This window comes from Taudactylus pleione, unplaced genomic scaffold (assembly GCF_031769625.1).
Source record: "Taudactylus pleione unplaced genomic scaffold, aTauple2 ptg000609l, whole genome shotgun sequence".
Lineage (NCBI taxonomy): Eukaryota > Metazoa > Chordata > Amphibia > Anura > Myobatrachidae > Taudactylus > Taudactylus pleione.
Window position 1 is genome coordinate 12,010,916 of NW_028285011.1, and position 129,752 is coordinate 12,140,667.

At 42.9% G+C, this 129,752-nt stretch overlaps 1 protein-coding gene and 1 pseudogene across 1 annotated transcript; one reads left to right on the forward strand and one right to left on the reverse strand.

Annotated features, from left to right (window-relative positions):
• Positions 1-843: 843 nt before the first annotated feature.
• SLC9A4 (solute carrier family 9 member A4) lies at positions 844-111,318 on the reverse strand. The gene is made up of 12 exons (XM_088454066.1): positions 111,120-111,318; positions 96,528-96,991; positions 52,345-52,604; positions 46,485-46,702; positions 38,027-38,229; positions 36,641-36,727; positions 27,775-27,845; positions 16,843-17,001; positions 12,890-12,989; positions 11,836-11,955; positions 10,566-10,650; positions 844-1,523 (listed from the first exon to the last, which is right to left on the reverse strand). Exons 1-12 carry the CDS (start codon positions 111,316-111,318, stop codon positions 1,234-1,236), a joined length of 2,256 nt encoding a protein of 751 aa, XP_088310192.1. The 3' UTR covers positions 844-1,233.
• LOC148480639 (zinc finger protein 862-like) lies at positions 105,507-108,098 on the forward strand (annotated as a pseudogene).
• Positions 111,319-129,752: the final 18,434 nt, after the last annotated feature.

Here is a 129,752-nt window from a genome sequence, read left to right on the forward strand (position 1 = left end):
TGAAAATAAAAGGTCAGTTGAAAAAAGTTATTTCCCACATGACTGTATGCTTGTAGCCTTAAATAATTAAATGTGTCTCTGCTTGTTTCAAAACAGTAGTATTCTATTAACATTTACACATTGTGTTGTTTAATAAATAATAACTGAGTGACTTAGAGGGTTCAGTAAGGCGTTTCTACACACACATACTGTTCTCTATAATTATTTGTGTACTGGGAAGTGACTCTCACAATCTCTTAGGAGTGACAACTGACAGTTACCAAAGGAAACAAATCTTTTTTTTCTGTTATAAAGTTTAATGAACACAAAATAGAGTGTAAAAGTATAATGCTGTACTTTACTAATTTTTATCTATGACTACAGTACATAGAGTACAGGTGGAGATACTGTACCATGAAGTAATTGAATAGGCGAAAGGATGAAGACGTTATGTTTAGAAGAAACTGAGATATTTAAAGTTGAAGATAACTTTGACATTTGACATAAAGTGGACATAGCACTTTTATCCACAAAATATATCAGTAAATAGACTACCAACATTTCATATAACATTGTTATTATGATCCCTTAGTCATAACACCTTCATCTAGTCCTTATTCAGAACATTGTTGCATAACACCTTCAACCACTCACCTCTTCAATTTTAGGATTTATATCTCATGCCTGTTACTCATGGTCTCTATTACAATGGTGTTTGGCCATATTATTATCTGCTAACACAGTACACACACACAAACACACTAAAAGTTAGAATAAAAAGTAGCTAAATTTGCTATTTATTTCAAAATAGGGCTCGACATATTAAAATTAGCCATTGGCAGTTTATTTTATATGGTTTCTCCTTATTTTTTTTATTTCAGATTGGTTTGAATTGGCCAAAAATTGCATCATAAATATTTTAAAGCTATTTTTTACAGTAGAAGGATTTCATAATGTTGTTACTTCTTCATATGAAGACTGGCTGAGTAGACACAGTGCCTTGTGATCTTGGGCAAGTCGCAGTTAAGTCCATTTCTGGCCAAGATCAGATGACTTGCTTAATACAGGATACCTTCTGTCCCTCTTACCCTGCTCACTATAACGTGACTGTGCTCCATTCACCTCACAGCAGAAATGCACCTGGTCACATTGTCTTGTGGTGTTGCAGGTAACAAGAGTAGTTTCTACCATTTCCTGCAATGACTAGATGAGAAGTTTCCTGTTTTAACACCTCATTTTTAGAAAGTGCTTTTGCTACAATACTTCATTGTTGCTATCCACATGTGAATCATCATCGTCTTCCTCAAGCACTATGTCAAAGTAAGGTCTTGACTTTGCAGGTTGATACATTGACCTTGCGATCAGCTGTTTCTGGGACTGATTCTCTTTTGCTGGCCAAGTTCCTGTTCTGGTTTTGTTTCTTATTTCAATGTTTCTTTCCTTTCTTTTAATTTTTTTGGATCGAGATTTTGGAAAACTGGTCCCAGGTCCAGCTAGGATCCCCAGTGGTTCTGAGAATATGGAGTCCTCATCATCATTCTGTGCTGAATAAAAACATATAGACATACAAAATAAAAAAATAATATACCACCCAAATAACAATATACCAATTAAAAGAATAAATAGAAAGAAGCCTGAACGTAATTGATTTGATGAGAAGAATACACTTACACTCGTACACTGGTCATTTCTAAGAGACAGATACACTGAACTATTTGGCTTATTTGCTGTACAGTATATGTAATAGCATTTTTGCACTATCTGACAGTTTCTAGTAGGTTTGCATTATATTGTTTTTTCTCAGTCTCATGTTTAAAATATATCACTTTTGAGGTAAGTTTAACATGACTGTCTGCAGCATTTAAGGCCAGCTTTGTGGTAGTTGGCCATCAATGACAACACCTAGAAATTGTCAGCTACTGTTCTAGTACAGTCTCTGACTTACCCTGCTGATTGGTTCTTATATGCCATGAAAGCCACACTGTTACCATGCAGAGGTCACAGTTTAAGAACATGGTGTAAATTTACTAGTTTTTAGAAGTGGAGATGTTGCCCATAGCAACCAATCAGATTCTAGCTATTATCTTCTAGAAGGTGCTAGTCAAATGTTAAGTAGAATCTGATTGGTTGCTATGGGCAACATCTCCACTTCTAAAAACTTTCACTTAAGTAAATTTACCCCCATGCCTCTTTATGCCTCAATATATCAACCTGAACAGTGAGCCACAGACTGAGTTAAGAACCTACAGCATCCATATCACTTTATCTGTGCAGACCTGCATGAAGAAATTACATAATGACAGTCTGCCAGTAATGAGTTGTCAGCCCCTGAGGCTTGTTACCACAGTTTCAGGCCTATATGAGCAGCTTCTTGTGAACAGCACATTTTCAGTTTGTTGATGTACACTCTGTGAACCAGAACTCTGTAACCTATACTGCTTGGACACCATCCTATGTTTGAATCCTGGCTTTGAGAGTACTGTCATTATGACCCCTGGACCTCAGGAGACTAAGTGGTCTATTTACTAAGCAGCTTTAGGAGACAGAGTGAAAAGTAATAAGAAAGTGATAAGGTGCCAGCCAATCAGCTCCCAACTATCATCTCACAGGCTGTGTTTGAAAAATGACAGTTGGGAGCTGATTGGCTGGCACCTTATCTCCTAACTAGTGATGAGCGGTTCGGATTCTGAGGAATCCGAACCGCTCCGAACAGGTGGAATCCGTGTCCACCCAAACGCAAGTTCGGGTGTTCCCGCTTGACTCGGATTCCACTTCGAGGCCGAACGTCACCCGTCTGGCATCGGATTCTCGCGAGAGCCAGGTGACGTTCAGCCTCTATAAAAGGCGCAGCGCCCGGCAGTCAGCGCCATTTCGCGTGTCACGCGTAGTAGTTAGTGGTAGTGCACTGTGCTAGTGTTAGATTAGTTAGAGAATAGAGGAGACTGGAGAGTGGACTCGAGTGAGACTAGAGTTAGACAGAGTAGGCAGTGTTCTTGCCGCTGGCATTAATTAATATGTAATTATATATATTATTATCAAAAAAATAACCTTTGTGACTTTACTAGGCATAAGCCCATTGTGTGTGCTCCGTGACTGGGCATAAGCCCACTGTGTGTACTGTATTATACAAGCTCCGTGACAGGGTATAAGCCCACTGAGTGTATTATACAAACTCCGTGACAGGGGATAAGCACACTGAGTGTATACAAGCTCCGTGACAGGGCATAGCCCACTGAGTGTATTATACAAGGTCCGTGACAGGGCATAAGCCCACTGAGTGTATTATACAAGCTCCGTGAAAGGGCATAAGCCCACTGTGTGTATTATACAAGCTCTGTGACAGGGCATAAGCCCACTGAGTGTATACAAGCTCCATGAAAGGGCATAAGCCCACTGTGTCTATTATACAAGCTCCGTGAAAGGGTATAAGCCCACTGAGTGTATTATACAAGCTCCGTGACAGGGCATAAACCCAGTGAGTGCATACAAGCTCCGTGACAGGGCGTAAGCCCACTGAGCGTATTATACAAGCTCCGTGAAAGGGCATAAGCCCACTGAGTGTATTATACAAGCTCCGTGACAGGGCATAAACCCAGTGAGTGCATACAAGCTCCGTGAAAGGGCATAAGCCCACTGAGTGTATTATACAAGCTCCGTGACAGGGCATAAGCCCACTGAGTATTGTACAAGCTCCGTGACAGGGCATAAGCCCACTGTGTGTATACAAGCTCTGTGACAGGGCATAAGCCCACTGTGTGTATACAAGCTCCGTGGCAGGGCATAGCCCACTGAGTGTATTATACAAGCTCCGTGAAAGGGCATAAGCCCACTGAGTGTATTATGCAAGCTCCATGACAGGGCATAAGCCCACTGAGTGTATACAAGCTCCATGACAGGGCATAAGCCCACTGAGTGTATACAAGCTCCGTGACAGGGCATAGCCCACTGAGTGTATTATACAAGCTCCATGAAAGGGCATAAGCCCACTGAGTGTATTATACAAGCTCCGTGACAAGGCATAAACCCAGTGAGTGCATACAAGCTTCGTGAAAGGGCATAAGCCCACTGAGTGTATACAAGCTCCGTGACAGGGCATAGCCCACTGAGTGTATTATACAAGCTCCATGAAAGGGCATAAGCCCACTGAGTGTATTATACAAGCTCCGTGACAAGGCATAAACCCACTGAGTGTATTATACAAGCTCCGTGAAAGGGCATAAGCCCACTTTGTGTATTATACAAGCTCCATGACAGGGCATACGCCCACTGAATGTATACAAGCTCCGTGACAGGGCATAGCCCACTGAGTGTATTATACAAGCTCCGTGACAGGGCATAAGCCCACTGAGTATTATCCAAGCTCCGTGAAAGGGCATAAGCCCACTGTGTGTATTATACAAGCTCTGTGACAGGGCATAAGCCCACTGAGTGTATACAAGCTCCATGAAAGGGCATAAGCCCACTGTGTCTATTATACAAGCTCCGTGAAAGGGTATAAGCTCACTGAGTGTATTATACAAGCTCCGTGACAGGGCATAAACCCAGTGAGTGCATACAAGCTCCGTGAAAGGGCATAAGCCCACTGAGTGTATACAAGCTCCGTGAAAGGGCATAAGCCCACTGAGTGTATTATACAAGCTCCGTGACAGGGCATAAACCCAGTGAGTGCATACAAGCTCCGTGAAAGGGCATAAGCCCACTGAGTGTATACAAGCTCCGTGACAGGGCATAGCCCACTGAGTGTATTATACAAGCTCCGTGACAGGGCATAAGCCCACTGAGTATTGTACAAGCTCTGTGACAGGGCATAAGCCCACTGTGTGTATACAAGCTCCGTGACAGGGCATAAGCCCACTGTGTGTATACAAGCTCCGTGGCAGGGCATAACCCACTGAGTGTATTATACAAGCTCCGTGAAAGGGCATAAGCCCACTGAGTGTATTATACAAGCTCCATGACAGGGCATAAGCCCACTGAGTATATACAAGCTCCATGACAGGGCATAAGCCCACTGAGTGTATACAAGCTCCGTGACAGGGCATAGCCCACTGAGTGTATTATACAAGCTCCATGAAAGGGCATAAGCCCACTGAGTGTATTATACAAGCTCCGTGACAAGGCATAAACCCAGTGAGTGCATACAAGCTTCGTGAAAGGGCATAAGCCCACTGAGTGTATACAAGCTCTGTGACAGGGCATAGCCCACTGATTGTATTATACAAGCTCCATGAAAGGGCATAAGCCCACTGAGTGTATTATACAAGCTCCGTGACAAGGCATAAACCCACTGAGTGTATTATACAAGCTCCGTGAAAGGGCATAAGCCCACTTTGTGTATTATACAAGCTCCATGACAGGGCATAAGCCCACTGAATGTATACAAGCTCCGTGACAGGGCATAGCCCACTGAGTGTATTATACAAGCTCCGTGACAGGGCATAAGCCCACTGAGTATTATACAAGCTCCGTGACAGGGCATAAGCCCACTGTGTCTATTATACAAGCTCCGTGACAGGGCATAGCCCACTGAGTGTATTATACAAGCTCCGTGACAGGGCGTAAGCCCACTGAGCGTATTATACAAGCTCCGTGAAAGGGCATAAGCCCACTGAGTATTATACAAGCTCCGTGAAAGGGCATAGCCCACTGAGTGTATTATACAAACTCCGTGACTGGGCATAGCCCACTGAGTGTATTATACAAGCTCTGTGACAGGGCGTAAGCCCACTGAGTGTATTATACAAGCTCCGTGACAGGGCGTAAGCCCACTGAGCGTATTATACAAGCTCCGTGAAAGGGCATAAGCCCACTGAGTGTATTATACAAGCTCCGTGAAAGGGCATAGCCCACTGAGTGTATTATACAAACTCCGTGACTGGGCTTAGCCCACTGAGTGTATACAAGCTCCATGACAGGGCATAGCCCACTAAGTGTATTATACAAGCTCTGTGACAGGGCATAAGCCCACTGAGTATTATACAAGCTCCGTGACAGGGCATAAGCCCAGTGAGTGCATATAAGCTCCGTGACAGGGCATAGCCCACTGTGTCTATTATACAAGCTCCGTGACAGGGCATAGCCCACTGTGTCTATTAAACAAGCTCCGTGAAAGGGCATAACCCAATGTGTGTATACATGCTCCGTGACTCGAGTTCATAGTGATAAAGTAATATGGATCACGAGAATGAACTGAGAGGAGAGCAGAAACAACATGTAAATGCTAGCACTGTAGCGGCTGGAAGTCAATCACTTTCATCTAAAGCTGATGCTCAAGGGCGTAGAGGCTTTAAAAACTTAGGGAACCTGAAATCAAAAAATTTAGATTTCACAGGGGTAAAGACAAAAAAAAAACCTCTAAAGACTACTACAATTGCAGAGAAACAGAAAATTGGCAACATACCATTCACCACACGTAGCGGCAAGGAAAGACTCAGGCTTTGCCCTTTATTTCTGAGTGGTGGTTCTGCAACTGTCAGTGAGGCATCTTGTGCCTCTCATGATGATAAAAGACCTTTTCAATCAGACTATAGAAGTGTGAAAAAATTTAAAACCAATAAGGCAGTAGAACACACTGTTTTTTGAAATACAAATGTCAGAAATCCCTGAGGAGAGTCTAAGTGGGCCCACGAGTGGCATTGCTATGTGTAAGCCTGACCTTTCAGAGAAGCCGCCCTCCACAGTTTCTTTTCCATCTGTAGTTGTGGGGATGAGCAGTATTGCCGAGGACATAGAAATTGAGGATGCCACCGTGGAATTGCAAGAGGATGAGAGGAATATATGTGCAGCTGACGCTGGCACTAATAAGGATGTTGAGGATGAGGATATTATTTGTATAAGTCAGGCACCAGTGGAAGCAGCTCTTGGCCAAGATAAAAGGCCATTGCCATGCCTGGGCATAGAACCAACAAATCCACATCATTTGTGTGAAATTACTTTTACCCAAACCCTGACAACGTTTGTCAAGCCATTTGTAGCCTCTGTGAGACCACAGTTAGTAGAGGTAGGGACGTTAAGCATCTAGGAACCTCTACGCTATTACATCATCTGCAGCGAGCTCATGACAGGTGTTTGATAACAGAAACTACTGCAAAAAAAACAACAACAAGCAGTCCAGCATTAGCTAGATGCCTTCTCTCTACTAAATCCCAGCACCTGCAATCTCCGCCGACAACACCTTCCTCCTCAATATCCTCAGGAATGATCAGTGGTAGTACAACATCCAATTTGTTAATGCTAAGTCACAGTGACTCCTCCAATTTCCAGGACACCTCAGAAGAAACTGAATCTTTGAGCGCTAGGCCTGCTGCTGCTGGTGGATCTTCATCCCAGAAGTGGACCAAGAAGACTACTAGTAGTATACCAAAAAAACAATTGACTGTTAAAGAATCTCTTGCAAGGGGAAGCAAGTATGACAGCTCTCACCCTGTCGCACAGCGGATCACTGATGCCATGACAGCTATGCTAATATTAGATCTGCATCTAATATCCACAATTAATGCAGTGGGATTTACAGCTAATTGAGGTCATGTGTCCCCGGTACCAAATTCCATCTCTGTTTCATTTTACCCGAAAAGCCATTCCTCGGCTGTTAAACAGAACCTATTGGCCTGCAAAATGCTATTGTACCCACTGTCCACTTAACCACAGATATGTGGACAAGCGGTAGTGGACAAACTAAAGATTACATGACTGTGACGGCCCACTGGGTGGGTGAATCGCCTTCAGCAGCAGCAGTATCTAACAAACAACACCAGCTCATTCAGAGGCAGGCAACTCTGTGCATCACCAGATTCAATAAGAGGCATACCGCTGACAACCTCTTAGAAAAACTAAGAGATGTCATAGAAACATGGCTTACCCCACTTGGACTCTCCTCAGGATTTGTGATTTCTGACAATACTACAAATATAGTGAAAGCATTACAGCTGGGTGAATTCCAACACATCCCCTGTTTTGCTCACACAATAAACTTAGTGGTGCAGGGTTTTTTAAAAAACGACAGGGGCGTGCAGGAGATGCTGTCTGTGGCCGAAAAATGTAGGGACATTTTCGGTATTCAGCAACAGCGTGCAGGAGATTGCAGCACCTGCAAGAGCAGTTTAATTTGCCCTGCCATCAACTGAAGCAAGAAGTGGTAACAAGGTGGAACTCAACCCTGAATATGCTTCAGCGGATGGAGGAGCAGCAAAAAGCCATCCATAGCTATACGACAAGCCATGACATTGGGAGAGGAGGGGGAATGTACCTTACCCCAGCACAGTGGAGAGTACTTTCTGTCTTGTGCAAGGTGCTCAAACCATTTGAAGTTGCCACTTGTGAAGTGAGTGCTGACACTGCTAGCTGGAGTAAGGTGATTCCCCTGATTTCGCTTTTGGAAAAGCAGCTGGAGAAATTGAAGGATAGGATTAAACAAAGTGATTCCGCAAAGTATGCTGGACTGATAGATCAAGTCCTTTGTTCGCTTCGCCAGGATCCACGGGTGGCCAAGATCTTGAAATCTGATCATTATATTTTAGCAACCATTCTTGATCCTAGGTTCAAGTCATATGCTGTGTCTTTCTTTACAACTGACCCAGATCTTAAAAGAACCAAAGCGCTCCTGGTGAGCAAGTTGGCAGCTGAAGTGACACATGGCACTACGATGACGTCTCCTCCTTTGGTTTCTCCAGCAACAGCCAGAAAAAAATGCACCTTTTCCAAAAGACCCAGTGGTGATGCAGATAAGTCAAGTCAACATTTTGACATCTGGTTGGGTCTAGAAGATTTGCCCAACACCAGTGACACCTCTACCGTAACTCCCTCTAATACGATTACCATCCAAAGAATGGTGGAGGATTATTTTCAGGACACCGTACACGTAGACATGTCAGTCCCTTCGAATATTGGAAGAAAAAAAAAGCAATTTGGAGACCCTTGTATAAACTGGCTTTGCATTACTTAAGCTGCCCACCCTCCAGTGTGTACTTGGAGAGAGTTTTCAGTACAGCCGGGAACCTTGTGAGCTAACGACGAAGGAGGCTACTTCCACAAAATGTAGAAAAAATGATGTTCATGAAAATTAACTGGAAATTTCACGAGGAAAACCTTTCCCGCCAATCACGTCACAGTACAGATACTTCTGTAATGGTGGATTCCAGCGGGGATGAACTGATATTGTGTGAGGAATCGGATGATTTCCACACTGATGAGGATGAGGATGGCAATGATGGTGACATCATTCCACTGTAGACCTGTTGCCTTTAGTAGATTGGAAGATTTTTTTGTGGGGGCCCAAACAAACCAAGCACTTCAGCCACAAAGTGGCAGTACCTGTCGCTGAAATGCTTCGTTTGTTAAAGTGTGCATGTCCTTTTTAAGATCCAACATAAAGGGTGGGTGGGAGGGCCAAAGGACAATACCATCTAGTACTACCTTTCATTTCTGCCACTGCTGTGTGGCATAGTTTCATAGATGTGCTTTAAACTGTGGTGTCTGTGTAACTGCGCCGCTGCTCTGACGCTTGGTAACCAGTCAGCTCACTGCAACCCTTAGCCAATAATGGTGAAAGCAATAATTTAAGCTGTGAGGTGGTCTAAATTGACTATAAATGACTGGAAATTAATGTTATAAAGGTAAATAACCTTCTAGAAAGAAAAAAAAAAACAATTTATGTCATTTTAGATTTTTTTGCTAATTTTGGCAAAAAATCCAAAGCCAGTCACCGCAGTTTGGCAAATCCAAATCCAAAAGGCGGATGACGAATTAGAACCAAATCCGCCAAAAATGGTCCGGCGCACATCCCTACTCCTAACACTGCTTAGTAAATAGACCCCTAATTCTTTGGCTCTTATTCCCTAGTTCTGGGATGACTACCTCTCTGGCTGTGGACCCTTGGATATTATCTGGACTTGTTATAACCCAATACCTCAGACTCACCCCCTGCATTTATAGGTACATTATACCCCCATTCACTAAGATTACTCATGCTATTGGAATCCATCAATCAGTATTTGTCATGTGAAGACTGTAATTCCTGACACCAGCCTTACGGGTTCAGAGCTGAGTAGGTGGAATGATGGCTATAAATATAGATTCACTTTATTCATTTTGTTAGGGAAATAGCATGAAAAAAATCTTAAAAGGTATTTCTAAATGCTGTTTTCCACCAGGATATATGATATTAAATAGCACTGATTTGCAAATCTTCCTATTATTAATTTAATATATTGCATATGGTTCCCCTTTATTGCTTTAATCCACTAAAACCAGCTGAAAAAATCACCGTACATATAATAATACTGAATACATTTATTTGTTCATCAATTCCCAAATATTTTCCCCTACTTTTCTGCTACTTTAGTGTTCCTATGAAAATGTGTTCATAGCTATGTTATTTGCTCATCATTATCATTCAAAAATAAATTCAGTTGCTTATTGGGCCAATTTGAATTTTATTGCTTGACACAGATTTTCTTTTTGCTACAAATCATTTACCTTAGTGCAATGTAACTCTGTGATCTTTATATATGTGTACACTTTATGCAGTCATTCACATATACATTTTCATTTGAACATGATTTTTTTTTTTTTTTTATTAAAGAAATTACCTTGAAATGATTCCTGTTCGTTATATTGTCCCGCATTATAACAGTCATGGGGAAGTGATAGATAGCGAACATTTCTGGCATCCGTCTGTTAATAAAGAGACACACATGGTAAATTACTTATAAAACATCTTATTATACAATGGTGATTTATCCAAACTGTGCAACTATCTTTCAAATAACTTTCAAAATCGAGTCTTACTAAAGTCATTTTAATTTTCATGTTTTAGTCTATGTTCTAAAAAGATTATCCTACTAAATAAATAAATAATGATTTTGTGCCAGCTGCACCCTATCACATCATTTGTTTAAATAAACCATATATAAACCATGTCTATTACTCTGTGCAGAAAAACTATGTCCCCCAAACACTTGTATAGCACATATATATGTTACTCAATCCATCTTATATTGTTTTTTTCACCATTTACAACATTAGACATATCAGTGAACAGAAAGCCTGAATAATGCGAGACAACAACTCTGCCAGGAAACTGTGCAGCTATAGCCATTAGATGTTTTTAAAAAAAACCTTAGACATAGTCTATTAAAGAACATATTGAAATAACGCTCCTTCAGTTTTTAGACTCATTGCCTAAGCATACAGTCACGGTTGGACTGGCCCATAGAGGTACAGGAGAAATTCCTGGTGGACCCCAAATTATTTTCTAATGTCAGGTTTCAGATAGTGCACTTGAATTATACATTGTTACTATATTACAGAGTCGGTTACCTGGTAGAACAGAAATATGGATGAACAGACTATGCACTGTAGTATCCATGTTGTCTGCAGGCTATGTCCTCTATAATGGTTAGCCAAGCCTTTGTGGTAACTGGCCACACCCCCTCTGGAGGCAGGCCACACCTTTTAAGCATGGGCCCCTACCAATACCTTACCCTGGTGGGACCTTCATTCCCCAGTCTGACACTGCATACAGTAATAGCCTACTTGCCCGGACTGTCCTAGAGACGACCAAATTTTGGGGATTTCTTCCTGACCCCCGTAAGAGCAGGCAACCCATTCAGACGTGTGTTTGCATGTCCCCTTAGGTGATCACACTCTGGAACGCCCTTACTGATATTATGCATTAAGTTTCAGTGTTTCATTAGTACTTTGTTTTGGGATGAATCCGTACATTCTGTTTTCTTGACTACAACTGAAGTTCACTTGTAACCATGATCACCTACTGTATATGATTTGTGTGTGAGGGAGAGACACCTGCACGGACCCAATAAACTGCAAACCATGTGATAAGAATTGTGTATTCCATACCTGTCTTCCCCATGGGAGACTGCTTCCTTTCCTGATGGTTGAAATACGACGAATGAGTATTTCTCTGTTTTGCCTCTCACTATCCTCTTTTGGTAGATTATACTTGACATATGAAGATGTCTGGACAAAAAAATTACAGGGCATAAAATAATTTTATATACAGTACAATAAGAGCATGTCCACTATAATGTTTTGGTTTTTTAAAGAAAAAAACAAAACAGAACCTCTCTTGCCTTGTTTAGCCTATGGGCACCTGTAATAATGTAGGTTGCATTGATAAATTTTAAAGGAAAGTTGTAAATTACCATATTGTAGCCCACTTATAGCTAACCAGCAGGAAGGAAAAAAGGTATTTCTAAAATGGGCACACAAAAACATAAAATATGCATGAACAGTGAAGGGAGCACCTATCCACTTCAGAGATGAATTCACAATCAACCAATAAGAAGCTCTTAGATAGGACTGTCAATCATCAGCATGTTTTGTACACCAGCACTAAGTTACAAAACTGTGTGCAAAGTGCTAGGTGTCTGCAGGGATTAATGTGTGGTTTCAATTTCAATATGAGTTTACTAAATATGACATCACAAGTGATGATTTAAAAAAAAGAAAACATGGTACAGTAACTGTAAAACACATGCTCCTACATGTGGAATTATAGTGGTTGCAGCCTGTGCTATATGGAATGACAAAAAGGGTTTTAAAAATAATGCCAACTTTCCTTTATTAATATGTGATTTTAAGATATATTGCATGCAGAGCCATGGAGACTTTTAGTGGCATAGTTTCTGTGGAACATAGCCGCTGGGGGCGGTGCAACTACAGGGGTCTTGATTGTGGCATCACAGGGGATACTGGGATGTGTAACTGCTTTCTCTCCGTCTCGTTGTCCCTGACTTTATGCAAAGTGTTATATACTGTAGAGCACAATAAATGGCACCATGAGCAAAGTGTAGAAAAACTTCCTACATTATAAATAAACAAAACAAATACTAATGACTATGATTTCTCTCTATTTCTGCCATAATATTTCAATAAAATAAACACATTTTACCCTTTGACGGACGCGATAGAGACTGTTCGTTAAAATGTCTTTCATCTGTACAACATCTTCTGGGGAAATTGTGTTGGCAGGGTTTCCTCTTCTATAAATTCTACAAATTATTAACAGGAGATACATTTTTACTAATGCAAAAAACAATTGTTGACTGGGCTTGGAGAGCACAGATACTTCACCAATACCAGCCAGTATAAGGATGCAGAGTTTGGGCATCCAAACATGGGCCTAACTATAATTTGTGCATATTCTCTTCCCTCCACCGACACCACTGTAATCATCGGGAAACTATGTGTGCGCCATTATCCTGAGTTCTGCGCATGCGCAGTAGACTCTGACATGGTGTCTTGCACCGCTGAAAGAGGAGGGGTACCACATGGTGACTGCACCCTCTTGTAAACTGCCCCTGTATCCAATGCAAATATGCTGAAATGCTCCCCAATACTATGTAATTAAAATTAGAGATGTGCGGTTCGTTTTTCCTGAAATACAGATACACACAAACTTAGTTCAGAATCACTTTGGGGTTCTAAGTCATATTCGGTTCTGCAGTCAGTTCGGAACTCGGATTTAAAACCGAACTCTGGCTGTGGATTACATGTAAACAGGTCCAAAATAGCTGTTTTATTGATTTTTTTTTTTTTAATCGATTTTCTTCGATTTTATAAGGAATCCAAAACCAAATCCGAACCAAAACACTTGAGGGTGATTTTACCAAAACCAAAACACGATGATGAATTAGAACCAAAACCAAAACACAGGGGTCTGCGCACATCTCTAATTAAAATATTAATCTGTTAATATTAATGTTATGACATTCTGGAATTCAAAAAGGATGTGAATAAAAACGAAAAGCAGACATTCTTGCCATTATGCAAGAGCTACAGCATGCTCACTAATGCACCTTTATCCTGTTTGTAGAAGTTTAGCTAAATAAATATGCCAAATATAGATGTGTCCTCATACACTGTGGCAGGTGCCGGGAAACTCGGCCATGGCAAGTGTCTTTTTTGCTCAAAATGTGCTTCATATTGGAACAAATAACAACAAACAAACAACTGGAAGTGACAAAATTACTGCTAGATTGCACTGATAAATTTAATGTGCAACATTTATTACCAGTTATTTATATAGCGCACATAGGACCTTATTCAGAGACGGACGTTAATGCAATTTCACACGAAATGCAGCTGCAAAAATATGCTAATAGTTCCAGAGCTTACCTGGTCATAAGGATGCCCACAGTTGCCTTCTCACATGCGTGCGACATCACTTACCTGCGTAAATATCCATAACATTGACACACATGGAGAAGCTGTGCCCTTGCGGCAGGTCTGACTAGCTGCAGACTTGGCAGCTCTCCTGGCATGCAGAGGGCTTTCATGCTGCGTAGGAGCTCGCAAAGGGCCAATTTATGCATACCCATGTAACAGCTTATAAATGGTCAGACATGTCTGCATCACTTTGCAATGGATTCCTCTGTGCATTCATAATTGCAGTGCGATTGCTGCGCATGCACAGGTTGGCTTATACACATGAGCGATGACAAACAATTGCTCGATTTGCGTTCAGATCCGTCATGTGTCCATCTCTGAATCAGACCCATATTCTGCAGCGCCTTACAGAGAATATTTGCCCATTCACATCAGTCCCTGACCCAGTGGAGCTTAAAACCTATATTCCCTACATGTACACACTCATACAATAGGGTTAATATTTTGTTGGCGCAAATTAACCTACCATTATATTTTTGGAGTATGTGCTTCATCTGCAACTTTGTACATGTTTAAAACTAATTTCTGTGAGGTTATAGTCACAGCCCAGCATCTCTCGTACACATTGAGTGGTGTTTAGCTCTCTCATTTGAGTGCACAACTGCTCGGAGTTCTGCAGAATTAGGATTCAGAGTACTTCTCATTTACCGCCGCCCAGGAGATGGCAAAATATTTCTACAGGAATTTACAGATATTGTTGCTGGACTAGTTCTGGAACATAAAAGATCCTTGGAGATTTCAATGCATGGGTTGATGATGAGCTCTCTCACCTTGACCAAGACCTCCTGTGCACAATTAATTATCTGGGCCTCACACAAGTCATTCCTTCTGTTACACATAAAAGTGGTCACACTCTTGATCTGGTCTTCCAGATTGGATTGACCTAAACATAAACCCAGTCACGTGGTCAGACCACCACTTAATTCGCTTCTCAGTCGCAAGCCCTTCAAATAGAACTTTACACCTATAGTTGACAAGGTATCATCCAAGGAAGGGTATGACTCCCCATGCTCTTGCAGCAAACAGGGCCGTCCTTCCTAATTTTGAGAGTGGCCTCCTGGCCGCTCGTATAGCTGTGGGTGACCACCCACAGCTATAGTGAGTGGCCAGGAAGATTGTCGCGATGGTCAAGACCATCGCGACCATCGGGCTTGCGACGAGACCCTTGTGGTAGGGTCTCATTGCCGCAAGCCCTGGAGTGCTTTTGGCTCTATCAGAGCCGAAGGCACTCCCAATGACATCACTTGTGATGTCAGTGGGGCCAGCCCCAGACGGTAGGCATTCCCATGGGAACGCCTCCGTCTGGTCAGCCACGCCCCGGCACGCCCACCAAAGGGGGCGTGCTGTCACTCACCATCGACAGCACGCCCCCTTTGGTACGAGACCCGGAGCGACGGCTTACCTGTCGCTATCCGGGTCTCACGCATGCGCACGATGGAACCCGCTCCGACGTGCACATGTGCCCTGGGCCAACATCGACCCGCTTGCGAGCTCTCAGCGCTCGCGAGCGGGTCTGAATCAGGCCCAGAGTTCCTTTCAAATGAGATCAAGACAGCAAAAAATAGGCCAATTCAGTTTTTCTGTACAATGGAGATGCTTTGCAAACCAGCATGCCTGCAGCTTAATGAAAACCTCCATCTCAAAAAATGACAACCTCTGCGTGTGCCTGATTTACTACCAATTACCAGCATACAGTACAGTTGCACCTGCCCTATACTATGTGCAAAATATATTCTTTCAAACAGCCATGCTTTTGCTTACTCCCAGGTCTGCGGAGCCCACATTTGCATGTATACCTTCACTGAGCTTTGACTATGTTACAACCAAGTTAAACTCCTTCAGTCATAATCAAAATACAAATGTCCGAGTATACTGCACTTGTGTGTGCCAATTTTTGGAGCATGTTCATGGAAAATTCACCAAAATACAGTTAACTAAATGGAATAAATGCAACTTTACATCAGCCCCCCTACGAGCAATTCATCTTTGTGCATATATCAGGGATCAATGTGCTCTTGATGATTTGCACCTTATTTCTGCTTGCCCAGCATATAAATAAAAAGTGCATTTTTCTATTTATGCGTTTCTCCTTTGAGTATTATATAATATTAAACATCAATTAATAAGGTTCTGTCTTTGTGTTCTTAATGTATTCATAGGCCAGATAGCTCGACTTATACAAGCAATACTTAACTCTAATACAGGTTATTATTTTGCTAATGATAATGCCGGTTAATTGCAGTTTTAGTGGGATATAAATTGTGATGGTATTTTGAGTAAGGGGAGAAACGTAAGACTTCCCGTTAGTGTGCGAGCTATTGAAACTAACCTTTTTGGTGGCAGAATTTGTGAATTAATAGTGAGCATCTGATCTTAAAATGCATGCTAAAATGGTATTTACTTAGCAAACATTAATTTTAATTTATATTTACTATATATGTGTTTTACAACAATGATCTGGTTTATAAATATAGTTAATGTATTTACTATGATTTATCATGTATTATACAATGACTTTTATGTACATTGTAAAAGTATAACTACCCCCATGTACTCTATTCCATATACATTAAACTTAGTGATGCAAAACTGGAACTTAATATTTCACTCACTATAAATATACACCAATATTATACTACACATGATAACAGGAATTAAATATAAAACCTCACTTACTGTAATGAGGTCTGCGAAGTATCTCTGCTCATGCCAATTTTTGTCATCTCAATGGCTTGTTTAATCTCAAGCTTTTTGTGAAGAGAAACGATACTTGATTTAGGCTGATTTTTACGGATAAGAGCTTTTCGGAGAAATTTGTTGTTCACTATTTTAAATCTAAAATAAAAGCAGTTTATAAAAGTTATTATTGGTTGATATAAAACTACAAATTAAAATGAGCATTCAATATCTTTAATGGCTATTTATTGATCACAAATAGCCTAGCTCACTTGTTCCTATAGGTAAAACATAAGTTACTTGAGTTGAACAAAAAAAAAGGTAATAAGGAACATTGGCCCTCATTCAGAGCCGTTCGCTATTTGCGGTCGTTCGTTCAAAAACAAGGGGTGGCTATTCAAATGATCCGTTCGCAAATTGCAGTCTGTTCACACCTCTAAGTCTGAACGAGCGAGCAAAACATACGCTCGTTTATTTGATAAAAACGCCCCCTGGCCGCTCGCACCATACGTCATGTCCGCTATTTATTTGATTAATCGAGTACATCGTACAGCGTATGAACTGCTCGCTATTCTTGTGGTTGGTTTTTTCAACCACTATTTTGCGAGCAGTTCTGAGTTTAAAAAAAACAAGTGACGTGGTCAATGACGCTGCTGGATTAATTATGCACACCCTTAAAACGCCCGTTTTGACCTTTAAGCACGCCTGCGTTCGAATTCCACTCCCCCGTTTTCAAGCACCTTCCCCTGTTACCACCCACATACGCCTCATTCTGTCACTCAAAATGGCAGGCACTCGCTATATAGCGTACAAACGATTTTCGGCCGCACTGACTGGTTCGGCATGCGTACTAAAAACCGTACGCATGCGCAGATGTGCGAACATCGCTCGGAACGAGCGTACTGCCACTAACGAGCGGCTCTGAATGAGGGCCATTGTTTTTTAAAGGCAGAATGTCTCGATGGGCAGATAACAGCGGTGGCAATTGGGACACAGTGATAGTCCGTAAAATAGCAGCAATGTCTGGAAGCTGTCCCTATGGACGCGTTTTGCTCCTGGACAGGGCTATCACTGTGTCGCAATTGCCGTCGCTGTTATCTGCCCATCGAGACATTCTGCTATCTGACATCTGTACTGGATCAGCACAACACAGCGGGAGGAAGCATATTGGAGGGAGCACAATCGTGCAAGCGACGGCCACGCCAAGGGATTGAGTGCCGCCATCTCCGCATACACAGAGAAACCAGCAGCCATGAGTGCAAGCGACCAATATACGGGAACCCTGTATCGCGATCCCCGCTTATGCGGCTACACCAAGGAATTGTGTGCCAGGACTTTAACATATACAGGGCTACTGGCAACCACAAGTACATGGTACTGTTACAAACAGCTGCAAGTTTGTTTTCACACCATTTGTTTGTCTGTATCAACCTCCTAGCACGCTGTAAGCATCAGTGGGTGATCTATTACGGAGCTGGCCAGTGAGCATAAGTTATCAGTTTCCCATTGATTGACTGGGGATGTAGTCAGCATCCCGGCGTGCGGGTTGCCGACGGTCTAAATACCGGCGCTGGAATCCCGTTATCCCGGCTCCAGTATCCTGACCGCCGGCGGGGGTGGGGGGTTAGGTTTAGGGTTAGGCACTAGGGGGGAGGTTAGGTTTAGGCACCAGGGATAGAGGGTTAGAGTAGGGGTTAGGGTTGGTGGTAGTATACTTAGCTACAGTTGTCGAGATTCTGACTGTAGGGATGGCGCTGTTATTATTCTACCTGGTGGCATCCTGACCGCCGGGTACCCATACCCAACAGCGATTGACTAAACTAAGCAATGGCAATTATAAGAGAAACTTGGGACAGTGTTTTGTTTTTTTTTTATTATTATTAGTGCTACATGCACCAACATTAATTAGAGTTGCTATATATACTGGATGCCTTTTTACTGAGTGGAATAACCACGATTCTTTCATTACTTATATGTGATATATATATGTAATATGTTTGTTTTTTTAAATATTTTTATGGTTAAGAGGTGACCAGGTGATGGTCGCGATGGTCGAGACCATCAGGCTTGCGACGAGACCCTTGTGGTAGGGTCTCGTCCACCGCAAGCCCCAGTGAACTTCCTGCTCTAATAGAACAGGAATCTCACTACTGACATCATGGGTGATGTCAGTAGGGCCGCCCCCAAACGGCAGTCGTTCCTTCGGTAACGCCTCCGTTTGGCCAGCCACCCCCCCTGACCCGCCTACAAAACGGGGCGAGCTGTCGATCAACATCGACAGCCATCCCGTTTTGCTGCGAGCCTCGAGCGAGTGAAGTTCTCACTCGCTCCGGGGCTCGCGTGCGCACTGCCCGGCCATCGACCCTGAATCAGGCCCACAGATCCATCTCAGAGTGATTGACAGGAAGTGCCGTTTGTGGGTGGTGATGGGGGGTGGTCGGGCGAATGCAGGCGTGCCAGTGCGTTGGGACAGCGTTGCAGGGGCGTGCATAAATTATCCACTGCAATACCATATGCAGCCTGGGGCCTCATAGCGTGCGCTGAAGTTAGCAGTTCCTGAGTGAGGTCTGACCTGCCTTTGTACGGGTCCGATGTTACCGATTGTTTTGCTATGTTCCCCAAGTATACGGATGTAAGGGGAAGTGGGCGTCCTCATGTTCGGCTGAGATCGCAATGTGAATGCAAACATTTACATATCGCCACTGATATTAGCAACTGCATTGTGTGCGTGAGCAGAATAGCGATACTTGCTGAATCAGGCCCTCAGTCGGAGAATCTGCAGCTGCCATAGGGTTGGTGCAAGTTTCAATGGTGCAGTATGTCAGAGAACACATTAGAAAGCACGGCTGTACATCAGGGAAGGACTTTGTAGCACTAATTTCATAAAGTAACAGATGCGCGACCGGCAAAAGGCGCAAACATGGATGCAGCTGCCTCCGATTAAGAATCAGCCTCTACATGTTACACATTATGGCTAGAAAGGAAGAACGCTTTACAAGTTTTACATTACAGAGAGTTACATATTCAATTTCTGATATACTTGTTGTTCTGCTTGTAGCTCATTTTTGTTATTTGTCTATGAATGGTGAAAGCGCCATTACTCACATCATGTTATCTATTGTATTACATAACTCAGGTGTGGCAGCTCTCAATAGTGCACATAGGGCTTAGTCACAAGAGAACTTTTGAAGTATTTAACCACTTAACTAACAACCTTTCTCCCAACAAAGGCAAAAATTGTCAATTTTAATTAAGTTTAGAATATATTGTTTAAATATAGATTTAAATATTTTATTTAAAAAAGATACCTAGGAGGTGTTTTGCTCCCCCTGTGTCCACAGGCCCCCATTGTAAAATCCTCCCATCCCCCAGTGAAAATAGTCCTGTTTCCCAGTGGCAAAAGATCCCCAGCAGTATCAGCCCCCACCCCCTGGTGGTATTATATTCCATTGGCAGAGCTCCCACCCCAGTGACAATGGACTCCCCTTCCCCAAGTGTCACTTTATATGCGTTTTTTTTTTTTTTTTTTTTAAACTATCCTTTTTTGTAGTGCATAACCTACCCCTATCCCCCCAGTGCCAAAAGATTTCCCCCCCTATTACCTCCCTCCACCTGTGGCATAGCAGGGTAGGGGGCAATGATCATCAGTTCCCTTTGCTGCAGCTGATCTCTGCACACACATCATTTCTCCCTCGCACTTTTGATTTCAACGCATGCGTGCTGACCACCAGGTATTCTGGGGCACAATTCTGGCAATGATGTTGGTAGTCACAGCCTACATCACTGCCGGGGACCGGAACAGGAGGAGGAAAGCTGTTCTGCACATGTACAAAACGGATTTCCTTATTACCAGTTCCGGGGACACAGAGGACGGCATGGTCAAATGGGATTGACAGTGTCAGGTAAAGCCCATCTGGCTGCGGTCATATCCCTTACAACCATACCAGGTAAGTGGTTAATTCAGATTTTCAAATGTTAATAATAGTTTGTACAATGGGCAGTTCTGCGTTGTCAGTAATAGGGAGGTTTGTGCTTACACTGTTACTGGCTAGATGAATTTGCCTGACTCATTATAATCAATTGAAACAGTAATGATTGGGCATATCCAGGGATGTAACTAAAACCAGGGGCAACGAGGGGCATGAGGCGGGTACTAATTACCGGGGCATGAGCTTGTTGGGAGGGGCCACTCACCCATTCTTCCGAGTATACTTACCTTGCGCCAGGAAATGGATCCCTCCTTCCATCTACCCAGTGACATATTTGGGAAGATGGCACCACACAGTGAAAGCAAGGACTCTGGCACTGTGCCAGAGTCTTTGCTCTTAAGTGCATATTCGCTATCTTTCCGAATATCATTGGGAAGATGGTACCACCAAGGAAGATTTACCAGCTTGCCCATGCAAGGTAAGATGCTTGATCAACTTCATTGATCCCCTCCTGGATCTACCCCTGACTGAGGGGCAAGTGGCGCCACTCTGTGCAGCGCGGTGCCACACATACTATTTTATTCAAATTTCTTTTTAGGGGGAGTGGCCACACCCCCTACAGTGACCGGGCCAGTCACTGTCAAAAACTGTATGGGCCCCATAGCAATCTTATGAAAGCCCAACCCATATAGCTCCTAAAAAGACACCTTTTCCACAGCACTCCCCAGAGTGGTCATAAACCCAGCAAGGCATACCTATCAATGTGAGCTTCTCTGCAGTTTGCACTGTTGCAGACTGTCACAGCTCAGGGCGGGCGCTGAGCGCTCACCTCTTTCTAGGGTCAGTGGGCAGCTTCTTCTCAAGGTACTGTGCGCTCCTCTCCTCTCAATCCAGTGTGGGCTGTCTCTGATGCTAAGGAGGGGGTGAACCTGTCATGGTCCATTCTCTGACACTGAGAGGAGGAGGTGTGCCTTACCAATGCTAAAATGAGGGGCGTGCCAGAAGCAGCCCATAGTTGTCCCTCACTCCCAGCAGGCCAGTCAAGGTGCAGCGTGATTGGGTGCAGAGGGAGATGCGGTCCCTGGGAGGATGTCTTGGACTCAGTAGCAGCCGCACCCACTATAGCTACACCTTTGAGTATATCCTTTTCCTGTGTGCATAGTTACAGAGATTTTTTAGGCCAGAAACTGGTTGACTATCAAAGGCTTGTGTCACCCAGGCTGCAACAGGGAGGGCATAGCATATCACCACGTTTCACAAAGCATTATGAAGTTTTGCTGCTTGTTCCTACTAGTGCAATTTGGCCAAGCCAGCCACTCATTAACTGGGAGGGTAAACTGTGTAACAACATTGTGTCCCAGTTGCTGCCAGCACCAGGCTCTGTCTTGGGTAGTGTGAAACTGCTGCCACACTTATTTGCTGGTCGCTCTGCCAGATTCCATCTTCATCATTTACTTGGATAAGCACTGATTAGTAACTGGAAGAGTATAAACAAAGGATGCTGGGATCAACACAAGACAGCCAGTGCTTTAGTATCTTAGTATATTATTTATCTATTTACTAAGCCTTGATTGGGGATAAAGTGAATGGAGCTAAAGTCCCAGCCAATCAGCTCCCAACTGTCATTTTTCAAACACAGCCTGTGACATGGCAGTTAGCAGCTGATTGGCTGGGTCTTTATCTCCATCCATATCTCTTAACAAACTGGCACACAGGAACAAGCAGAATCTTAGCAGTAATGAGGATTATTGATGCACATAGCTCTTATAAGAGATTCTATTTTAAGTGTATACACACCCCACAAAGTAATTTTAGACATTCTAAATTGGTGACTAACACGTCTTTTATATTGTTTATACACAATGCTCTCTGGGTGGGGAAAGGGGAGGGGCAGCATACATCAGACCCCAGCTGCATTAACCAGCCCAGACTGACTGTGCACAATAGTCAATCTGGACAGGACTGAAAAGTGGATGTTTAGTAAAATGTATTGATATTAGGGGTGTGCACCGGCCACTTTTCGTGTTTTGGTTTTGGATCTGGATTGGTTTTGCCAAAACCACCCTTCCGTGTTTTGGGTTCTGGGTTTTGTGTTTTGGATCTGTATTTTTTTAAAAAGCATAAAAACAGCTAAAATCACAGAATGTGTTGGTTTTTCTGCTCCTATGCTATTATTAACCTCAATAACCTTAATTTCCACTACTTTCCAGTCTATTCTGAACACCTCACACCTCACAATAGTGTTTTTATGTCCAAAAGGCTGCACCGAGGTAGCTGGATGACTATGCTAAGCGACACGAGTGGGCAGCACAAACACGTGACCCATCTAGGAGTAACACTGCAGTGGCAGACAGGATGGCAGTTTGAAAAACTAGGCCCCAAACTGTACATAATGCAAAGAAAAAAAAGAGGTGCAAGATGGAATTGTCCTTGGGCCCTCCCACCCACCCTTATGTTGTATAAACAGGACATGCACACTTTAACAAAGCAATCATTTCACCGCCAGGGTCTGCCACACGACTGAGGCTGAAATGATTGGTTCGTTTGGGCCCCCACAAAACAAGCTGGCAATTAATCTGTCCCTGCACACACTGGCTCTACGGAGGCAAGATGTCGTCCTCATTCTCCTCATCCACCGATTCCTCACCCTCTTCAGTGTTGTGTACATCCTCATCCTCACAGAGTATTAACTCGTCCCCACTGGAATCCACCACCACAGGTCCCTCTGTACGTTCTGGAGGCTGGTCTCCCTGGAAGAGTTGATCATTCATTTTGATGAACATCATCTCCACATTTTGTGGAAAAAACCTCCTACGCCTTTCGCTGACAAGGTTCCCGGCTGCACTAAACACTCTTTCGTACACACTGGAGGGGGGGCAACTCAGGTAAAATAGAGCCAGTTTGTACAGGGACCTCCAAATTTCCTCTTTTTCCTGCCAGTACAGGTATGGACTGTCTGACATGCCTACTTGGATGCTGTCACTGATGTAATCCTCCACCATTCTGTCAATGGTGACAGTATCATATGCAGTGACAGTAGACATGTCAGAAATTGTTGCCAGGTCCTTCAGTCCGGACCAGATGTCCAAACTTGGTCCTGCCTGAACTGCATCACCGCCAGCGGGTTGCTTAGGATACCTAAGTTTTTTCCTGGCAGCCCCAGTTGCGGGAGAAAATGAAGAAGGAGCTGTTGACGTGTCACGTTCCGCTTCAGCTGACAGTGTGTTCACCAGCAGGTCTTTGCACCTCTGCAGGCTTGTGTCGGCCGGAAAGAGAGACACCACATAGGCTTTAAACCTAGGATCGAGCACGGTGGCCAAAATGTAGTGGTCTGATTTCAACAGATTGACCACCCTGGAATCCTGGCAAAGCGAATGAAGGGCTTCATCCACAAGTCCCACATGCCGAGCGGAATCGCTCCGTCTTAGCTCCTCCTTCACTTTCTCCAGCTGCTTCTGCAAAAGCCTGATGAGGGGAATGACCTGACTCAAGCTGGCAGTGTCTGAACTGACTTCACGTGTGGCAAGTTCGAAGGGCTGGAGAACCTTGCACAACACGGAAATCATTCTCCACTGCGCTTGAGTCAGGTGCATATCCCCTCCTTTGCCTATGTCATAGGTGGATGTATAGGCTTGTATGGCCTTTTGCTGCTCCTCCATCCTCTGAAGCATATAGAGGGTTGAGTTCCACCGCGTCACAACCTCTTGCTTCAGGTGATGGTGGGGCAGGTTCAAGAGTGTTTGCTGGCGCTCCAGTCTTCGGCACGCAGTCGCTGAATGGCGAAAGTGGCCAGAAATTTTTCGGGCCACCCAAAGCGTCTCCTGCACGCCCCTGTCGCTTTTCAGAAAATTCTGCACCACCAAGTTTATTGTGTGAGCAAAACATGGGACGTGCTGGAATTTGCCCAGATGTAATGCCCGCACAATATTGGTGGCATTGTCAGATATCACAAATCCCCAGGAGAGTCTAAGTGGGGTAAGCCACTGGGCGATGATTTCCCTCAGTTTCTCTAAGAGGTTGTCGGCGGTGTGCCTCTTACTGAAACCGGTGATACACAGCGTAGCCTGCCTTGGAACGAGCTGGCGTTTCTGAGATGCTGCTACTGGTGACGCTGCTGCTGTTGCTGCGTAAGGTGATACATCTACCCAGTGGGCTGTCACAGTCATATAGTCCTTAGTCTGCCCTGTTCCACTTGTCCACATGTCCGTGGTTAAGTGGACATTGGGTACAACGGCATTTTTCAGGACACTGAGGACACTTTTTCTGACGTTTCTGTACAGTATCGGTATCGGCTGCCTAGTGAAGTGGAATCTAGACGGGATTTGGAACCGGGGACACACTACCTCCATCAATTGTCTAAATCCCACTGCACTAATGGCGGATACCGGACGCACGTCTAACACCAACATAGCAGTCAAGGCCTCAGTTATACGTTTTGCTTCAGGATGACTGCTGTCGTACTTCATCCTCCTCACTAAGGACTGTTGGAGGGTCAATTGTTTAGTAAAAGTAGTGGTGTTCCTACTTCCTCTCTGGGATGATGAACGACTCCCAGCAGCAGCAACAGCAGCAGCGGCAGCAGTAGGTGTAGCAATGCAGGATCCTCCGGAGGAATCCCGGATAGGAGAGTCAGTCATGCCAGTGACATGGCCTGCAGGACTACTTCCGATCCTGACTAAGGAGGAAATTGACAAGGAGGGAGTTGACGGTGTGGTTTGCAGGCGCTTGGATACAACAGGACAACGGGATTTAGGTGTCCCTGGACTGCTTACGGTCTTAGCCAAAGTTTCTGAACTTGACAGTAACTTTTTATGAACGCGCTGCAGGTGCCATATAAGGGAGGATGTTCCTAGGTGGTTGACGTCCCTACCCCTACTTATTTCACCTTTACATATGGTACATATGGCAAGACAGTTGTTGTCCGGATTTGGATAGAAATATTGCCAGACCAAAGAGGTGGAATGTTTGGTCTTCTGCCCAGGCATGACCGTGATGGGCTTTTTCATCCCACGGACAACAACTGTCTCCCCCGGAGCCTGATTTAAACAAACCACATCACCATCAGAATCCTCCTCGCCAACTTCCTCCTCAGCGCCAGCTACACCAGTATCCTCATCCTGTTGTACTTCAACAGTGACATCTTCAATTTGCATATCAGCAAGTGGACTGTGGGTGCTCCTTTCAGCACTTGCAGGGGGCGTGCAAATGGTGGAAAGAGCCACCTCTTCCCGTCCAGTGCTGGGAAGGTCAGGCATCGCAACCACCACCACACTTGAACTCTCCTTGGGGATTTGTGATATCTTCTTAGAAAGCACAGTTCTTCGCTGTGCTTTTGCCAGCTTAACTCTTTTGATTTTTTAGTGGGAGGAGGGCTTCCATCGTCATGTGAAGCTGAACCACTAGTCATGAACATACTAGGGATCGACCTTAGCCATTCCTTGCCACTCCGTGTCGTAAATGGCATATTGGCAAGTTTACGTTTCTCTTCAGCTGATTTAAATGTTTTTTCAAGGTCATTTTCCTGAACTTTGTCATTTGGGATTGTATGTGCCCTCTACTATGACATTGGGCATCGGCCTTGGCAGACAACGTTGATGGCATGTTATCGTCTATGTCATGACTAGTGGCAGCAGCTTAAGCACTAGCAGGAAGTGGTTCTTGATCTTTCCCTATTTTATTTTTATCGGAGAAAGTTTGGTCCTCCATTTATGTTATATCGATTTGATATATACGTGCGGCTAAACACAGAAAATATTTTTTTATTTTTACTGGAGAGTAGTGCACTTTGTGGGTTACACCACCCTTTAAGAAATGAGCCAGCAGGCTCTTTACTTATGTGACACAGGCGCACGTTTGGCGCTGCTCCTTTGTTGATGCACGTGCGGCTACTGCGCACACAATTCACAAACACAGAAAATATATTTTTTTTGGTTTGGACTGGAGTGTACTTTGGGGGTTACAGCACCCTTTAATGGTCAAGCCAGCCGGCCCTTTACTTATGACACAGGCGCACGCTTGGCACTACTTTGTTGATGCACGTGCGGCTACTGCGCACACAATTCACAAACACAGAAAAAATATTTTTTTTTAGCACTTGGGGGGAGCACTCCTGATGGACAGAGCACCCCCTGGACAACACTACAGCACCCCTTTAGGACTGGGACACTGCACAGGACTTTGGAGTGGACACAGCCCCTATGGAGAACTGACTGCACAACACAGTCCTGCCAGCCCCTATGGACTTTGAAGTAGTGGACACAGCCCCTATTAACAACAGCAGCACAGCACAACACAGCCAGCCCCTATGGACTTTGAAGTAGTGGACACAGCCCCTATGGACAACAGCAGCACAGCACAGCACAGCACAACACAGCACAACACTACTCTGCACTACACTACACTACACAGCCCAGCCAGCCCTAACTTCCACCCTCCCTCTTCACTGTCCACAGCCGAGTGAGAAAATGGCGCCGACGCGGGTACCTTATATAGGATCCAAACCCCGCGAGACCCGGAAGGCGGGATGATGATGTTTTGCCTCGACTTCAGATCCGAGTCAGGCGGGAAAAGTCGAGCCTGACTCGGATCTGCCTCGGATCGTGGGGGCTCGGGGGGGTTCGGATTTCAGAAATCCGAACCCGCTCACCCCTAATTGATATAATATTATATGTACAATGCATGTATAATGTTGTTGGCGCTCTTCTATCTCAAAAGTCCATTTTTGTATTTCTCTAATTCTGTCTTTTTATATGCATTGCTACAGATGTGTCCTCATGCATCTTTGCCGATCGCTCTACAAATACGCGCATGCATCACGCCATGTGATTGTCAGCATGCGCTAGGCTACGCCATGCAATCCTATGTAGTCGTGGGTGTGAACGAAGCATGCATACCCGCTCGTGGGTATGCGACACGTGACAAAGATGCAAGAGGACTCTTCTGTAGTTCCATAAATCAAAAATGTATTCTTGGGAAAAAAACTGTATACAGTATAATCACTTACTTCTCCCTCATTTGGTAGTGTCCCCAGTGGCCACATATATCTGCAATTCCTGTCTTCAGGTGATCCATTAACTGTTATAAGAAAGTTTACATGTATATATTAAGTGGTAGACAGAATATGATTTTAAAAACACATCTCCAAAACAGCATTTAAATGGAATGGTATTGACGGCTCTTTAGCCGCTGGTTCAAATACCCCCTCAGGAAGCCCGACCATACGAAATCCCGACAGGCTAAGGTAAATAATCTAACCCTACCCTGCCCTTCCCCCTTAACCCTAACCCACCATTAGTGGTGCCTAACCCTAACCTCCCCGGGGGTTGCCTAACCCTAAATCCTCCCAGTGGTGCCTATAACCCTAACCAACCCTCCCGGCACCCTAAACCTAAATCTCCCGGTGGGGTGCCTAACCTCCCCCCGGGGTGCCTAACCCTAACCCCCCTGCCCTCATGCTAACACTAACACTCCTGGGGGGTGTCTAACCCTATTTCTCCCTGGGGGTGCCTAATCCTAATCACCCCCATCCCCGGCTTACCCGCATACTTACCTGCTGTGGTGACGTTCGGGATTCCGTCGGTCGGGATGCCGACGCCGGTATCCTGATGTCCATCGGGATATCGTCGTCGGCATTATGCCTGCGCTGCAAGATAGCGGCGTCGGCATTTCAACTGCCGGCATGATAACTGCATCCTGTTGTTCACTATCAGAACAGTTGGCTGGTGTGAAAGATGTCGTGCTCCCCTTCAGGTTCCCTCCAACAGGAAACCAGGAATATCCGCTTTGAAGCAACTACTCTTTGCACTTATGAATGCAGTATATGCTGGTTGGTGCCATGGCATAGGATACCAGAGGAAGACTGCATATTTTAAGTTCTGTTGAATTTATCTACCTACTCGATAGATGTATACTGCACTATCAATTGTTAGATATGATACATACATTATCAGCATTTTAAGATGTTCACCAACTTCACTAGTTGTACATATTTCACCATTGGGCATCTCTGTGCTTCATGCTAGAAATGTCTGGGCCCCATACCAGTTTGTTGTGCATCTTCTGCACACAACTGTGCTGTCTGTGCCATTCCAGTCAGTGTCTGATAGTGCTGGGTACTAATTGCCTTAGTAACAATTTGACACATTAGTTTGAATAACATACACAGCCATTTTATCCTCATTATATTCCAAATCATATAATTGCCTGGATACATTTGTTATAAAGCCATATTAAGTTTGTACTTAATGGCACATGTTGTCCTCTGGGACTGTGCTGCTGTGTCCCATTGCAATTACTAGGAATTTTGGATTGGCTCGTAGTGATCAGTTTCCTATCCTATAATAAACTCCAGTTGGCTGTAGGAGTTTCCCATCCAGCACAATGCTCCCTCATGGCCACTGAACATTGGTACAGTATATCTGCTTTTATTTTATTTGTATGCAGAGCAAGGTACCATGTTATATAGGATTAATTATTAGTGTAGGTATATCAATCTGAATGAGGTCACAATGTGCACTATAAACCTGATCTTTATTTTTTTATATTATATTGTATATTAATATTACAGTATATAATACACAATGGGCCATATTCAATTAGGCTGCAAAAACCCATTATCGGCAATACTTTATCGCCGATGACATAATTTTCGCCGTTTTCACCTTTCCCCTTATTCAATTTCAAAGACTTTTCGCAGGTGCGAATAGTCTTTGTCAAAATCCAGGGATACTGTGAGTTTTCACCACAGAATAGGCAGGGCTGCCAAGAGGAATCCTGGGCCCGGGTTCAGCAACATTCTGGGGGACCCCCTAGAGGAGGCGTGGCCACAGCATGTGGGGCATGGCTGCACCTCTTTGTGGGTGGGTCTAGCATGTGAGAAGCACCCACTCACAGGAGCATGGCATAGCACCTAGCAGCTGGGACAAAAGTAGTCACTATTAGGATTCGGGATAGTCCCATAATATCTGCATATTTAGCTGGATGTAATTAGATGCTATAATGTTACAGACAAAAATGAAAGTGCAACAACATTATTTTGTACATTTCTCATGTAAATAACACATAAATAAAATCTATTTTTTTGTTATAGAGATAAACAAAGAACTTAATTTTGACATAGCATCAGGTCATCTTAAAACACACACATTCTGCAGCATATACAGTAGCCTAACCCACTGCTCCATGCTCCTTCCTCACTATCTACCCCATCTGTGTCACCTCGTCTGTCTGCCCCTCCCCTTTAGAATGTAAGCTCTCACGAGCAGGGCCCTCATCCATCACGTGCTTCTCCTGGCCCTACTTATACTATCATTTACTCCTAATTTCCCAACTGGCACCTAACACTTGGTTGCTGATGTCCTGCTGCTTGTGTTATGCAGCAATGTTTGTAAACCATGTCCTTGTCCTGAATAGTTTTGCACTGCTAATAGCTGTTTTTTTGTGTGCTGATTTATGTACTGAGGCGCTGCGGTAACTTTGTGGCACTATATAAATAAAGGATAATAATACTAATATAAATACAGTAGGATGGCGGTACTACAGATTAGAAATAAAGACTCATTGCAGCGTTACAAGATTTCAATGTTTCATCGCTTTATTGCGCTTTTGCCAGGAACAGCATTACTAATCCGGAGGGCCGCCATCCCACTGTATTTATCTATATCAGCAGCATGGAGGGAACCCAGTAAGCAGCAGCTTTATTGAAAAAAGTGGGTGCCAGCCCTTGCATTATATTTATCTACACATATATATATATATATATATATATACATACAGGAAGGAATACAGCGGCACGCAGAAAATATCAATCATCAAAACGTGTATTAAGTTTTGATGATTGATATTTTCTGAGTGCCGCTGTATTCCTTCCTGTATATTTCGACTATCACACAGAAGGCACCAGGACTGTTGGTTTTATATTTTGAGTGCCGGATTATTTCCACATTATATTATATATATATATATATATATATATATATATATTAGTCAGGTGCATAAATATTGATATTGACAAAATTTTCATATTTTGGCCTCTATTCAACACCACAATGGCTTTGAAATGAAACTAACAAGATGTGCTTTAACTGCAGACTTTCAGATTTAATTTGAGGGTAATTACATCCAAATCAGGTGGACGGTGTAGGAATTACAACGGTTTCTATATGTGCCTCCCACTTTTTAAGGGGCCAAAAGTAATGGGACAAGCTAAACAATTCTAAATCTAAATTTCACTTTTTAATACTTTGTTGCAAATCCTTTGCAGGCAATTACAGCCTGAAGTCTGGAACGCATAGACATCACCAGACGCTGGGTTTCATCCCTGGTGATGCTCTGCCAGGCCTGTACTGCAAATGTCTTCAGTTCCTGCTTGTTCTTGGGGCATTTTCCCTTCAGTTTTGTCTTCATCAAGTGAAATGCATGCTCAATCGGATTCAGGTCAGGGGATTGACTTGGCCATTGCATAACATTCCACTTTTTAGCCTTAAAAAAACTCTTTGGTTGCTTTTGCAGTATGCTTTGGGTCATTGTCCATCTGCACTGTGAAGCACCATCCAATGAGTTCTGAAGCATTTGACTGAATATGAGTATATAATATTGCCTGAAACACTTCAGAATTTATTCTGCTGCTTTTGTCAGCAGTCACATCATCAATAAATACAAGGGAACCAGTTCCATTGGCAGCCATACATGCCCACGCCATGACACTACCACCACCATGCTTCACTGATGAGGTGGTATGTTTTGGATCATGAGCAGTTCCTTTCCTTCTCCATACTCTTCTCTTCCCATCACTCTGGTACAAGTTGATCTTTGTCTCATCTGTCCATAGGATGTTGGTCCAGAACTGTAATGGCTTTTTTTGATGTTGTTTGGCAAACTCTAATTGGGTCTTCCTGTTTTTGTGGCTCACCAATGGTTTACATCTTGTGGTGAACCCTCTATATTCACTCTTGTGAAGTCTTCTCTTGATTGTTGACTTTGACACATATACACCTACCTCCTGGAGAGTGTTCTTGATTTGGCCAACTGTTGTGCAGGGGTTTTTCTTCACCAGGGAAATAATTCTTCTGTCATCCACCACAGTTGTTTTCCGTGGTCTTCCGGGTCTTTTGGTGTTGCTGAGCTCTCCGGTGCGTTCTTTCTTTTTAAGAATGTTCCAAACAGTTGATTTGGCCACACCTAATGTTTTTGCTATCTCTCTGATGGGTTTGTTTTGATTTTTCAGCCTAATGATGTCTTGCTTCACTGATAGTGACAGCTCTTTGGATCTCATATTGAGAGTCAACAGCAACTGATTCCAAATGCAAATGTCACACCTAGAATCAACTCCAGACATTTTACCTGCTTAATTGATAATGAAATAACGAGGGAATAGCCCACACTTGTCCATGAAATAGCTTTTGAGTTGATAATCCCATTACTTTTGGCCCCTTAAAAAGTGGGAGGCACATATAGAAACCATTGTAATTCCTACACCATTCACCTGATTTGGATGTAATTACCCTCAAATTAAATCTGAAAGTCTGCAGTTAAAGCACATCTTGTTTGTTTCATTTCAAAGCCATTGTGGTGGTGAATAAAAGCCAAAATATGAAAATTCTGTCAATGTCCCAATATTTATGCACCTGACTGTGTGTGTATATATGTGTATATATATATATATATATATATATAATAGTATGTATGTATGTATGTGTATGTATATATATATGTGTAGATGCACGCACACACATATATATTATATATATATATTACACATGTCTAGAGATATGTACATTTGATATAAATATGATATATTATATATATATATATTATATACCATATATAAAGGCAACCAACTCACAGGTCAGATGAATATAGGAATAAGTGACAGACTGACAGCGCGGCTGTCAGTGGCGCGCTCTAGCTCTTCCCTTCACAGTGCAGTCTCTCTTACTTACGATCACCACTCACCTGCCTTTCTGCAATCTCTCCTGTCTCTGCCCACCGCCTGGAGACTGGACCTGGTGCCTGCTGGTGATGGAAGAGAGCCTCGCGAGATGATGTCATCATCTCACGAGAGCATCAGCTCCGCAGCAGCACGGCTGCACTCCTGCAAGTGTGACACTGTCACACATTAGTGCGGCTGGTGACAGAGATCCCCCACTCCCCCCCTCCTGAACTGCCACTCGCAGTTGTTTAGGAAGGGTTACTTAAAAAAAATCGATTAAAAAAAAAAAAAAAAACCTGTGGTGTGCTGTGGGCGGCCTGGGCCCGGGTAATCTGTGAAAAAGATTTTAGGTGGAAAGCGCTGCACAAACACACATAGAATCAGAAAAGTGTAATGGATCACTTTTTAATATACAATAATACACAATAGTATGCTAATACTAAAAGATAAATATCTGAAGTAGCATAGAAAACTGCTAACATGAATACATAATGTCACAATACCACTGGATACTGTACCCGCTCTTCCCCCCCTCTCGGCGCCCCTGAGAATAGCTGGCAAAAAAAAGTGCAGAATTGGGGTTTTGGGGTACAAAGTTAAAAAAAAGTACCTTGCACCCCTTGGAATGTCCCCTAAAGGTATTCTGTGTCAAAAAAAATAAAACATTTCAACAGGTTACCCCAATTAAAAAATGTACTTTGCGATTGGTTGCGGCAGGTGGATTTTTAATGATTTTTAAAAGTTCACTTTAGGCACTCAAAAATATGCTTGCACCCATTTTCATGTACCCCAAATTTGATGGGACTAGTTATTTAAAAAAAAATAAAACATTTCTATTCTTCACCACTTTGTTAAAGATGCATTAAAGCACCTGTAGAGACCATTTAAAATCCCCAAATACCTTTAGCAGGGCTTTTGGGGGTACCCATAGTGATCCCCCATGTTAGTGCATCTTCTGGGGGGTGACAGGCTGCTTTCCCCAAAAGTTACAGGACTTTTCGCTACTTACCTTTCCACCGGGTCCCGTTTTCGATGATTCCAAATTGAATACGGGGATACACGGGCAAGCACCCGATACTTTATCCCCAAGAAAAGCTCAGATGATGGCAAAAAGTCCGGCAACAAACTTTTTGCCTCAAATTGAATATGGCCCAATGTGTGTTATTGTGGTTAGTAGGTCTATAGTTTCTAAAGCAGTGTTGGCTAACCTTGACACGCCAGCTGTTGTGGAACTATATATCCCAGCATGCCCTGCCACAGTTTTAGCATGCCCTAATAGCAAAACTGTAGCAGTGCATGCTGGGTTATGAAGTTCCATAACAGCTGGAGTGACAAGGTTAGCCAACACTGGTCTAAAGTGTGCTCCTGAATTGTTGTTCTTTATTGCAGTGCTTTTCAAACTTGGTTCCAGATTTTAACTATATTTATGCTTAAGCATAGGTGACTTACTGTAATGAGTACCTCTGCCATTTTGATATCTTTAAGACCTGGAAGTAAATGTAATAACCTGTGGGTTGTAGGCAGCCACAAGTATTTGGCGATTTAGCCGCTAATTTAAAGCCACTATTTCATCAAATACAAAACCAGGTCAGTTTTGCCTTTTACAATAGTATTGTTCCTTGGGGAATGAGTATGAAAAGCACTGATCTGTTGTGCAAAGTTGGTTACAGTGGTGTATGGAAAAATTCTCCTTTATTTGTAACTGGTGGAGAGTTAAGGTATGTATTGAAGAAAGTAATTGTAAAGAAAATATAGTTTATACTCTTTTATAATAAAATAATTAATGTCCATATTGCACTAATGACTTTCAAAGGGTAAGTAGAATATTAACACCACTCTTGGAAGCATTGGATCACCTGTAGCCATTGATTATATTTTGAGCAGTATTTTGTCTTTTTTTGGGACAGCTGAGTTATAAGAAGACTCACTGATCACATTGTTTTGTTGCATTTACAACCACCCTAGCTAGGACAAGGGAGTGAGATTACCCAAAGTGTTTGCCCAACAGAGAAAGAGTGAGTTTGAAATGTTATCTCTTTTAAAGGACATAACAGCTAATTGACAACAGCGCACACTATGGGCCTGATTCAAAGATGTACCTACCCTCCAACATGACCCCTTCCACCCGCTACACAATGCTCTGCTCCTGGACTTCCCACTTAATGATTGTAGCCACCTGTGTTGTGCTAGTTAATATATGAGGCAGGTGTTTCACCACAGGTGGCTGCAATCATCAAATTAAGATGGAAGTCATGTTGGAGGTTCTGGATGTCAGTAGATGTGGAGAGATAAAGTACCAGCTAATCAACTCCTGTCATTTTGCAAGCACAGCCTGTAAAGTGACAGAAGCTGATTGGTTGGTACATTATTTCACTCCTTTATACATATCCCCCTATGTGAGCAATGCCTACTGTCAGCCCAAATTCCTCATATTCCTCATGGGCATACTATAACAGCATTGTGTTAATACGTAAATGCGCTATTGCTCCTATAACTGAAAACAAATGTAGTCCTGTGCATGGTTAATAATAGGTACAGCTAATGGTCAGGGCCAGTGGTGGCTCTAGCAGCGGGGCTGCAGCGCAGTCCAAACTTAAAGTAGGGGAGCCACACCAACTGCCAGAGAGTCTCGCCCGGCTGTGTTTGGCTGTGTTTGGAAGGGGAGTTGGTGTGGTTCCCTTACTTGAATTTTGGACTTTGCTGCAGCCCCACCTCTGAAGCTGCCAGTAGTCAGGGCCATATTATTCATAAGGCTGACTAGGCTGAAGTCTAGGGGCCCCGCAGGGAGAATTTGTAAAGCACACTCATAGTTAGTTAAGGTTTGTTTTGAGACAATGGGGCGGACAGCAGACCAATAGCACACTAGCATCAGGGTTGTTACACGTGACCGCCGCCATCACAGCTACGGTCACCACCGCTACAGTACATGGAGAAAGTTATTTCTCCTCCAGACATCAACACACAGGGACAGGAGATTCCACAGGACTTGCGGGGATCCCGGCTACCTCCTAGAGAACCTCCACCAAGTGCAGAGCAAGGATATCCCAGCACAGGGGTGGAGCCAACTGGATTGAAGTTACGGAGTGCGCACACCAGGGGATTTAGTTGTTGTTCCGACTGTAGGGATGTCAGCGCTCAGAATCCCGACACCAGTCAGAATCCCGCCGCCGCATCCTAACAGTAAGTAGTGGGTTTGGGGTTAGGCACTGGGGTGGAGGTTAGGTTTAGGGTGTGGGGAGGGAGGTTTAGGGGTAGGGGACAGGTGTCGATATGCTAACCCTGTTGGGATGCCAGCGTCTGGATTCTAACTGCCGGCATTCCATACCCAACCCCACACCAGGACAGACGTTGCAGCCTACCAGGATGCCACCACGACACACACAGAGACATCCAAAACCCAGATGACCACCTTCAGGCTGAAGGACACGTATGGTGTGCAGACTGTATGGGAAAACCCCCCACCAAGTCATCTTACACACTCCATTACCAGAGTGTGACAGCCCTATCAGTAGATGCTACACTGCAGACATGCCACAGGGAGACATCACCACTATAAGTGCCAGAGGGGGCCTGAAATATCTGAAAGCCTAGGGGCCTGGCAATGGGTTAATACGGCCCTGCAAATGGTGTAAAAGGGATAACCTGTTTGAGACAGCGGTATGTCAATCAAATGGCCCATTATGGCTCTGTTAGTGTGCAGCGGTTTCTCACATACTGCATTTTCTGTGCAGATAAATATACACCATATTTAAAATCTTGTTGTCTTGCTAAGAATCAGCATTGTGTCCTCCTAGTTATGATAGAGATGCATTCCTTCTGTATTATGTGTAAGATAGCTGAGATCTTCATCATAAATATTCTGTTTCTGTGTAATTGTAGCCAGATAAACCTGGATCATAAAAATGTAATACCTACCTACACATAATATTATTATGCTTACCCGTGAGTGAATCTCTTGATTGACAGTCTGTTCTCTAGATGTCCTCTTCACATCCAGAAATCTAACCAAAGGTCCAATGGTCAGTCCCTACATGTACAATGCACATACATTACACATTTGTACATTACAAAATATGTGCATGATTTCTATATTGATATTTGCCAAATGTATCAGGTGAGATTTTTTTTGCTTTCTTTCTGAATATCGTCTGGGTGTACAGTATTATAGCAACTAAGGAGACAAGGATAAGGTTACCAAATTCTTAAATATAAATCTGGGGACACTTTGATCACACCCTTTCTAAACAACACCCACTAGACACAACAAAGAATTAACTTTGTAACATATAAAGAAAAATGTAAGATTAATTTGTGAAAATAGTGTGGTGCACATAGTTGGAGAAGCTTGTATGTATGTGTTGCAGTGTAAATACTTTCACAGCTATATTCCTAATAGGAACAGCGCTGCTTCGCTGGTGGTATACATGGGTAAACAGTACTGGCACCTTTTTTTGGTCTAATTTTAAATTCTTAGAACCAGCTGCATCCCCTACCTGTTACCTACAGGTGATGGAGGAATGGGGGGTCTGGGCTCTCTGCTGGTCTGTGCAGTCGGCCTGTGCCTGGGACTGCCTGTCTGGCTATAATTACCAAGGAGCACTTTCAATGGGAAGTCACTGCCACTGCTAGACGAGTCCCTGCGGGTGATGGATTTTACTGTGGCAGGGGGTAGAATCTGTCACTGCTTAAAACTATTTCCAGCATCAATTTGTAGCTCTAGGTGAGTACCAGCACCTTTTTCATAAAAAAAATTGCACTGGTTAGGAATAGGAGTATTCATCCACTAATGAGTGCTCCCCCAATTCTTTTGAAAGTCATGCTTGTCTCAAGCTGCATACACATGTAAAGATTTTCTGTCCAACCATCCAACTAGTTGATTGGTTGGAATGAAAATCTGGTAACGTATGGGAGTAAATGATGATCAGCAATTGGCTCCTAAATGCCAGAAAACGAGGAAAATGGTCATTCAGACAAGTTTGTTAAATGTTTGATCTAAACAATTTGTTCAAACAACAGTTTTTGTCCATTCTCCGGCATTGGGAGCAAATTGCTGATTGTCATTTGCTTTCATACCTTACCAGATTTTCATTCCAACCAATCAACTAGTTGGATAATTGGACAGAAAATCTTTACGTGTGTATGCACCTTCTGGTATACAATCTCCATTGCCCTACATACTGTATATTGCAGAGCGATCACAACAGCACAATTACTTACTTGCAGTATACTATCCTATTTCATCTGCAGAGTGAAACTACAGCATCATGTATCAGGTACAATGTTTAGTTAATTAATAAGTCACATGTTTACTGAAACACAGACTTACCTTAACAAAGACTGTAAAGTATATAACTACAATAGTTGAAGTGATAAACATTTTCTTCCTTGGAAATAATAGAATTGGTAATAAAAATACAAGAGAGAAGCTACTGGCGCCCCGTAAACCACTGTAAGCAATGATGAATTGGTCTTTAAAAGTGAACGGGTATGTCCGGAAACGGTTTATGATGGGGAACAGAAGAAAAACACCTAGAATGCAAAAAGAAAAACAATACATAAAGTTTTGAAAACATTTTTTTTTTTTTTTTATTTGACCATGTTAACAGTTTAGAAACTTGCATTCATGTTTTTTCACATCTGCAGAAAATATGTTTCCCTGGATAGTATTACTTTGATCATTATGTTTCACAAAATATTTCCATATGTTGCATATTGCAGACAGGAGCAGGACTGATAGGAACAGAAAACTTTAACAGGAGGATTACTGGTATAGGCACAAATGAGGCACAGTGTCATAACCATGACCCAATTACAAAACTCTCAGAGCATCAACTACAGCAGCTAAATATGTCTTTGCATATTGACATAATGCACACTTAAGTGCAATGCCAGGAATAGCAATGGTGAGGCAGCTGTGGGAAGAGAGGCGACACTTATATGGGAGACGCAGGTCAGGCAAGTTAGAATTTGTTACGTAACGCTTCCTAGTTTCCAAATGACCTTTACATGACCTAGGCCCCCATTTATTAATGATTTTTTATCACCAAAACGAGTGATAAATTTCACTGTGTATGATAAATAGTGCTCCAGCCAATCAGCTCCCGACTGTCATTTTTCTAACAGTTGACAGTTGGGAGTTGATTGGCTGGAGCACCATTTACCATAAACAGTGACATTTATAATTCTTTTGGTGATAAAACTTGTTAATAAACGAGGCCTTTGTCAAACTACAAGTGTGAAAATCATAGGCATCAGCACAAAGCCTGCATTCTGGGTTATATCATTTCCTCACATGGGGCTCTATTTACTACAATCCGCATATTGAATGCGGATTGTAGTGTGATATTACCGAGAGAATTCGCATTGCGAATTCAGGTAATATCACAGGGATTAACTATAAATCCCTTGCAGGGACAGAGCTTGCGATAAAGCTCTGTCCCTGCGGATCCCATCCGCACTCTAGTCGCGGTATTTTCGGAAAAAATACAGCGACTAAGAGCACGCGCATGCGCCGACCGACCACCGCTACTACCCCCCCACCGACGCTAAGCCCCGCCCCCGGTGCTAAGCCCCGCCCCCCGCGACCCACCCTCCCCCCCCCCGCGACCCCCCCTCCCTTCATTACACTTACCTGCATCCTCCTGGCCTCCGGTGGTCTTCTCCGGGCTTCCCGATCAGGTGATCTCCCATACTGCACTGGGGCCTGATCACCTGATGACCGGGCCCCAGTGCACTGTGGGAGACCAGCTGACCGGTGAGGAGCCATCACCGGAGCCCCGATCACCGGTCCCTGGATTCAGGTAAGTGAAAAAAAAAATGTTTAATTTTTTTTTTCTTTTTTTACAGCAATCAGCTTGCGGTCTCTTTAGACCACACAGCTGATTACTGGTACCGGCTCCCGCCTCTGCTCTCCCCGTTAGAGCAGAGTGGGAGCCCGGTAACCGGGGGAGACCCTGGATAACGCCACCTCCAGGTGGCGCTATTATCACAGGGCTTCCCCCGGTATTTTTTTACAATTTATTTTTAGTAACTTGCACACAGATCACATTTCCCATTACAATTATGGGAAATGCGATCTGCTTTACTAAAAATAAGTGATACTGGGGGTTGGAGTAGAATTTTACTAATTCTACTCCAATTGCCCTGTAATAAATACAGGTGAAACTAAAATAATGTGAAAAGGGTGTGAAAACACCCTTTTTCACTTTATTTTAGTAAAAATAATGTTAATAAATAGAGCCCCAAATGCTTTAGCTTTCTTCTGGAGATTTAAGAGTCCATGATACATTGGACTGCATAAACCAGATGAACTTTCATGAGAACAGAAATAGGAGTCACAGAACAGGAAAATAATTGGCTTAGGGAAGACCAAATTAAATGCTAGATGGGTTTTAAAATATGAAGTTCCAGACGCACAGCAAGAGGAGGAGGTCTCTCCAGGACATTATAGTGACATACAGTCAGGTGCATAAATATTAGGACATTGACAGAATTTTCATATTTTGGCCTCTATTCACCACCACAATGGCTTTGAAATGAAACAAACAATATGTGCTTTAACTGCAGACTTTCAGATTTAATTTGAGGGTAATTACATCCAAATCAGGTGAACGGTGTAGGAATTACAACGGTTTCTATATGTGCCTCCCACTTTTTAAGGGGCCAAAAGTAATGGGACTATCAACTCAAAAGCTATTTCATGGACAGGTGTGGGCTATTCCCTCATTATTTCATTATCAATTAAGCAGGTAAAATGTCTGGAGTTGATTCTAGGTGTGACATTTGCATTTGTAATCAGTTGCTGTCGACTCTCAATATGAGATCCAAAGAGCCGTCACTAGCCATCATTAGGCTGAAAAATCAAAATAAACGCATCAGAGATAGCAAAAACATTAGGTGTGGCCAAATCAACTGTTTGGAACATTCTTAAAAAGAAAGAACGCATCGGAGAGCTCAGCAACACCAAAAGACCCGGAAGACCACGGAAAACAACTGTGGTGGATGACAGAAGAATTATTTCCCTGGTGAAGAAAACCCCTTCACAACAGTTGGTCAAATCAAGAACACTCTCCAGGAGGTAGGTGTATATGTGTCAAAGTCAACAATCAAGAGAAGACTTCACAAGAGTGAATATAGAGGGTTCACCACAAGATGTATGTGTGTGTTTATATATATATATATTATATATATAAATTTTGATATGTGTGTGTGTGTTCTGCTTGGGTACATGGCATTTATAATCTGCCGTTTTCTGTTGCGCACCTCACTTGTTCTCCAGTAGAGAATAGCGAAGACAGCTTGTTTCCTTTGCTAGCATGCTTCTTTGAATAGAGTCCAGCAAACAGTAATCTTTAGAATATAATTCCAAGTGTTATGAACTTGTGGAAAAGTTCAGATGTCTATATTATTTTTATTTTATTAGTAACATTTATGTATGTAACGCCAGCATATTCCTTTGATACCACATCCCATAGTCATTTTGAGGAGAACCAGGTGAGATTGTTTGTAGAAATGGTCCACTATGACTAGGATGGTATTTATATAAGAAGTGATCCACTATGACTAGGATGGTTGCTATGTAAGCAGTGATCCACTATGACTAGGCTGGGAGTTATGTAAGAAGTGATCCACTATGAGTAGGATGGGGGAGTTATGTAAGAAGTGATCCACTATGACTAGGATGGTATTTATGTAAGAAGTGATCCACTATGAGTAGGATGGTTGCTATGTAAGAAGTGATCCACTATGACAAAAATGGTTGCTATGTAAGAAGTGATCCACTATGACTAGGATGGTTGTTATGTAAGAAGTAATCCACTATGACTAGGATGGTTATTATACCTTTTTTGGGAGGGAACTCACAATGAAATCCATTGCAAGATTGCCCTTGGTTTTGGAGGGATAGCTAAGGGCTGTAAAATGTCACAGTGCAAAGATTCAAGTGCCTTACTTCTATCAAAAAAGTAGCTTAAAAGTCCTTCACATTGCTCTTTCATTTTGGCCACAAAATCGTTCTTTAAAGTCCTAGTGTGTTCTTAGAGCCCCAGTAACTTTACATATTGGAACCATGAACCCACAAGAGTATCTTGTAATGTATATTGGAACAAACATTTTCTCTTGAGAAGGTAGAAAATGAGGCCACAAAGAAAGTTGATGGTATAATGGATCCTTTGTGCAGGGAATGTGTCAGAAAACGGTCTGGAGAGAGCATCTGCTTAAAGATTTTTTTTAACCTGGATGGGAAACAGTAAAGATAAATATGATGAAGAAAACGACCCAACATTTTGCTCAGCAAATCTCTTGTCCTTTTTGATGGAAATGCCTGTACAGATGGTGGTTTGAGTACACACCAGTGCAACATGTGATTGACCCAAGAATAAGTCCAGTGTAGCCTAAGCAGGCAGTGTGGTTTATTGAGTACAGCCATACTCAGTGTTACACTGGTTGAAGAGCATGAAGCGGAGCAGGGTTCAGACAAATCACCAGCCGGTGACAGTCTCTTGGATGCGGTAGCGGCGCATGTGCTGGATCAGCAGTATGGTGGGTAATAGGTCGCAGGTCTCAGGAGCTAAGGGGAGATGCCCATCTCCCACTATGTCACTCATACACAGTGGCAAGATGGCATGCGCATATGCAGTAGTAGGGTCCGGCAGCAATCTTGGTGGGGAATATATTGTCATCCCCAGAGGTCAGGGCCATCTCTTACATTGGGCTTATTGGGCAGTTGCCCAAGGGCCCAAAGCTTGTAGGGGCCCGCCAACCCGCCCCCCTGCAGTTGGTAAACTTGTGCTATTTTTATAAGCAGGCCGCCGGTGCACTGTATTTCCGATCTAACCTCTCCCACCCCAAGACGAGTACTCGCCTCAGTTCCAGTTTCACTTCATCCACCGGCTTCAGACCAGTCAGACAGAGTCTCTCTGAGTGTGAGAGACGACTGCTGACTGGTTGATGCGTGAGCAGCAGCAGCTCCGCCCAGGCCAGGCAGTTTTGGCGTTGCCTTGCCTTGAGAGCTGCTGCTGGCTGATGCTATGTGTGCCGCTCAGCCGCTGCCATGTAGACTCGGGTCCCGGACCCAGAGGACCCATCCCGCCGGTCTCGGCCTCCTCAGGAGGCTCCTCTGCCAGCCTGAGCCACTGCCTCTATCCCGGCAACTCCCGACCCGGCCACAGGTGCACTCACCCACAAAGCAAAGGTAAGGGCTGAGCTGCGCAGCATAAATCAAATGACCTGGCAATCCTAGGCTATAATTATAACCCGACAAAATCTCACTATGACAGGGTTTATTGCTGCAATAATACCATATCATACTATGATATGGTATAAGCCTGTTGGTAAGCCTGATGGGCATGTAAAGGGCATGATGAGACAATATCAGATGAGCATGTGTGGGAGGTCTGATGGGCATGCAGGAGTGTTTAATTTTATTGACCATTTACATTTGAATGGGTGGGTAGGGGCCCCAGTGCATTGCTTTGCCCAGGGCCCACACTGCTGTTAAGACAGCCCTGCCAGAGGTGCCATATTGGAGACTGTACTCTCCTATTCTAAAACTTTGAATCAGGAGAAATGCAGCTGCAGGCAATAATATCATAATCCAGCATCAATTACAGAAAGATCTCAGAGCAAAGACCAATGCAAGTCTTTATTGTGGAATGACTTCACAGGTAACCAAATATGATGCTGCAACTAGCAAGGATGACAAGGTTGCACAAAGAGAAGGAGCAGCACAAGCACATACTGAGGGCCTAGGTCAGGTAAGCATAGCATAATCACATAATTAAGCATCTTATTAACAAATAAATATTCTGAATTGACACAGTAAATGCAACAATTTGATTTTACATTTTGTGAAATATTTATTTTTATTGTTTAGCCATATACCCCAAATAAATAATTATCAGTTTCTCTGGTCCCGTTTCCTGTAGGCTTAAAGCTGCATACACACAAAATGATTTTTTGAATGATTATCGATAAACGATATCGATTATCGTTCATCGTTGAAAAAATCATTCACTTTCTAAGTTAAAACGATGAACGATTATAGTTCATGCGCGTTCATGTTTGTAGTTTGTAGTTCAGTCAGACTGACCAACTCAACGATTTTCATTAAGGGAATATGCAAAAATCGTTTGTAGTTAAAAAAAAATCGTTCATTACATTTAGTAAATGAACGATTTTAGTAAGCGATTTTCGTTCATTTTTCCCTTGAAATAATGAACGAAAATCGTTTAATAAAATCATTCATTCACAAAATCGTTGTGTGTGTATACAGCTTAAGGCTTAACTGTGTTCCAAGTAGACAGCTTTGAGGCAATGGCTAAACTAGCTGCAGTTTACTACTATCAATTGCTTAAGGCACGTTGGCTTGCTGCTTCTCTTCCCATGTGGCATCAGTCAGACAGAAATAGACTTATTTACAGTGAGCAGCTAGAGTAGCTGGTCTGACCGAGCTGTTGCAGAGTAAGTAGACAAGTAGTGTAGCTAGTCACAGAGGTCACTCTAATGGTGCATACACAAGGTCATATTTGATGAACGATTGAACAATTTTTAAAATGATTTGAACGATTTCATCAATGGTAAGCGATGAACGATTTCTGACAGGATTAAAAATAATGAAATCGTCAAAATCTGACTGCAGACACAGTCGATGTCAGAGAACGTTATCTGACATGCTGGAACGCGCATCGTTAGTCGATGCATGCCCTACATGTCAAAGATTTGAACGATTTTTACAATCGTTATCGTTCATATCTGATAAGAAATCTGACCGTGTGTATGCACCATAAGTGGTCATGGTCTTCTATAATAAATGAAAAAAAATTAAACAAAAAAAAAGTCCCAAAATGTTTCTATATTCGCTTTATAATGAAGTAGATATTGAGTTTATAGAATAGGTTTGGACAACATTTTAACCACTTAACTGATGTTTTTTTACCTCCAAAACCGATCAGAAATAGTCTTTTTTTTTATTTAATAAAGTTTAAAAAGTATTTTTAAAAATGTATTTAAATATTTTATTGACAAAAAAATATGTCTAGGGGGTTTCTCCCACCTCGCTGTGTCATTAGGCCTCCAATGTAAAATTACTTCCCACTGCCCATTGGCAATAGATAGACCCCCCCCCCCCAGTGGTCATAAATCCTATTAACAGTACTCCCCCCTCTTCGTACTAAACAAATCACGGTTTATATACCAACGACCCCATTTTAAAAAGACCGTTTTTTGCATCCCCCTTCTCCTCCTCCTCTGTGACCAGTGTAATTTTTTTTATATCTTTTCATACCCAATGACACTTTGTTGACTATGAAAGGGCATCACAATGTGGGATTTCCCTACATTTTGTAGGTTCTCCCATTCTTTTGCACAGGGCCGTAACTAGGGTGGTGCAGCCAATGCCACCACAGAGAGCGCAAGATGCCCTGGGGTGGAACCGGCCACCCGCTGCCGCAATTTTTTTTTCCAGCGCCCACTACATTGTATGACACTAGCGGTAACGGTGCGCCCGACTCTTTCAATGCAGTCCAGGGATCAGCCTCTTCCCTTTGTTTAGGGGCATTGCCAGTACCTACATGCTGCTCGGCGCCAACCCTGACAGATGAATCCCTGGGCTAAACAGCACAAGGCAGCGGGACAGCATCCAATGTTGGCAGCCGATGGTATGGGGGGAGGGAGTGCAGCGGCTGTCAGGACACATAGGTGGAGTTAGTGAGCAAGACATAGGAGGAGGACAATGACTGGCCACCCTCGTCAATATCAGGTAAGCGTGGCTGTCTGAAACCCGGGCGCAGCGCTGCTCAGGGGGTCCACTCCATGTAAGGGAGGATAAACTGATCATGAGGAGAGGGGTGGGCATCCATGAGACCCCTCTCCACCCCAGACACAGTACTTTCTCTGCCGAGTGAGGAGCCTTTGGTGAGTGCAGAGATTGATATGTTGTTTCTTGCCCGGACTGTTGGGGCTCACCTTGTGCCAGGGGACATGGGGCTGCCACCTCCACTATCTGCCTTCCTCCTTCCATACCCTGCCACCCCAGCCAGTCCTCATTATCTGCCACACTCCTTTTACCCCCTGCCAGTCACCCCACTATCTGCTACCCCCAGCCAGACCCCATGATGGTCTTCATGGTGCAGCCACTGGCAGGTGAGTGCAGCCGGCCGCAGGAGCTCACATCCCATGGCTACTGTACAGCACTGCAGCCTTATATGGGGAGAGAGAGGAAGTTACCCAGGGGCCGCTTCAGGGGAGGAGTGGGGGTTCATGCTGGATGCCAACCTGGCCATACCAGCTACTGCTCAGGCACACTTTTAATGGTGCTCACCCGCAGTCTGTACTGTATAGAGAACATCTGCAGACTGTAATTTATCTTGTTCAGGACTAGAAGTCCCTGCATGCCCTGGCTGTCCAGGAGGGGGAGGGAGCACCAAAATATCTAGTTACGGCTCTGCTATTGCAGATCTTAAAATGCTGATGTATGTATGTCTCTGCTATCTAGAAGAACCCAGCATAATGTACTCAATCATTTTACATAGTAGGATAAGGTGCTGAGTCGCTCTCGCTAGTGTAGAGTAACTTATATCCGGGCGGTATGTTTTTCTTAATAAATCATTTTAAAGTGAAAATCAGTTTGACTTATCTAGCATTGAGTACTAAATTTTGTATATGATATCAAATACTTCATTGATTTACTACAGCATTTGCTCATTGTAATGCAGCTTCCATGGAGTTTGTATGTAGTCTATAGGACACTTCTAAATTATAAAATATCACAACTTGAAACATCTTACTCAGTGCTCGCCAAACAAGACAGAAGAGTAGAGTGAAACTGACAAACGCCCAGTTCCATTCATGGTTTTTTCCTACTGTGGAGACGCCCATGAAGATAAATATGAGAGTCTCGCTCACGCTGCTCATCATCTTCATAAAGTATTTAATTGTCGTGCTTGAATTCTTTGAAATGTTTTCTTCAATATATTTTTTCATGGTCATCGCGCAGGCTGTCATGCTGTTGGGTATAAAAAGCTAATGAATATTACTGTATCTATGGAAAGTATGAGGAACATGTATATACTGTATATAATAGCATATTGATTTAGTAACTGCATTCATTTTGTGAAATGTACTTCCCTATATTTCAGTTTTTGAATTTCACTGTTAATCATAAATTTATGAAATGTTACTATGGGAAAATAAAACAAGCAAATCCAGAATCTATGAAACACTGCACCATGCAATTCTGTCACAAAACAGTTGCCAATAAGTAGCTGTTAATCTATCATAAAATGTACACAAATGCTTCAATTATGAAAAAATATGCATAAACTATACTGAATTGCCAAAACTCCTGGGATAGCTCTGCGTAAAGGTAATGGTAGGTGACGTCACCGTACTGTGACGTAAAGGACATGCCCAGACCTGTATCAGTTGTAATCTGACATCTCATGAGTCAGTTTGTACACCGGCTGGGCTGCTCATGGTAAGGTGAAGTGAATTATCGGAGTTCGAACGGGGCATTATAGTGGGTGCCCGACGGATGGGACATTCCATTTCCGAAGTTGTGCACACATTCAACATTCCTTAATCTAAGTTGTCACGTGTAGCAGGAATACCTCATGGAAGGTATTACCACCCACTGTGGACAGCGCAGTGGTTGACGACAGGTGCATAATAATCATGATCATGATCAGCGGTGTCTGGCCAGAATTGTCCATGGTGACAGAGAAGCAACACTGGCTCAAATCACATCCACATTCAATGCAAGAGGTACCAGACACATATCCAGCAGGTCAGTGCAGCGTTTTTTTTAGCTTCCATGGGATATGGGAATAGAAGACCCACCAGAGTGCCCCTGTTAACACTATGACACTAGACACATCCATTCACCTGGACTTGTGACATCGCTAATTGGGACCTGGAGGACTGACAACAAGTAGCGTGGTCCAATGAGCCACGGTTCCAGTTGTTTTGGGCTTATGGTAGTGTTTAGGTGTGGTGCAGACCCCATGAGGCCATAGACCCCAGTTGTCAATAAGGCATTGTGCAGGCTGGTGGCGGTTCCATAATGATGTGGTTTGTGTTTAAGTGCCGTGGGTTGGGTCTGCTGGTCCACCTGAACATGTCATTGACCAGTAACTGCTATGTTGCTTTGCTTGATGACCATTTGCAGCCCTTCATGGACTTCATGTCCCTCCAGAAAAATGTAATATTCCAGCACGATAATGCACCATGTCATTGGTTCCAAGTTGGGAAGAATTGGTTTGAGTAGCATTCCGGAGAGTTCAGATGAATGGTATGGCCACCACAACTGAAATGAACCCAATTGAGCATTTATGGGACGTGATGGAGAGGTCTATTCACACCCAAGATCCTGCACCTACAGATATCAGGGAGCTGTGGGAAACTATCCAGACGGCATGCGTCAACATCTCTCCAGAGATCTTTCGTCCACTTGTGGAATTAATGCCACGTCTAGTTGCTGCACTTTGCCAGGCTAGAGGGAGTCCTACACAATGCTAGGTATCTATCCCATGACTTTTGGCACTTCAGTGTACATATTACTGTATGATAGGAGAGTTTTATGAGAGTAGGGGTCCCATATTCAGTGTCCGAGCAGGCCCCTCCCCCCTGCATCAGGGTATGTGTATTGTGGAAGAGTCTATCGTGCATGGCGCTGGTGTAATTTTCCCAGTGATTTCTCTATTGAGTCTCCGCCGAAGCTGTTTCCCCAATGATTCCTCTATTGCGCCTGAGCCATATCTCCAGGAAAATTACAGAGGTGCCATTTTCCCAGAGATTTCGTCTGAGTCTGAGGCAGCTGCTACAAAATGAAGGTTTATTGAATGGGTGCAGAGTGTGCAGTGTGGGACCATATGCACCACACACCCTGCATTCACTATAGATACGCTACTGCTGTAAGAGGAAGTAACCAGCAACATGTACAGTATATAGATGTCTGCAGAGGCTAACTACCCATAGGCTTCACTGGAAATTTTTCCTGGTAAGTCATCATGGTGCCACTGAAGACATTTAAAAAAAAAATCTAGTTTATATATATATATATATATATATATATATAATTATTATTATTTTTTTTTTTTAAGGAAGGAACCTGTCTTAATCATCCTGACATTTTAATAGCTAGTCCTGGCATTGATTTACGTCCTTTTGGCTAGCACCACTCCAGGGACCAGCCATATTACTGTGTGTGATGCTCCTCCCGCTTCTCACTTTCCCCACTAACTGTTATCTAGTATTTATTGGCCCTTATCAGGTCTATGCAATTGTCATCCCAGAATCTACTCCTCTGTTCTTGGCATCAGGCAGGCCCTGGGTGTTGGTGGTCTTGCATGTAGCTATCCACACTGAAATAAGTACCAGCTTCAACAATCCATTCTCCAGGACCCTGGGACAGTAGGAAAGCTATGCCTCATCTAGCAGGATCACCAACACAGACAGAGACTCAGGAGAGCCTACTACAATTTTCCGCTTGACAGGCTTCACAGCTTATTAATTCACAGCTGAGTCACATTTATGTGAACACGTCCCTAGAGTTCTTGGCCTACACTTCACCACCTCTTCTTTCCCCATTCAGCCTCTCCAGCCATAGAGGCTAGATATTATACACAGATCAATATGAAAATGCCATATTATGCAACACCTGATCTATGAGCTTGCAAAGCAGCTAGATTTCACTCTGTGACCTCATGCACTTCTCACCCACTTCCCCAGGTTTGTGCTACCTAGTAAAAGCTTGTGACAGATTGTCATGTTCCCTGAGTCTGTTACCCTTCTATGGGCGTAATTCAATTGTTTTCGCTGCCCGCATCTCCCATCTAAAGTGATAGGAGTTCGCGGGCCGCTATGCAATTGTTCCAGATTTTCGTGCTATTCGTGCCCAAAGTGGTCGGGTTTAGCCGCGTAAAGCAGCTAAACCCGACCAAAGTGCTGGGCGCGATCGCGAAAAGTGATGTTTGGGCACCCAAACATGTCACTTTTCGCACATTTCAGCTCTCACCCCCCTGGGGCTGCGAGCTGAAATGTAGCGCTGTCAGCTGATCGTGCCCGACAGGAGCAAGAATTGAATAGCTTTGTCGGGCGCGATGGGGGCAGGAATCAATTGAATTCTGCCCTATGTGTTGAACATTTGTTAAAAACAGAAATGATCATCTTTGTGTATTTGTATGATGTCACAGAATTCCACAAGCAGGGCAGTCAGTTATTAATCATATGAATACAATACATTCACACATAAAACAAGTACTGTACAGATGAAGTTGATAAAAAGAGAAACAGATGTGATACACGGGCATATTCTTTATTAAGCCCCACATCTACCCCCAATCCCATTAATATGGTATCCAACTAATGCCATTGATGATGTCAGTTCCCACAATTCTGGGGCCTCTAATAGCAAATAGGCCTGTTACTTAAAACATGGGTTTATGTATGTGAAATGGGCTTGTGCACGTGTAGAGAGGGCCCTGCATCCTCTATACTGCATTTACCAAAATTACCATAAGTGTAAATACATTTATCATATACAGTAAAGCTACTGGTCAGTAAGTAAATGCTTAAGAGCAACTGAGAACCAATGAATGTACACCAGTGCAATTTACCAAATGTAGTGATTATTCAGCTACAAATTGTTTAATAACAAAAAACAAATTTTTTAACAAAGGAAAAAAACTACACAAATTATATCAGTAGCTCTGAAGATAAAAAATAAAAATGTAGACTTTTGTGCAAAATTGTATCCAAACAATACGTGTCAATTCTGCCATCCATAAATTATGTCTAAATACAAATAGGTATCATACACAGTTTTGATCACAGTATCCATTTAAAATGAATATATGACTAATACAGACCCCGTTCACACCACGGCGCCAACCTGGGTTATTCCCGGGTCAGCGCCGTTCACACTGCACCCATGTGCAGTTGAACTCTTATGCCAGCGCTTGGAGATGACATAATCTCCAAGCGCCAGGAAATCTGGATCTCCTCTTGCTGTAAACAGAACCCGGGTTACCCATTTACACTGCCCCTTAACCCGGGTGCTTCCCGTGTCCAACCCTAGTCGCTAACTGGGTTGGATTCCCATGTCACTGGACCCAGGTTATTTTTTTGGGACTCTCTTCCACTGAGCTCTGATCCGAGTAGACTCGGCAATAACTTGGGTTATTGCAGCAGTGGAAAAGGGGTATTAGTTAGCATCTTTAATTTGCTCTCTCCCATTACATTACTGGCTGAAACTCCCTAATGATCATGTTATTCCAGGAATCCAGCAGTTTAGAAAAATTGCACTTTATCTTCAGGAAATTAAAAGTAGTCATGCAAGTACCACTTTTGGTTTTCTAGAATGCACATCAACTAGGGAAATGTTTATTTATGTTTTAAAATCTATTTATGAATGACAACTGCACTTCAGTCGTGAACTAGCAAGATAGCTAATGAGATGGACAACTGTGATTGCTGCCAGAAATGATAATGTAACAGCACTTAATGCATAAAATGTTTTAACAAAAATGATACTTGTACTGTAGAAAGAATTGTAGAGCTCCTTGGTTTCAAAAATAAGGCTATATACCTGCCCTCCCCTTGGGATAAAGCTTTAGGGACCTATTCAAACGATAAATGGCCCAGTAACCATGCGTAAATGCTAGTTTCTGCATATTTAAGTTACCGGGCCATTCGTCATCAGGAGTCCGATAGGACCACCTTGCTATTCAGCAAACTCCAAAAACTGAAAGTTAATGGAGTTAGCTGCCGAGAACAAGCGCCATCTTCAGGCGGCGCTTGCTCTCGTAGCCCCGCTCCTTCCTGTGGGAAGGAGTTCCGGGGATGCGAAGAGGGATCCGAGCGGATCCCTCTGCCGCCTCCTCACTCCCTACCCGGCGGCTTTGTGCATGCGTGACCCGAGGTCACACATGCGTAGCCGGGACGACGGGGATCAGGTAAGTAACACAGCTACAGAAGTAGCTGTGATACTAACCACTGGGACAACTGCTTTTCGGAGCAGTTGTCCCCTCACCGGGGCAATGATGAATTGCTCCGAAGTCTCGTTTCCCCCGCTGCGAGTTGGATACTTAAGTATCCCTCGCAGTGAGTTCCATACTTCATCATCAAAGGCCATATGGCCTTCGATGATGAATAGGCCCATCAATGTTTGGGCTTTTTACCAAATACAGTGTATGTTTTCTATGGGGGGTAAGCTGTGGTTTTCAGCCATGCCTCTGTATGATCAGCCAGAGCAATTATTTTTCTTGCCTTGGTTTATAACACAAATTTTCTGGTACATTGCATTGGATACATTTGGTGGCAGCTTTGTGTCCTACCCCAGGGCAAAAAATTAATAATAATAATAATAATTTTATTTATATAGCGCTTTTCTCCTAGAGGACTCAAAGTGCTTTCAATAAACTCTGTCATGACATAAACACATTGCTGAAATCTCACATAATAGATATCAAAAAATAAAAAGGCTTCGTATTTAGTAAAAGATGAAGCTATATGGAAGTCAATGCATTAAATATAAAAAAGCTTTAAATGAGGACAGGAGTCGCTAAGATAAAACCGTTATTGACTCTGTGGGGAAATAAATAAAGAAACCAAATTTACAATGCAATGAAGTCATTGTATGATACTCACGCCAAGATTCCAGAGAGGTAGAATGCTTCTGCCGAGAGGTAGGACAAGTAACTGAACATGAAAACAAGTAGAGGCTCAATAGAAGATATATTCCTGGTGAACCGAGTGATGAAAGCAGATACGAAACCAAAAATAATCCCAATAAACACTCCGCCAATGCCAACCATAAAAAAACGCCCTACACCAGCAAGGATGTCCACTGGTTCAATGGTTTCAAATGTGTGCATTTGTGTCAATGAGATAAAAATATTATATAGTACCTGAAAGAGGACAAGGATACACAAGGTTACACATTGCGTAGAAGTGTGTATTTACCTTTATAGCCGCTGACTTTTCCATCCCAAATTTTATTCAATTTAATGTGTAAGTAGCAGTTATTACCTTGGTGTAGGTCAATAACCCTACATTGTCACCAGCTAATATGGAAAAATGCAAAGTTTTTAATCAAAAACTTGAAAGGGACAGGGCTCAACACTGCACACCACTAATCATGTTAGGCTGTTCTGACTATATTCCACTCTGTGCGATGATCAGCAGTGCGCTGTTGATCAGTAATTGAAGAATACCGGTAACGCAGGCAGCAATTGCCCAATGGGCAGGGTCGGTAGATTATAGATTATGCAGAGAGGTACTATATGGGGGAAATGTATCAAACCTTCTAAAGAGTGAAGTGGACAAGTTACCCATAGCAACCTACTGTATCAGCTACTAGTTTATTTATTATTTATTTATTACCAGTTATTTATATAGCGCACACATATTCCGCAGCGCTTTACAGAGAATATTTGTCCATACACATCAGTCCCTGCCCTAGTGGAGCTTACAATCTATATTCCCTACCACATGCACACACATACACACTAGGGTTAATTTTTGTTGGGAGCCAATTAGCCTACCAGTATATTTTTGGAGTGTGGGAGGAAACCGGAGTACCCGGAGGAAACCCACGCAAGCACAGGGAGAATATACAAACTCCACACAGTTAGGGCCTTAGTGGGTATCGAACCCACGACCTCAGTGCTGTGAGGCAGTAATGCTAACCATTACGCCATCTGTGCTACCCACCATTGGTCAAGTACCATCTATAAAATTATAGGTAGAAGGTGATTGGTTGCTATGGTCCACTTCTCCACTCTTTAGAAGGTTTGATACATCTCCCCCGTAATAGACAAAAAGATAATTGTCTGACAGGTCAGGATCCAGAGCAGGTAGTTTACAGCAAAATGAGAATTCAGGGACAGGTCAATATCAAGAGCAGGGGTTAAAGTGGGACGGAATGTAGCAGAACTGTGTTTTGTCAGTTGTAATTGGAGGCGGAACCTGTTCCACCTCCGTCTACCCACCTTGCCTGGCCTCGCCCTGGGGGAGGGGGCTGAGAGACACACCTATGGCTGGGGGAATGGTGCTGAGAGACAGGCTGAGCAATGGGGCGCTGAGAGACACGTTGGGACTGGTGAATGGGGCTCAGAGACACACTGGGGCTGGGAAATGGGGTTGAGAAACACACTGGGGCTGAGAGACACACTGGGGCTGGGGAAATGGTGCTGAGAGACAGGCTGGGCCTTTGGGCTGAGAGACACCCTGGGGCTGGGGAATGGGGCTGAGAGACACCCTGGGGCTGGAGAATGGGGCTGAGAGACACTCTGTGTGGCGAATGGGGCTGAGAGACACTCTGGGGCTGGAGAATCGGGCTGAGAGACACCCTGGGGCTGGGGAATGGGGTTGAAAGACACACTGGGGCTGGGAAATGGGGCTGAGAGACACACTGGGCTGGGAAATGGGGCTGAGAGACACACTGGGGCTGTGGAATATGGTTGAGAGACACACTGGGGTTGGGGAATGTGGCTGAGGGACACACTGGGGAATGGAGCTGAGAGACACACTGGGGCTGGGGAATGGGGCTGAGACACACTGGGGCCAGGGGAATGTGGCTAAGACACACAGGGGCTTGGGGAATGAGACATAGAGGGCCTGTAAAGATGCGGGGTGCCTGGAGAGACACAGGACCTGGGAATGGAGAGACACAAGGGCTCCTGGAGAGAGAAAAGGGGGTCTGGCTCAATGCAGGGAGGCCTGGAGATGGAGGGACACAGGGGAGCCTGGAGAGACGCATACATTTTTTGATCATGAAAATTTACATTTTGCCCTGCATGAAAACTACTGTTACAATATATTTTCTGATCAATCCTCAGTTATGATGATGACATTGGTTATATCTCTACGTAAACAGGCATCTTCCAGACAATGTGATATTCTACATGAATAGTGAATACCAGCTGAAAACGCTACCCAGTGAGGCTCATATTCTTCCACGTTGCAAAGAAACCACCATATACAGTAGGTAAGAAAAAACTTTCAAACTGACTGGCCTGTACCTATTGCAGAGATGTCGGAGGCCCCAAAAAGAGTGTTTCGGCCACCAAGATTTCTGTTGCCGACCCTGCACTCCTCAGTGGCTTGCAACAGCCCCTCCAGGCCCTAAGAAGAGAGAGTATTCTACCCTCCTCCACAGACCCTGCCCACTCAACAGACCCACCCCCTCAACTGTGAGAGGGGTTAGGAGAGTGGGAACTGCAAGAGGGGTGGCACCAACTGGGGGGAGGGGGGTGTTAAGGCATATAGGGAGGTGAGTTCCATCACCTCTCTAGGACCACTTTAATCACTGACCAAGAGACACTTGAAAACATAAGCAGGACCAATACACAACAAAGGATATCTGACTAGAATGAGGCAGGAGTAACACCAGGAAGGGCAATGGAAAAGGATCTGTTGCACAAATCACCACAGTAGATCTGAGTTTGTTGTCTTGGCATGTTTTTGGGCTTCTAGATGCCACTTTCCCCTATATGCATCATCTAGATATAAGCAAATTATGTAACATTAATCTTTGATGCAACCCTTATATTGTATGATCGAAATTACGAATTGTTTAAATCATCAAATGTATATGCACTAGGGGCCTGATTCAGAGCCGCTCGTAAGCGGCCGCTCATTCGCTCCGAGCGATGTTTGCCCAACTGCGCATGCGTACGGATCGTTATACGCATGCACGAACCAGTCAGTGCGGTCGAAATTCATGTGTTCGCAAAATAGCGAATGCCTGATAATTTGAGTGACAGGAGGAGGCGTATGTGGGTGGTAACGGGGGAAGGTGCTTGAAAACGGGGAGTGGAGATCCGAACGCAGGCGTGCTTAAAGGTCAAAACGGGCGTTTTAAGGGTGTGCATAATTAAAACAGCAGCGTCATTGACCACGTCATTGGGTTATTTTATAGCCAGAACTGCTCGCAAAATTGTGGTAGCAAAAACCAGCCACAAGAATAGCGAGCAGTTCATACCCTGGTCGATGTACTCGATTAATCTAATAAATAGCGGATATGACGTAGGATGCGAGCGGCCAGGGGGCGTATTTTAGAAAAAAACGACCGCAAGTTTTGTTCGCTCGTTCAGACCTAGAGGCGTGAACAGACCGCAAAGAGCGAACGGTTCATTTGAATAGCCACCCCTATTTTCTGGACGAGCGAGCGCTGATTGCGTCCGGCTCTGAATCAGGCCCTATGTGCGCTCCCGCCGGGTCGTCTGTCCCATCTTCAGATCTGCCATACATGCTGCTCAATCTGAAGATCTGATGGACGACCCCATGCATTTGGATGTGGCGGGATGTGATGAGGGAACAACATATCGTACGGTCGTTAACCAGATTGTGTGGTGTGTGCGGACTGCGTGATATGTCGTTCCATTGCATCTGCTGTCGGCCGGGTACACAGGTCATCTAGTTTGATTCCAGCTTAAGAGCCAGTTTAAACTAATAAAGGTAGTGACCAGGGCTAAAATGCAGGTTGGTACTGTATAACAAAACTGTCATAGCTTGAAAATAAATTTAAGTCACTTACCTTGTGTGACATGGCACATATCTTCGTTACATACTGAATTATATTACTGTAGTTACCTGAGTAATGAATTGATATTGTACTTTGGAGTTTATTTGCTCAGAAAATACAAATGTCTAGTTCCGGCGGCGCCTTCTACCTTTTAGATTTGAGGAGGGCTGCATGGGGTTCTTAATGATGATGTCACTCAGATTGACATCAGATTTTGACCTCCGCCATCATACCTATCACTTTTTGCACATGCATAGATGCATTAAAGCAGTTTCTAGAGACCACATCTCCTAGAAGGACTGTAAGCTCTAAGTACTAATCGCATACCGGACTGGTAGTCCCAGGGGGAGGAGTATCCTCCCTCTTGGACTGCCAGTCTGGTGTAAGATTATAACTAAGAGCTTCCAATAGGAAGAAGCCACTACTTAAGCGGGCCATACACGGTGCAAGAGGCACCGTGCGACTCGACGGGGGATCCGACGTCCAACATATCAGGCAGTCCCCACACACGGTGCGATTGGGTGGCCGACCGCCCCATATGCCAGCTCCCCCCTCCCATACCCGCATAGCGCTGCAAGAGATTGCACATCGCATCCCCTGATCGACTGAACCTGCAGTAAGATCAGGGGGTGCGATGTACGACCCCACGAGTGTATGGTCGGTCCAACATTAGGCCCATACACAGCGCGATATAGCAGCCAAATCATACCAATCCGTCGGATCGGCTGCTTTATCGCACTGTGTATGACCAGCTTTAGACTGGGCCCCTAAGAAGGAAGGTACATCTGTTAATCAGCTGCTGTGTCCAGGACCATCTCCTACACTACCACTAAGTAGCGAATCCCGGGACCGAGGCTCACGGGGTGGTGCCCTGCAGCCTCTAGATAAAATTCGCCACTGGTAGTTATCATTAACAACCAAAATATACGTTTCTTTTCATCTCTCTGTTACAAGTAATGATATAAAATGTATTGATTGGCCACTGTTGGTTTTTGTGTATGTTGATTGCAAATAATCAGAATTGTGTATCAGCACATTAAACGGAAATATTTCTTAGAAACCCCACTGATACCTATATGACATAACACTGTGAACAGAATATGCACTCATATACTTCCGTGCTATTTATCTGAGTATGAAAAATCTTTCCTTTTGTCTCCCAAGAGATTGTAAAGCAATTTTTCAGGAGATGTGTATTGAATGCAAATGTATTTGAGAAAAATCAATATATTCATTCCTGTATTAGCAAAGTGTAAACAGAATGTACAATGCAAAGCAACACACTTATACAAATGTATTCATCCAACAGGAAAAAGCACATTGCTATTTCAAATATTAATAATTCAAATATTAATGTGCTACTGATCAAAACTATAAAACTCTCTAAATTTGCCCAACCCACTGTGCAACATGGTTTTGCCTACTGTAGGTGCAAATTGCTCCTTTTTTGGTCTGCTCCTATGAGTATTTTTTGGACTAGTGCCGATGGCGGCAGCGACGGAACGATGGTGGGGGCCATCCTGCATTCGTCAGCATGGCCCACGCTGATGATATCGCCCGTTGGACCTGCATGCAGTTCCGATGGGCGATGTCGCTGACAACGACATAACACGTACACACTGGCCGATGTGCACGATATGTTGTCCGATCCGCCGGCTTTAGTCGCATGACAGATGCAGCAAAATGCCAATCACAGTGTGCCAGAGACGCTAGGCTGCAACTTTAATAACGCAGGAACTGGTATAACACATGAACAAAGACGCAAATGGAGCTGAACTTGGCGCGAGGAAAATCTGCTCGTATCAAAGCCCTTTTTAAACAGAGCCAGACTCAGTCGCAGTTACAGATGTACAAATGCCACATGTCCCAGTGGTAAGTGTACGCTAGCAATATAGTTTTGTCACTTCTTGTTGTTTTAATTATGCAATTAAAGTACAACCAATCAACTTCTAGCGGTCAGTTTTCTAGCACATTTGACATTTAGAAGCTGATCGGTTGCTTTGGGCAACTTTTCTATTTTATCTCTATCCAAGGTTTGTTATTACATCTCCTAACTATTAGCAGTGGGACTTTGACGCAAAATTCTTCTCTAGAGCAGCAGAGGAAGGATGTTAAATTAGGATAATAGGTAATGGGAAGTTATGGTTACCAGTAGATTATACTTGATAAAAATTAATGTAGGGGTGGCGCCCAATCTCTGCGACCTAAGGAGAACAGGTGGGTTCCCAACTTAACCCAAAGGGGAACAGAATCGAAGACAGGAGAGTATATCTGGCACTGAGAAAAGGCACTTTATAGATCAAAATTTATTGTGACACTTCCGCTTTGCAAAACTAGTCTCTTTGGGGTATATTTACTAAAGTGAGAGTTTATAGAAGTGGAGATGTTGCCCATAGCAACCAATCAGATTCCACTTAACATTTAACTAGCACCTTCAAGAAGATAATAGCTAGAATTTGATTGGTTGCTATGGGCAACATCTCCATTTCTAAAAACTATCACTTTAGTAAATATACCGTTAAATGGGAGCCGAGCTATATAGGACTGTTAAAGGCAGTGTCAGCACGTAATATATAAGTGGTCGAACACCCTCTTACCCAAACATGAAATATTGGCTTCAATTGGCAAATAAGGGATGACCCAACAAAAAATCATAATCAATAATCAAATGATTGATTAGATTAATTGCATAGTAATACAATTAAAAATTGTTTTCACTATTGTAGACAACAATGGTTAGAGGAATAATTGAAAATACAAATAATTTTAAAACACAGTATTGCAAGTTAAAAATCAGGTTTAAAAATAAAGCAAAAAATACAAATGAAATTCACACTTAAAACTGCAATGCATTTCACAGCACCTGACCGCTTCCATCGGCAGTGTTAAATGAATCATTAGATTATACTTACCTACAGCTGGCAGGTGTGGGTGGAGAGCTTTGTCCATGTGAGTGGTGTGGGGAGTGTGATTGCTTCATCATAGCCCCGTTACCGCTATACAATGCCGCGATTACCAGCATTGTAAAGTGGAAGGCGGGGCCATGATGACACAATTCAGTGTGAATCACGTTATCAAGTCAGCTGGATCTTCCACTTCACTTGGGAAGTGGGCTGCAATGGGTGGGCCTTGCAGGTTTAGGGAGACTTGACCATTTTTCCAGTTGTAGACACAAAAAAAGACAGATCACAGGTGCACAACTCCAAATTACTAATTATATATAAATACATTTTGCAATGAAATTTTGCTATAAATAGAGGTTTTTAGCATAATAATGGCCAAAGTTATGAGCCTACCCACTATATCCAGGTAACCTCTGTAGGGTAGGTCCCTAACATACTGGGGTTCAAATCCAGGGCACAGGACACCCCCAAACCAGCTCAGCCAAGCCTCCCCAGGGCATCGCTCTAATGAGAAAGGTGAAGTGTAGAGTAAGATAGATAAGAGCAGCTGTGGCTGCATATATAGAGTAGAAAAGTGAAAACACATATATAATAAATAAACAGTAAAAGTGTTTAAAATGTGCAAAAAAGGAAAAGTGTTATAATGTGATGCCCTGAAGCAGACCAACCAAAGCAATCCAGGGGACCAATGCCCCAAAAATCAACCCAAAGCTGCACTGCAGTGTATAATTTGAAGGACTTGGCTAGATTGTGCCTTGTACTAGTGTGCATAACAATGTCAGACTCCATTCTTTAAGCCAATGGGACAGAGCTGCTAGTCCAGGCTGAAGGTGTCTCATGCCTTCAGGTGTGCAAAGAAGCACACTGATTAGAGTATATGGGAAAAAAATCCTAGACTGCACACCCTGAATATATATATATATATATATATATATATATATATATATATATATATATTTTAGGGGTGAGCGGGTTCGGATTTCTGAAATCCGAACCCCCCCGATCCGAGTCCGATCCGAGTCAGGCTCGACTTTTCCCGCCTGACTCGGATCTGAAATCGAGGCAAAACGTCATCATCCCGCCTTCCGAGTCTCGCGGGTTTTGGATCCTATATAAGGTACCCACGTCGGCGCCATTTTCTCACTCGGCTGTGGACAGTGAAGAGGGAGGGTGGGAGTTAGGGCTGTGTAGTGTAGTGTAGTGTAGTGCTGCTGTTGTCCAGTACTTCAAAGTCCATAGGGGCTGGTTGTGTTGTGCTGTGCTGCTGTTGTTAATAGGGGCTGTGTCCACTACTTCAAAGTCCATAGGGGCTGGCTGGACTGTGTTGTGCAGTCAGTTCTCCATAGGGGCTGTGTCCACTCCAAAGTCCTGTGCAGTGTCCCAGTCCTAAAGGGGTGCTGTAGTGTTGTCCAGGGGGTGCTCTGTCCATCAGGGGTGCTCCCCCAAGTGCTAAAAAAATAATATATTTTCTGTGTTTGTGAATTGTGTGCGCAGTAGCTGCACGTGCATCAACAAAGTAGTGCCAAGCGTGCGCCTGTGTCATAAGGAAAGGGCCGGCTGGCTTGACCGTTAAAGGGTGCTGTAACCCCCAAAGTACACTCCAGTTCAAACCAAAAAAATTATTTTCTGTGTTTGTGAATTGTGTGCGCAGTAGCCGCACGTGCATCAACAAAGTAGTGCCAAGCGTGCGCCTGTGTCATAAGTAAAGGGCCGGCTGGCTTGACCGTTAAAGGGTGCTGTAACCCCCAAAGTACACTCCAGTCCAAACCAAAAAAAAAATTATTTTCTGTGTTTAGCCGCACGTATATATCAAATCGATATAACATAAATGGAGGACCAAACTTTCTCCGATAAAAATAAAATAGAGAAAGATCAAGAACCACTTCCTCCTAGTGCTGAAGCTGCTGCCACTAGTCATGACATAGACGATAACATGCCATCAACGTTGTCTGCCAAGGCCGATGCCCAATGTCATAGTAGAGGGCACATACAATCCCAAATGGCAAAGTTCAGGAAAATGACCTTGAAAAAGACATTTAAATCAGCTGAAGAGAAACGTAAACTTGCCAATATGCCATTTACGACACGGAGTGGCAAGGAACGGCTAAGGTCGATCCCTAGTATGTTCATGACTAGTGGTTCAGCTTCACATGACGATGGAAGCCCTCCTCCCACTAAAAAAATCAAAAGAGTTAGGCTGGCAAAAGCACAGCGAAGAACTGTGCTTTCTAAGAAGATATCACAAATCCCCAAGGAGAGTCCAAGTGTGGTGGTGGTTGCGATGCCTGACCTTCCCAGCACTGGACAGGAAGAGGTGGCTCTTTCCACCATTTGCACGCCCCCTGCAAGTGCTGAAAGGAGCACCCACAGTCCACTTGCTGATATGCAAATTGAATATGTCACTGTTGAAGTACAACAGGATGAGGATACTGGTGTAGCTGGCGCTGAGGAGGAAGTTGGCGAGGAGGATTCTGAGGGTGATGCGGTTTGTTTAAATCAGGCTCCGGGGGAGACAGTTGTTGTCCGTGGGATGAAAAAGCCCATCACGGTCATGCCTGGGCAGAAGACCAAACATTCCACCTCTTTGGTCTGGCAATATTTCTATCCAAATCCGGACAACAACTGTCTTGCCATATGTACCATATGTAAAGGTGAAATAAGTAGGGGTAGGGACGTCAACCACCTAGGAACATCCTCCCTTATACGGCACCTGCAGCGCGTTCATAAAAAGTTACTGTCAAGTTCAGAAACTTTGGCTAAGACCGTAAGCAGTCCAGGGACACCTAAATCCCGTTGTCCTGTTGTATCCAAGTGCCTGCAAACCACACCGTCAACTCCCTCCTCGTCAATTTCCTCCTTAGTCAGGATCGGAAGTAGTCCTGCAGGCCATGTCACTGGTATGACTGACTCTCCTATCCGGGATTCCTCCGGAGGATCCTGCATTGCTACGCCTACTGCTGCCGCTGCTGCTGTTGCTGCTGCTGGGAGTCATTCATCATCCCAGAGAGGAAGTAGGAACACCACTACTTTTACTAAACAATTGACCCTCCAACAGTCCTTAGCGAGGAGGATGAAGTACGACAGCAGTCATCCTGAAGCAAAACATATAACTGAGGCCTTGACTGCTATGTTGGTGTTAGACGTGCGTCCGGTATCCGCCATTAGTGCAGTGGGATTTAGACAATTGATGGAGGTAGTGTGTCCCCGGTTCCAAATCCCATCTAGATTCCACTTCACTAGGCAGGCGATACCGAGACTGTACAGAAACGTCAGAAAAAGTGTCCTCAGTGTCCTGAAAAATGCCGTTGTACACAATGTCCACTTAACCACGGACATGTGGACAAGTGGAACAGGGCAGACTAAGGACTATTTGACTGTGACAGCCCACTGGGTAGATGTATCACCTTACGCAGCAACAGCAGCAGCGTCACCAGTAGCAGCATCTCAGAAACGCCAGCTCGTTACAAGGCAGGCTACGCTGTGTATCACCGGTTTCAGTAAGAGGCACACCGCCGACAACCTCTTAGAGAAACTGAGGGAAATCATCGCCCAGTGACTTACCCAACTTAGACTCTCCTGGGGATTTGTGATATCTGACAACGCCACCAATATTGTGCGGGCATTACATCTGGCCAAATTCCAGCACGTCCCATGTTTTGCTCACACAATAAACTTGGTGGTGCAGAATTTTCTGAAAAGCGACAGGGCCGTGCAGGAGACGCTTTGGGTGGCCCGAAAAATTTCTGGCCACTTTCGCCATTCAGCGACTGCGTGCCGAAGACTGGAGCGCCAGCAAACACTCTTGAACCTGCCCCACCATCACCTGAAGCAAGAGGTTGTGACGCGGTGGAACTCAACCCTCTATATGCTTCAGAGGATGGAGGAGCAGCAAAAGGCCATACAAGCCTATACATCCACCTATGACATAGGCAAAGGAGGGGGTAGGCACCTGACTCAAGCGCAGTGGAGAATGATTTCCGTGCTGTGCAAGGTTCTCCAGCCCTTCGAACTTGCCACACGTGAAGTCAGTTCAGACACTGCCAGCTTGAGTCAGGTCATTCCCCTCATCAGGCTTTTGCAGAAGCAGCTGGAGAAAGTGAAGGAGGAGCTAAGACGGAGCGATTACGCTTGGCATGTGGGACTTGTGGATGAAGCCCTTCATTCGCTTTGCCAGGATTCCAGGGTGGTCAATCTGTTGAAATCAGACCACTACATTTTGGCCACCGTGCTTGATCCTAGGTTTAAAGCCTATGTGGTGTCTCTCTTTCCGGCCGACACAAGCCTGCAGAGGTGCAAAGACCTGCTGGTGAACACACTGTCAGCTGAAGCGGAACGTGACACGTCAACGGCTCCTTCATTTTCTCCCGCAACTGGGGCTGCCAGAAAAAAACTTAGGTATCCTAAGCAACCCGCTGGCGGTGATGCAGTTCAGGCAGGACCAAGTTTGGACATCTGGTCCGGACTGAAGGACCTGGCAACAATTTCTGACATGTCTACTGTCACTGCATATGATACTGTCACCATTGACAGAATGGTGGAGGATTACATCGGTGACAGCATCCAAGTAGGCATGTCAGACAGTCCATACCTGTACTGGCAGGAAAAAGAGGCAATTTGGAGGCCCCTGTACAAACTGGCTCTATTTTACCTGAGTTGCCCCCCCTCCAGTGTGTTCTCCGAAAGAGTGTTTAGTGCAGCCGGGAACCTTGTCAGCGAAAGGCGTAGGAGGTTGCTTCCACAGAATGTGGAGAAGATGATGTTCATCAAAATGAATTATCAGCTCTTCCAGGGAGACCAGCCTCCAGAACGTACAGAGGGACCTGTGGTGGTGGATTCAAGTGGGGACGAGTTAATACTTTGTGAGGATGAGGATGTACACACTGAAGAGGGTGAGGAATCGGTGGATGAGGAGGATGAGGATGACATCTTGTCTCCGTAGAGCCAGTTTGGGCAGGGACACATTAATTGCCAGCTTGTTTTGTGGGGGCCCAAACGAACCAATCATTTCAGCCACAGTTGTGTGGCAGACCCTGGCGCTGAAATGATTGATTTGTTAAAGTGTGCATGTCCTGTTTATATAACATAAGGGTGGGTGGGAGGGCCCAAGGACAATTCCATCTTGCAACTCTTTTTTTTCTTTGCATTATGTACAGTTTGGGGCCTAGTTTTTCTAACTGCCATCCTGTCTGCCACTGCAGTGTCACTCCTAGATGGGTCACGTGTTTGTGCCGCCCACTCGTGTCGCTTAGCATAGTCATCCAGCTACCTCGGTGCAACCTTTTGGACATAAAAACACTATTGTGAGGTGTGAGGTGTTCAGAATAGACTGGAAATGAGTGGAAATTAAGGTTATTGAGGTTAATAATAGCATAGGAGCAGAAAAACCTACAAATTCTGTGATTTTAGCTGTTTTTATGCTTTTTTAAAAAAAAATACAGATCCAAAACACAAAACCCAGAACCCAAAACACGGAAGGGTGGTTTTGGCAAAACCAATCCAGATCCAAAACACGAAGAAAGATCCAGATCCAAAACCAAAACACGAAAAGTGGCCGGTGCACACCCCTAATATATATATATATATATATATATATATATAATATTAGATATATATCATTTTTCCAGTTGTCTCGGAGAGCCACCTGAGATTTGGGAATCTCCTGGATGTTCCAGAAAAGTAGATAAGTATGCGGTAGATGACTCCGAAGATTTCTCAATGACTAGTTTGTTTCCTGTCTCTGTATTTTGCAGTCGCTCCTCGTTCCAAACGTACAATCACTTCCAACTACATTATTATTTATTACTGAGGGCTCATATTGCTGTTGCCTAATAACAGGCCCCCACAGTTTGTACAGCAATTGTTATTCCGCTACCTTCTATGTCTGTTTCCCACAACTCAGATTGTAAATTTAGTTGAGCACAGCCATCTTTGTCTCTTGTTTCATGTCATTGCGTGTTTTTAGGTCATGATCCCCTCAATGTATAATACTCCATAATATGTCAGTGCTTTATAAATAAAAATACTGTATAATAATAGTATAAATTATTTTTTCAAATAAGTATATTCAACATCTAATTGTATAGCACCAAATGATGGCTAATTCAGCCAACTGAAGAAACTTGTAATACTGTAAGCATCTAACAATACTGAGACCACTAATTAGCAGGAGATACTATAGGAATGAAACAGAAAGAACAATGTGTTAGAATAAAATATTTGTTTTGTCTGTATCATTAACTGTGAAAAGTGCACCTGGTGCTTACTTATACCCCCCAATATCAAAGCTTGGAATTACATAATACAATAAAAATTAGATATGGTCGAATGATGTGGACTTTCCATGAATTAGTCTGAATGTATGCAATTCCCAAATCAGTTTGCTAATTGGTAATAGTTTGCTTAGTATTTACAGACTATTTTACACTAACTGGAGAATCAGGTAACTGTGGTCTACTGAAATAACAGTGTATATGGATCCTTGAGTCAAGAGTGAGGGCAATGCACTGAAAGGTTTGGGTCTTTGGGTACCTAAGTTCCATAATGCTGCTATGGGAGAGAGAGATATTAACTGGTAGTATAACAGAGGTTGAAATTTAGAGCCCCAAAAAAGATAAAAGTCTGAGGTCAGAGCAAACAATAGTTTGCAGGAATCTATAACCTGCAAACTGGGATTTGTTCTAGGGAACAGGATTGCCACCTAGCAACAGAAGGTGGGTTAGGCAGCAAGTCTTCCAAAATCGGTGAAACAGTGGAAAGTGAAAGCATTTTCACTCCCTCTGCCCTAGAAATGAAGCGGCATGTGGGCACTCCCCGCGGTCATGTGGGCGCACACCTGAGCCGTTAGTTCCGATTTTTCAGATGCTCGCTAGTGGCAATCCGACCCCAAAGAGGAATAGTGGAAGGTAAGGTAACCTTTATACCTGATGAGTCTGACACCTTTAGATTGTAAAATAGGGAATTGGTATAAATTACCGCGCACCTATCCGGCGGATGAAATACCGACGCCAGAATGCTGGCACATGAAGATCCTGACTGAGGTGAGTAAGACCCCTAACCCTCCCCTCTCCCCTCCCTTATTGGTGCCTAACCCTAACCTCCCCCTCTAGTGCCTAACCCTAACCTCCCCCCAGAGGTGCCTAAACCTAACCTCCCGGCACCCTAAACCTTACCCTCCCAGGGGGTGCCTAATACTAACCTGCCCCCGGTGGTGGTTGACGCTAACCCCCACTTCCCTAGCATAACCCTAATTCTCCTGGGGGGGTGCCTAACCCTAAGTTCCCCCCGGGAGTCCCTAAATCTATCCCTCCCCCCCCCAGTGGCTATCCGCCCTCGACGCCCAGCTTACCTACGTTTGCTATGTCGGGCTTTGGGATCTTGGCACGGGGCTTATGATAGGCATCGGTATTTAGATGCCGAACATTAGTCCCATACCGGGATTTCATTGTCGGGAAGCCGGCGGTCAGCATTTCAACCACCTGCTTCCTGACTACATCCTGTAAAATAGGACTAAATGGTGAATGCTTTGCAACAATTAACAATTTTAATTGAACTGTAAATTATAAAATGGTTTATTTGAAATCAGAACTAGAAGAGAGAGGAACTGGAAAGATAATGTCAGTTGCAAACTTTAGACAGGGGATCTAGTGCTGGGTCGTAGGTTACTTCTATTCTTTATAGGAGTCTGTCTGAGACTTCTTTGGGTCCCTTGCTGCACCTTGAGGGATGATAGGAGGAAAGGTTAATCGTACACGAGTAAAAGATCTCCATAGGAAACAACAGACCTAGCAAAAGAGAATGAAGAAGAGTGAGTTGGGTGGGCTCTGTTGCTATGTGGCAATCCTGTTCCCTAGAACAAATCCAGTTTGCAGGTCATATATTCCTGCAAACTAGTTTTTTCTTCTTCGGGAGGCTTGCCACCTAGCAACAGCAGGTGGGCAGACTCCCACACACCTGGTGGTTGCTCTGAGAATCTCAATCTTTTGTAGATAGGTCGGTCTCCAATTGTGTATTGCAAAGGTACGAGCAGAGGACCATCTTGCTGCTAGCATGATCGTCTTGAAAGGCTTGTTCACATATTTTTGAGGTCCGTGAAGGATTTTTCAGCCTTATGCCTTGTTTTGACCACCTCTATAAACTGAGGTCCGAAGAGGTTGTTATCAGTATGTTTAGGTAATTCCAGAGATTTGGGCAAGAGGTCTGCAAAACCTGTACTAGTGAGCCATCTAGACCTGCGGGTGTTGACGATATGATTAAAGGTCTGGCCTATTATGAGCATTGCTCTGCTAATGCCCTTAAGGAGAGCAAGCTTGGATGCCAGCAACTCCTCTTCTCTCTATGCTTTGCATAACACAAATAGTAGGGGGGCAGCTGCTTCTGCTATTTTATATTGGATCTTCTGCCAAGTACAGTCTGTGGGATCATTGTGTCTTTTTTTCTCCCACTATGTAGGCTAAGCTGGGTCAGTGTTGAGGGCAAATAATATGGTTGTCTGGTAACTCTGTATAGGAGCATAACACCAGCTCATCCTCTTTTATGAGAATTGCACTAAATGCCAACTGGGTATATACTGTATTTTGAACCTCAGAATTCTGTTTAAGGCCCAGCGTGTAGTGTATAACTTTGTTGGATGGGTTTTTCCCGTTAAAGCCACTCTGGCCATCTGAATATTGCTAAATTCCCCATACTGGGATGAGGCAGATGTTCTCGGAATTTCTTCTGATTCCCAGTCTACAGAGGAAGACTGACCACATTCTCAGTACTTTTGTGCTGCCTGCTACGAGCAGAAGAATTTTGCCAGCTATAGGAGGAGGAGCTCCGAGCACTATCATGTTGTCTGCTATGGAAAATTAGAGCGAATGGGGGAATGTCACAGGTTTCCCTGGGGATGAGCTTACTTTAGCTTTCTAGTTTAGTGTTTTCTTTTGTGTCTGCAAGCTTCCTGAACAGGAAGGTGACTTTACACATTGCTGTGGAAATTTTTCTACCTCAGTATCCAAGGAGTCAGAAGTGTCAACATTTCTGACTGCCAATGGGCTTCTTTCGACAAGTCTTCTGGGAGGTATGCAACCGGATCTGGTGAATCCGTACAATAAAATAGGAGTCCTAATGCATATGTGTGTTCATTGTGCAGAAAAGATAGGGACTTAAAATTAGGCCAGGTATAAGCTAGGAAGACGGGCAATCGGCACGGTGGTCAGGACAAATTCTCTTTATCCCGGACCAAGTGGAATAATGTCTCGTTCTGTCCTTCATTGAACTGCGCCATATTGTACACAATATCCTCTGATTGGCCAGGCAGCATGGCCAACCAGAAGATATCGGACACCGTAAACTGTACGATCCACACGATATGTCATTCCAATTTGCCTGGAAACGACATATCATACAGATATTATCCCAGAGTGTACCCAGACTTAGTTAGAGTGCACTATATCATTTATATAAAAATTGATAGATGAACCACACATGTACATGTAAAAAATTCAGAGAAAAAACACTCACTTATACTGCTATTAGCAGCTTGAAACGGGATATAGATCTCAACAGTCAGAATGCTGGTCACAAAACAGACAGCGGCAACCCAATGGCCACAACCCCAACAGAGTCCGACATTATTAGGGTTAGGTTTGGGGTTAGGCACTAGAGGGAGGGGTGAGCTAGGGTTAGGATTGGGTTGGCATACTTACCAAAATCCGTCGGGATGCAGCTGTCGGTATTCTGACCATTGGCATTGTGACCATTGGGATCACGCACCCAACCCCTTGAAACCTTATAACTAACAACAATAAACACTAGTGTTTTCCTTTAACTATGTACAGAAGTAGGGTATGAAACATGATCACTCCATGCTTTTCTGGGAATCTCCAATAAAAATCATGTGTAAATTTGTAATAAAATAACTATGCTGTCAGTAGAACATTGCAGATATGCTTCTGATTGCTTAGGCTCTGATTCTGAGCTGCATGCAAAGTGGCTGTAGTTGCGGGCAGCCACAGAAGCCTGATTTACTACCTAATGCGGGGTTCATGCATCTGCAAACTGAAACCCATGCTGCCCAATTGGTTTTATGCAAACCGCCACAGGCATCATCATTAGTATATGCACTTGCACCAGCCCCATGCTAGACTCAAGAGATCCATCAGAAACAGGCTTCTGTTACTCATATGCAAGACGTGCCCTGGGTGCCGTCACACAGTCCCAGCAGAGGGGAGCGCTGCTGACCATGGCAGGGTACCCAGTGGAGTTTCCGCTGCTGGACATCCAGCTGGGTGACCTCCAGGGGTGGGCAGGCATCTTGGGACTGGGTAGCCACGATGTCATGAGGAGGTGGAGAGGTAGTTGCTGCTAAACAATAAGAGTATGATGGGGCGGTGAAGTAGCCAGAGCTATCGTCATTGAATGGGCGAGGTATAGCTGCCAGAGGACTCATAAGTTTCGGCAGGTATTCAGGCTGTATTTAAGAATACCAATCAGTAGGGTTTGGTCTTCGGTGTCCCTGCATAGTGAATGGGGCTGGCATTGTGACAAGGCAGGGTCTTCCATTATTACTACAGCAGTACCCATCACCCTTTCCCCCTGCAGAGGCGATGTCTTGTGAGAAACAGGTGGGAGTGGTATGCGCTTCCAACATTTCTTGTGTGCCTATATTTTATCTTTTGTCAGGCCAGGACAGCAATGACTGCTTTCATTACAAACAGCAGGGCAACAAGCATAGGTGATTGTACTTGTAGTGAAAGGAATCAATTACCATACTATGCATTGGGGGTACTGTTGTGTGGCTTACTATGAATTGGGGAAACTACTGTGTGGCATACTATAAATTGGGGCACTTACTGTGTGGCATACTATGAATTTTGGGCAATATTGTGTGGCATGCTATGAATTGGGGGTACTGCTATGTGGCATACTATGAAATGGGGCTAGGAATGGGCATGTGCTGTGATTTGATGGGAATGTTGGTTATTTGAGTGGCATGTGGGGTGGTTTATACAAATAGGTTTTCATATATTTTGGCTGGGGACGATGGTCTGACTCCTAAACTTTTAAGCTGTCTCCTAGATATAATGAAAATTTTGACCCACTATAACAAGCTATAGAGAACACATAGGGGGGAATTCAATTGCAGACAAAGAGCAAACCCATTTGCCAAAGTGAATCTGCCTGCCACGCTTTGTGGCAGCAGGTTCTAGCACAAGAGTGTTTGATACAACATAGAGATGAGCGGGTCCGATTCCCTGAGAACTGAACCAACCCGAACTTCCATATCCGAGGTGAGATCCGAGCCTGGCTCAGGTTTTCCTGCCTGACTCAGTTCTCAAAGCGAGGCAAAATATCATCATCCTGCTGTCAGATTCTCGCGGGTTTTGGACTGTATAAAAGTCCCTCCCCACGGTGATCGGCGCCATTTGTTTGCTGAGTCCCGGGCTGGCAGGGCTGTGCTTCATCCAAGAGGGGCTGCTGTGTCCATCCAGGTGTTGTTGTGTCCATTTAGGGCAGGGGCTGCTGTGTCCATCTAGGGCAGGGGTTTCTGTGTCCATCCAGGGGCAGTGGCTGCTGTGTCCATCCAGTGGTTGTTGTGTTCATCTAGGGCAGGGGCTGCTGTGTCCAACCAAGGGTGCTTTGTCCATCCAAGGGTGCCCAGTGTATAAAAAATAAAAGCTAATTAATAATATAATTAATAAAAAAAATAATATATATCTTGTTTGTGCTGTACCCCAGTGAATTATATTCATTATTATTATTTTTTACTGTGACGCTGACTGTCAGTCTGCAGTGTAATATTCATACTTGTATTGTTTGTGACACTGTAAGTGGTAGCGCAGTGTATAATAAATATTGTGACACTAAGTGGAAAACGCAGTGTATTCATAAAAAATACTGTGACACTGTAAGTGGAAAACAGTGTAGTCATAAAAAATATTGTCACACTAAGTGGAAACGCAGTGTATTCATAAAAAATATTGTTACACTGTTAGTGGAAATGCAGTGTATTTGCAAAAAATATTGTCACACTGTTAGTGGAAACAGTGTATTCATAAAAAATATTGTGACACTGTTAGTGGAAAACGTAGTGTGTTATTCTTTTCTTATTCATAAAAAATCTTGTGACACTAAGTGGTAGTGCAGTGAGTTAATAACTTTTCCTTTCCTTATTCATAAAAAATCTTGTGACACTGTAAGTGGTAGCGCAACTCCATGCAACCGTATTCCAGAGTGCAGTTACTCCTTCTGTAGCCCAGGTCAGAAGATGTGTAGGGGGGTGTGGTGATATGGACTAAAATGGAGCTCACATCCACTAAAGTGGACAATGAATCCCCAATCTAACAGGGAGCGCAGCTGTAATTTATACACAACACAGGATGGGATGATGATATAGGCTTGGGTGCTGGTATAACCTGAGGTGATGGTATAAACTGGGGTTATAGGCTGGGGTGACGCCTGGGCATAAGACTAGAAAAGCCACATCTTGGGTGTGGAATTATTTTAACCAAAATACTGACAGCAGTTGTGAAGGCATCTGTACCATTTTTAAAGCCAAAATTAGTAGAGATAGGGACCTTAATCATCTGGAAACCTCCACCCTGTTAAGTCATCTGCAGTGCATCCATCATAAACATTTTTGCAAAATTCAGAAACTTTGGCTAAAAAAGTAACAACAAGCAGTCCAGCGTCAGCTAGCTCCCTTCTCTTTGCTAGATCCAAGCACCTGCCATCTTCACCACCAACACCTTCATCAACAATATTTCTCAATCATGAAGCGATTGGTTTGTTTGGACCCCCACAAAACAAGCTACCAATGGGCAGCTGACATTGCTGGCAATGATCTCTATGTGCACAAACTGGCTTTACAGAGGCAAAATGTTGTCGCCATCACCATCCGATTCCTCACCCTCATCAGTGTATACATCATCTTCATACAATATTAATTTGTCCCCACTAGAATCCACAATTACAGGTACCTCTGTAAGTTTTGCACGTAATTGACAGTAAAAGTCTTTTTCGTAGAAATTGTAGTCCCTTTTGATGGACATAATCTTTCCACATTTTGGGGATGTAACCTCATATGCCGATCACTGACAAGGTTCCCGGCTGTGCTGAATACTCTTTCTGAGTATACACTTTATGGTGCGCAGCTCAAGTAAAGCAAAGATAGTTTGTACAAGGGCCTCCAAATTGCCTTTTTTTCCTGCCAGTAGTTAATCGGACTGTCTGACATGCCTATTTGGATGCTATCATTAAATATTTTTTAATAGCCCTCAACTATTCTTTAAATGGTGACCGTATCAGATGGAGTCATGGTAGAGGTGTCATTAATTGTAGGCAATTATCTGACCTGACCAGATGTCAAAACTTGGTTGTGTTGACTCACCTGCATCACCAGTGGGTTTTTTGAAAGTTTAGTTTTATCTCGATAGATGCACTTGCTGGTGAAACTGAAGGAAAAGCCATCGCTGCATCACGTACCACTTGAGCTGACAATTTGCTTATCAACAGCTCTTTACATCTCTTTAGATCTGTGTCCATTGGGAAGAAAGAACCAAAGTCTTCATCCCTTCTGGGATGAAAATCCACTCCCAGCAGCACGTAAGACTTAAATCTTAAATCTTGCATTTGCGTGGTTCCACTTGTCCACATTTCTGTGCTGGTTAAGTGGACAGTGGGTACAATGGCATTTTGGGGGCTACTAACTAACTATGTTTTTTTTTATGTCCCTGTACAGGTTGGGAAATGCTTTTCAAGTGGAATGTTTACAAAGGATTATTTAACAGTCAATTGTTTTGGAAAGCACTACTAGAAGTCTTCCTGGTCCCCTTCTGGGATGAAAATACACTCCCAGCCACAGCAGCAGGCATGGCGCTCAATGATTCTTCTGGGGGCAAGGACTGATGTGAATGAGTAAAATAGTTTTGTAAATGCCTCCCCTTCTCCCTCATAAATTTACTTCGGAATGAAAAAATTAAATAAAATTTTACTACCAATCAACCCTTCCTGTCCCTGCCTTCAACTACATACATACTCCAACTCGCTCAGGCCTCTTGAATAATAAAAATATTTCCTGATGTGCCATGTTTGAAGTTGAACTGCCAAGTGTTGTGCCACCCACTGCTGCAGCTTAGCTTAGTCAGCCAGCTAAGTTGGTGCAAATTTTGGTCTTAAACTGGATGAAAACAATATTGTGAGCTGTGAGGTGGTCAAAATTGACAGGAAATGAGTGGAAATTAATGTTATTGAGGTTAATAATACTGTAGGAACAAAAAAAACACAAAATTATGTGATTTTAGCAGGTTTTATAAATTTTGGAAAAAAAATAAAGTTCCAAAACCAAAACACGCAAGGGCGGTTTTGGCAAAACCAATCCAGATCCAAAACACAAGGAGATACAGATCCAAAACCAAAACATGGGGGTTGGCGCACATCTCTGATACCACATAGGTTTACCCTTTGTGGTAGCGAACACTTTTGTGCAAGAGCCTGCTGCCGCAAAGCGCTGCAAGCAGATTCGGCTGGGCGAATGGATTCACCCTTAAATGAATTCCCGCCATAGGCCGGTATAGTTAGACAAACCTAAATTTTATTAGCTGAAAAATAATTATAAAACGGGCGATGTGTTCATGATGATAAAAATTAACATCTGGGTGAAGATTTATGCAGACCTGCTACAGCACAGGGAGGTATTTTTTTTTTTTTTTTTTGGGGGGGGGGCATTTTTAATTTTGCCCTGGGTGCAATCACATTGTCGCCTCCTCATTTCTGGTCCAAAATGCTCTATTTAATGGAAAGACAGATCCGGCCAAGTTCCCTCGAATAGGAAGGAGATAGGCATAAATATATAAATTTGCATCTGTACATGCGCTGTCTACAAACATCAAGAGAGAACTATTCTACTCAGAATCAGGTCCTAAGACTACGGCCAAGATCCAACCAGAAGGTGTGTCTGATAACTCCTATTTTTTCCCCAGGAGTTGGTGTTCATTAAAGTCCATTTACAAGATTTTCTTTTTTGTGACATTCTAAAATGATTCTTTATATGTTGAAGAATTATTGAGATCATCAGAAGGAAATGTTTCAGATACCCTGAAGTTAGCACAAAATTCAGTATACAACCTTCAAATATCCGTTTTGTTGTTTGCATCTTGCAAATGTGTGAAAGTACTATGAGTATTCACTATTACATCTGTTGTACCGGATCCCTCACTGACAGACATGCATGAGTCTGAGTCAGAAAAAAAATTGTAAATGTTTTTTTTTAACAAAATTGTATAGCAGAAACTACAGAGCACATGAATGGAATTGTTATTTTTCCAATGACAGTTGATCACAATATAAGATCATTATTTACTTTAAATTAGAGATGTGCACCGACCCCTGTGTTTTGTTTTTGGATCTGTACTTTTTTTTTTTTAAATTATAAAAACATAATTTAGGCTTTTTTTGTTCCTACAGTATTATTACCCTTAATAACAATAATTTCCACTCATTTCTAGTCAATTTTAACCACCTTACAGCTCACAATATTATTTTCACTACTTTTCACCAATATAGGCCAAAGGCTGCAGCAAGCTGGCTGGCTAAAGTAAGCAACAAAGCAGCAGCACAAACGCATGGCAGTTTGAAAAAATATAGGACATCTATGAAACATTACCACACAGCAGTGGCAGACAGGATGGCAGTTTAATAGACTATAAAAATGTCAGTCAGCAATGCCCCAAAGAGTTCAAAATACAAAGAAAAGAGGTGCAAGATGGAATTGTCATTGGGCCCTCCCACCCATTCTTAGGTTGGATATTAAAAAGGACATGCACAGTTTAAGAAACCAAGGACTTCAGCCACAACAGTGTCAGTCCTTGTCGCTAAAGTCCTTGGTTTGTTTGGGCCCCCACAAAACAATTTTTTGGAAGGACTACCACTAATCATTAAGGAGGAGGTTGATGATGAAGTTGTTGGTGGTTGAGATTGCATGTGTTGGTCCAAACTGCTGGTAGCTGATACTGGACTGCTTGTTATTAATTTACAAATTATTATAATTTTGTTAAATAAATTGCATGAACTTGCATAACAGGGAGGAGGTGCGTAGATCAGAGGTTCCCAAACGCGGTCCTCAAGGCTCCCCAACAGTTCAGGTTTTAGTGATATCCATGGTTAAGCACAGGTGGTTAAATCAAATTGACTGAGGTACTAATTAAGTCACCTGGCTCAACCATGGATATCTCTATAACATGAACTGTTGGGGAGCCTTGAGGACCGTGATTGGGAACCTCTGGCCTAGTTGGTTAACGTCCATACCTCTATTAACTTTGGCTTCACAAATGGTACAGATGCCTTCACAAATGTTATCAGGATTTGGGTTAAAATAATTCCACACCCAAGACATGGCTTTTCTGGTCTTATCCCTAGGCATGACAATGGCTTTCTTTTTATCACGAGCAAGAACTGCTGCCACTGGTGGCTGATTTACACAAACAACATCCTCATCATCAACATCCTCATTAGTGTCAGATAGGACACAAATATCCCCCTCATCTTCCTGTTGAACTTCCCCCACACTATCATCCTCAATTTCTATTTTTTTTCACCATCTAATACTAGCACAGCCGTCATGAAGTCAGTGATCCGCTGGGTGACAGCTGTCATACTTGCTTCCTCTATCAAAGGCTTGTTGCTTGTTTCATAGTCAATTTTATTTGGAACTACTACTAGTAGTAGTCTTCTTTGTCCCCTTCTGGGATGAAGATCCACCCACAGTAGCAGCTGACCTAGCGCTCAAGGATTCTTCTGAGGATCCCTCAATAGGGGAGGACTTACTTAACCTTGTCACATTGGATGCAGGACTACTTCATGATTGAAGATATTGATGATTAAGTTGTTGGTGGTGGAGATTGCAGGTATTTGGATCTAGCAGAGAGAAGGGAACCAGCTGACGCTGGACTGCTTGTTACTTTTTTAGCAAAAGTTTCTGTTTTTGCCAAAAACTTTTCAGGCACGTGCTACAAATGACGTAAAAGGGAGGAGGTTCCTAGATGGTTAAAGTTTTACTATCTGTGGATTTACAAATGCTACAGATGGCAAGACAATTGTTATCTGAATTTGGGTAAAAATAATTCCACACATAAGAGGTGGATTTTTTTTGTCTTATACTCAGGCATTACAATGACCGCCTTCTTATCATGGGCAAAAACTGCTTCCACTGGTGCCTCAGTTACACAAAGAATATTCTCTTCATCAACATCCTCATCATCAATTTCCTCATTAGCGCCTGCATCAGCTACACAAATATCCCCCTCATTCTGTTGTACTACTACCGTAGCATCCTCAATGTCTAGATAGACATCTTTTTGACTTGTGCTGCTCATCCCCACATTGGCAGAGGGTGCAGAAATGTAGGAAAGAGGCTTCTCTGTGATTCTAAAAGCCAGGCTTACACATTGCATTTTTGGACACATTTAGACTCTCCTCAGGGATTTGTGACATTTCTGTTTCTGAACACAGTTTGTTCTACTGCCGTAGTGGTTTTAATTGTTTTGACACCTCTTCCAAACTCACAATAAAAGGTCTTGCATCGTCATGAGAGGCAGAAGACACCTCACTGACCATTGCAGATCCATCACTCATAAATACAGGCCAAGGCCTAAGCCTTTCCTTACCACTGTGTGTGGTTAATGGCATGTTGGCAATTTTATGTTTTTCTGCAGCAAACATTCCCTTTATTAGGTGTTTTTTTCTTTACCACTGTAAAATATTGGCTCTTTGATTTTAGATGCCCTGACTTAAACCTTCTGTACCTTTGGGCATTGGCTTTACTAGATGACATTGAAGCTAGTCATCATGACTGGTGGAAGCAGCTGCAAAGCTAGTACTTGGTTGCTGCTCCAGCTATCAATTGATCATCATGATCCATATCAACTACTGCACAAATATTATGGCTGTGGCCCTTGGCTGGACCCACTCACCATTGGACAAGGTAGTACAGCCTCCTGTGTTGGTTGAACTCACACACACACTACTTTCTAATTAAAATGTTGTTTATTTTTTTGGGGGATGCAAAAGACAACACTGTTGCATTGCACAAATATTATGGTAGTGTCCATTGACTGGACCCACTGACCAATAGAAAAGAAAGCACAGCCTTCCTGTGTTGGCTGAATGTACACACACAAAGTACTTTCTAATAAAAAAAAGCTTCAGAATTTTTTAGGGGTGCAACAGACAACATTGTTGCACTGCACAAATATTACAGCAGTGGCCCTTGACTGGACAGCCTTCCTGTGTTGACTGAATGCACACAAGTTGGAAGAAAATGAAGGTTTCTTTTACTTAGTGTCAGTGATAGTTACACTGACCAGTAGTGACAACCACAATGGCACAAACGCAATTTTTTTTTTACAGACAGTGTGCCCACCAGGCTCCCTTACTCCGCTCCACACAGACACAGTGCCCCTGCCTGCCCTATACAGACTTGAAGGGACACTGACTATGCACTACAGTAGCTGCTGCTAACTAACGAACTAGTAGCCCAGCCTACTCCATCGGATCTCACTCATGGAATGGTGCCCGAACACGGGGAGGGACTTTTATATGCGAGCCAAAGCACGGGAGATCTGACAATGGGAAGATGACATTTTGCCTCGTTTTGGGATCTCCGACAGATTCCCCTATGTTCGGGTGGGTCCGGTTCTCAGAGAACCGGAGCTGCTCATCTCTACTCTAAATCTGACAGTCCTGGTTGCATCGATTCCTTTTATCTTAAAACAAAATGGATAAAAGAAGTATGTACACACACTATGCTTACATAAATGTATGTGATGGCTTTATTCCACCACGTAAATAGCCATAGAAAATGCTTCCTGCACTCTCCCCACTCGGATGTGCTAAATGGGTAAATGTATTATTAACTGTTTTGTAGGAATTTAGCATCCTTTATCTATCTGCCTATTTACCTAATGTACAGAAACACACATGAAGTTTCTAGCTGAAAACCTGACTACTGTAGATATTCTCACAAATTTCCATTTCCCCATGCACAGAATGGAAGTCTGGCAGCTCTGCCTGTATTAATGGACTGGTCTTCTCAGCCTCAGTCAGCTTCCCGTTTCTGCTTTAATAAAAGTCAGGTGTGGAAGAGGTAGGGGTATGTACAAAACACCTATCTACAGTGGTGTATTATATATTACTGCCCAGAGCAGTAGGGACCCTATTGCTCTGAATCCATTCAAGTATTACAGAGTAGGATTACACAGAATTTGTAGCTTCCAGTTGATAACATCCCCAGAGTGTCTACCCCTCCTCCTGTCAAGGAGAATTGAGTCAAATATAGACAATTGCGTTACTTTAATGTTTCAGTGTCTGTGATATATCTCCCTGTAATAGAGGAAGTATACAGACAACAAAGTTTGGAGAGAGATAAAGTACCAAACAAATCAGCTCCTGACTGTCTTTTTTCAAACAAAGGGGTCTATGTACTAAGCCTTGGAGAGAGAGATAAAGTGGATGGAGATAAATAACCAACCAATCACCTCCTGTCACTTTACAGGCTAAGTTTGAAAAATGACAGGAGCTGATTGGTACTTTATCTTCATCCACTTTATCTCTTTCCAAGGCTTTTAGTACATAGACCCCAAAGCCTGTAAAGTAACAATTAGAAGCTGATTGGTTAGTAATTAATCTCTTTCCAGATAAATCTCTGCCTTGAACTGCACATAGGTAGGAAATGTGAGTCATTGCAATACTGAGCACAGTTCTATTTAAGTCAATCAAAGGTGCAAATTGGTTTTGATATTTTTTACATTTCAGTACAGTACTTTACTTAAGTATAGAGTACAGGGCCGTAACTAGGGTACTGCAACTAGGCACCGCAATTTTCCTGTTTATTATCATTCTCACTTGTAGCTTCCTCTTCTTTTATCCCCAGCATCTCCTGGCTGCCCCAGGCAGAGCCGGCCCTAGGCATAGGCATTCTAAGCATATGCCTAGGGCATCTGGAATGCCTAGGGGCATTCCATTGCTCTGCAGCACACGCCCCTCCGTTACCGCGATCGGAGCTCAGCTCCGGTCGGCAGCGCAGAAGTCAGCCAGACAGATGTATGTCAGAATGAGCTTCTGCACAGAAGCTCATTCTGACTACACAGGAGACGGGGAAGATGGCCGTGGCCATGGGAGAGCATGCTGCACATGCCCGGGTGCTCCTCCCATGGTCCTTTGCGGAGCCAAGCCGTGAGTGACAACTCACGGCTCCGCCTCCATAGTAGTTGCTGCTTAGCACCCGCCGCCCATCGGACCACTCCAGACTCCACTACAGAAGACAGACACCAGGAGTCAAAACATGCCCCGGCGACTCCCACTCCAGCCTGGCTGACCTGAGACCACCAGGGTGAGTTAGCTCAGGCTGGGAGAGTGCCGGAGCACTCGCTGGACAGAAAGGGGATGCAGGCTATATATATATATATATATATATATATATATATATTTAATCCAATGAGCTGCACTCAGCATCAAGTTCACCATGTTAGAGACAGCAAAGTCCAAAGCATAAGGAAGAGAGAATAGGCACTCACCATTCAGTAGAAGGAATCTTTAATAACCAGGACCTTTGTCAAGACAGAGACAATCGCCACAAAGCTACCACCAACAAGACACACAGAACACTATCCCCTGCGCCTGCTGATAAAGCCACATCAATTAGTAAGCTCCACCCTGTCAATCAACAATGAGTGAACATGAGGAAACTACTATCACATACACTGCATCAGAGCACTATGGGAATACTTACAACACTATATTGTGTGAAGCAGACATACCGCTAGTGCAGCATCCGCCGCAAGCATGTTATTAGTCAACAAAACAAATACAGTTCATGCCTGCATCGCGTCAAGACCGGAAATCGCATGCGCTCCACCAGGTGGAACGCACCAGCCCCGGAAGTGATGCGACAGGTCAGTGCCAGCCAAACGCCTAAGCAGTTGCTAGGTAACACAACATAACAATAAGCCAGTAATGTACTACATGGCCTATCATAGATAATCACACCTACAGTTAGCATAGGGACAATCCCCTCATAAGAAACGCACTACACAGAAAGAATAAGATCAATCTAACAGATAGATCGCATAGATAGTTACTAAGTAGCGTGGCACAGCAACAAACCCATATCAGAGTGAACTGTAAATCGAGGATGTTCACCACTACAAACTACATTGGGACAATTACTACAAAAAAGACAAACAACACTAAATGACCAAGACAGAGCTAGACAAACCATTCAAATGGACAGTTGCCAAAATAGTGGCAACAACAACCATCGATGTCAGAGATGAAACCATCGATGAATATTAAACATCACTATATTCAACAACGAATACTATAGGTGGCTAGATCAACATGCAACAAAGGGATAATCACATGGAGACACACATAACATACAAAACCAACATATTAGACACCAAATATATAAAAGCAAGCACCAAAGTGCACATTAAAGGGTTAAATATCCAGAATAATGGACTGTCACTAATATACAAATACAAAAACATAATAGTCACCAAATAATCCAAATGGAATGAAAAAATAACTAACCATGGCCCTGATTCAGACCCGGACGCAAGTGGCCGGACGCACGTACGGCGTACGAGCCGAAAAATGCAAATTCAAGCGCTCGCTCATAATTTCGTACGCAGCTAATCTTCCGCCCCATAGTCTACCAACCCCTCCTCTAGCTAACGAGCGAGCCAAATTGCGACCGTACATCTCCAATTTTGCATGCAGGGAACGCTCGCACCAGTCCAAACCGGAAGTGGGCCTGTCAGTTTTCGATTACCTGCTCGTTCATTCTGCATACATCCTTTAATCGTATCATGCCAATCAACAGATCAATTAGCTTAATTGCTCTTCACATGTTTTTTTTTTTTCATTTGCAATAAACTTTACTCTTGTCCGTGTTTGTTTTTTCACGCAGAATACGTACGGATTAAACAATGGTTTCCTTTATCCAAAATACATGTTTGTGTCATTTTTCATATTGTTTTCCGTGTTTTGTCTGACGCATATTTTACTTGTTTCATTTTTTGATTTAAATTAGCTAACGCATGTCACTGCATTAAGCCAATCATAACTCACATTAGATTTTTAAGCCTGTCGAACACATGACTCATACACTAACCAATAGAATGTTTCCTGTTAATTTTCCAAATACATTAGCCAATCAAAATTATTTTCTTGGCTTTATTAAAACTGTTTTTTCCGAAATCCACCATTGCCATCATGAGGGCCTCTGCGTTCACCAGGCGGGAGCTTCTAGTCCTGACGGAGGTAATGGACCGGCGGATAACCAGCCAGCCTCCCCCCATCACCAACAGAGAGAAGCGATCCGCCTATGCGGAGGTTCGCCGCCGCCTGCGCTCATTCGGCTCACGCCGACAGTTTGGCCAGCTGGAGCGCAGGTGGTCGGATCTTTAACGACGCACGCCATGCTTGCTGGCATGTTTCAGACAGCGGATAGCTGAAAGTTTTTTTTTTTTCGTTTTCCTTTTTTATTTTGTGGCTCTATTTGCGTGTGCATGTTTTCCTTCTTGCCCTGTCTGTTTATTTACTACATATCTGCGTGTGCATGTTTTCCTTCTTGCCCTGTTTGTTTATTTACTACATATCAGCGTGTGCATGTTTTCCTTCTTGCCCTGTTTGTTTATTTACTACATATCTGCGTGTGCATGTTTTCCCTCTTGCCCTGTTTTAAAATTACTACATATCTGCGTGTGCATGGTTTTTTTTTTTTTTTTCGTCTCTAAATATTTTTGGAGGATGTTTTCAAGTTTATAAATGAATCCAATCTTAAATTGTTATCCATCATTTAGGGTCAGAGCGCAGAATACGCCGTCATTGGCAGCGACGCCGTCGGCCACGTCCCCTATCCCCAACTCCCAGCCAATCCTCCTCTCCCCACCCTACCCCTAATTCACCCTCCAACCCAGCATGGCCAGACCCGGACGCCCCTCCCTCTAGTATACTTCCCATCCCTCAAAATTCCCCCTCCCCTCAACCCCCCTCTCTCTTTTCATCACCCTCCCCTCCAACCACCCCTCTCTTTTCCACCCCCTCCCCCCCTTCAGAAATCACCCCTCCTCCTACAGACCTGCATTGGCCTACCTCCGAGGAGGACGATGGTGAGGCTTCAGGTCCAGGCGCCATTGTCAACGGTATGTTTCCCTTTTACCTTGTTTTTTCCAATTTTTGGGGGGGATTTTATCCTTTGCCTGTGCATTTTTTTTTTTAAATGTTTGTTAGATAGATCTGGTTTTCTAAATGTCTATGATGTTTGGCCCTTACACATATCACACATGTCCAAACACTCATACTTGTATCTCTTGTTTACGGTACCCACCAAAGTAGTTTTTCATTTTTTTTCTCTTTTTTTACAATTTCTTGTTTTTGTCGTGTTTATTTTGAATTTACTTGGGCAAAGAATGTTGGCTTTGAATTGTAATGTTTGTCCAAATTGACTTTTTTTGGAAAGTTGCATTTACTTTGGCAGTTGTTTCTCAAACAAAATTATGTTTTTTTTGATTAAGAACCTCAATTTTTAAACCCACAGAGGACCAGAGGCGGCTGACGGAGGCAGCAGCATGTGTGGAGAGGCTGAGGGGCCATGTTATAGGCATGCTGGTGGTACTCGATCACATGGCAGGGATCCTGCGGCATTAATTTATTTCCTTTTCCCAAATTTGGTCAGTTTTTCTAAAAATAAAAAAAAAAGTTTCGTTTGAAGTCTCATTCCTTCTCTGTAAATATTATATTGTTTAACCTTACCTAAGTCGACTATTGCAGCATGTTTTTTAAAGTAATGTAACTTAGATTCGAGAAAGCGGAATTAGGTAAGCTGGCACATTCAACACCTAACAATATGTCACGATCCTGTCTAGTTGTCACCTTTTTGCCTTGAGACTTACCTCTGTCAGCTGCTCCATGGATCTGTGTTTGCAATTCTCCTGGGACATCTGCTCTGGCTGAATCATGCTGGCTGTGATATCTCTGTGTGTGCAGACTGCTCTCCTAGCCAAACTGATTAATCACCTGGACCCTGCTCTGTCTGTGAGCATTGCTAGTCTTAATTGGAATCACAGGTGTGGTCCTGATGCTCAGAGCTGCAGAGATGAATACTCCTTTTGCATGCTGTGTTTTGCTCCACTCTGAATGCCACTGCCAGACCACCTGTCTGCATCCACCAATCGCTGCCAGACTCTTGGTATATAGATCCTCCTCTAATAGCACTCAGTGCTTGAACATCTCGTTACGTTCCGTGGTGTACAACTTGTGCAGTAGCTGTACCTGAGTTCCAGTGTGTCCCATGCTCCTGCTGGTTCCTAGACCAGTGCTATCTGTAAAGCCTGCTACGTTCAGTTATCCACACGGCTCCCAGGCCGCTCCAAGTGACTATCCACGCTACCTGCTTCTCCACACGGCTCCCAGGCCGCACAAAGTAGCTTCCACGCTACCACTTCTCACCTACGGCTCCCAGGCCGCTCCAAGTGACTATTCATGTTACCCGCTTCTCCACACAGCTCCCAGGCTGCACAAAGTAGCTTCCACGCTACCACTTCTTGCCTACGGCTAACAGGCCGCTCCAAGTAGCTTCCACGCTACCAGCTTCTCCAAGTGACTATCCACGCTACCCGCTTCTCCACATGGCTCCCAGGCCGCACCAAGTAGCTTCCACGCTACCACTTCTCGCCTATGGCTCCCAGGCCGCTCCAAGTAGCTTCCACACTACCAGCTTCTCTAAGTGGCTACCCAGCTACCAGCTTCTCCACAGGGCTCCCAGGCCGCACCAAGTAGCTTCCACGCTACCACCTCTCGCCCATGGCTCCCAGGCCATTCCAAGTAGCTTCCACGCTACCACGTCTACCCACAGCTTCCCAAGCCACAACAAGTAGCATCCATGCTACCATCCATCTGCAAGCTCAGTCGGCCTACCTGCTGGTTCCAGTCCGGTCCCTCCAAGTTCCTTCTGGTCTCATTCCAACCTCTCAAGTTTCCAGTTCCAGTCACTCATCACCCAAGGCAGTTCTCACTGCTACCCACTTCTTTTATTAAAAGAGCTATTCATGTCCCCCATGGTTCCAGTCCAGCCGGCCTCCAGTGTTTCCAGTTCATCACCTGATCCAGGTAACCCTCGAGCACCAATTGTGACACCAATAGGTTTTTTTTGGGTTTTGTAGAAAGAATTTTATTTTTTGGGGGGTAAGGTAAATATTAAATGAAAGATACCTTGGGGTGTTTGATTTGAGCCACTAAGCATGGTAAAATACTGCACAATTTAAATCATAACTGGATTAGCCCTTAATCAAGTTTCCATTTTGGGAACCAGATTACACTTGCATGTAATTTAGAATGGAAATGTTTGTTATAACGTTACAAAATTTTTTTATTAAAAAAAATAGAAACACAAAGTGATTAAGCACAATCAATACACACAGTGAAAACACTCATCTAAAAACAGCCTACACCAAAAATATACAAAAACAAAACATTCAAGAACTGTTTGACGAAGTAGCATGCCAACATGATTCCACAAATGAGTTGACGACAAATTTGGTCCAGAAGTTAAATCCAATGCGTCCACATGAAGTCATTTTTTACGAACAGGTAGCAGTCATGGTTTTCACGATAAATATTATGGAATAAAACACACAAACAAAACAAAAATTAAAATTGTTAATTACATTATTACATGTCTACATTGTGTCATCTAACTTCATGTTGGACAATAATTACCTGAAAAAATGGGCCACAACATCATCGCGTATGGCCCCCCCACATACAGACCACTGACCAACCTCGGGGGGGCCATCCTCAGGCAAGGCATCTTCTGGCTGCATTGGGACACCACTCCTTATGGCGATGTTGTGAAATATCCCACACAGGACCACAATTTTCGAAACCATATCCGGCAAATACATGAGCTCACCACCAGAGCGGTGGAGGCATCTGAATCGGCCTTTTAAAAGGCCGATACAGTGCTCCACCACTTGCCTGGTGGCTGTAAGTGCGGAATTATACTCACTTTGTGGCCCTGGTGTGGGAGCCAAATAAGGAGTGAGCAGCCAGGGCGTGCAAGGGTAGCCACTGTCTCCTGTGAAAAAGAAGTTACAAATTCAGGATCACTGTGTATCAAGCTTTGCATTGCTTTCTAAAAAAGGTCTACACTTACCCAGAAGCCACGCATCACCAGCTTGTAGGTTGTCGCCACACTAAGGTAACCCATATCCAAAGGCATTTTAATAAAATGATGGAGGTGCTTGAAAAGGGCATCCATCACTGCCCTCAGGATCCTTGAAAAGGAGGATTGGGAGATTCCCGCAACTATTCCCACCATGGTTTAAAAGGATCCTGAGGCACAGAAATGTAACACCGCCATAAATTGCGTAAGTGGTGGTATTGCTGTAGGACTGTCAATTTGCCGCTCAAGATCACTCTCTATTAATGAGAGAGTCTATGATGATTTGGGGTGGAAGACGGTAGTGCCTTAACACCTCATCATCGGGTATTCCAAAAAGGGTAACACGTGTTCTATATATCTGGGGCCGAGCACGCCTACGATGCCTACGCCTGGGACGAGATTGAGGTTGGTCGGCTTCCGGCAGCATGGCCACAATAATACGACCAACATCAACCTGAAATTGTAAGAATTGTAGTTAAGGTATGTTGCCCCCAAAAAAAGTCCAAAAAAATACTTATCTTTACGATACAATCCAAAGATGCTTACATGCTGGGGTATTGTCATTATTTCAAAAACCTACATTTCAAAAGACCATAAAAAGTTAAGATTTTGTGGTGGCCATTTTCTAATCTTGTTTTTTGAAAATGCAAAAAAATAAAGGGGGTAAACACACATTTCGAAAAATAGGAAACCGACATTGAGAGGACTTCCACAATTTGGCACAAAAAAACCCCCCAGAATTTGAACGCTAAATGGTTCGCATTTTTACAAGGGGAATCAAGCCTACAAAAGTGTGCTAAATGGTTCGCATTTTTACAAGGGGAATCAAGCCTACAAAAGTGCGCTAAATTGTTCGCATTTTTACAAGGGGAATCAAGCCTACAAAAGTGCGCTAAATGGTTTGCATTTTTACAAGGGGAATCAAGCATACAAAAGTGCGCTAAATGGTTCGCATTTTTACAAGGGGAATCAAGCCTACAAAAGTGCGCTAAATGGTTTGCATTTTTCACATCCCCAAAAACCCGGAAAAAAACCGTAAAGACCCAAAAATATGCGAAGAACAAGACATGAACATTTAACAAACAAGTTAAAATCAAAACTTACCAATACACGATAAAGAAGTCACAGAACAAAAACGTTGTTGGGGCACAGCCAAAAAAAACCTACATTAAAAAAAAATAAAAAAAATAATTTTTGGGCCAAACCAAAAAAAAAGGAGACCCATATTTTACAAAAGGATGACGGGAAAAAACTTACACAGAAAAAACACCACAACTAAAAAAAACCACACCAAAAAATGCGAACGGAAAGTTAGCCAAAAAAAAAACGCCTCTAACACAATCCAAAAAAACGCCAAACACAACTCCCTCCAACAATCCACTCCGAACAACGTAACCTCCAACAAACAACACACGCCACCTCGACTCGAGTCACCAAAAGCCATAAATAGTGTTTCTTTTCCCGCTCAAATTAAGGACGGATCATAGGAACGCACAATCAATGATGGAGCCGAATAATAAGGACGCATGTATAAATACGTCACGGAAAAAAACAAACGGTCTGGTGTAGTTCTTGTTTTTGCTTGACAAATGGCTACAGACCAGCAAAACAATGGCCAAGAGGCGGCCGGTAAGTATTTCTCACATTTCTAATCAAGGCTGATTTTGAAACAGAATATAGTGAAAGATTGACATCTAAATTAAAATTAATTTAATGTAAATAGGTGTTGAGGATGACATGGAAGAGGCTGCTGGGCCCAGTATTCCGGCCAAAGCTGGCAAAAAGAAAAGGCAGCCACAATTCACAAGAAAGGAGATGGAGGTTTTGGTTCAGAAGCGTGTGGACATCCTGCCACAGGCAGACAGGAATATGGGTGTAAGCCAGAAGTGGAGAATGTGGGAGGAGATAGCCAGTGCTGTCAATAGGGTGGGTGATTATGTCCGTCTAGCCTGGGATGTCAAATGCCGGTAAGTAAAAACTTAAATTAAAAAAAAAAAACAGGGAAAAATAATGCAGGAATAATGCCTACTTTTTCACCCACAGATGGCAAGACTTCAAATATTGCCTGAAGCAAAAAATGGCTGACAGGGCTAGGCATGCAAGGGGGACAGGTGGAGGTCCCACCCCTGTGTCATTGGAGTTGAATGATTTTGAAGAGCTGGCACAGGGGTGTGTGCAGGATGTGGAGGTGTTTGGCGTGTCCAACATGGATACGGACATGCCAGACTTTGCGGCTCCTCATGTTGTCCCAGGTAAATGTTGTGATGTAACCAACTCTGAAATGTTATTGTGACAATATGTAGATTCTAATGTTCCTCTTTTCTCTTTTTTCTCAAAGAGACATAGGCGGATGAGTCTGCTCCAGAGGGGAGCCTTGGCCGCAGAATTTCTGCTGGCTCTGCAGGGGAGGAACCAGTACATCCGGCTGAGGACCCTGCAGAAGCCAGTCCAGGGCAATCCCCCTTGCAGGCAGTGGCACTCCTCACAGAACTCAATTTTAAATCGGATTACCATACAGAGATTCTGCAGAGGATGGACGCCAGTCTGCTACGGGTGGCTGAGGCGCTGGAGCAAAATGCTGTGGCCAACGTGACCATTGGTCAGGCCCTGGCTGAAAATACCAGGGCCAACATCAGAATAGCCAATGCCCTGGAGCAGCTCGTTCGCCAGCACATGGTGGAGCCGACCTCCCTTCCTGCTGGAACATCAGGATCCTCCACCTCTGGCACAACAACAGCCATTCCTCCAAATGTGCCTAGTCCAGAGGCCACAACATCTGCATCTGGACAGGCCAGCCAGAGGACATCCCTTACCCGGTCTGGCGCCCACCCTACCCCAGCCAAACGGGGAAAAAAACGATGACAGCATTGGCTACTTTTCCCATGCGCCTTCTGCGCTTGCCCCATATTCCTTTAGGGCCAAAACTTCCCTCTACTTTCTTGTGAATTGTTTTTAATGTGTTTGTTTAAGTTGGCCAACACTGGTAATATGTTTTACAGATTTATTTATGTTATTATTGCCTAACACTGCCAAAAAAGTGTATTTGCAAAATGCACCCCAAAACTTGATAAATTTGTCTCAGAAATTAAAATTTTGGAAAATGTTCTCCATTGTATTGTGACATTATTAAAAAAATGGTTTAGAGTTAATCCTGGCCCACAAGCCAAAAACGTCCACCACAAAAAAAAAATGTGTTTTTAAAAAAGATTTCTTTAAGGAACACTGTAAAATTAAAAAAAGGATGCAAATTCTCCTGGCCAAAGCAAAATGGTAAAATACACACAAACATGATGACATTATTGTTACAATAGCACAAAACAAAAATCCCAAATAAAAAACATTCAAACAAATGTACGCTAATTGATTGTGTAATCCGGAAATTAGCAGCTGAGAATTTCACCTGCGTACGGTTTTGTGCTAAACCAAAAAACTCTTGTCAAAACACATTCCAAGCTGGTTTGCAATTCAAAGTTGATTGTTTTTCTGACAAGCCGTGATAAATCGAAGAAACATCGAGGAGGCCCGGACCAGAGGACAAGGCCATCGCCATTGTGGTCGAATAATCCACACCCCAAGCTGTGCGAGCAAGTTGAACGGAAAGAGGATCAGCCAGTGACGTATGACTTGGTACGAACACATTTGACGTACGCATCTGAAAATTTATGTACGCCCCAAAAACGCCTCGCCACGCCTGCGTTTTTCCATCTCCACCCACGTCAACGACCAAAAACGGCCTGTTCTGTCAATCACATTTCACATGTCACTTCCTGTTCGCTATTTGACGAACGAGACAAAAAAAGCTTGCAATCTGCCGTATGCACATGCGCAGTGTAACACCGGCGCATGCGTGGTTTAACAACATCGGAATGCAACGAGCGTACTGATGCTAACGAACAGCTCTGAATGAGGGCCCATGTGCTGACATTGCAAAACAAGACAAAAAGTAAAAAAAGGAAAAAATATATCCATTCCAGCAATCGAAATCCTCATATACCATATAAGGCATGTCACAAAACATCGGTCGCAAGCGGCTTATGGGTATTACCGCAAGAAGATATTATACGGATGGTATTCATTGAGGCCCTTTGGGGATACAGTATCCAGCTTAAAGATCCACATTGCCTCACGTTTTTTTAGGAGAAGCTCCCTATCCCCACCACGTATCGTCCTTATACACGGTAATTCCCCATTAGGCAGGGATTGATGCTGTGAGAACCACTCTCAACAATGGCATACATGTTGGACCACCTATTGAGTTTTTATGTGAACTGATTGAGTTAGTACTAGGTTGCAACCATTTTTGTTATGGGGGTGATTATTACATTCAATTATCCGGTACGGCGATGGGGTCGAATTTGGCCCCATCCTATGCCAATTTGTACATGCAAGCTTATGAACAGAGAAATATTTTGGGCAAATTTGGACATAAAATTATTTGTTATAAACGTTATATTGACGATCTGTTCCTTATTTGGCACGGGACAGATGTAGAGTTTTACGATATGGTTTCGATTCTCAATGCATTAGATAGTCCCATTCGATTTACTGCTGATATCAATAAGGATTGTATACATTTTTTGGATATGACTATCACATGTCAGGGTACCAGTCTGAGTTCTACCCTGTACCGGAAACCAACAGATCGCAACACACTTCTCCATGTGTCGAGTCATCATGCGAGCAGACTCAAGGAGTCCCTTCCAATATCTCAGTTTATCCGAGTTTTACGGAAAAACACTTCTCAGCGGGCCGCTGAGATACAATTAACTGATATGTGTACCAGATTCCTAGAGAGAGGCTACTCACCTTCAGTTGTTGATCGAAGCTTGTTGAAGGCACGACAGAGACATTTAAATATTACAACTAAAAAGTAGATAGATTCCTCACGAATGATTTATCCTGCCACATATGATTTAGCTGCTTCAACTACCGATAAGGCTATTTGACGACATTGGTCGGTTATCACTACGGATCCAGCATTTGAGGGTATGAGCAACAGACCCCCTATGACGGCTTACCGCCGTGGTCCCAGTCTGCGACAGCTACTTATGTGGCCGATGCAACAACCCATGGTGCTACAGACAAACTGGCTGTCGACTCGTCGCCCTGGCTGTTATAAATGTGCAGATTGCATTACCTGCCGTCAATGACAATGGGGGTGTGTTTTTCTCGTCTGCATAACGGCAAGAAGATAGCCATTTGCCATCGATTACATTGTTTGTTGGACTTCGTAATATATATTCTGATGTGTCCATGCGGTCTCTACTATGTAGGGATGACTACAAGACCTTTCAGGGACCGCATGGCCAATCATCGTTCTACTATTCGGGCTGCCTTACTTACCAATAAGTCCGATAAACCAGTGGCCAAACATTTTGTGGCTTGTGGACACTCTGTGGCCTCATTAAGATGTATGCTTATTGACCATGTCCCACCACCTGTACGTGGTGGGGATAGGGAGCTTCTCCTCAAAAAACGTGAGGCAATGTGGATCTTTAAGCTGGATACTGTATCCCCAAAGGGCCTCAATGAATACCATCCGTATAATATCTTCTTGCGGTAATACCCATAAGCCGCTTGTGACCGATGTTTTGTGGCGTGCCTTATACGGTATATGAGGATTTTGATTGCTGGAATGGATATATTTTTTCCTTTTTTTACTTTTTGTCTTGTTTTGCAATGTCAGCACATGGTTAGTTATTTTTTCATTCCATTTGGATTATTTGGTGACTATTATGTTTTTGTATTTGTATATTAGTGACAGTCCATTATTCTGGATATTTAACCCTTTAATGTGCACTTTGGTGCTTGCTTTTATATATTTGGTGTCTAATATGTTGGTTTTGTATGTTATGTGTGTCTCCATGTGATTATCCCTTTATTGCCTGTTGATCTATATATATATATATAATGTGTGTGTGTGTGTGTGTGTGTATAATATATATATATATATATATATATATGTGTGTATATACATATACGTGTGTGGGTGTGTATGTAGAGAGAGAAAGGACATCGGGGACAGGCTGCAGGAACGGAGCAGAGGGACAGGCGACATCGAGGATAGAGGCTGCGGGCGCAGGGAGAGGAGACACAGGGGACAGAGGCAGCGGGCACAGAGAGGAGACATTGGGGACAGAGACTGGGGACACAGGAAGAGGAGACACCGGGGGCAGAGGCTGCAGGTGCAGGGAGAGGATACAGCGGAGGCTGCTTCCAGGGAAAGAAGGCACTGGGCAGAGGATTTAACAACTATGGCAATATAGAATCTTATGCCGAGAATGGCCCATATATATATATATATATATATATATATATTATAAACATAAAATATCTTTTGGCGTCCATGTATAAACACTAAGCTGGTGGTGAGATTAAATGTTAGGGGGCACCAGCCAAAATCCTGCCCAGGAGTACCCCTATCTCTTCCCTGGCCCTTCCCTATGAAGCCATGGCCCTTTTTCAGGTACTCTATCTTATGTCCCTATTTAAAAAATGGGGTGGACGCCAACACTCTCTCTGGCACAGGGCACCAAAAAAGTTCAGTTACGGCTCCGATAGAGTATTCTAGTGTAGAGAGACCTAAGAAAAGCACATGCACACAAACTGCTTTTCCAGGGCTCCAAAATAGGAGTCTTGGGTCTCATGTGCCTTATGTTTCATAGAGGTACAGAAGAAAGCTATCTAAAGTGCTGCCCTAAGAAATACAGATACAGTACATCAAACATGTTCTATTTTTATATTGTTCATGCTTGTGTTACAGTATATTTGATGTTGATCATGTAAAATATTGTGCCACATAATTTTGTAACGTCATTTTTATGTATGTTAATCATGCAAGATAATTTTTATTTCACCTTTAAATAAATGTGACTATTTTTTAGTACACTCAAATGCAATAGCAATATTTCACATTGTGGGATGATACTGTATATTTAAATTACCTTAATCATTGGAAATTTTGGGGCCTATGCAGAGTTGGTTCAAAATGGACCTTATTTACGCTCAAAACAATGCATGCATAATCAGACAGATGTGTATGGCTCTGCATCGGCAGCATATGAGACCCATTTACAGCAGTCATATGTCGTATACACTTACAGTACATCCATTTATTTAGCTTTCAAACACACGTGTGCTATGAGACATTAATAAAAAAAAATTGCTAAAAAAACCGCACACAAAAACAAATGATACGCAGTGCAACATAAAAAGAACCAGGGTCAGTGATACATTTGCAACCAACCAATTACAAACAGTTAGGTAGTACTGGCAACTGTGATCATCATCATCAACAATACATTTGTAACTGCCACTCACAAATCATACGATGTTCTGATACATAAAAATAAATGAATAAAATATACTTATTACCAGTTATTCATATAGCGCACACATATATATTCTGCAGCGCTTTACAGAGAATATTTGGCCATTTACATCAGTCCCTGCCCCAGTGGCGCTTACAATCTATGTTCCCTACCACATACACACTAGGGTTAATTTTTTATTGGGAGCCAATTAACCTACCAGTATATTTTTGGAGTGTGGGAGGAAACCGGAGTACTCGGAGGAAACCCACGCAAGCATAGAGAGAATATACAAACTCCACACAGTTAGGGCCATAAGTATATGCATGTAATTGCTGTATGTATGTTTTCACAGCCACACTAACACCCGTACTGTACCTTATTTCCAAGCATAGGCAGACATCAGTGACAGAATTACACAAGTCTACACAGTGGTGTAAGTTCATCCTAGATAATTTGGTGCCCCCGTCACAGCCATTGACACTGTAATGTAGCATTACGCATGCAGATACAGCCTCAGTCACACACAGAATATAGGCATGCCACATATTCACATCGCTGTGCGAATAAGACTTATGTGAAGGTAAAAATTTGCATGAAAAGAAGCTCAGCACTACTGAGTCACTCTGCGCTCATGCGTTATGTGTCACACGGAGGATAGAGGTATGTGATACATCTGTATGCATTAGTCACAGATAAGATTGTGACCTGTATGGTGCAATTAGCATGAGGCTCAGAGTCCTCCTGATGAAGGCGAAAGCCACCTGATGTGGGGTGGGGAGTCCTCCTGATACAGCTGATAGAGGGGAACACCACCTGATGTGGAGTTTAAATCAAGATACGGTTAGACTGCCAATATAGCAGGACTACATATCACAAATGCCCAGTCTGCTGCCGACTACATCACATACCGGGAAGTTGCTCCACCAAAGATCTACCCACGGACTCAGACGCTGGTGCAAGATAGTGTAATAATGTCTTTATGGTAGATTAAATAAATAAAATTGTGTATATATATATAATTATACAGTCAAAGTATGTCCACACTCACGTTTTTGTAATCCAAGAGTGCTGGGGTAGCTGCCCAAAAGGGACCTGCAGGTCCTTTGTATAACCTTTAAAGAAAGGGGTGCACTCACCAGTCTTCTAAAAAAGTCCTTTATTCCAACATTTAAAAGTAAATACAGGATCAACGTTTCGGTCCCAACCATGGACCTTTGACAAAGGTCCATGGTTGGGACCGAAACGTTGATCCTGTATTTACTTTTAAATGTTGGAATAAAGAACTTTTTTAGAAGACTGGTGAGTGCACCCCTTTCTTTAAAGGTTATATATAATTATATATATATATTACACACAGAGATAGACTCCGGCACTCCAGTGCTCTCTCTTTAATATATGCTCCGGTGCCCTCCCTGAGGGTCACACCCCCCCACAATATAGTCAGCAAGGGAAATTAGGTGGCACTCAGAGACTCCGGTCTTCAAACAAATGAACCCATAACCAGGGTGTTCATAGCTGATAATAAATAACTTGTTGTTTAGATGATACCAGTACAAATTGTACCTGATAGAGCATATCTCACAAGCATATCACACACTGGCAGTGAAAGGGTAGTCCCAATTGCCGTAGTGTACTTGTCAGTAAATAATGCTGTGCTGTTACACAATATCAAACATGCTGTGTCCGGAAAAGCAATTGATGCATTGGCAGTGAGAGGTTAATCCTAGTCGCCATGGCACGGATCCAGGGTGTACCCGTGACTGCGCAATACGGGACACCCCAACACCAGGTTTTGTATCCATGTAACGTTTTGTATCCATGTAACGTTTGTTTAGATACTAAACTTTTTTCAAACATGTTACTGTAGGATCCGCGACGACAACATTTTTTACTGACAAGTACACTACGGCAATTGGGACTACTCTTTCACTGCCAGTGTGTGATATGCTCTATCAGGTACAATTTGTACTGGTATCATATAAACAACATGTTATTTATTATCAGCTATGAATGGAAATTATGTTACATCTATCAGTCGATTTAAATGACTCCTTTTTTTTCTTTGTGGGATTTACCCATTTATTACTGCTACTTGTATATGATGTTTAGGATTTACCCATTTCTATTATTATTAGCGATCTATGAGGCCATTTGTATTGAACTTCTACTGTTTGAACCAGTCAATCGTTTATTTGTGTTATCTTGTTCATACTAATGATAGACAGATGGTCGCTTTCAATTAAGATTAATAATGAGATTCTTATCTGACGTATCATTTTGTTTTGATATATGATTTAACTAAGACGTTTCTCATGCCATTTATCATGATTGGGTGCCAAGACTATATCCACGGTTGAGATATATCCCTTTGCTTTAGATTTTGATTAGCCTCTGCTTGTATTATTTAAATTGTACCAATGCACATCATTTGAGGTTTTTCTTTAACATTATTTTGTTATGTGACCAATCATTCTGGATATACCGTATCTCACATCATATTTCACTTTTTATACATATCTATTTTCTAAGAGGTTCTCATACCAACCTGATGATTCTCTCATTGGTTGTCCAAGGCCCATTGGGTATGACAACTAACAGCAGAAATTGGGGTTGAAGACAGGGACCTCTCTTAAACTTTCTTTTTTTCATGGTACTACTACACCAGCAGATCTCTCACTCCTCCTCCTCTGCAACAGTGCATGAGACTGAGCAGCAGAGCCTGGTTGTAGAATCTTTAGCACCCACTTATTGTTAACTTGTATTTCCTTTACTCACTATATTTTGTAATCAGAGCATTTCAACGCAAATTGGATGTGATATATTTATCAAGTGATTATTTACTCCCCAAACTGGGTATCCTACCTGAACTCAAGTTTTATTTTATAATTACTTACCTGTCTTTCCCATTGGCCCATATCTTAAACCTTATATTTCACTCTGTTGTTGTCCAATACCATTCGGAATGACAGCAAGTAGTAGTGATTTGGTTACAAGATGGACCAGTGTTGACTACTCATTCTAGGGGTCACATTACTAGGAGATCTCTCACTCCTATTCCTCCACTTTTTGAAGTGTGAAAGGAGCAGCAGAGCCTGGTTTTGAATCTGGTACCCCTTTTCTTTCTATCCTTTCATTTTGCTGGTAACCCAAGCAGGGTGTTATAAGATCATATTGATATTTCATTTATTTGGTACAATTAACATCATTTGAACCTGATGTTTTTTATTAATACATGTTTCATGTTGTATTGTCTATTTTATGTTTTTTCTATATTTCGCCTACTGTATCTGGGTTATTTTAACCCAGATACAGTAGGCGAAATATAGAAAAAACATAAATTAAACATTTAAAGATTTCTTCATTCACTCTTTCACTACATCTGTCAAATCTTTGACATCGTTGTGAGTCCTTTTACTCTGGTAGGTTAGATGATATTAATAAAAGTTATGTTTTAACTATTGTATTTCTCAAGCTTTTGGAGTGCGCCACTATATAGAGTCTCTTAGGTTTAAGTTTCTTTTGACTTATACCTTTTGTTTTTCGTAAACCCTTGTATTACTCTAGGTAGCACCACCACCCTGTATTACTAAGATATTACAATACCGTAATTTATTTCAGAGGTGGCTATAGCATTTTTTGTTTTTTCTTGCCTATGATAATCTGTTGAGGATCTGTGCGGTGAATATTTGTCCCCTTTTACCCTGTCCCTTTTCTATATTCTATGTGAGTTAGATTTACAAAATTTCTTCCAGATTTCGAATGAAAAAACACAACTGTCTAAATTGGAGGTTTTTTGGTGTCACTTACAGATCCTACCCGCAGCAAAGGTTCCTTTGTTGTCTGTGTATCTAACAATTCTATACATATGTACTGTAACTACTTACCACAGTTATACCATCGTTCAACAATGACTCTCCAAATATCATCATGTATAGCTGTTCATTAACAGATATTTCCTCAAAAATAGCAAGGACAGCCACGGGGTCCACTGCTGATATCAGGCTTCCATATAATAAACTCTGTAACAGAGTAACATCCTTCAATGCAAAGGCTTCAATCTGACAGATACCATATAAAGAAATTCCAATGCCAAAAGCATTAATGATGGTACCCATAACTGACCAACAAATAATGGTTCCAATGTTTTCAAAAAAAGGGCGAGTCGGTAAAAAATATCCTCCTTCAAGCACGATTGGAGGCAGAAGATAAAGGAAATAGATATCAGTCCTCATAGCAGGTGGTGCTTTGTGATCTGTCCCAAAAATGATTGCCCCAAGTAGCACACCAATGGCAATTAGGATGCAACTCTCTGGCATTATTGATGGCAATTTGTGGTACAGATGAAATCCTGTAGGATAGAATATAAAGATATGTGTTGTAGATTGCATATAAAACAATGCAGTGTCCCAGGTCTATTCAGGCAAGTTGCATTCACATACACATATATAAGTGGTCAGCAGTGCACCAGTACATTGCAATCCAATGCATATTCTCATACTGACAATTGTTCTATGCCTTAACCTTTGTTACAATGTTAATATTTAAAGATATGCATTATTTATATCAACACAGCATAAGTTTACTTATAGTTTACAGGATTCTTACATGTTATCACCATCATCCATTGACATCAAGCATAAATTCTTCTAAATAATCAGTAATAGTATTCAGGCCATAAGAGATGTGAAAATAGGGAGGGGGGTATCTTATGGGCTGGCGGCACATGACTGGGTCTTACCAATACTGTACCATTGCCGTCAAATACAGCAATCTAGGAGAGCACTGTTCTTTATATCTTTATTAAAATGCATCACTGGAACATCAGATTTGCTAAATTAATGAAGATGAGCATTCCCCAATTTTTGTGGGATGCTAATAGGGGTAATATGGTTGAATTACTACTAGCTGTGATAATAGATTTAATCAGCAGCGTGAATTCTAATGAATCATTTAGCGTAACTAGACTTTTTGGTGCCCTGTGCCAGAAAGAGCATTGGCGCCCCCTTAATTTTTCAAAGGGACATAATGCACAGAAAAAAACGACCATGGCTTCATGGGAAGGGCCAGGGAAGAGATAGGGGATGCCAGGAGATGCTGGGGATGAAATAAGAGGAAGCTACAAGCAAGAATGATAATAAACAGAAATTTGACAGGTCCAAACAGCGCCCCCTGACCTGTGGTGCCCTGTGCGATGGCACCGGCCGCACTACCCTAACTACGGCCCTGATTTCTAATGACAGAGCAGGATTGTCCTATAAAAGGGATATAGGGCACTGAAAGAAAATAAATATTAGGCTCCATTCAAATATCATTATCAGTTTTCAAATGGGGATTTTGATCTTTCATACTGAGGACAACATTACTTGACAATCTAAGTATGGGCCTGATTCAGACTTGCTCGTGAGCGCACAGCACTCGCAAGTGGGTCGATGGTCCTCCGGCGTGCGCATGCGCGAGACCCGTACTGTGACGGCAGCTCCATCGCAACGGGTCTTGCTACAAGATGGAGTTGCTGTCTATGTTGATTGACAGCTCGCCCTGTTTTGTAGGCGGGGAGGGGGGGTGGCTGCACAAACGCAGGCATTCCCTTAGGAGTCCACTCGGGCTTGCGAGAGCTGAGACCCTACCACAGGGTCTCCTCGCAAGCCCGATGGTCACGATTATCGCGACCATCGCCAGGCCGCTCGCAAAAGCTGTGGGTGGTCACCCACAGCTTAGCGAGCGGCCTGGAGGCCGAAAAAAATAAATAAATCTCCTCCCTGATTCAGAGCGAGCGCTCGCAAACAGCGAGCGCTCTGAATCAGGCCCTATATCCGCCCACCTCATCCTTCCTGAAATTTTGGGACTGTGAAAGATAATCTAAATATAATGGAAAAGGCTATGTGGAAGGGGTAGTGAGAGCTTTGGAGAGGGAAATGTGTTATGTGGAATGAATGTCACAAATGTTTACATGTTTATAAATTCATACATTCTGCAAAGCAGTACCTATTCCCATAGTTGCTATATAGTAATCGCCAAAAAAATGGTTGAGAACCCCTCATATAGAGAGTTGTTATTAATATAATGTTTTTTTTTTTAAGATATATGGCCCATCCAACTCTGATGTGTTTTTCTATGAAGGTGGTCTGTTACAGACCTTTATTATAGATTTATATCTGTAAAATACTACAGTATGAGGATCAAACAGTTTTTACCATCATTTGTTACTCTTCCTGAAAAGCATCTGTTATTGCTACTATATCACTCATTGCCCCAATTGTAGGACTAAAATAGACAGCTCTGTGATTAGGAGAAAAGACTGACGAGGTCTGACTAGTTTAAGTTTGCTGATGGTCTGCAAATAGCATAAGTATGGATGAACTTAGGAACTTAGTGATGCGTAGCCTTTCGCTAAGCTGTAATGCTACAGCTGTCCAGTAATTGTAAGTGGGTATTAATATGTACAGCTAATTATGAATATTACAAATATTAACCTATAGCCTAGTACTGGGGTCTCTAATTTTCAATTCCCCCTGTGTACAGAGACCCATAATAATTATGACTAAACCTTGCTCCCAGGTGTATTGGGGAAGTGTCATCGGGATACCTACTTACATCCTGAAGATTGAGGGCCCAATTCTGAGATTTCCGCAAATGCAATCACAACTGAGATCTCTCACGGATCGCAGTTGCAAAACTATGCTAATGTCTTCCAAAGCTTCCCCAAGCATAGGGCTTTCTTCTCATATCTGTCCAACGACAATGTAAACATTGGTAACATCGATGCATGTTGGGCAGCCAGGCAGCCTCTAAGTCAAGTTTGACCTGTCTCAAACACTGCTTCTCTCCTGACATGCTGAGAGCTCTCATACTCACAATAGAAAAACACATCAGAGTTGGATGGGCCATATATCTTAAAAAAAAAAAAAATTATATTAATAACAACTCTCTATATGAGGGGTTCTCAACCATTTTTTTGGCAATTACTGTGTGCAGGCCCATGGAACATCATTTAAATGGTCAGAGACATGCCCTTTTGTCACCGCACCCCTGATTGGTTGCTACTGTATGGTCAACTTGTCCTCTTTATAAGGTTTGATAAATCTCTACTATGGTCATGGTCAGTTATCTTTTTTGATGTAGTTCTCTAACAGACTTATTAGTGAGTGGTTGCAGCCAATAGGGTGGCTTAATTTCACTGGCATACAGTAATGCTGGGTACACACTGACAGATATATTTGCCGATCAATTGATCGGCTAATATATCTGCTACCCGTCAGCCAGTGTGTACCCACGATATGTCGGTGAATGTCATTGTTCACCGACATATCGCATTGGCTGTGTTGCACAGCCGATAGACAGAAATGTCTTGCAGACATATCTAGCGTTCACGCTAGGCTTCTATCGCGGGGTGCCCCACCCCGCCCCTTTTTTTAAAGTCAAAAGCGCCCTGCCCCTTTTTTAGCACCCCGGCGCCCTGCTGTCCTCTCAGTGACCTCTTACTGTATTCCCGCGCCCTGCCGCGCTGACAGACTGCTGAGCTGTCACAGCTCACATAGATGTCAGCTATCTCCGGCTGCCACTCGCTCACCCTCCGCGTGTATGGGCATCGCCGATTGGACGCTGTTGTGCCTGGTGAGAGACAGGAGGGCTGGGTTTGCCTCTCCCGCCGAAGAAAACCCAGCCCACCTGTCTGACTGAAATTATAAAAGGAGACGCCAGCGTGGACCTCACCCTTTTGGTGGCCATTTTAGGAACAGCTCCGCAGCGGCATGAGCAGTTTAGCTAAAGCTGCTGCTGCTTCATTCAACGGACCAGCCTAATTTTTCCTGGGGTAAATGATAACTTATGTAGGTATACAATAAAATTTAGTGCTGCCAGAATGAGCACTATTTTTACTATATAAAGTGCCTTGTGCTCCCTTATCTTTAATATGCTCCTTGTGCCCCCTTATGTTTAATGTGCCTTGTCCCCCCTTATTTTTAATATGTGCCTTGTCCCCCCTTATTTTTAATATGTGCCTTGTGACAAGGCACATATTAAAAATAAGGGGGGACAAGGCACATATTAAAAATAAGGAGGCACAAGGCACATATTTAAAATAAGAAGGCACATACTAAAGATAAGGGGGGAGAAGGCACATATTAAAAATAAGGGGGCACAAGGCACATATTTTTAATATGTACCTTGTGCCTCCTTATTTTAATATGTGCCTTGTGCCTCCTTATTTTTAATATGTGCCTTGTGCCCCCTTATCTTTAGTATGTGCCTTGTCCCCCCTTATTTTTAATATGTGCCTTGTGCCTCCTTATTTTTAATATGTGCCTTGTGCCTCCTTATTTTTAATGTGCCTGGTCCTCCCTTATTTTTAATATGTGCCTTGTGCCCCCTTATCTTTAGTATGTGCCTTGTCCCCCCTTATTTTTAACAAGGCACATATTAAAAATAAGGGGGGGACAAGGCACATATTAAAAATAAGGGGGGACAAGTTGTGCCTCCTTATTTTAATATGTGCCTTGTGCCTCCTTATTTTTAATATGTGCCTTGCGCCCCCTTATCTTTAGTATGTGCCTTGTCCCCCCTTATTTATAATATGTGCCTTGTCCCCCCTTATATTTAATATGTGCCTTGTCACCCCTTATCTTTAATATGTGCCTTGTGCCTCCTTATTTTAATATGTGCCTTGTGCCTTGTCACAAGGCACATATTAAAAAAAAGGGCTGACAAGGCACATATTAAAAATAAGGGGGGACAAGTTGCCCCCCCTTATTTTTAATATGTGCCTTGTGCCTCCTTATTTTTAATATGTGCCTTTTGCCTCCTTATTTTAATATGTGCCTTGTGCCTTCTTATTTTTAATATGTGCCTTTTGCCTCCTTATTTTAATATGTGCCTTGTGCCTCCTTATTTTTAATATGTGCCTTGTGCCTCCTTATTTTTAATGTGCCTTGTCCCCCCTTATCTTTAGTATGTGCCTTGTGCCTCCTTATTTTAATATGTGCCTTGTGCCTCCTTATTTTAATATGTGCCTTGTGCCTCCTTATTTTTAATATGTGCCTTGTGTCTCCTTATTTTTAATATATGCCTTGTGCCCCCTTATCTTTAGTATGTGCCTTGTCCCCCCTTATTTTTAATATGTGCCTTGTCACAAGGCACATATTAAAAATAAGGGGGGACCAGTTGTACCCCCTTATTTTTAATATGTGCCTTGTGCCTCCTTATTTTAATATGTGCCTTGTGCCTCCTTATTTTTAATATGTGCCTTGTGCACCCTTATCTTTAGTATGTGCCTTGTCCCCCCTTATTTATAATATGTGCCTTGTCACAAGGCACATATTAAAAATAAGGGGGGACAAGGCACATATTAAAAATAAGGGTGGACAACTTGTCCCCCCTTATTTTTAATATGTGCCTCGTACCCCTTATCTTTAATATGTGCCTTGTGCCTCCTTATTTTAATGTGCCTTGTGCCTCCTTATTTTTAATATGTGCCTTGTGCCTCCTTATTTTTAATATGTGCCTTGTGCCCCCTTATCTTTAGTATGTGCCTTGTCCCCCCTTATTTTTAATATGTGCCTTGTCCCCCCTTATTTTAATATGTGCCTGGTGTCTCCTTATTTTTAATATGTGCCTTGTGCCTCCTTATTTTTAATATGTGCCTTGTGCCTCCTTATTTTTAATATGTGCCTTTTGCCTCCTTATTTTTAATATGTGCCTTGTGCCACCTTATTTTTAATTTGTGCCTTGTCTATCTTTAGTATGTGCCTTGTGCCTCCTTATTTTAAATATGTGCCTTGTGCTTCCTTATTTTAAATATGTGCCTTGTGCCTCCTTATTTTTAATATGTGCCTTGTGCCCCCTTATTTTTAATATGTGCCTCGTCCTCCCTTATCTTTAATATGTGCCTTGTGCCTCCTTATTTTTAATATGTGCCTTGTGCCTCCTTATTTTTAATATGTGCCTTGTGCCTCCTAGTCCTTATTTTAAATATGTGCCTTGTGCCTCCTTATTTTAAATATGTGCCTTGTGCCTCCTTATTTTTAATATGTGCCTTGTGCCTCCTTATTTTTAAAATCTGCCTTGTGCACCCTTATTTTTAATGCCTTGTGCCTCCTTATTTTTAATTTTGTATAATTTAATTTTTATTTTTGGTTGCTATGGGCAACATCACTTCTAAAAACTCACTTCTAAATACTCTCACTTTAGTAAATTTACCCCCTAGGGTTAATCAAGAGCAAACTAAGGCCCTGATTCAGAGCCGGACGGTCTGACAGAGCGCATGCTCTGAATCAGGGCCGTCCTTCTTGATTTTTAGAGCGGCCTCCTGGCCGCTCGTATAGCTATGGCTGACCACCCACAGCTGTAGCGAGCGGCCAGGAAGATGGTCGCGATGGTCAAGATCATCGTGACCAACAGGCTTGCGACGAGACCCTTGTGGTAGGGTCTCGTTGCAGCAAGCCCAAGAGTGCTTTCGGCTCAAACAGATCCAAAAGATCTCCCACTGACATCACTTGTGATGTCAGTGGGGCCGGCCCCAGACGGTAGGCGCTCCCATGGGAACGCCTCCGTCTGGGCAGCCACGCCCCCGGCACGCCCACCAAAGGGGGCGTGCTGTCACTCAACATCGACAGCATGCCCCCTTTGGTACGAGACCAGGAGCGATTGTTTGCCCGTTGCTATCCGGGTCTCGCGCATGCGCTCGACGGAGCCGGCTCCGTCGTGCGCATGCGCACTGGGCCAACATCGACCCACTTGCGAGCGTTCAGTGCTCGCGAGCGGGTCTGTATCAGGCCCTAAATTTCTGGGTTGCTGGAGGCCAAACCGTAGTGCCAGTTTGGAAACCCATGCAAGGCATGGGGAGAATATATAAACTCCAGACATTAGGGCCAATATTCCAAAACTGTGCAGTGAATTAGTATGTAATGTTAACCATTACATCATCCATGCTCGCCAAATTACTTGATGATCGATACATAATGCTATTAATGATTTGATCAACTGTTATGTCAAGACAGCATGAAAATTTATGACATAACTAGTTTTTTAAATTTCTCTTATTTTTATTGCACCTTGTTTAGTCATGAAGGATTTATGAATTGTGGGCCAATAATGATTATGGTCAAAACTTCTGTATGTTATAATTGGAACACCTGGCCATAATCCTCTTTTAATCATACAATCTAAATTCTCATTTATTTGTTATTTTAAAGGTAATCATTTTATTTTTTAAATTTCTTTGTAGGTAAGATTTTTAAAATTGTTCATTGTGAAACAATCCTTTCACATAATCTTGTTGAGAGCAAAAGAACGCAGGCGTTTCTGCATACAAGTTTCTGAATGTGAGAATTACAACTCTGACTCCTCAGGCTTCACACCATAAGATCCAAAGCAGCGGCTCCTGGCTCCAACTACTTCTCTCCACAGCTGGGCTCCACACGGTCACCTCATCTTGCCTGAGGTGAGTACCAGGCGTGTACTGTGTCAGTGGTCAGTTGTTCTCAGGGTTAGTGGTCAGGGTGTGTTGAGCTTTTTTTTTTTTTTTTATTCTACACAAGACACAACTCCAGGCTCACCTGTACACCATCACGTTTACCAACCATTGAACTGGCACTTCCGTCCTTGCATCTTTGACTCCTGGCGCTCCTCAGGCTTCACACCATAAGATCCAAAGCAGCGGCTCCTGGCTCCAACTACCTCTCTCCACAGCTGGGCTCCACGCGGTCACCTCAACTCACCTAAGGTGAGTACCAGGCGTGTACTGTGTCAGTGGTCAGTTGTTCTCAGGGTGAGTGGTCAGGGTGTGTTGAGCTTTTTTTTATTATTCTACACAAGGCACAACTCCAGGCTCACCTGTACACCACCACGTTTACCAACCATAGAACTGGCACTTCCGTCCTTGCATCTCTGACTCCTGGCGCTCCTCAGGCTTCACACCATAAGATCCAAAGCAGCGTCTCCTGGCTCCAACTACTTCTCTCCACAGCTGGGTTCCACACGGTCACCTTATCTTGCCTAAGGTGAGTACGCATGTACTGTGAGTGATCAGTTGGGCTCAAAGTAAGTGGTCAGGGTGTTCTTAAATATTTCTTTTTATTCTAGAGAAGGCACAACTCCAAGCTCACCTGTACACCATCACGTTTACCAACCAATTGAACTGGCACTTCCGTCCTTGCATCTCTGACCTCCCGTGCTCCTAAGGCTTCACACCACAAGATCCAAATCATCTGCTCCTACTTTGTTCTACACCTCAACTTGCCTAAGGTGAGTACGCATGTACTGTGAGTGATCAGTTGGGCTCAGAGTAAGTGGTCAGGGTATGTTCTTAAATATTTCTTTTTATTCTAGAGAAGGCACAACTCCAAGCTCACCTGTACACCATCACGTTTACCAACCAATTGAACTGGCACTTCCGTCCTTGCATCTCTGACCTCCCTTGCTCCTAAGGCTTCACACCACAAGATCTAAATCATCTGCTCCTACTTTGTTTTACACCTCATCTTGCCTAAGGTGAGTACGCATGTACTGTGAGTGATCAGTTGGGCTCAGAGTAAGTGGTCAGGGTATGTTCTTAAATATTTATTTTTATTCTAGAGAAGGCACAACTCCAAGCTCACCTCTACACCATCACGTTTACCAACCATTGAACTGGTGCATCCGTCTTTGCATCTCTGACTCCTGGCGCTCCTCAGGCTTCACACCATAAGATCCAAAGCAGCGGCTCCTGGCTCCAACTACTTCTCTCCACAGCTGGGCTCCACACAGTCACCTCATCTTGCCTGAGGTGAGTACCAGGCGTGTACTGTGTCAGTGGTCAGTTGTTCTCAGGGTTAGTGGTCAGGGTGTATCCTAAAACTCTCTTCCCCATCTCCTTTACAGTAGAAAACATGCCTACTGTTAAAAGAAAACTTAAGGAACATCACAAAAAAATAAAGAAATAGGACGGAAATGTTTGAAAATAAGTCCTATATTTTCAGGAACAAAGGTAAGAACACAGATTTTCAACACTACTAAACTTACTATATTTTAAAAGCTCTGTAAATGATTTCATGCTGAAATCAGAAAATAAGTAATCAACATTAATATATTTATTAATGCAGAAAACAAATGCAGCAGAGCCAGATCCTCTACCCAGCACCTCTGCAAACGCAGATGATGAATTCATTTCCACATCAAATTCATTGACCACAGTAAACACAAATAGCAATCTGAATGATCCAATATTGATTTCATGTGAAATCAATGAAAATGAAGATAATATAGATCCAGATGTGCCTTCTCAATCCACAGTTTTATTGGCCAACTGTGAACAAAATTTAGAGAATGACTCTTTGGTTGAGCTATTAATAGAACGGTGCTCTTTTAGTGATGACACAGACACAATAAATGACCTTGTGGACAGCACTTCTCAAAAAAACAAAACATAAAGTTGGATACCAAAAAAAATGGAAAAGAACATTCCCATGGCTTCTTTGTAAGAAAAAATGGTGACAGAGAGAGTTTAATCTGCCAACTGTGCTCCAAACATCTAAGTAATGATAACAAATACCATTATTCATCCATGGAGATTTATTGTATGTGCACAGTAAGGCTTGACAAAATCAAGGGGCACTCTGTTTCTGAAATGCATAAAGTGGCAATGCAAACAGAAATGATCCCTTTAAGTGCAGAAGCCTCACAGAACCGAAAAAATAGACCAGAGTCTGAAGAATTTAAAGCTGTTGGTTATGCTATGAAGTGTCTGGAGTTTCTTATTGAACATAATATACAACATACAACTATTTTTAAACCATTTATTGATTTTTGCATTGAAGAGTTAAAATCTCCTGTTTTAGCTCCCCTTAAAAAAGCTAAAAATGCATTATACACAAGCTACCAAACAGTTAATGAATTTGTTAACTCAATGGCCAGTGTTCAAAAACAGCAAGTTATGCTGTCTTTACAGAAGAGTCCATCCTATTCAATAATGATTAATGAAACCATAGACGTCAGCAACAGAAAGCACTTGGCTACTGCTGCAAAATATATTAAAGATGGAGAAGTTACAGTGTCCTTTATTTGCGATACTGAAATTCCAGATGGAAAATCTGAAACTATTTTCAATGCTCTTTCACAGACTGTAGAAGAATGTGGAGGGTATGAGAAATTAGTTGGATTTGGAATTGATGGCACCAGTTCAATGGTTGGTAAGCGTGATGGTGTAGCTGCCAAAATAAAGACCAAAAACGATAAGTTATTTCAATCCATTGTCATAACCACCGTTTAGCTCTTGCAACTAAGAATACCTTTGAGTCTTTGGAACCATTTGTCAAAATGGACGAGGTATTAACCAGCATTTACAAATATTACAAATACAGCTCTGTCAGAAGCAATAGCTTGGCTGAAATACAAAAAGTATTTAGTAAATGCAAAGGTACCAAAATAAAAAAGGCGTGCCACACAAGATGGCTATCACATGAAAATGCAATTAATTCAATACGAATTAATTATCAATCTATCATTGTGGATTTAGAAAATCCGGTTGTAAGTGGACAGTCAAAGACTGCAACAGTTTTGAATGGTCCAAATGCAGAAGGACTTCTGAAACATTTAAAACATTTTCATTTTTTTCAACTTATTAATTTCCTGTGTGACGTCCTGAGCCTACTTTCTAAACTTGTGTTAATTTTTGAAAGACGAGATGTCGATCTAGCTACCATACATAGCAATGTTTCCACTACGCTTGCTGCTTTAAAAAATTTTAAACGGAAGCCTGGGGGTCAGTTTTGTCGGAACCTTGAAAATAATTCAAGAAAAATTGGAATTGAGGCTCCTATATCGGCACCAAACTGTAATTTTGAGGAGCATGCAAGATGTTTCATAAATCTCTTGGTTGAAAATATTTCTGAGAGGATGCAGAATGTTTCTACACTTAATTTGTTAAGTGTCTTAGATATGAGACATCTTAATACTGGAGAAGGTGTTGGATTTTATGGTGTGGCTGAGATGGCACTGCTTGCAGAATTGTATCACTTGGATGAAGACCTTTTATTATCAGAATGGGAAGATTTTAAGTCTGTGTTCCTGGAAAATGAAGACGACAATTCTGATGATGAAAGATTATCCATGGTCAACCTGTACAACACTTTGGAAAAATCTGATGACACAGTAGGAGTAGCATTTCCTCACATCCACAATCTTGTTGGAATTGGCTGTGTTCTTCCACTCTCAACTGTAGAAATAGAAAGGACTTTTTCACAAGTGAAGTTGATCTTAACTGATTACAGAAATCGTCTCAAGGTGGAAAATGTGAACAGTTTATTAGCCATAAAACTGAATGGCAAGGTAAACTTAAGAGAGTCTGTGAAGCACTGGATGAAAAAACAAAGAAGAATCTTTTCTTCTACCCAGTCAACGCTGGCCACCCACCACACTATATCACCAGAAACTCCTGCACTCTAGATACCCTGCTAAAAGAGAACACAGTGCATCTGACCTGACCCACCCAAGCTACAAGGAGCCCAGCCTGTGGAGACTGCCATTTTCATGTTTACACTGGTGAGTATTGAGACAAAAAGTGGGGGAAAATTGCTAGATGGAGGATGTATGGCCCGAAACATGTCCTGAAATCATGTTATCAGAGACCTTTTTGCACTTGCTTCTTGGTTCTTCAAAGCACACCTTCATTTTATATGGAAGAATTATGAACAAAAGGACAAGATCTTCTCAAAAGAATAAGCTGTGCTTTGAGGAACTGTGAATTGAGTACAAAAGGACTTTGGTTACATGCACTGAGTTTATGTATGTTTCTCTTTTTCAGTTTTTGCGTAACATTGCCCCTAAAAGGGAAATAATGCCAGTGACACGGACATATCCAGCTGACCCTGGATAAAGAGTTGGACCCTTCTGTGGTCATCATCTTGCAAATCTGCACTCTCCCTGCTAAAAGTGAACACAGTGCATCTGACCTGACCCACCCAAGCTACAAGGAGCCCAGCCTGTGGAGACTGCCATTTTCATCTTTAAAGTGGTGAGTATTGAGACTAAAGTGGGGGGAAATTGCTAAATGGAGATGTATGGCCCTAAATATGTCCTTAATCATGTTATCAGAGTCCTTTTTGCACTTGCTTCTTGGTTCTTCAAAGCACACCTTCATTTTATGTGGAAGAATTATGAACAAAAAGGACAAGATCTTCTCAAAAGAATAAGCTGTGCTTTGAGGAACTGTGAATTGAGTACAAAAGGACTTTGGTTACATGCACTGAGTTTATGTATGTTTCTCTTTTTCAGTTTTTGCGTAACGCTGCCCCTAAAAGGGAAATAATGCCAGTGACACGGACATATCCAGCTGACCCTGGATAAAGAGTTGGACCCTTCTGTGGTCATCATCTTGCAAATCTGCACTCTCCCTGCTAAAAGTGAACACAGTGCATCTGACCTGACCCACCCAAGCTACAAGGAGCCCAGCCTGTGGAGACTGCCATTTTCATCTTTAAAGTGGTGAGTATTGAGACTAAAGTGGGGGGAAATTGCTAAATGGAGATGTATGGCCCTAAATATGTCCTTAATCATGTTATCAGAGTCCTTTTTGCACTTGCTTCTTGGTTCTTCAAAGCACACCTTCATTTTATGTGGAAGAATTATGAACAAAAAGGACAAGATCTTCTCAAAAGAATAAGCTGTGCTTTGAGGAACTGTGAATTGAGTACAAAAGGACTCTGGTAATATGCATTGAGTTTATGTATGTTTCTCTTTTTCAGCTTTTGCGTTGCCCCTACAAGGGAAATAATGCCAGTGACACGGACACATCCAGCTGACCCTGGATAAAGAGTTGGACCCTTCTGTGATAAACAGCTATCACTTCATCTGCACTACAGATCCCATGCTGCAACATACTGTAGGACATTAGATGAGCAGCACAAACTATATGGAGATGGTGCTATTGCTTGATATTGTAGAAAATTGTTAGTGGTACAGTAAGTAAAACGACATTGGTATTTAAATCTCTAAATTATATACTTTTATTATTGTATGCAAGTCTTCACTTTCAAATACATGTGTGCTTTAAAATCATTGAGCATTAAAAACAAAAGGATTGTAAGAATAAGCATCCGGGTGTCTTTGTACACATTTGGTATGTCAACACTTTCTGCTTAAGCATTATATAGAAAACTTTACCTTTGTCATTTAAAAAGTGCCCTCCAGACTGAAAAATGTGCCCTCCTCGGTAGTCTGCACCCTGCCCTAAAAAAATCCTAGAGTGAACACTACATATCTGTTCATCGGTAGGTGTCCGCCTGTACACACACAGCGGCAGCCACGGGGAGGGGGGTGGGACACGCCCCCACCTGCCGTGACATGCCCCCGACACGCCCCCACCTGCCTGACACGCCCTCACCTGCCGGGACCCACAGTCAGACACAGATGATGGCCGTTCAGTGTGTATGAACGACCATCATCTGCAGATATATCTGTATAGTGTGTACCAATATTTGGACCTCTTTAAGATCCTGAAGCGTAAAAATTGTCTTGGGTATTCTGGCTGTTCTGATAGGAGTACAAAGTATAATTTATTTATAACCAAGTTTTGACATTGAGTTCTACAAGTGAGACCTCAGGACCTTATTTGGATTACCCTGGATTATTCTACAATTCAAATGAAATAAGCAGGAAAGATAATTCTATCCTACATACAGAATCTTTATTCTTTTCATTAAAAATTACTGTATGTGCAAAAGCCCAGAATATTCCTTTATTGGTTCGCACCACCCTTAAATTGCTAAAAAGCTTCAGCAACCAACCCTAAGATTAATTTTGTTCTGGGCGTGATTATGATTTCCTTCTGCTGGCCTGTAGCATAGTGGTTGCTGAGCACTAGCGCTTTATATAAAATGGGTGATTTAAGGGTGCATTGTTCCTTTTTGCTTATTTATTCAAATAAAGGAACTGGGAGAAAAAAGCAAAGATTTACATTTTGCAGAGGATAGTATGATTATTATTTATCATTAATTTAAATATTAGCAAAATAATATACCTCTATAATATATTTCAACAATGTAACAATAATAGTAAAATACTAATTATAGTTTTACACCGAGAATGTGTCAGGATGTGCCGTGCGTTGCTAAAGGACTCGATTTTATTTTACAAAGCTGGCTAGTGCAACTTAAAGCCGTAATAAAAATTTATAAACTATATTTTGTTTAGCATCTAAAAGTAAATAATAACTACAATACATGTTTTATTCATATGTCAGAAACATGATTCTTGAACATAATTATATAAATAAAAAATTATGTGAATATAATTTCAATACAACACATTGATAAGCCTGTATAAGTATTCAAATGTAATAGCTTCTTCAAAGGTGAATTTATTTTACAATATTATCAAAACACATTATGTCAATCAGAAGTTAATGTTATATTTTATAATACTTTGCTCTCCAATCAAGGTCAAGATATACTGACCAAAACAGCAGCAATGGGAGGTACAGTATGTATCATATGTGAAGAACTTACCAAGTTTAGCATAGGAAGCGAGAATAATCCAAAGTGTGATTTCATAGGGGATCTGTACCAGGTCATAGTCCACAGTAAAGGCATGTATTCTTGCATCGCTTTCTGAATTTCCCTTTCCCGGGGTGTCAGTTGTCAGCTCTGAGCTTCCACTTGTGCTCTTAATAACCATCAGAATTGTTACAAAAATACTGAGTTCCATATTTACATTTTTCGTTTGGCAACACTTATTCTGTATTATGATAAAAATCTATTTCTCTTTCCAGATATACAAATTTATGAGTCACCCATAAAATATTATTCTGTAAAAAAAAATGTAGCATTTAAATACAAGTATATACACAAAAAGTATTGTCAAAGTCTGCCCCACAGAATACTGGAAATCAAGTGTTCCTGTTTGTGGAATAAGTCACCTGGTCAGAGTATTTGCCTAAGATACCAATCATTTTTCTCCAAATGAAAAGCCTAAGTCTCCAGCAATTTCCTCCCACAACATGCCCACTTGTTACTTGCAGTAAGTCTACAACTGTGAAACCTGATACACATGTACACTGACATCAGTACAAGTGCACCATGCACAGGTGTGGTTTGTGCAGACATAAGCTTTGCCAGTCATTGTGTGCAGATAACAAGATTGCCACCTTGTGAAAAGTCATATAAACTACTATTTCATATGGAAACATGAGTATTATACAAATTGTTGATGCTTTATTAATTCTTTACTCAAGTTTTCAGATGTTTCACTTTTAACCCCTGCTGAGGTTTTTCTCACTCCTGTGCTGAGCCCATCTTTCAACATTCCCCCTCGTCACACGCCAACATCAATGTCACCTTATTATGCAGTACCCACAGAGATGATTGCATTTTCAAGAAATATAGTCAGTTTGATTCGTCTAAAGTGGTAAATAAAATATTATCAAAGTAGTCACAAAATGTTTTGCTTTTTTAATTTACATTTCAATAACCTAAAGATCACAGGTTATTACCAGACAATAATTTATAAGCGCCCATTAAGTTGATGGAAGGAACCCAATTCCCAAATGTGCATGCCCCTGAATTCATGGTAGTCTAGTTGGTGGAGATTTTCTCACATCGATGGACCACGATTTTTCTTTAGAGTAGGATATATATCCGGCTAGTCACAATGATCACCATGAAATTATTGCTATGAGGGCACCTAGTTTGTCTATAAATATGTGGGCACCCTCATTTGACAATTATGAGAGAGATAAAGGTACTTAAAGCCCATCCAATCTCATTTTTCTGATTTGTTGTTTTTAGAGTGAATTCCTGCTTTTTTACCAGGCTGTCAGCGAGTCCCTACAAGTCTGGTGGACAAATTAAATATATATATTTTTGTACAGGTGCCCCTCGGATGACTAATGTCACTCGTATTCCTTTAACCACTTAACTGGCTAATATTTTTTCCAAAATGTCCTTAAAATTGTTGATTTTTAAAAAAAAATATTATATAATGAAACTAATAGATATATAATCCTGATTTAAATAAAAACAAACAAAAAACTTGACTGTATGCTTTAATATATTTACACACATATACAGTACATACATTATATATACAGATATGTCCTTTTATACTGTGGATTCAGTCAAGCCAAATTCCACTCTCAGCATGCCAGGTCTGCACAGAGGGCCTGATTCAGACTTGGGAATAGAGAGAGACATCTCTCTCAACTGATCATCTAGGGTCATGGGTGTTCAACCTTTGGCCCTCCAGCTGCTGTGGAACTACAGATCCCACGATGCCCTGCCACAGTTTCTGCATGCTGTTATATCAAAACGGTGGCAGGGCATGCTGGGTTATGTAGTTCCACAGCAGCTGGAGGGCCAAAGGTTGAAGACCCATGGGTGAAACCAAGCTGCACTGCAGGTGGGGCAGATTTAAAATATGCAGAGAGATTTAGATTTGGGAGGAGTGTTTCCAATCTGACATCTAAATTGTAGAGTAATAATAAAGCTTTGCAGTATTTGTGGGCTACATCCAAAAGCAGCCAGTATTTACCCCTCATGTAAAAAAAAAATGTATGTATTTACACCCCTTGCATTGCAATATGGTTTGTTCAGGTTCACAGTCGAGAGAGATATCTCTCTCTATTCCCAAGTCTGAATCAGGCCCAAAGTTTCTTATTCACTGAAAATGTGCGTGTTGCTCATAAATAACTGTGAGTGAAAGCATTGTACAGCTAGTATACATAGACCACTGGGTTTGCAATATTTGTACATCTGTGTGAGTCTGAATGTGCCGCAGCTTTTCCTCACTCCAAGTTCCGTGGTGCTTCATCTGCAGCTTTGTTTGTGTGTAAAACCAGTACCTCTGGTATACTGTGGGTGGCTATTTGCTTAGTCTGCAATTCGACTAAGATGCAAAATGTATAATATATATAAATGCAACTGTAGACCAGCACTTCATCAATCAAGTCAAATACCTGGGTGCACATCCAGAAATGCCATAAGGCATCACATCCATACATAATATAGAAGACAGCACTCCATGGATTTCCAAAGCAATGACTCACAGACCGCTGTTACTCCAACTCTTTGGATGATTGAATTACATCCTTTTTCAATGATCATGTTCCTTAAAGAAAGATGTAATTAAATAATTTCAAATATTGGAGTAACAGCGGCCTGTGAGTCATTGATTTGGAAATCCATGGAGCGCTGCCTTTTAAATTTTATATATATACTGTGTGTGTGTGTATATATATAATCAATCCAGTAAGCTGCACTCTCATAACAGAGTGTGTAATCAGGGGTGCTCCAATAGAGACAATCAAGTCCAGGATACATGTAGAAAATAATGGGCACTCACCATTCAGTGGACGATACTTTTTTAATTTCTCATGAATATTATATACACATTATTGCAGACCAATAGCTATCATTCAGTCCAGCTAAAGACAAGACTTCCATTCTCACTTTTTCTTCAGAAGAATTTCCAACAATGGTGATCTGGACAGATGAACATTATGTTTAAGTAATTTCTCAAGATCGGCTATCTATTGTCTGATCTAATGGCTGCTAAGCATAAGGTATTATTTATCTCTAGGAACAATACTTTACCAAATCGGTCCAGAAATAGTGTTGACTAATTAAATGGCTTTTGTAACCCACTATACCGCTGCCAGCACATGCATTACACAATTGGCTCAAAAATTGCTGCCGATTATTAATCTGTGACGGTACCATTCAATCATTAAAAAATGCAACGTTGATACCCTGCTACAAACAGCTAGCAAGCGGCCGCTCGTTGCAGACGATGTTCGCTAATGTGCGCATGCGTGTAGTTCGTAGTGTGCGTACACAAACTAGTACGAGCGAGTGGATTTTGCACGCTAGCCCTGCAAAGACAGCCATGTGGAATGAGTGACAGGAGAGGCCATTTGTGGGTGGTAACAGGGGCAGGGCAGTGGTAACGGGGGAGTGGAGTTGCCGACGTAGGCATGACAGAGTGTTTCAACGCTGTTTCTGGAGCGTGCATATTTAACAGGCAGCATCATAATACACATCACCTGGTTGAAAACTACACTGAAGTGCTCGCAGTGCTTGCGGTAGGGTACAGTCAACCGCAAGCGCTGCGGTCAGATCCGATGGAACCCGATGTACCTATGGTTGTATATACTTCCTGGAGATGACGTACGCTAGTGGGTGGCTAAAGACAGGATGGTGGGCATCTGTAAACACAAAGTTATCGCTCGCCAAGACATAGTGGGCGTGCTTATTCCTTGCCGAGCGAGCGGCTGCCTTGCCGTCACTTACCAAAATTTCCATACACTGGGAGCGAGCGGTCGCATCTAGCGAGCGGGTCTGAATCAGGCCCTGAATTTGCAACTTTTCACTCGCACCTCCCTGAGGGTTAGAGATGGAACTGAAAATCTTTATTTTAAGGTTAAAATGTCGGGACTCTGTGCTGAACCCCTTGGTCACCCCCCCATATGACTAATTAGGCAATTGGAAGTTTCCAGTCCAATAATTACATGTAATTTTTTTGGGTAAAAAAAAATGTCCTCTAATTACCCCCAAATCAACTTTTTCATTAGTTTAGGCACCCCAAATTTAATTACAATAATTTTTTAGTTGAAAAATAATTGTTTTTATAATTTTTTTTTATTTTTCAAGGTGCCCTCAAAGTACCCCAAAATCACCCTTTTTCCTATGTTTTTTGCATTTTTCGTTTAATTCGTTTGAGATTAAACCAAAAAAGTTTGTTTTTGATAATTTTCTTGCATTTAAAAAAAAAAACCACAAATCAGCCATTTGACACCATTTAAAAACCTACAGTACCTTCCTAATGCCCACAAACAGCCTTCTATATGGTCCTGCTAACGAAATTATCCATTTTGGGGGGGTTCAGGATGTTCTCCCCACTTTTTCACGCACTTCTCTCAAATCTCATTTGGCAGTCAATTCACACCCCTCCACTGTGAGTAGTGGGAATAGGCATTTTTAATTGGATTGGAGAATTCTCGGGAACGCGCTTCGCTGCGAGGTGTGCGAGTTTCAAGAAACAAACTCGCTACTCGCAATTCGCACCTAATTGGATTGAGCCCTATGCGTAAATGGTAATATCAGTGTCTTCCTATTGTCAGGGCCATTTCTAGGGGTGGGTAAGTCGTGTAGGGGCCAATGGGGGTGCAGGGTGCAAAACTGGGGTGTAACCATGTAAGGTAGTAATTTTCTTTGAGGCCACGTGCAAAGGTACTGTCTTTTTGAAAAATAACCGGGGGGGGGGGGGGAGGGACATTTTGACTGTTCGCACTGGGAGCCATATTGTCTAGAAACTGCCCTACCTGGAGTCCATCTCACTGCAACTCCACACAGAAGGGCTACTGCCGCACCTGATAGTGAGCCAGCTGCACCATGGCAGCGCTGGTCTCTACTTCTTCCTGCTGTCTCTTGAAGGTCCCCTCCCAGAGCACTGGCTCTTCCACTCAGCCTAATCACTCAGGCAGCTGTGCTGCTATAAAATAACTGACTCCTCTAACTGCTGCCAACAGTCAGTGGGGTTCAGTGGCAAACGCAGGATTCCTAGAGGGGGGTTTCCAAATGCTGGATTTTAGAGTGCGTATGGCCAGTCCATGAATAGGGCATAATTATCACTTAACCAGCTTTAATATGCGACATACAAAGTGTATTGTGAGTCATAACTCGAGCATATACAGGACCAGTGATCACAGTAAGCCATTAGATGCAGCAGTAGGGCCATCCTGCCTGAGCTGAGTGTTTTTATTTCAGATGTGGGCACCATTTCAGAGCATGGGGGCAAGTCCGGGAGTCTGGAGGAGCAGCAGAAGAACTTAGCACTGCCCTGGACATACAGTATATGTACTTATTGGTCTCATCATGCACTGGATAGTGTAGTATTATATGGTATTAATAATTAAGCCTATTGATGGTCTATACATAGCAGTGTACCCCTAACAGTGCATGTTTTCCAGATCTAATTGGCGCACAGGTGTATTTATTACTGGCTGACATATGTTAAAAGATCCACAGATGGTGCTAACTATTTCATTTGTGATAGTGAGAAGAACATGCAGCACTAGTAACATTTTAAGTTACTATTTCTAATGTGGGCTGGGGAGGGGGGTTTCCAGGCAACCGGAAACCCCCCTGCGTTTGCCTATGGGGTTAGACTTTTATATCCATCTGGGCTGCAGGGAGATGTATTAACTGGTGTTTTGTGTAATGTCGGTAACTGTACATGTTATGTGCTGCAATTACCATTTCCCTGCATGTAGTAATGCAGGGAAGTAATCAGAATAACAGGGGCATCCCTGTCATTATCTGCACTGCTATTCCTAGATAGGGCACCAGTCTGGTGTAGCAATATATTAATGGTCAGTGGCACTGATCATTCCGACAACTGCAGCTATAGTATCAGCTGTTGTTGCTGCACTACAGCACTGTCCCTGGCTGCCGGAATAGCCTGTGCTTCCAAAAAAACAATACTTTTTTTTTAATAACGCCACGGGTGTTGCCGGGGATTTCTGACCGGCACATGCGCAGATTCACTGCAAGCACTAGTCAGATGCTGAAAGTGGGAAAGTGCAAATCATGAGAGAGATGTGTTAACACTCTCCCTCTGCGCCAAAAGTTTTTGGAATACATGCCATCAGTAATTGGCCCTGTGTTGCCTCAATAATGGACGAAACAGGGCTATGCAGTTACCGAATGTTAGGAACTTTTTTATACATCTCCCCCTGAGTTCCCGGTTTCCTCCTTCACTTAGCCTGCGGGCTCCACCATAGCTGCAGCAGGGGGGAAAAAAAGGGGGGGGGGAGAGACTAGCATATGTGCTCCTATACATATGTTAATATGACAGCTCTGAGACTACTGTGGAATAACATGAAAAGCACGTTCCCAGAGGCTACACTTTGCCTGCTCCAGCCCACAGCATAGTTTTCCTGCTGCTTTTATATAGACTTCTCTATTATGCAGGGAACAATTTTCTAGAGTGAGATGTTTCTCCAGAGGTATCCACTGGAGGGCGGTAGCATCACACTGATCTGTAGGTACTGAAAATAGCAAATTGGACTAAAGAGATTTTTTTAGCAAGTACTAAAAAAAAAAAAAAATCCTTTTTGGGCCACTTTTTATGTGATCAATCTTTGAGTGTGAAAAATATGAGTTATATTAAAACATAAATTTTATTAGTTACTGTTTAAAATATTGGGGTAATCAGACTCAAGGTGGCGAGTCTGCACTTAAATGCTATAATGTGTATCTACTAATTGTATCAAACAACTAAGCAGTGCTTGGTAGCAATATTATCTCAATTATAAATCCACATTGCTTATGCTGGGCATACACTGCCAGATAAAATGTCTGTCAGACCGACAGACATTTTATCTGGCCGGCTGCCGCCGCAGATGTCCGCGGCATACACTGTGAGAGAAATCTCACAGTGTATAGCCCGACATCCGCGCTCCGCCCCGGGGGAGGAGATATTTCCCTGTTCCTTCCGTAGGAAGGAACACAGGAAATGTCTGTCTGTCGGCTGCGCTGGGCATACACTGCCCGATGCGGCCGACAGTTACCGGGTAAATATCGCATCGGACGGGGATGCTGGAAAATCCAGCATGCCCGACCGAGCAATATTTAACCCTCGGTCGCCCCCCCCACGCTACAATTATCGCGGCGATCCGCCGATATCGGGCGGATCGTCCCGATAAATGCAGCGTGTATGGCCAGCATTAGTATTAATATGATAAGGAAGACACAGTATTGCAGCATAAAAATCATCAAATGCTCTATAGCAGAGATAGCAATCATTGGTGATAAGTTTTGCAGCAAAAAAAGTAGTATACTGAATCAATACTTTAAATATAGTACGAATGCAAAAAGGGAAAATATATAAATATATAAATTGTGCCTATTTCAACATACAGATAAAAATCTCTTCCAGCATCAGCATGGTACCCTCTCAGGTTTCCTGAGATACAAATTGGTCTCTATTCTATTTAACACAGTCCTTCAACATGGTAGACTCTAAATGTCAGATCGATGATTGTAAGATACATGAATCGGTCTCAGATATAGTAACCGTATAGGTATTGTGGTTACTCTGTGTCCTGTTAGGTTAAATAATCATGATTCTGTGTGATATCATACAGTCATAATGTTGTTTTCTGTTAAATACATAACTATCTATTGCACCTCATACATACTCAGCAGTAACCTTTGTATACTTGAGAGGTTACACAGGATTAATCCATTTATGTTATAACCTTTTTCCAAAATTTTTGCACAATATATACTGATATATGGTCTTGGCATTTTCTGGCATTTTCTGATTATTGTGATAATGCCTGATGTTGTGCCATGATTAGAATGTGTTTATTTTTAAAACAGAATATAACTGGCACCTGTATGTGAATTTTTTGGTATATTTTTGATATATATCTCATGGTGTTATGTATTTAACAGAAAACAGCATTATGACTTTGATATCACACAGAATCATGATTATTTTGCCTAACAGGACACAGAGTAACCACAATACCTATACGGTTACTGTATCTGAGACCGATTCATGTATCTTACAATCATCGATCTGACGTTTAGAGTATAATATTTTGAAGGACTGTGTTAAATGGAATAGAGACCAATTTGTATCTCATGAAACCTGAGAGGGTGCCATGCTGATGCTGGAAGAGATTTTTATCTGTATGTTGAAATACGCACAATTTATATATTTATATCTTTTCCCTTTTTGCTGTGTACTATATTTAAAGTATTGATTCAGTATACTACTTTTTTGCTGCAAAACGTATCACCAATGATTGCTACAGTATCTCTGCTATAGAGCATTTGATGATTTTAAGCTGCAATACTGTGTCTTCCTTATCATATTATTACTAAGCAATGTGGATTTACAATGATATAATATTGCTACCAAGCACCTCTTAGTTGTTTGATACAATTTGTTGATACACATTATTGTATTTAAGTGCAGACTCGCCACTTTAAGTCTGATTACCCCAATCTTTTAAACAATAACTAATAAAATGTATTTTTTAATATAACTCATATTTTTTACACTCAAACATTTAATCATATTTTTTATAAAGTGGCCCAAATAACAATCTCTTGTTTTTCTTAGGTCTTGCTAAAAAAAAAATATCTCTTTTGCCCAAGTACAGTATTATTTACATTATTCCTGGGAGCACCAACGACCACATTATAGATTAGCAAATAATGCAATGTTATTAGGTTATAGATTGGTTTTCTACTTATATTCTTGATTCACAAATCCTGTACAGGATCAATCCTTATATTTTTTTGTTGAATATAGTAACTTGCAAAATTGCCAATACAGAATACTGTACAGTATGTGTTTCACTGATAAACTATGTTCATGGTTTGATAAGAGTGGTTACCAAGCAGTACATATTAAAACATTGGGAAGATGTGGGCAATACATCTACACAGGTTTTTTAAATGCTTCATGAATTTAAAACATTAATCTTATTATTTTGATTATTGTTGTAAAATGTCCATTGTGGGGTGCACCCATATCTCGAAGTCCCTTTTGGTGCAGCCCAGTTCTAGTTATAGGCCCTTACCTCTTGGCTCTCACTACACAATAATGGAAGAAGGGATATTCTCCAGAAATTAACTGTCAGCTTGGAGCAGTAAAACACTGATACACAGAATGGAAGCTGCTTAAATCAATTTAATAGCCCATCACAGGTGCATGTAAGGGAGGGTTTAATTTAGACAAGAAAAAATAAACCGATTCCTGCAAATAGGCCAGTAAAGGTAATTTACATCCTAATACATCAGGATCTTGGGGTACCTGAGGTACCACAAGATCCTGCAAAATGGCACTGCAAGGATCAGCATACCCTCTATATGGTGGTGCCTTCAGGTAAGTTAGCTCTCAATTTAGAAATACATAAAGATGCAAGTATGTGTGCAGTATTATTATTATTATCCTTTATTTATATTTATTTATATGGTTCCACAAGGGGTTTGTAGCATCTTACAGAGTACATAAACAGAATGAGCAAACATTGGGGTACAAGGACATTGTTTATAAACATTGCAGCATTAGTGGTCATAATACTCAAGTAAGCAGCAGGGAGGCAGAAACCAAGGTTTAGTTGCCGTGGTAGGTAATATGGAGTAGGTACTGTATTTGTATAAATAAGGGAAGGAAAAGCACAAAAGGGAGCAGGACCCTGCTTGTTAGACTTTACAGTCTAAAGGGGAGGGGCAGACAGGGGTGACACAGAGGGGAGAGACAGTGAACATGGAGCATGGGTTAGGATGAGAGCTGGATGGCTTTATAAAGAAGGGGTCTGGAGAGCCCATTTGAAATTTTGTAGAGAGGTGGAGGGTCTGATATGGGGAGTGAGAGAGTTCCAGAGGAAAGGAGCAAAGTTTGGAAGCGGAAGTGGGAGGAGAGGTGGCATTCATGTGTGGAGCGAAGTGGGCGGGCTGAAGTGTGATGGGAGATCAGGTCAGAGATGTAAGTGGGAGAGGATTGGGTGAGGGCTTTGCAAGTGAGTGTGAGAAGATTGAATTGGGTTCTGAATAGGAAGGTGTAGGGCTGTAGGAGAGGGGAGGCAGTTGTAGTGCGTTTGGAGAGGAAGATGAGCAGCAGCATTGAGGACAGATTGGAGTGGAGAGAGGTGGGAGTCAGGGAGGCCAGACAAGAGGAGGTTATAGTAGTCCAGACTAGAGATGACCAGTGAGTGGATGAAGATCTTAGTTGCCTCCAGGGTGAGAAAGGGTCTGATCCTGGAGATATTTCTGAGATGGAAATGGCAGGAGTTCAACAGGTACTGGATGTGTGGAGGAAAGGGAGGTGTCAAGGATAACTCTAAGGGGCATATTCAATAGGCTGCATGAAAAGCAAAAAACCTGCACCTGCAAGGTTTTTCCTGCAGGTGCGGGTTTTTGTTATTCTATTAGGTGCGTGTTTTGTTTTAAAACACGCGCCAGGAGGTTTTTTTTTTGCGCACCTCCTGAGCAAGCGTGATTTTTCCTGAAATCGATGATTTCAGGAGAAATCACCGGGACTTGCTCTGACACCCCCGCGGCGCCCCCCCCTGAGGACTAATTAAGCAATTGGAAGTAACCATTTAGCTTAATTAATCCTTAATTACTTACCTCCAGCAGCGCTGTCTTCTTCATCCTGCGTCGGGAGCCGGCTCTTCTGCAGCAGCGGTGAGTATGTCAGTGTGTGTGGTGTATGTGAGTGTGTGTGTGTATGAGTGTGTGTGTGTGCATGAGTGTGTGTGTGTGCATGAGTGTGTGTGTGTCCCGTTGTCAGTGTGCCCCCGCAGTGCTTGTGTGGCCCCCCCCGGAATTGGCGCTGGGAGAACTACATCTCCCAGCAGCCTTTGCTCCTCCCATCAGCCCCCGGGAGTCCCAGCAGCCCCCTCTCCAGTAAAAAGAGAGAGGGGAGGCCGCCGGGAGCCGCGGGGACCCGGGCAGGTAAGTGACTTTTTTTTTTTTTTTAATTTACGCGGCGTGGGGTTTTCAGTGATGAAAACCCTGCGTCCACTGTTTTTTTATTGAATCCCGCGGGTATCGGGAGCGCGCATACCCGCGGGATTCCAAAATTGGCCGCGAGGGGCGTGAGGTTTTTTTCTCGCAAAACCTCGCGCTCAATTGAATATACCCCTAAGACAGTGTACTTGTGGGCTAGTGGAGTTGGTTGTGCTGCCAATAGATAATGCAACTGTGAGAGGTGAGTGTGCATATATGCAGGGTCATAATGAAAGGTGTACAAAGGATGCCACCACTTAGGGCACAAAGCCGGTGGGGATGGCACAGGTGAAACCCCGACAACACCTTTTGTCAAATTGCAAGGTGCCCAGAGAGGTGCCAGAATGGAGTTAACAGTACATAGCGCTTTGACTACTGTAACAGTCTATTCCATGTGCGAAAAAGTTTTACATTTTCCAAACCCCCTCCTCGGAACAAAATGTAATAAAGTACTGGATTTCGTTCTAGCTTTAAACCATCCCATCCAATATTAAAAATGGGCCTAGAACATGCACAAAAAAAGCCTTTCATTTTTTATCAGCTCTAATTTGAGGATCACACATCATGATACATTCAAGCTTAAATCAAGTGCATAGGTGCATCAAAGTTTTTTTTTTAGCTATCAACGCATAAATATACTCCAGCCTTAGGGTGGGTGAAAGTTTAACATCAGCTAAAATCTTATCCCAAGATGAATCCAAAACTAAATAGCAAGCACCTGTAAGCTCTGTGGCTCACGTGTATGATCACTCCCTTTTTGTACTGAATATGTTTAACTCTTTATTTTACAAAGACATTTTTTACCTATTATTAAAAAATGGTTTCAAATATGAATATAAAATAAAAATGTACTTATGGCATTATACATTGCTCTATTTGCACTGACTTAAAGTTTAACATTAACACTGCCGTGCTAGGTGAAAATGTACTTTTATTATTAAACTGTGTAAATTGTCTTCTCATTGATTATCTAGAGTCCTGGTAAATGCATTATGTTCTTACAAAGTCATGCGCTAAAGCAGGGGTAGGTAAGCTGTGGCACTACAGCTGCTGTTGAACTACATATCCTAGCATGCCCTGTTACAGTTTTGCTGTAAGGGAATGCTAAACGGTGACAGGGCATGCTGGGGTGTATAGTTCCACAGTATCTGGAGTGACACAGGTTGTCTATCCCTGCCCTAAAGTATGCACTGTCTTGATGCAGTCCTTTTAACATCAAATGCATTAGTTTTCATTAAAAACATTTCAAAACAGACTCCCCCCCCCCCCCACCACCAACAACTTCAGTTTAGATAGATGTGTATCACACTTTATCGTGTTTGTCATTTTTCTATACACAGCTAGATCTGTGTTTTGTTTACATCACATGATTAATATCACCAATAGGGAGATTTTCCCAGCCGAGGCCTGTTAAGTAACACCCATCTGATGATTAATCTAGATACAAGGGTACCTTTGTGCATCTCTTACACACTTTAACATATGTCACTGATCGAGAGATTAAGGCCCTGATTGAATGAGCCTATCATGTGACTTTTGTTTATATTATGTGAACAGTGCCGGTTCCCGGCCAAAGCCGCAATTTTAACAGGGACTTTGTAGGCTATTGATTGTTTAATGCATTGAGTTTATGATTGTTATTTGAAGCTTGTATATTTGTAGAATTTATACTAATAAAACAGACCCTTGTCACATCAGCCTCTGCACATTGCTGTCTCAATGTCCGCCAACCCCCCACATCTCCATTCTGCCCGAGGGAATGCATCTCAACTGCCCCACCTCCTTCTACAAACATTATACAGATTTCGATTATTTCATATAGCTTGATCGATTAGTATTATTTTTGAATGTTGACAATAAATACAACAAGAGTGCATCCAGGTACAAAATAATTTTCCACTTCACAAATAGAATTAACCAGATGTCTTTGTCTAGTATGTATGCAGGCAGTGCTGGGGGTAGGGAAGGAGCAAGGGTAGATAGCAGCTGGCGCAGTACTGGGGGGCAAGGAGGGGGATAAGGGCAGGCAATGTTGGGGGTAAGGAGGGAGCAAGGGTAGATAGCAGCTGGCACAGTACTGGGGGGCAAGGAGGGGGTTAGGGACAGGCAGTGCTGGGGGTAGGGAGGGGGCAAGGGTAGATAGCAGCTGGCGCAGTACTGGGGGGCAAGGAGGGGGATAGGGGCAGGCAGTGCTGGGGGTAGGTAGGGGGCAAGGGTAGATAGCAGCTGGTGCAGTACTGGGGGTCAAGGAGGTGGTTAGGGGCCGGCAGTACTGGGGGAAGGAAGATGGTAAGGGTAGATAACAGCTAGGGACAGTGCTGGGGGTAGGGAGGGCATTAGAATAGCAGCTGGGGCAGCACTGAGAGTAGGAAGGGCGCAAGTGTAGATATCTTCTGGGGGCAGTATGGGGGACAGGTTGGGGGTATGGGTAGATAGCAGCTGGAGTACTACTGGGGGCATGAAAGAGGTTAGGGGCAGGCAGTACTAGGGGTGGGGAGGGGGTTAGGCTAGATAGCAGTCATGGGGGCCAAGGAGGGGGTTAGGAGCAGGCATTACTGGGGGGCAGGATAGCAATTGGGGTAGTAATGGGGGCAGGGAGGGGGTAAGGGTAGATATAACTTAGGACAGTGGTTACCTCTTTTGCTTCTGCTGGGTGCCCTTGGCCAGGTCACTGTAGTCCACCTGCAGTTGACTCTACTCCTGATGCTCTACCTCCTGCCAAGCCTGCAGGAACAGCGGTTTCTGCTGCTGCAGCCCAACCTATGCTGGCTTCCCCACTTCTATACTCTCCCCGAGTAGTTTCGCTCCATCGGGAATGGATGGAAAGAGGAGGTGTCAGGACTCACGCCGCGCAGTGGTTGGCTTGGGAGATGCTGTGCGGTGATTGGCTGGGGGGACGCCGCCACGCAGGGATTGGGAGACACTGCTGTGCAGACAAGTTCCATGTTGGCATGCTCTTCTGTCATATGGTCATTTATGGTGTCACATCATCCTCTCAGGACTCCCTTTAGATAAAAAGTTTAATTAAAAAAATGCAAGGACCATACTGTATGTTCCAGGTTTACTTATTTCCATTGTGTGAGCTGTTTTACAGCAGTATTCATGCTCTTTGACACATTTGTTATCACTTCACTGGCAGTTTTATTTATTTCCAGATCAGCTAATATCCATCTGTTACATTTTCTATGATGTCACTTTTTAGTTTTCAGAAATGGCTTGCTCCAGTTTTGCTTGACAGTATTTAAAAGTCTTGAAATTCCTGCTGAGAATTACAATCTTGTATATCAAGGATACTTTTTCCATATAGATTGCTGTCATCTTTAGACCCTTCATAATTGGTCACCCAGTCTTACACTTTTTTCAATAAATGATTCCAACATAGTACATATTTTACATTTGGAATAAAATAGTACATGTTTTACATTTGGAATAACATTGTCTTATTTTACATTTGGAATAACATTGTCATATGTTACATTTGGAATAACATTGTCGATAGCAAATTCTGAATCAGTAATAGTAATAACATCTGGACTGTTAAAGAAAAGACTCATGTACCTTTATCTTGTCATCATTAATTGCAGCAAATGGTATAGAGGGCCCATAATCAAAGAAAGCATACTGAAAAATTACAGGTGGCACATAAAAGTTTCATAAACAGAAAAATTGTATTGTAAGAAAGAATTAGATGCGAAAAGTTGGAAAAGTTACGCCTGTCCGACTTTCCGCCTTCTTCACCTGTTTCAGAGGCGAAAACTTTCTGTGCGCGTCCCTGCTTTTCGCCCTATTCAATTCCTAAACAGGCGAAAATGGAAAGCTAACAAATTAGGCAACAGGGAGATACTGTATCATTGGGTCGCCTGCAGTCAACCGCTGTAGGGGTTGACCTAGACTTAGACGGGTCAGGCCTGTCATATAATGAAGAAAACCTGACATGCCCGCTAAAATACGCTGCACTACCACGAGCGTGCGCCCTTGCGTATACAGGTCCCGCATGGCTAGTATGATTTGCTTGCCTTAGCCACCGAAACCCAGAGGTGCTCCCATTCCAGCAAGCTCACCTGATAACAACGCAATGGCCCGCAATGCTAATTCCTCCATGCCGGCCTGATGATCTGCCTAACATAAGGAGGACATGGGTCACCGGACAGTTTGGCCTGAGGGGCTAATTCCCTAAACCGATGCCAGTTAAACTGCGAGAGCAAATCCGCAATCCCATTTTGTACCCCAGACACATGCCTGGTCACAAAATGGATGTTAAGCAGTAAGCAATGCAGAACAAGTCTGGATAGCAAACGAACAATCGGAAGAGGAACTCTGATGGTTAATCGCCTGCACTACGCCCAAGTTGTCGCACCATAAAACGATACTAGCATTGCTTAAATGACCCCCCCCAAAGCTCTAACACAACCACAATGGGAAATAGTTTAAGCAACAGCATATTCTTAGTAAAACCTTCCGTAGCCCATGTCAACGGCCAAGGTGCTGCGCACCATGAGCATTGAAATATGCTCCAAAGCCAGTCACACCAGCAGCATCAGTAATGAGCTGCAACTGTGAGTTACTGCAAGATGGGGCACACCAGATACTAATGAGACAGGAACACATTCCATACCCGTAGGTCGCGTTTATTCTCAGCCGATAAACAAAATAATGAGGGTGGAGAATGTCTGCAATGGACCACTCCAATCTCCTGCAAAATCCTCCCCATGTAGATGACTCTGCAGGCAAAATGGAACAGACACAGCATGCACTGTACCTGACGTAGGGTGAAGTTTCCCACACCCAGCGCAGCCACAATTACCCCGACAAGGTATCGACAAGGTATTACAGCAACCCGACAAGGTATCGATCTCAATACCCAGGAAGGAAAGCCGCATCACTGGCCCTTTCCATTTTTCCACTCGCAATAGGGACCTCGAAAAAGGAAATAACACCTGCATTGCAAGGAGGAGGTTCTCTCAGCGAGGTAGTGAGCCACCCCGACTGCCCCTGTACCGGCAACAACACACCAATGCAGGAATGTGCTGAAAATGCTCAAAAAAGGTGCACGACATGGAACAGCCCATAGGCAAGCATTTGTTTACATGGAAACTGTCCTGCAGGTGAAAACCCATGAATCTGAAAGAGGCAATAGGCGGAATAATGACTCAACACCAATCCTAGCTAACAAGGATCTCGTGCCAGATGCACGAACCAGATCGAATGACTGATACTGCACATGACACAATTCATGAAGGAGGTGGCCGTGCCGAATAGCGTCATTTATCAAGGATCCCTGTGCATAAGACAGATGCTGAATGAGCCACAATTTTCAGACCCCCCAACAGAGGACCAGGAAAAGGACCTGCCATCCTTCCCAGCTCCACCCTCCTTCATGATTTTTGCGAGCACCACTTGTGGCAATTCAACTGCTGACTTCAAATTCCTGGGGTATCATTAAAAAAGGATAAAAATCAGAAACAATACCCGTCAAGAAAACCCCCAAAACAATAAACTCAACCTCAGCTCTGTGCGAATATAACTTTAACCAGCATAACATCCGACCGAGATGCACTGAGGATGCCGCCTTACTTAGACCCGCCACCAGCTGCGGGATGGCTAGGGGTGGGCCCAGCCTTGGCACGGAAGCAAACTAAGGCATGTATGCCGGAACCTGCAACAGGCTCTTGCCGTACAGCTGGAGCCGTTGAAGGCATAGCACCGTCCCGTATTGAGTGAAGTGTGTGCATGCGCCTAGGGGCAGGGACTGAAGGGGTGGGGGCCAGCTGAGTTACCTTCAGCCAAACCTCCACATCCTTACAGCCGAAATTGATGACCGGGGTTCCCAATTGTTTACGCCGGAACTCCTTGTCATATGTCCACCAGGAAGAGTTACTCATGGAAAGGAACATAGAATGCATTAAATGAAGATATCCAATGACATTTAAATGTTTCTGAGGGTGGGATTCCAGGTAGCATGCCGCAAACTCTGCGCCGCTTAGCCATTCTAAACTACTTTTTAGCTTTTGCAGTTAGGGCAAAAACATTAACGATCTTCCCCCCTTTTTATCCTTTCATGAACTCTCCGACACAGCCCTCTAAGAACTGCCGTGTTATCGCAGTGCACTACTCCACCTTTTTATGCCACATAGGAAACCAAACTACCCCCAGTGGAGGAGCGAGACCACCTGGACTGCTGCCGTGAATGACAATGGCAGTGATGTGAGCATATTCTGCCTCTATCACCTGAGCTATCGGTATCAGATGAATAGGATGAGAAACATTCCCACTTGCTACCCTCACAAGCTGGCGCAATTGGACTCACCGGGATGGCAAGAAACAGCAACGTCAGCTGACACATGACTTGCCACAGCAGGCTCGTCCAACAGGGTTGTCAAAGGGATACCTGTGGGAACAGCTGCAACACTGACAGACATAGGCAACACAACAGGCATAAGTGTAGCAGAACCAGAGGGAGGGGGGGAAATGGAGGTCTGGACACAGAGAGCAGTGAGAAGCTGTACCGCCAACGGGCCCAGCTGGGCAATAGAAGAACGCTGGGGATGGGACAAAATTATTGCTCCAAGCAGTAAGTAGAGAGAACAGGGGAGAAAGAAAGAATCACAGTGGGAAAGAAGGTGAAGGGGGAAGGAAACATGATAATGGAAGCAGGGAAGAGATCAGGAGAAAGAAAAGAACAGTAAAGAAGACTTTATTAAATAATATTCTAACTGACAAAGTGTACTTCTCTGTCCTGGGAAAACTAGAACAAAGAGGCAGATTCAAATGCTTCTCTGCACTAAATACACCCTAAACCACTCCCCATGACCAGTCATGGCTGCCTATACAAATTACTTAAAGGGGAAACGTCCAGCACATTTTTAAGGTGGCAACACTCAAAACACTTGTGGTTTAATGTCCCTCATGCTTAATTGTCAGCCTTCGCGATAACTTTTCAAATAAAGTTTCTCATAGCCACTGACATGAAATCAAATAGAACACTATACATGAACAAGCATTGAAAAGTATCAGTGTCTTTTTTGTCAACAATGCTCAGATGCAGCAGTACTCGTCCACAGTAACACCACGCTCTTACAGTAGGTGCTGCTTTCACAATCTCCCTGAAAGTAGGCAAGTACTGTATATGCACACACACATACACACACTGGGATCTCAAATTGAAATGAGAAATGATTAGCTGGGGGAGTGTGTGCATATTAGAAGGGAGATGGAAAAATAAAACAAAAACGTTCACACCCTCCTCATTATAATAGTGCGCTGCATTGCAAACAATTCCCCAAGACAATGAAATACCATACCAATTCTTAAAAACACATGCATTTTCTGTCTATAGATGGGATGTACTAAAGTGAAAATCCCCCGAAAGTGCTGTTTTGGGGGATTTTACAGTATTTCCCATATGTACTAAGAACCAGAATGTATCGCTTTGTCCTGGTGTGTAACGCCATATTCAGGTGGCAATATAAGCCTATGGGCTTCTTTGCTGGGCACCCCTGAGAGGGTTCCAATTCGATCCCTCCCATATTCCCCCATGGTGTTGGTGTCATTCTGTGCATGCACAGAAGGATGCTGGAGGGACTTCTGGGTGTTAAACCCTGAAGTCCCTCTATT

What these genes read in the sequence shown, in the direction of transcription:
- SLC9A4 (XM_088454066.1), bottom strand. Translation starts at nt 111,318, where the DNA reads ATGGAACTCAGTATTTTTGTAACAATTCTGATGGTTATTAAGAGCACA. An exon ending in TCTATCGCGTCCGTCAAAGG is followed by an intron (nt 11,956 to 12,889) that starts GTAAAATGTGTT and finishes TTTTTTGTCCAG; the next exon opens with ACATCTTCATATGTCAAGTA. An exon ending in GTCTCCCATGGGGAAGACAG is followed by an intron (nt 10,651 to 11,835) that starts GTATGGAATACA and finishes CTTTATTAACAG; the next exon opens with ACGGATGCCAGAAATGTTCG.